The 123,120-nt window shown below is 43.5% G+C and overlaps 3 protein-coding genes and 1 long non-coding RNA gene across 9 annotated transcripts; 2 read left to right on the top strand and 2 right to left on the bottom strand.

Moving 5' to 3' along the window:
• Nucleotides 1-2,085: 2,085 nt before the first annotated feature.
• Nucleotides 2,086-59,640, bottom strand: TWF2 (twinfilin actin binding protein 2). 5 transcript variants are annotated; one of them, XM_033140674.1, is made up of 11 exons: nt 59,500-59,640; nt 42,827-42,904; nt 26,645-26,823; nt 23,045-23,140; nt 20,722-20,826; nt 16,919-16,933; nt 13,176-13,208; nt 6,737-6,862; nt 6,442-6,592; nt 5,786-5,907; nt 2,086-4,806 (listed from the first exon to the last, which is right to left on the bottom strand). In XM_033140674.1, exons 1-11 carry the CDS (start codon nt 59,522-59,524, stop codon nt 4,639-4,641), a joined length of 1,098 nt encoding a protein of 365 aa, XP_032996565.1. In that variant the 5' UTR covers nt 59,525-59,640; the 3' UTR covers nt 2,086-4,638. The 5 variants fall into 5 exon arrangements, with proteins under 5 accessions (XP_032996565.1, XP_032996567.1, XP_032996566.1 ...); XM_033140676.1 differs by lacking the exon at nt 13,176-13,208; XM_033140675.1 differs by lacking the exon at nt 16,919-16,933.
• On the top strand, nt 42,887-48,731 carry LOC117041674. The gene is made up of 3 exons (XR_004426000.1): nt 42,887-42,978; nt 46,631-46,698; nt 48,348-48,731. It is a non-coding gene; the product is annotated as an uncharacterized LOC117041674 (long non-coding RNA).
• A 14,420-nt stretch (nt 59,641-74,060) lies between the features above and the next one.
• On the top strand, nt 74,061-91,208 carry PPM1M (protein phosphatase, Mg2+/Mn2+ dependent 1M). The gene is made up of 10 exons (XM_033140673.1): nt 74,061-74,345; nt 82,830-82,953; nt 84,487-84,741; nt 85,209-85,321; nt 86,167-86,251; nt 87,335-87,453; nt 88,437-88,500; nt 88,961-89,068; nt 89,623-89,771; nt 90,967-91,208. The coding sequence occupies exons 1-10, from the start codon at nt 74,092-74,094 to the stop codon at nt 91,130-91,132; spliced, it is 1,437 nt and encodes a 478-aa protein (XP_032996564.1). The 5' UTR covers nt 74,061-74,091; the 3' UTR covers nt 91,133-91,208.
• A 4,257-nt stretch (nt 91,209-95,465) lies between these two features.
• On the bottom strand, nt 95,466-113,506 carry WDR82 (WD repeat domain 82). 2 transcript variants are annotated; one of them, XM_033140670.1, is made up of 9 exons: nt 113,057-113,506; nt 106,332-106,429; nt 100,389-100,455; nt 100,143-100,245; nt 98,092-98,208; nt 97,535-97,690; nt 96,428-96,497; nt 96,060-96,202; nt 95,466-95,658 (listed from the first exon to the last, which is right to left on the bottom strand). In XM_033140670.1, the coding sequence occupies exons 1-9, from the start codon at nt 113,215-113,217 to the stop codon at nt 95,629-95,631; spliced, it is 945 nt and encodes a 314-aa protein (XP_032996561.1). In that variant the 5' UTR covers nt 113,218-113,506; the 3' UTR covers nt 95,466-95,628. The 2 variants fall into 2 exon arrangements, with proteins under 2 accessions (XP_032996561.1, XP_032996562.1); XM_033140671.1 differs by having other exon boundaries at nt 100,146-100,245; nt 113,057-113,505.
• Nucleotides 113,507-123,120: the final 9,614 nt, after the last annotated feature.

The following is a 123,120-nucleotide window of genomic DNA, read 5'->3' as shown; positions in this document are numbered from 1 at the left end:
TGCCCTGCCTCCCCCATAATCTACAAATCCACATCCTCACCCAGTCCAATCAGGAATGTGCATTTCCTAAGTTTCTCCAAACCTCTGGTGCTCATGTTAAGATTCTGCGTGCTGTTAGTGTGAATAAGGTAGTGGTAGTTTCTGGCTTGCTCGTCACTGTGGCAAGTTACAGTCAAGTGACGGCTGTGAAGAACTCATCACTTTTACCACACTGTCCATTGGCCCTGCCTTTCAGCCACTACAGCTAAGCACCTGTTAGAGCAGAGTGTGCACTAAACCTATCACAGCCTCCACCGAGCATGTGCAGAAACACCCTACTGTTCTTCAGTATTAGCATAGTCTCAGTGCTCTATGGGCTCCTGCCACTTCAAAGCATTGCCCCTGGGCTTCCATATAACGCCAAAACGATTCAGGTCAAAACAATTTCCAAATGAGAGTACAGCTGACACTCCAGCAACTACCTTGGCCACCATTACTGATGCAATATTAGTGGGCCCACTGAAATAAATTGAAACATTTTAAAGGGGAAGAAACCATGTCTTCTGTTTCTCTGACTTGACTCCTACATGGCAAAATTATGACGTTATCTTGACTCATTGATTCTGATCCAGCCTAATAAATTTGGAGAATGTTTTAAGGGTGGGAAATGATTTCCACAGGCAGAGACACCTGAGGATACTCATGGGAGGAAGGGTCTCCCATGCTCTGAATAACATTCCTCTCCAGCTTAGAAGCGTTCCACTGCTGGGGTGTTTCCTCCAAAACAGGTAAGGTGGGGTGGGGTGAGCTTTCTACTGTACAGATTGGATGGATACTTGTGAAGGATGGGGTGCAGGAAGGCTGGATATTTATGGGATTGTCACATAACTGTGATCTTCATCCAGCATGGCTGATTTTGAAAGTCGTCTTGTCACCTCGGAAACAAGGGTTACCCCTACATAAAAGAGAGAAGCTCCAAATATTTAGATCGCATAGTGGAGTAACCACACCGGTCATGTTCATGGGTCAGTGGGTAGGCGGTGGGAGACACAACGATTCTGTAACTAGTCTCTCTTAAATCCTGAGATTTGGCCTTTAGTGTTAGTGGGGAGGAGAAAATGAGAGAAGAAAGGGAGTACTGAGATGTAGGCTACCAATTCTCTCTTTTTCCTTCATGGAAGTTCTTACAGGTCCTTAAATCATAACTGATCATGCACTTGAGGCTGCTGATTGGACCATCACCATTACACGGTAATGTTCTGAATTAATACAGCAAAATAATAGATTCAGACCAATCTAATGGAGTCCAAATATCACACAAGGCCAAGCTAGGTCTTGGTTGCTTTAGCCACCAAATTCCTTTTGGACTTGTTGTGGGATAATGAACATGGGGCTAATCTATTAAATAGAACATGACCTTGCTAGACAAACTTAAAATGGAATGAAATCCTTGTTTTATTAATCTTTGGCAGGGATGGGGATCCCAAAGACATGCTGTGACATGCTGGTCACCGTCTTCCAGCTACAGAATGGGAAATGCATCTGAGTCAGCAAATGCTCACATCTGGATGTCCCTTTGCTTGGGCCTTGGGTAGATGCTCTTAAAAATGATTGACTTCCTGCACATTCCTGAGGGAATGGGATGACAGAGGCACCAGTATGCATTATCTCAAGACAAGAAAGCTTTTCGCTGATTCACTATGTCTCACAGTGGCAGTAAAAATGCCCACAGAGGGTGGCAACACCCAGAAGCACATGAATGAAACACAGGTGGGCTAGATAACCCCACATGTGCATAGCACACTCCACTTACAATGCAGACATGCCCCACAGGATTGTTACTGGGAGGTGGGGGGGTTAGGGATAAGCCAAATAATGGCAGCCGGGGGGCAGGGAAAGAGAGCCTAGAGCAGGGACAGCCAGTGTGGTATCCTTCAAATGTTGTTTTAATGCAACTCCCATCGTGCCAGCAGGGGTTGATGGGAATTGGGAGTTTGACATGTGGAGTGCACCAGCTTGGCAACTCCTGGCCTAGAGTTCTCAACAGTTATGGTGCTCTAGGAACAAGAATTGGGGGTGGAGGAATGATACCACCTACTACTGCAGTCCCTGAATGTAGCTTGACAGTTTGGGTTTTGGTCACAGAAAATATAGGCAAAAGAGAGAGAAAACCCCCAGTAGAGGATTTCATTATCCCTATTTGAATCTGGATCCTCTTGGCTGAACGTGACATGCTGAGCTAGGCCTAACTTTGAACCTAATCAATGTCTTCTTATCGATCCTTCCAGCATACCTCTCAAGAAAATAAAAAGATTATGGGAGAGTTAAAATCTAGGTTTCTCCTCTGAATTTATGGCATGAGCTGTTCTGTATTTTTAAAATCATTTTTAAAAAGCCAGATACTTGAAACTGCTCTAGGGCAGTGTGCTTTGAACTTGGGAGAAACCTGCCCTTCCTTTCTTGAATCGTAGGCCCAAGTCCCAGCTGTTTCCACCATGGGAATGAGCGAGCTAGAGAAAACCCAGGCTCTTTCCTTCACAACTGTTGCAGCATTCTTTGCTGCTTAAATTATCTGCCTCTTCTGTAGACTTCAAAAGAATACACTGACTTCATTAAAAGGGGGGGAGGGGCAGGGAAGAAATCACGATTCAAAGCCATCAAGCTAACACCACACAATTGGCTATGTAAGAAAAGAAAAAAAGAGTAAAGGGAGAAAAAGGCTTAGTATTTGTGTGGAGTTTTTTTTTATGAGATACAAAACAGACCACTAAGAAGCTCCCTAGGGGTCAGAAGGAGAAGTTTAATCATGCATGTTAAATTCAGTGACCCCCATGGAATGAACACATCGTCATCTACTACAATGGGTTTCAGAAGTCCCCAATCTGGGTCACATTGCTGGCTTGAGCTGAGTCAGGGCCTACTTCTACTCTTGCATTCAGAGCGGATCGAGAAGACTTCTTCCACCACCACCACCACCCCTGGCAATGCAACTGCCCTTCCATCATGAGCTGCTCCAGCCTCCCCTGCACATGGGTAACACTGCCACACCAGCAGCTGCCCCTTCCTTCCACCTGGTTTACGTGAATCTGCAGCAATCACTCTCAGGCACAGAACATTCCCGCCATGGTGAACAACATCTGTCACGGGGAAAGTGCATCCCATGAAGAAGACAACCTGTTCAGCGTTCAGCATCCTGTGGAAGTGCCAATATTCCCTTAGCTTGGCAAAGCTTTACTGTATAGCTAAGGATCAGCGTGGTTTTGCATTGTAACCTGCAGGTGCCAGTGCAGGTGTCACGATCGGGGGAGGAGGATGATGACACCTGAGCAAATGCGTCACTGGGCCAAGGAGCCCAAAGGCTTCACAGCCAACGGCCAGTTGAACGCAACATTTGGAACCATCTAGCTTGAGAAAAGGCAGTTCCTGTAAGTCGGAGCAACAGCTAGGTAAGTTGACACGGCCATTTGGCTGGGAGCCAATTGAAAGGTGAGGTGCTGGTGTGGCAATGTGCGGTAAAGCATACCAGAGCTATACATGGAGGTGACAAAAGAAGAAGAAGAAGTGGCAGCCTTAAATTAAGAATGTCAAAGGGCCAACCAAGAGGAACTGGGCAGGGATTGCACCAACAATCTTCCATATTTCTAATTGCTCTTGTCTTCTCATGTGGCTGCAACAATGAGCCATCAAAGTGAGGCAGAGGAGGTTGGGAGAGAAACTGTGTAGTGGTCTCCAAGGAACAGCTTTACAAAACTCATAAAAGTGGACAGTGAAATCTAGGACCTGTATGTGGATTTGTGGCGCCACAAACAAGGCTACCTGGTAAGGCCTAGAACTGGATGCCAAGCCTCTTCACTGGTGAAATGAGAGCCACTATCAGGAACAGCTGCCTCTCCTTCAGCTGCCTGGAGACGAACAGCTTTTCTTCATCCAAACAACACACCTCTGCCGTTGGAGCAAATCCCACTAACCTTTAGCACCTCGCCCACCAACTCCACGGTTTTAAAGAAAAAAGGGGGAGGGGAGGGGAGATCCTGCTGCAGTGTTAATCCCTGGAACACACTCCTTAAACCTCAAATAGTGAGCACTGAGTCAACTCCTAGGCAAACTTGCCATCTTGGTAAAGCGTGACATTAATTGTATGGGAATTTCCAAAGACTATTGATGCACTGTTTTGTAACAGTGAGAAAAAAGGCATTTGGAAGGTTTTTTGTGGAGGTGGGTGGGTAGGTACAGTTCTGCTCTTTGCGTGTGAATACCCCACCCCAGATAAGTGGTGAAGAAAATCCTTTGAATGGTGCCGATTCCAAGTAAACCAGGTGACAATATGAAGCAGTAAACAGGAGCATCAGTTTCAAGAGTCATTTCAATCTAGAACAGTTATGGTTACCCTCCCTCCCAGGATTTACACGACGACAGAGCAAAAAGGAAGAGAAATGGCTTGGAAGTTCTCTCTCTTCCTCCCTGCCCTCAGATTCCTACCCTCCCTCCCCCTAATGAAACCAGGTGGAGACGACTTTGAAAGAAGAGATGGAGGAAACAGCTCTGGAGTTCGGTGGACAGGCTCAGATGCAGAGAAGTGGATTTGGTTGGAGCTGCGATTCCAGAGGCTGGTAGGCACCCGCAGCCCCTTTCCTGACCCGTCCTCCTGTCCACGAGGGTTTAACTGTCTTCGCCATTCTCGCCTGGTCCTTTGATAAGTCGCTTCTGTCCCCTCTTTCCCACAGGCCCCTTGGGTTTGGCAAAGGCCTGCTTGAAGGCATGCTGCTTGGGGTGGACCTCATCGTACAGGAACTCTGCTGTCAGCTCAGCTCCATCATCAATTTCAATCTGGCAAAGAGGAAAGAGGAAATGCAGCCCTCGGCCATGGCCTCCGAAAACACCTACATCTCAGGTGAGACAAGGACTGTCTTCCTCGTAAATGCCACTCTTACCGCCCTCGTCCACCTCTTTTCCCAAAATCATTTCTACCCATCCAGCACCAACTCTAAAATGTTGCTTCCAAGCAGATCTACTTTTCGTCTCCAGAATCTGAGTATCTCAGCTCCTCATCTGAGCAACGAGCTTTTCATCATTTTGTAGGCCAGCCATGCAATTTTGAAATTTCTCTTGGCCAAGATTTCCCTCATCAACCCCCCCCCCCCCACTGTGAGAACTATCCAGTTATTCCTATTCTCTGCTTCCTTTTCCTTAAGCAGTTACTCATCTAAGAGAGGACCTGTCCTCTCATCCCGTGGCTGCAAAGAACTCTTCTTCCAGATGCTTGGTAATTCCATCCTTAATAATGGTTTCCACCAGTTTTCCCAAAACAGAAGTTAAGCTAACTGGCTTGTAATCCCTTGGATCCTTTTTTTTTTTTTTTAATCAGCAATCTTCCAATCTGCAATCTGATTTTAGGGACAAGGCACAGTTTCCTTAGATGGCCAGGATCTGCCCTACATCTTCTGCTGGGAAGACAGATGCAGCTGATTCATTCAGCTTCCCTGCAGTCTGTTTTTTCCTTCTTTAACATGTATTTGCCACCTTTGTCATGCAAAAGCCCAACTGACTCTCTAGCTGATCTCCTACTACTAAAGTATTTAAATATTTTGTAAATGATTGGTCTTAAGGTTTTTAAGATCAAATGTTAACCATCAGGACACTTCCCCAGGTTATATACTGGGTCCTGAGGAATTCCTCTGGAAGAATCTTCACCTAATGTCCCACCAGTCCTTCACACCATCCACAGCTTCCAGTGTCCATATGAAAGGAGGAGGATTTCATCAAATATAAATTTAAGGGTCAAGGGGTGGCGGCAGCCTAGGCTTACCTTCTTTGCAATCTCTAGGCAGAAATCTTGTTCCACAGAGTCAAGCAGTCGGCTCTTGCAGCTGGAGTACAACATGCGTTCCTTGATGCTACATTTGTAACCAGGCATGGAGTAGATAAATACTGCAAGGAAGAGAAAACAGGACAATCAGTCATCCCTGGGTCCGGCCATGATTAATTCCACAAAACTATAGGGAGCGAAACCATGCATGCAACGACTATAATGGAAGGAAGTGCAGAACACAAAGAGTAGGAAAAAGTTTTGCAGGCAAGCATCTTCCTTTTCATGTACTGTATTGTTTCCAAAAGCTCTAGTATTGGTTATATCAGAATTCTTTGCACTAAGCCAATGGCTTATGAGGCTTCTGGCACTGGAGAAACTGCATGAGCAAATATGTATAATCAGAAAGGACTTAAAAGGCACATTCTCACGGTTCCCCAGATTCATGGACAGAAGAACCTGCACAGGCGGGGAGAGCCCTTTGATACATTCAGAAGATAAATTCCTATGCCTGTCTAGAAGGAAGGAAGGAAGGAAGGAAGGAAGGAAGGAAGGAAGGAAGAATGGACAGGCACGGATACAGTTTGCAAAGGGCAAGCAAAATTCTGCTCTGTAAAAAAAACAAAGACAAGGCTGTAGATTTGGCCAGAGCTTACCAACTGACTCCAGATAATCTCCCTCGTGAGAGTGCTTATACAGGAAGAAGTGGTAACGGGCTGAATCCTGAGGAATTCTTTTAGGCAGGTCTGCTATCTCAGTGGCGTTTGTGTGGACCAAGTCTATGGTCTCCTGTTCCAGGTCCAGCTTCTGTATAAACAAAGGCAAGAAGACACACTTCAGAACAACATTTGGTTCGGGGGAAACCAAGAGCTTTTGAACAAGCAGGGCTTGCACAGAAGTCCAAGAGGCATTCAAAAGGCCAAACCGAATAGTGAAAAACGGACTTCTCACCAGCTGGATGTAATTGATCTTCTTCTGTTTTAGTAACTGGATGGCCTGCTGAGCTTCTGGCTGCAAAGGAAAAGCCAGTCCCTGGAGGGTCTGGTGTTTGCTTTCGACGCTGATTTCAGTCTTGACCTGGTAACAGGGGTGGGGATGGGGGGGGGGAAAGGAACAGAGGTGAAATGAAGGAAGGAGGAAAGCAACAAAGGTGACAGCAAAACACAAGCTGGGACTCAGGGCGCTCAGAAGCTGATGCACCCTGGAAGGGAAAGAGCCTGTGGCAAGCGGCTGCTAGCAGCTGCCGTGGCACATGGGGATGGAGCCTGTCCACAGTGCTGGACCAAGGAGAGGACCAGTGGAGAAGCCTGGTGCCTTGCTCCCTAGACTGATGCAGTTGCAGAGTAAAAGGATGAGTCTGGAGGCCAGAAGAAGAATCCTGGGGCAGGATTTGCATTGAGGCACTGGCAAAGTTTGCTTTCAAAACACCACCACCAGGTTTGGTAGGCAGTTGCAAGCAGGGGCGCTTCTCAGTACCTTAAAAAACCCTTCTGGGAAATGGAATATGAAAGGGGTGTGTGTGTGTGCATGTGTGTGTGTGTGTGTGCGCGCACACACACACACACACACACACACACACACAAATTTAGGTCTCTGAACAAATTAAGACGGTGAGTGGCTGGGGTCTCGCCAGCACTGTGCTTTGCAATAAAAGCAAAGTTTAAGTTGAGGAAAGGGGCAGAAGATATGGGGCTCAGCACAAAAGACCCAGAAATCAGACTCCCTGAGCTAGCCCCTAACATTAGCCCAGCTATAAAGAAAAACCACATGCAATCCCTCCCCAATTTTTGGTCAAGTGTATTCCATATGTTCTGAATAAAAGCATTCACTGAAAACCAAATTGTACATCTGTTCTGATCTTTATCCAACCCCTCTCCACCACACACACCTGCCCATGTTTTGTCTTGTTTTTAAATCAGAGAAGTTTTTTTTGTGGAGCAGTGGGACAAGATTTACAGAGGAGAGAGAAAGGAAGTTTCTCATTAGATTTATGAAATTGGTTAATTGTTGCAGTTCAAATGTCACATTTTAAAAATAATAATAATTAAAATACAGTCTTAAGAAGGGGAAATGTTGTGCTACGGTAATTCTGGCTACTTTGGTGCACTAACACACACACACACATCCTGGCAGTCTCTCCTAGCTTAATAATAATAATAATAATAATAATAATTATTATTCATTCCACAGCCTTATAAGGCTTTGCACAGTGTCACCAGAGGAAAAATCATTAGCTTATTGCATCCTGCTTTATAGAAGAGCAAGAAATAGGTCACACGCTTCATTGAGTAACTATCAATATTTCACTTTCGTTCTTGATAATGGAGTGAAAACGAGGCTTTGCTTTTTATCGTGAGAGAGAAATGTCACTTTCCAGTAGATGAAAAATTATTAAAATTAAAAAGCTCTGTCCATATATAATTTGGAATATATTAAGTATCAGAATAAGGAACTGGTCTCTAGAAGAATCCATGAGTGACACAGTTAGAAAGCCGGAAATGTGGAATGCCTGAAAATTATTACTTGAAATAGATTATGCTATACTATTTCAGGAGTAGTCAGTTGGGTCATGCTGGCTGGGACTGAGGAGAGCTGGAGTCTAGCAACATCTGCAGGACACCATGTATTACTTGTTGTTGTTGTTCAGTCGTTCAGTCGTGTCCGACTCTTCGTGACCCCATGGACCAGAGTACGCCAGGCACGCCTATCCTTCACTGCCTCTCGCAGTTTGGCCAAACTCATGTTAGTAGCTTCAAGAACACTGTCCAACCATCTCATCCTCTGTCGTCCCCTTCTCCTTGTGCCCTCCATCTTTCCCAACATCAGGGTCTTTTCTAGGGATTCTTCTCTTCTCATGAGGTGGCCAAAGTACTGGAGCCTCAACTTCAGGATCTGTCCTTCTAGTGAGTACTCAGGGCTGATTTCTTTGAGAATGGATAGGTTTGATCTTCTTGCAGTCCACGGGACTCTCAAGAGTCTCCTCCAGCACCATAATTCAAAAGCATCAATTCTACGGCGATCAGCCTTCTTTATGGTCCAGCTCTCACTTCCGTACATTACTACTGGGAAAACCATAGCTTTAACTATACGGACTTTTGTCGGCAAGGTGATGTCTTTGCTTTTTAAGATGCTGTCTAGGTTTGTCATTGCTTTTCTCCCAAGAAGCAGGCGTCTTCTGATTTCGTGACTGCTGTCACCATCTGCAGTGATCATGGAACCCAAGAAAGTGAAATCTCTCACTGCCTCCATTTCTTCCCCTTCTATTTGCCAGGAGGTGATGGGACCAGTGGCCATGATCTTAGTTTTTTTGATGTTGAGCTTCAGACCATATTTTGCGCTCTCTTCTTTCACCCTCATTAAAAGGTTCTTCAATTCTTCCTCACTTTCTGCCATCAAGGTAGTATCATCAGCATATCTGAGGTATTACTTACTACCCCTGTATTACTTACTACAAAGGAGGCAGAGAACCCAAAACTACAAGACAAGCTTGTGAAAACGCTGTTTAGGACAGACATAAGAAAGTAGTTCTTCATTTAAGGAACTTGCAGTCACATGAGGTGGTGGTGAATGACAGTTTAGATGTCCTGAACAGTCCTATATAGTATACACAGAAATTACAGATTGTGCCACAATTGGGATTCCTCCCCGCTTCTGAAGTGGAAACCCCGTCCTGGGAGGGAGGCATCAACAGAAGCTTTCTTCCTGAGGGTAGCAGCAGATGTCTGGGGGGCATTTTCACTGGGACTGCAGCACAGGAGAAGGTGAAATCTCCTTCTTCACATGGTATAGTCTCAGTCCTGTTCACTGACTTCCATCTCCATGGCTGTTTATTCAGGAGGTGGTGGTGGTGGGGATAGCTATGTTAAACACAACCACACATTTAACCTCACTTCGGTTTGCTGCTAGCTTCTAACCAAGGCCTGGAGCTTCCCCCAACCTTTTGAAAATGCTCTGAAGGCCAACATTTTCTCTCAGCCAGCCCAGCGTTTGAATGAGGATCAGGATTTAAAATGGAAGCCAGGAGATCACATAGCAATCTGCTTGGACCTGAGACTACAGAGATGGTCTCATTCAACGCTATGCAGTAAATAAAGAAGTTAAACTCTTGCCCACGGTGTAGGGAACACTCTCCCAATCTCACCTACACAAATCTTTATCTATGCGTTCCCAAAGCAGACTACAGTACTAAGTTTATCATCATGAGACAGAAACTGGGAGAGGCTTCCACATTCTTTGGCTGAATTGTAAGGATTGTCCTGATGTCCTTCAAATTCAAAAATAAACACTCCCTTTAACATATTTATCTTGAATTCCTGTGATATATTTTTTAATCCAGGAGCACTCACTCTGTGCCACATTTATCATGATAGCATTTAAGCAATTACATGTGTTGCAAGGAATACTCCACAGAATAGGCCCTGAATTAGTGAAGATCTCTAATGACCATCCAGATTACACCATCAGCAAAACTCGCTCACCAGTATGCACCAAAACCACTCCAAAAAGGAAGGCGGGGGATCAGATTCTTTTTGTTAGAAATCCACATCTCCCATTAGGGAACTTATTTCTCTCAAGGCCATTTAGAAAAATGGGACCCATGCTCACTTGGTGAGCATCACAGGAATGGAACTCTGGTTTGTTGGGAATGTTTGTTTCTTTGAGAGAACACAGAGAAGGATGCAACCAAACTGGCAATCAAGAGAAAGAATCCCCACCCCCACCTCCAGCGAGAACAGAAAGCAAAATGCAGGCAACGCCGCCTACCTCCTCAAGCTGAGGGTATTCAACCACTGATGGGCAGCAGCAACAGCCCGCTACCATCTGTCATGCAGAACGTAGGGAAACGGAGTCACATTGTGACAGAGACAAGAGAAAAGAGTTACCTGAAAGTCTTCACATATTGTGGGCTGAGCTAATAGCCAAGAAGGGCCGCTAAGCACTCCAGGAGAACACAATCCTTAAAAAGGGGGTGGAAAACATCTGCCCCATGGGTTAAGAATTCGGCCCTCTAGGCCCTTGAAACATTTTCCCAGCTGTGCCCTCCCACCCACCTCACTGCTCTGCCTCACCGCAAGAATGCCTTTGCCTGCCTGGAATGTGTCCTTGTTTGCAGGATGGAGAGCAGTGTGGGATAGTATCGAAACCTCTGGCTTTTGTTAGGCTGGAATCCAGCCTGCTGTTACACCCATTACTCAGTCTACCTTTGCCTCTGGCCTCACCCACCACTGGCATGTGCCCACCATAGCTGTCAACCTTTTCCTTTTTTTGGGGTGGGAAATTCCCTTATTATAGCATTGGAAAACAGCAGGGTTGACAGCTATGTATATAGCAGTGAGGAACAGCAGGGAGGATTGACAGCTATGGTGCCCACCCTTCCAAGGTTGCCCATAAGGTAACATAGTCCTCAGGCTGAAAGAGATTCCCCACTCCTAGTCTAAAATGTTGCCAACAGGTATACCACCTCAGATGCAGAAGAGCTGCTTCACTGGGCACAGGTGCCCATTTATTTGGAGGTGACATTTCTGCAATGGGTTCTGCCTTGACTTTGGGGGCGGAGGGCGGGGAGGAACCAGCCAGCTTTTCAAAACCCAGCTGGATTTGAAGATGATGGCTTCAGCCCCACAGTCTTGAGCATGCACTCAGTTGGACCAAGCAAGCGTATGTGACTGATTGCACAATGGCTGGGAAAGCGGTTTCAAGTGTTGATGTAGGTTTTTGTTTCGTATTGTGTGCAAAGAGGATGCGGTCATTTTTCAATGGAAAGCACACAATGACTTTTTCTGTTGACCGGTATAATAAGAGTCAAACATGGGGGCGGGGGCGGGGCGGGGAATGCCATCCAAAAACGTGGCCAAATGCTTTCGGTTGGACAATGGCCCTGGGAAGCCAAAGAGGCTGAGGTTGTGTGTGCAAGGCTTTGCCTACACCTGCATGGTGCAGAAGTGCAACAGGAGGGCAGCACTGACATCTTCCCCCAATACACGCTCACACTAAACGTCACATTATGCACTTTCATAAGACTGCCATTCGCTATTCAGGTCAGCATTCCCTTTTCTAGAAAATTTCTCAATTCATATTATAAGAAGGCAGCACTAGCAACATAATCTGCCGATCAGCCAAGAAAATGTACAGGGGTTCAGCCACATATCCTCCTCTTCACTGTATAAACAAAGTTCCCAAGCAAATGAGAGCCAGTGTGGTATGGTGGATAGAGTGTTGAAATAGAACTGGGAGTCCAGGGTTCAAATTCCCATTCATGCACAAAGTTTACTGCATGATTTGGGGCCAGTCACAATCTCTCAGCCTCCGCTACCCTACAAGTTCTGATATAGTTCGGGTTGGGGTGAAGACTATGTATACTACTTTTGAGGTGCTTGAAGTTAACATGGACTATAAATACAATCAAATGAATAAACAAACTAGGTAACTTAGTATGACACTTGGTAGCTCAGAAGTGAGTTTGAACTTACTTTAAATGTAAGGCAACAAAAACAGAGGATAAAAGGACTCTTTAGCCCTCACCTTCTTGCAATGGCACAAAAGAGAGCCAGCAGGCTGAGAAATAAGGAAGCCCTAGAGTCCCACTGATTCCTGACCTCCCCACCCCCAAATTACTCTATAGTTAAATGATAAATTAATTCCCTGGCTGTGAATCTTATATATACCCAACATGGCAAGATCCATGCACAAGGGGGGAGTGTCAACAGGCTTGGGGAAAACTCAAGGTTTACAAAATATTTAAATGAGGCTAATTTTAAGGAGTCATATTTATATTTCAGTATTTACATTGCTCTGTGCTCCACAAAGATTGCATCAGTAATGTTTAGGGTACCCCAATAAGGCATTTGGGGAGAGAAACAGAGGAACAGAGAGAGAGAGGGTGGGCATGCCTGAAGAGACGTTGGCTGAGTTGTGACTGGAACTTCTCACCTCACACCGTAACCGACTGCAATGGATTAACTCAACACACTACTGAAGCAGGAAGGAAGCAATAATTGCTCACCATTTCTGAAAATGGTTGCATTACAGGCCGCTGGGTGAAGTGGCTCCTCCTACAGAACGACAGTAGCTCTTCCTCTTTAAAAGAGGCTTTGAGCTTGAGGTGAGAGCTGACACATGCAAGAGAAGGAGCCCCATAAGGAAAACATAACTGTGAGGGAGGAGGAACACACATCACCAAGCCTAACATCTTCTCAGTGTAAGACTCCTGGGAATCTGAGCACTGAGGGCAAGTGAAGAGAAGAAACAGGAAGAGCAAATAAATGCAGAAGCATTTGAGGAAAACGGTTAATTGTAGAGGACAATGGATAATGCTATATACGGTGTATTGGGGAATTGTCACAAAAAAGTGAAAGCAAATGAATAGACTTTGAGGAGGACAAGGGCCTACCATCTCACTGCTGGAGGCCAGGGAATGAAGATCCTTGGAGCACATGCAAAACAAAATGGCAACAAGGTTAGCTCTGTACTAAAGCCCTCCAGAAAGGAGGGTCATCAATACAGAAATGGATCACAGGCTTTGTGGTATCTAAACGTTTTAGCGGACCCTGACATTGTGCCACAAGGCAGTAAAATAGTTTCATGCATTTACCACAGGCCTTCTAATGGAGTTCATTCACACAGGGCTACTTTCATAAAAACTAGAAGGAATGCCACACAATTCCTTCATGCAGAAATATGCAGGGGAGATGAAGAAGAAAGCAAAATACAGAATGGCTGCATTCAGATTATCTTACTTGGCTTAATAACAATATTATTGAAAGGACTTTGATTACTGTATGAACATATTATAATTACTAATTCCATGAATATCTCTCTTAAATTAATGATAATGTTCGGTTTTGCTTATAATATGTGTATGGTATCTTCAGGCCTTCAGTAATTTATACTTTGTTTTGTTATATTGTTTCTTTTGGGGGAAAGGTATCATTGAAGAAAAAAGAACGAATTAAAAAATAATGAGCCTTTTGGCCATGCACTCAGCGCTTTGCTCCTCCTTGTGAATGGGCTACAATTAACCAGGAAGTCTCTACTTAACCACAGTTTCATATTTCCTCTGATCCAAAAAACTATGTTTACCAGTTACAGAACAAGTCAGGATCATAAGCCACAGGTTGTGGTTGGTTTAGAATCTTCCATAACAGATAAGATGTGGTTAACCTGCAGTGGAAACCACTGGGACCTACTTTTTGGATAATTTCCAAAGCAGACCAAGTTTGATATACTGACTTGTGGACTAGCACTGTACAATAAAGTACTGACTTAAATTGAATAAGCGAAGCCATCGTGCTCTAGGGTTCAGAACCACCCGTCAGTCACAGACTCTGCAGTGGAACGAAGAGGCCCACTTGGTTCAAGTGACAGGATTTATTGACAGAACAACGTTTTTTGAGGTAATATGACCCTGAGCATCAGCCAGTTTTCCTGAACGGAAACATGGACTATGGGTCAGTGCATCAACCTCCATCTCCTAAAAAGAAATCTCCCAGCAACTTTTGCTACCATAAATGCCACTTTCTCCAGACACATTTCACATCTAGGATGGCAAGCGGGTGAATGGGTGGTTAGTTTGGGCCCCTAGCTATTCACAGTGTGATCCTATATATGTCTACTCAGAAGAAAGCCTTTTTGACTTTGGTGGGACATACAACCAGGTAACTGTGTACAGAGGATTGCAGCTAAACTAGTTGTTCTCTTTCTGTCTCTGAAGATAAACATTGCAACAAAAAGTTCTAAGAGAAACTGCAATTCTGTCTTAAGCGATCACTCCTACGTTAATTTGAGCTAAAGAACTATGCAGGTTTCAGATGGGCTAAAGAATCTTCAAGTGCATTTGTATGTTCTGTTACAAGAAACCAGAATAAGATGGAAGGGTTTAATGCTGAAAGTCGGGAAATTCCCAAGCCTTAAGCCTGCCCTTGGAACTCAGCCAAATATGGTATCCATCATTTCTCTACTTCTCTTTGGTAAATATCCACAATCATAGTCATCTTAATGGTATGCACTAAAAGCACAAAATATTGCCTCCCCAAAAGAGTCAGTAGCACCTTTACACCTGAGATTTCAGAAGGAAATCTTTGCAGTGGTGTAACATTTGGATTATTTGACAGCCCATTTTTTCTAACTCCATAGAAAACTACTGAAGTCTTCACATTCATTCTTGGGTATTTCTGAACTAACACAAATTACTGCCATTTCAGAGACACCGTCCAGTACTGCCTGCCATACTCCAAATACCTTGCACACTTGCCTTGACACACACACTGAAGTCCCCATTTTTATTTCTATGCCGCTTCAAATTAACAAATGTTTTAAAGTGATATAATTGTCATAATTTCCAAATGATTTATTATGCAGAGCAGAAAATTTCAATGGTGGCCACATTCAAAAATTTTCCAACCTGGCATGCACATTCTAGCGCATGTGAACACACAGCAGTCATTCAAAATGATTTTTAAATACTGTATGGAGTTTTCATATTCATTGTAGAGAACGGTCCCATGAAAACATCAATTTTCTCTATGATGCGTTTTAACCACAGCTTTTTTTCAGAGTGAACTTGGCAGAACGCAGTTCCAGCACCTCTCAGGTGGGTGCCATTACCATTCTAAGAGAAAGAAGGAGGCATTCATGGTGAGTTCCAACACCTCTTTTTCGATAAAAAATAGCACTGATTTTAACCAAATCCATCCTATCCAAGGCAGGGGTGCCAACTTGAATAAAATATTTTTTTGGGGGGGAGAGCTAAGCCTCACACCACATAACTGATCACAAAACATGATACATGCCCACCTTCTGAATGGCAGTGCCCATCAACTTTTTGGGGGGTGGCCCCCTCAATTATTTCATTGGAGGAGTGTGCGAAGGTACCTTGGTCTCTAGGAGTTGGCTCCTATGATCCATGGACACTTCTAATTTGCGATTTACTGATGCTTTCAAAACCTATGAAATTTGTATTATATTTAAAAGTGATGTGGGGGGGAAAGGGCAAACCCTCTTAACGTCCTTTGGATTTGAACAACAGGAGTGCAAAAGGATTTGGCCTTCAAGCATTTCACATGGGCACAGCCAAAACGATCTTACGCAAGAGGACTGGCCAAGCCGAGCTGGCGTCTTTTTTGCTGCACAGAAATGAAAGGATATTAAGAATAAAACCTGGGAGCAAGTTCTTAGTGAACTCAAAGGGACTTACTTCTGAGTAAACATGCACGGGGCAGTGCTGTTAAATTGTCCCATGCCTTTTAGGCTACTTACACAGCTTACTTTTCCTACACTGGTGTGACACTGATGCAAGAACATGACAGAGTACTACGACAAACTAATTTTGAAAAGAACAAAACTCGTTTTGAGAGCATTCAACCTGAACACTAGAAGGTTGGGAAAGAAACGCCGAGGTGTGCCTAACGGGCCACCTGAATGCCGTCCTGGGAAGTCAGGCAAGTCACAGAAAAGCAACACTTCAAGAACTCAGCGACCTCTCTCTTGGGGTGAAAGAGCACAGAAGCACTGCACAAACAGGCACTCATGCGTTAGGCACAGAAAGGCAAGCATGGAAGAAATGCAACTCACGACACACTGATTTCCACCACCACCCTTTAAAGAAGCAGAGCCCCCCTTCTAGCACCAGCTAAAATCCACTGCTTGATTATGAAACCTGCAGTCAATAACGTGTGCCGTTTTCCCTACTGGTCCATAACTGTTATCACCAGCCGTTTGCCTCCAGTAAACAAACAGGTCAAGGCTAGCAGAGGCTTATCAATGGGGATCTGCTAGCGTTCCTTACCTAACTGTTGAGTCTAATAAATTCTGCCCCTCAGTCTAGTCAGACATGCCAAGGGCACTTGTAAACTAAGGCAGAGGGAGAAAGGGGCAATTGTAAGTTTTAAAGGGCTTAGCGAAGCCAGGGAAAGGGATGGGCCCTTACATGTTAAATGCCTAACATGATGCTAGCACCTTGAGATACAAAGATTGCCCAATTAAAGCTCTCTGTGTGTGTACGTCACTAGTACCTGAGCCTATAGAAAAGATATCAGTACTAATACGTATTTCAGGCTTTTGTCGTCAGAGCTCTGCACTTCACTCAAGGAAATTGGAAAGATAAATGATAGAAAGCAAGCAACAAAAAGCACTTACCTGGGCTGTTTTACCCTGCAAGACACAGGCAAAAAGCAGCTTAAATCAAACAAAACTAAAATAAGGCTTGTAGCAAGGCAATTCTGAACAAGAACATTGCTACTTCTGTAAAACGAGATGACAGAAGGAACAAGCCTGCCTGGATCTGGGCTTTCTATCCAGGCACCTCTTAGCCCACTTGTGATGGCGCAGTGGCAAGAGAGAGACATTCTGTATGCGCTCAGAGGTGCTGTCTTCTGCAATAACAAGTTACGGAATAACAGGAGACTTGGTTCCTGGACTGAGGTTACATAGCTGTTGTCTCATTAAGTAGCAAGGCAAGAATTGTCCTTAATGAGAGGCATATCCATCCACCAACATGTAATGATACCCGAGTGCATGCTGGAGGGGACAATCCCTGCACCTTGACAAGGGTGCAATGAGTCCTTGGCAGTGCTAGAAAAAAGGGGGCAAAATGGAGCAGGATAGGAGGGATTTAAGATAATAAGATAATTGTCCTTTGGCTTTGTAGCATCAGTTCCAAAATGGAAAACTGGGAGGATGGAATCAGAGATTCTGATCAACCACAGCCCAGAAATGTGGATTCTTTGCACAATATCTGTCCTTACAGTTGGGCCATCAGCATGAATGTCTTTCCAAACGGAGAGCATGCCGTGCAGCACAATGCATAAGATCCCAAGCCCAATTCCTCTCTCGAATGGAGGGTCAGAAAAGACCTTGGCTCAACAGCTGGGAGAGAAGCTGCAAGGACTTGCTAGGCGAAACGGACCAATGTCTCAACTCTGTACCAAGCAGCTCCTTGTGGGTTGCATCCAGTTGGTGTCCCCTCCACTTCCCCCTGCAACCCCCTCAAGCTGGGCAACAGTTTGGGAGATGGAAATTGCTGAGGATCGCATTGATCCCTCTGAAGCTGGCAGGAGGCTCTGGAGTGTCCCAGGACAAGGGGACGGAGAGAATGTATCTGCCTGCCATGGGACAATTCATTTACTTCTGTTTGCGCATTATGGCATCCAACCAGGAGCACGAACAGTTGCAATAGCAGACAAATTCTGTCTACGCATCCCAAAGTACTCTCTCCGTGTTGTCAGGAGAAGCAAGGGAGGCAGAGAGAGATGCCGCTGTTTAGGCTTTCACCGGTGATAACCAATTCTGACATCTCTCCTGCCACAGTGACAACGGAGGCCCTGCACATTGACCCAGGAAAAAGGAGCTCTGAACAGAGAAGGACTCTCTGTCCGAACCACTCAGCCATGCAGGGATGGCGATGGGCAGAGGCGGAGCTGGGCGCCTGTCAGCAGAAATATCGACATGCATATTCAGAGAAGGGTGCAGAACAAAAGGTGATAACTGGGCTGGGATTATTTCGACTGACTTGCTGAACAAGTAAATGAGGGGTGGGTGGGTGGGCAGAATGGGCTGTATCTTTTGTACATGGGTCTGATATGTTAGGGGGCTGGTTGTGATTGAATGGTGGTGAAAGAATGGACTTCTACACATACTTGAAGATATTGCCTTCTGCAATATGTGGAAGTATAACGGGCAGGGCAAGCTGATTACAAAGACAAGAATCAAGGAAGACAGGAGCTGCATTTTTTACAATGGCAAACCCTAAGTTGTGTGGAGTTGATCAGATTTACCCATTCTCTGAGTGTCAGTCCTTATGCAGCCAAATCAACCCCATCTATGCACAAAAAAGGACCTAACATCAGGTCTGGGTGAACCCAAAAAGTTTGCAAATGTACAAAAAAAGGTGAAAAACTTGAGCGGCGAAGCGAATCTCAAAAAACAGCCCAATGAAAATTAAACACGCTCAGTGGCCATGGAATGGGGGAGAGGAGGGAAAGGAACTAGGGAAGAAGAGGGAGGGGAATGGCACGGCCAGCATCATTCCACGCTGCAACACTTTGTTGCGGAACCTATTTGCATATACTATGAGTGATCTCGATTTCTCCAAGCGCCAGAACACTTGCTCAAGAGAGAGACATCAGTAGGCTTGGGGAAAGGTTTGCAGAATGACAAAATATTTGGTGGGGGGGAGTAAACCCTTGCTAGGGAAACCCCCAAACATAATTATGCATGCTTAGTCACCCACCTCCGGGGGGTGCGTAGACAGAAAACCAAAACTGGGGGCAGTGAGAGTGGAGTGGAGTGCCCTGAGAGAGCATGTGACTACTGCAACATTTGGTGCAAGCTCCAGTAGTCTATATAAAATGACACTTGGTTTCAATATTTATGGAACTTTCCCAGTATACATGTTGCAGGAACTGGATGCTATGAAGTCTCTAAGAGTCTTCACTCCCACACCTCTACCAGCTGACTTGCTGGCGTTCAGCCCAGAGAGCTCGTTATCCTCCTGACTTACTGTCGGCCTTATCTTCGTCAATACAGAACGTTGAAATCAGGTACACACAAAGCTCTAGGTAAACTCGGATTATTAGAGAAAAATGGGTGGGAGGGAGGGATATTTGTATGTTTGGTGCCTAAAATGCACACACACACACACACCACCTCTAACTTAGAGGCAAGATTGCTACCCAACTATTAGCACCCCGTACCTCTATGTGGTCAGTACAGATACTGCAGGGTGTGTGGCAAACAAGTAACACAGACAAGAAATAAGCCACTATTTGGAGCACTAAGTTTAGGGAGGAAGAATTTTTTCCCCCCAGTCCACACCAGCTGAACATCAATCCAAGTATCATCCCCCAGAACAGCAAATCCTTTTCAGCATTTCCAGCAAAGCACAATACAATTTGGTGCTTCTCTTGCACTCTTAACACCAAGCAAAAGAGGTATACTTTTTTAAATGATTTCAATTTAGACCATGACAGAAGCTTAAAAGACAGAAACAAATGCAGAGGAATTTGGGAGACCTGACTTAACGGAACTAAATCTAGAGAGAATCCGTTTTTGGGGTAGTTTTTCCACATCCTCCCTCCCTCGACTCTAAAGCAAGTGTTCCTTTGCAATCCTCCCTGTCTTCCTCTGTATTATACTATGGCACCCACTCTAATTCTCTGCTTTTTTAACAGACAGAAGCCTTCTTAAAAACATTTTTTACTTCTCCAAACCAACTCTCTTCCCCAGTCCATGTCCCTCAATCTCACTGATGGGGTGCAGCCGTAGTTGTTTTAAACACCTCTTGTCCATTCCTCTGGCTTATACCTGGGGCAACCACTGGCCCCACCTCAGTCCATGTCCCTCATCTGCAATGGGGACAGGGCGTACCTGACTCTTCCCTGCTTTTCCTTTTCCACCCACTCTCACCTTTATAAAAACACAATGTTAAGTCTCCCGGAAAGTGCTTGCCACACATTTAAGTGTTTATCTTACTGCACTTATAAGCTCATTTTAGAAACAGCTGAAATCAATTTATTTCTGCCTGTTTTTCAGGCTTCTGCATCAGCCCTTCTGGGAGAGAATGATAACATCCCAAAGGCTTAAGTCGGTGAAACAGACTCTGCAAGGGGGAAATGGCACAGGAATGGAAATTTGGAGGCAGGGAGGAGAAACTATACCATAACAGTTTGCGCCTTGAGCAGCTTTCCACCCAATGTTGCAAATTTTCAGTTTCCTTATAGCCAGTTTGCACAGCCCAAAGAGAGGTGGCGGAAGGGACACTGTTATGGCCACCCCTCTCTGCCACCAGCAACAAGGCTTTATCCCTCAATCTAACAGAATGCACACTGGAAGTCGCTCTGCTTGCTCTATGAGGCATAATAGTGCCAAAGGAAAATCATGATTAGCTGGGCAGGACCACCAAGCAATCGTTTGGATCAGTGCCACGGTGTGCTGCCTCTCACCTCGTTGATGCGGATCTGCTGGAGCTCTTGTTCAGCTGCAGTCAGAGGAGCCGGAGCGGAGTAGGACGACACATGCTTCTGGTAACCGCTGAGCGAGATGTCTTCCTGTAGTCAGACAGAGGTGGTGATGTAGCAGCCAGAGATATGGTTCAAAGTACATGAATGGGGGCACATTTTCTTATGGGCTACATAGGTCAATGGCTGTGAACCTTACAAACAAAGGCAACTCCAGTCAATGACATCGGCTGGCTTTGGTGTGCAGGGCCAGAACAGCAACTCACTGTTAGCATCAAGGCTCTTGACAAGCTCTCGTTTAAAACTGCAGCATAGCACACATTGCTGAAAGGGGGCATCACCTATTTCCGACATGGTAAAAGAGCACTTAACACATTAACTGATCAAAGAAAAAGGAGCAGTAGTGGCTGGCAGGTGGTGAAGGGAGGATAGTGTTGCTTATCTAGCTTCCCAAATCTGTGCATGACTTCTGGTTACCTAGAGATGAGGGGCAGGGAAGCGGGTAGCTCAGCACAGTGTGGCTGCAGCAGTGGAGTCGACCCAATGCTCCAGCCACTGCCCCTACACAGAGCTCTCCACCTCTCAGTAACTGGCAGCGCCATGTGCCAGTGAGAAGTCAGTAAACAATGTCGCCCTGCCCTGACAGCTGCTACTGGAAAGGAGTTCTTTGGTCAGTTTCACTACGATCCAGAAACAAGGGCAAGGGGAATTCTCATGGAATGCATTTGTATGTAATGCTAGACCATGGTGTGATGCACCAAGACTGAGCCCTTTCAAGTCACGGGCGCATGTGTTCTCCCCCCCAGAGCATCCATGAGAAAAAGTGCAGAAACTTCTGTTCTTGATTAACCAGGGTAAGCAGAGTCTGAATTCTAAATGGTGGTTCAACTTAACTATGGATTTCTAAAACAAGCCAGCTTAATAAACCAAGGTTTATCAAGGCTAGTTTTATTTGGAGTAAACTACAGTTAAAATCAAACTACTCTCTGTCCAGGTTCAGACCTAATGCTAGGCTGTGCTTAGAGAAAAATGGAAGCAAAAGCCTTCCAGTTCTTCCCTGCGGCCAACTGCAGAGACTCCTCCACCCAAAGAAGATTGCAGGTGTTGGCAACAAGCACATACAAGTTCGACTCTGCTTCTGGAGGCATGGGGACCAGTCAATGTTCAAACTGGTTAACAGCATAGGATCACAATCTTTTCAGTGTAAAAGGCATAACTTAAAAGAAGAAATATGCCACCACTGAGAGGAACTTGTCCAATGTTAGCTGGGGATGTACACTGGGCTTAGAATTAGATTTTTTGTCAAATGAGACATGTCTTGAGGATTTCAGAGTTATATATAACTACTGGAGGTTGCAGACAAACAGAAATGCAGGATTCCTCCCACACTATATAGTATGATCTCATTTCATGTGCAATGCTGCCACCTTATGGTGCTTTCCTAGAAAGCCACAGTGCCATGAAAACCATGGCTAGCAAACCAGGGTTTGCTATTGCATTGTGTGTAGAATCATGGACTAACAAAGTTTCATATCAGTACACCCACCCAAAAGGGGGTGCTCAAACTTGATGTTAAGCCTATGTACCTCCTTTTCTTTCTGTCTTTCATCCATCGATCCACCCAGTAAGAGTACTGTTCTAATTGTGGAGACAGGGCCTTAATGAAGACCACACAGCCCAAACTCTGACCCTCACCAATTGTGGATCCAAAAGGATTAAAAATAAATTACAAATTTAATCACAAATTAAATAAATCTGCGGTGGGGGAAAATAGGAAACACTGAAGATCTCAGTTAAGTTTAAGAACTTAAGAAACCTGTTGTATCAGGCCAAAGGTCCATCATCCTGTTCACACAGAAGCTACCTTGATGCCCATGGGAAGCCCAAAAGCAGGACATGAGAGCAACAGCACTCTCCCTCCCTCTGGTTCCCAGCAACTGGCATCCAAAGGCATACTGCCTCTAGCAGTGGAGGTCAAACATAGCCATCATGGCTAGTAGCCACTGATAGCTTTATCTTCCAGTTCCCCAGAAAGCTTTTATTACTACTATTAACACACTTGATTTTCTTCTGCCTTAAATAACTAAAAACTACTCAAAGGGGATGTGGGGAAGGGGTTAAATTGACCCGGAAAAATGCCTGCCTTCTATATGTTATAACAACAACAACAACTTATTTTTTATACCCCGCCCATCTGGCTGCGTTTCCCCAGCCACTCTGAGCAAGGTTCTGTAAGGTTCTGAGCAACATGGTACAAGACAACAATGGCTAAGGCTCTTCCTGACGGCCCTGTTGCTTATTGCCGTACCTTAACTGTTCCAAAGAGCTCGTCCTTTACATGCCCTCCTCCAAACTCTTTCTTCACTGTTGCTCTGGTTGCTGCATAGAGCATCTTCAGTCTAACCTGGTCAAACAGAGAGAAACATCAGTGACAAGGACAAGCCATTCCATGACTATGGGAAAAACAACAACAACAACAACAACAACAACAACAACAACAACAACAACAAGCTGCCTATCAGACTGGGTTGCCCCAACCACTCTGGGTGGCTCCTAACACAATATTAAAAACACAATAAAACATCAGCCATTAAAAACTTGCCTAAACAGGGTTGCCTTCAGATGTCTTCTAAAAGTCATATAGTGAATTATCTGTTTGACATCTGATGGGAGGGCGTTCGACAGGGCGGGTGCCACTACCGAAAAGACCCTCTGCCTGGTTCCCTTTAACTTCACTTCTCAAAGTGAGGGAACCACCAGAAGGACCCTGGAGATGGACGTTGGTGTCCAGGCTGAACGATGAGGGTGGAGATGCTCCTTTTGGTATACAGCAGGGGTCCCCAAACTAAGGCCCATGGGCCGGATGCGGCCCAATCGCCTTCTCAATTTGGCCCGCGGACGGTCCGGGAATCAGCATGTTTTTACATGAGTAGAATGTGTGCTTTTATTTAAAATGCATCTCTAGGTTATTTGTGGGGCATAGGAATTCGTTCATTCCCCCCCCCCAAATATAGTCTGGCCCCACATAAGGTCTGAGGGAGTGGACCGGCCCCCTGCTGAAAAAGTTTGCTGACCCCTGGTATACAGGATTGAGGCCATTTAGGGCTTTAAAGGTCAGCACCAACACTTTGAATTGTACTTGGAAATGTACTGGGAGCAAGTGAAGATCCTTTAGGATTGGTGTTAAATGGTCCTGGCTGCTGCTCCCAGTCACCAGTCTAGCTGTCGCATTCTGGATGGGTTGTAGTTTCCGAGTCACCGTCAAAGGTAGCCCCATGTAGAGCGCATTGCAGTAGTCTCCCAATTACAATGGTCATGGAATGCTTTAACTGCAGGGTTTTCACACATTTGTGGGTTCTGAGCACCTTCTTTATTAAGGAATATGTCCCCTTGCTAATATTTTCAGATAATCATCTTCAAACTACTGTTCCAAAATACATTCAGACAGACTAGCAAGTCAGCCATGTGAGGGCTTGCAAGTATAAAATCTATAGGGCTGCCAATATAAGCAATTACACAGAGTCAATTGAACTGGCAGCTGTTCCCCAGGAGGGATTATGGATGATCTTATCACAGAGTTCAACATCAGGACCTGGGGGATGGTTAGCAACTATTGTTCCTATTACTGTAACCTTTTTACCTTAACTGCCTTCACAGCTAGGAGGGTTTTATGTTTTAATAACTGGGTGAAATATTCAAGTTTATTGATACTTGGGTTAACCTCCACCACCGGCCGAGGGGGGAAAAAAACCCTTGAACTTCCCTCATACTGTTGGTGGCTATGTATGAATGCTGTTAGCACAGGTAAGACACAGAAATATACGTATTTCAATATAAAAATATTTACACTCTGCCATTTGAATTAAAAATAAAAATCTTCAAAGCAGCTCAAATTTAAAATTCAATTTTTTAAAAAAAAACTATAAATAAGGCAAAATGCCACAAGCAGAACAGAAGAAAATTAGTAACTAATTAGTTAAATGGTAAAAAGAAAATCAGCAGGACACACATATTGTATTCCCTCAAACTCAGTCCTGCAGACCTTCTGAAAAAAGCACCTCCTTTGCTGCCTGTCTAAATGTTAGCACAGTAAAACTTCCCAGGAAGGAGTTTCACAATTCTGGCAACATTTTTGGTGCCACTGTTAAAAAGACCTTGTACACTACGCTGAAGAGAAGGATCCAGATCAGAACCTCCATGGAAAATCTCAAAATACAAGCAAATTCATATGGGAGCAGGGAGGCCTTAAAATACCCTGAGCCCCAAGGATTCACAGCAACCTTTCCCAACCTGAGGCCCTCTTAGATGTTGCTGGACTCCAACTCCCATCATCCCTGACTATTGGCTATGCTGTCTGGGTCTGATGGGAATTGGAGTCCAGCAACATCTGGAGGCCACAGGTTGGGGAAGGCTGATTTAGGAGTTTTATTATTTTGTATTATTAAAATATTTATCAACTTCACTTTCATAGAAAATGTAACGAGGTGGTGATTTAAACATGGGTGTCATACGTTCCCCTTCAGCTAGCTATAGTCAGAATTCTGGCAGTGTCAATCACCACACAACCCCTCCATATTCTAGCCATCGAAGGTTTTAACTATGCAAAAACCATTTTAGAGTAATGTGTGGTCTGCATCTTATTTATTTATATCGCCGTTCCTTGTGTGTGGTGACCAGGGTCAGGGCTTTATTTGTGGTGCTGCTACTTCAGCAGCTGTGGAAGTCCTTCCCTCCTGAGATATGGCTGGTGCCACCATACGTACCTTGCTTTCTGCCATCGTCTAAAAACATACCTCCTCCCCCCCCCCCCCGGCTTTTGTATGGGAGTGAGCTTCTAGGTGGAGATTTGCGAATGGATGTTTTAAGAAGGCTGTCTTATTTTAGCTCTGGTGTTTCAACTGTTTTAATGGCTTAAGTGTACAAACTGCGTTTTTACCCAATTTTATTGTAACCTGCCATGTAATTACTTTTTGAAATGCATTCAATACATAAACGGGGGAGAATGTTTTAACCGATTTAGCTGACGATCCTTTAAAGAACCCTGGGCGATCTGGGAAAGAGCTAGGGGGAAAGAATGGGAGCACTTCTCACAGAAATGACAATCCATATGTTAAAACATTGCCTCTGTTGGCCTCCAGATGGCACGATAGTCTAATAAGAGCAGAGATTATAGGAGCAAGAGTTCTGCAAGATTCTTGCAGAGCAGTTCGCAACACAAATGCCTGGGAATGCAAGAATGTGTAAATGGCAGTAGATAAGTACAACCCTCCGTATTTACCCTTGTCCACAGAAGTATTATATGATGAAACAATAGGAGACATTAAGTCCCTAAGGTTATCATCTCTGTTTGTAGGGTGTTGTTTTTTTTTATCAAGTGATGGTCCATTTGACTGTTCTTTAAAATCTGTTTTGAATGAATGCCTAAACATGGTGAGAAAGAATCACCTCCAATTTCCACATGATATTAAGCCAGGGGTAGGGTGTTTCCGTGCACTGCTCTGGTTCGCCAGAAGTGGCTTAGTCATGCTGGCCACATGATCTGGAAGCTGTCTGCGGACAAATGCCGGCTCCCTTGGCCAATAGAGCAAGATGAGCGCGCAACCTCAGAGTCGTCTGCGACTGGACCTAATGGTCAGGGATACCTTTACTTTTGCCTTTAGGGAACCCCTGGCCCATGGGCTGATCTAGGCCATGTTCCCCAAACTGTGACCACCTGCCCATCACTGGTGATGTCAGCTGGTGGGTGGAAGGACTGTGTTCAGTCTTGCATTGGCTGCACGATTCTCTTCCCAGCAGGGAACAGGGTGTACTTTTCACCTACAACCCATTGCACAAACCAGCTACCCATGCCACTTCAGCTCTGAGTCCTAGGAGGCGAAGATCAAGCAGAAATAAAGCAGAGGCTTACGGGAGAGTTGTCAGGAGACCAGGAGATGAAGAGCCACTCGTAGCCCTGTGCATTCTGGGTGTCCAGGCGGTAGAGGATGTAGCATGGCTGCAGCTCATCCAGCAGCGGCAGCACAAATGAGTCGTAGTCCTTATCCCAACGTCGAGACAGTTCTTTGTAGGCTCCAAGCACCAACTGCTCTGCAAGTTGGAGGGGGCGGGGCAGAGAAAAACGAAAGAACTGTGAGCAAAAAGATGTGGCACTTAAACGCAGCATGGATCATTTACAACCAGGGCTCAAGGAACCTTCTGCAGCCCCAGAACCACATGTGGGCAACTTTCTGGAGGTTACAGCACAGTGGTGGGCAGAGCCTTTGTCTTTGTACAGTGGGGTGTATACATCCCAGCCATGCAAGCAAAAAGCTTCTACACCTGCCCACTCACCCTGCAAAAAAAAAAAGAGGAAAATTATTAAGGATGCATTGTAGCCAGGCAAAAGCACCTGAGGAGGGTGTGATGGAGACAGTCCCAAGAGCTGGAGAGAGGCTGGGAGGCTGCAGTTGGGTCACCCAGGCCTGTTCTAAATCAAGGGTGAAGAACTTGCCATCTTCTCCTGCCAACCCAGATTCTTTGTTAAGGCCCACACATGCTTGGTTCATCACCACCATCATTTTAATTTGTTGAAACTATGCTCAGGGCAGCTTACAACATGACAAGATTTACATAATTGCAAACATAACGGAAGTCATAAACAATAAATAAAACATATCAAAAAGTACACAACTTAATGGAAACAATTTCCACATAAATCATAAGATCTAAAACTAAAGATACAACAACAATATCAATAACAGCAACAGCTCTCTCAACTCCCCGTAAACTATACTCCAGCCCAAGAATCTGTTCAACAGCCTCAGCTTTTGTAGCTGGAGTCAGTCAGCACTCTGCTCTCCCAGGCCAGATGGGAAAGGACCAGTAAGGCAGGGTGCAGGTCATCCAGGGCTCACAGCCAAGATGGTCTCATTTTAAAAAACACAGATAAAAATTTAAAACAATTTAAAAGAGGAGTCCTCGGTGCTAAGCAGCATCCACAGTCCTTGCCCCAAGCCAGGTGGAAAGAGGCAAGGGCAGGGCCCTTCAGGCCCATAGCAGGCAGTCCTCCTTGGTTGAAATTACGAGAATCTTGGCTTTCCTTCCTTCTGAGAACCCCTGCTCACTCTTCTTGGTCAGATAGACAGATGTGAGCACTTTGTGGGCAAAAATTACTGCCACATTCCCTATGGCTGAAAAGAGGCATGTAGTTCTGTTTCATGGGTTATGGGAAAATTAAAAGGAGTTGGGTGCAAAGACAGAACGTCTGCATTATGTATTGGTCTTCTCCACTCCCAAGAGCACAACTCTAGGAACACAACAGGCATGGCGGACCTGCGATCCTAGAGCCGCTCTCCTTCACTGTTCGGAAAGACACCCTTGTTCTCCATCACGGAACTGAAGGGGGAAATCTGTTCATGAAAATGCCTCTTGAACGGACTGCATAAGGTTACAGAAGAGCTTGGAAGGGGCACAGAAGAGATGCAGAAAGCACAAGGACCGTGTGCCTCCCTCCTCCCCCAACCCCAACATGCTGCTGCAATTGTGGCCGGGCAAGAGTTTTCAAAAGAGAGATACATCCCTGCCTGTGTTTCTTCTCCAGCATATATGGAAACACCCATTTTATGTTGACACAGCTCTAAGGTTCTGGACAATCGCTTTTGAAATACAAAGGGCCATCTGGCAATAATAATAACCTGGCAGTCCTATAGGTTACATAATGAAACCAGCTCCTATGTATGTGTATAAAAAAAGAAGCCCGGCCTAGAGACTTTGCCACCGACAAAGGGAACACTAATACTCCGAGTCTTGACTTGCTTTGCTACATGCAGAAAGTCTCAGGTTCAAATCTAACACCGCTAGAGAGCCAGTGTGGTGTAGTGGTTAAGAGCGGTAGACTCCTAATCTGGGGAACCAGGTTCGCGGCTCCGCTCCTCCACATGCAGCTGCTGGGTGACCTTGGGCCAGTCACACTTCTTTGAAGTCTCTCAGCCTCACTCACCTCACAGAGTGTTTGTTGTGGGGGAGGAAGGGAAAGGAGAATGTTAGCCGCTTTGAGACTCCTTCAGGTAGTGATAAAGCGGGATATCAAATCCAAACTGCTCCTCTTCTACTTAACAGCATTGGGCAGGGAAAATGCCTCTGTTCCTGAGACCTTCCAATCAGAATAGACTGTCCAGTACATGGGACAACAGTTGGCTCCAATATAAGGCAGCTTTATGGGATTTTATGTTGCGGGGAAACAGAAAACCTTTCTGCTTGGGCTAGATTTCTACATCAGGGAGAAGGCAAAGCAAGATCCCAGAGGAGTAAACTATGTGATTACTCTGAATTTACCTATCAGCCTATAATCAGAGCTACAGAGAGCCAGTGTGGTGTAGTGGTTAAGAGTGGTAGACTCGTAATCTGGTGAACCGGGTTCGCGTCTCCGCTCCTCCACATGCAGCTGCTGGGTGACCTTGGGCTAGTCACACTTCTCAGAAGTCTCTCAGCCCCACTCACCTCACAGAGTGTTTGTTGTGGGGGAGGAAGGGAAAGGAGAATGTTAGCCGCTTTGAGACTCCTTCGGGTAGTGAAAAGCGGGATATCAAATCCAAACTCTTCTTCTTCTTCTTCTTCTTCTTCTTCTTCTTCTTCTTCTTCTTCTTCTTCTTCTTCTTCTTCTTCTTCTACTGAGTTAGGCAGAAAATATGAAAGCACTCCAGGCCCTGCTGACAGTGACCACTTGGCTGGGTAAGTGATAGCTGTCTGTTGCATCATTTGTTTTGTTTCTACTGCAAATCCATTTCCCAAGAAAACAGGAATGGTCTATGTTTTTCGTGAACCCTCGAGTGCCCATGATAAACAAAAACAAAAAGGGGGGCAAGAAGGTCACAATGACGTCTGCCAGAACTCAACCTCATAAAAACATAACAAAATGTTTCTGTTTCAACACAGAGGTGGCCAACTTGCGGCCCAGATGTTACTGGTCAACAGCTCCCAGCATCTCTGACCACCAGCCATGCTGGCTGGGGCTAATGGGAGTTGGAGTCCTGAAACATCTGCAAGGCCTGAAGTCCGATTTCCCTAGCCTAGAGCCACCCAGGCCTCCTGCCTGCTTGCCAAATCTCCTCGACCATTCTTGTCCTTATAAAGATATCCCCTGTAGTTTCAGGTCAGCAAAAAAAGGGGGTGGGGAAGAGAGAAATTAGGAATGTGGGTGTCACTGTGGGTGTCACTCAGGCTGCGGAGACAGCCCCGGAAACGTCCACTTCCCTCTAGGATGCAAAACATGCCCTCAACTAGCAGCTATTTCCTGCCCTTTCATTTACTGCTGCTTATGCCACCTTAGCAAGTTTTTGCTTTTATGGGAAGTCGATTTAACCATCTGAGAGCTTTCAGTCTGCTGCTTAAAAACTGACTGAAAAAGTGAGTAAATACTGAAGTTCAATCAAAGATAAATTCTAATTTGACCTCCTGAGGAATGATGCATCCAGATACACACACACAACTTTGTGGTTCAGTTATCTTTGCGAAACACTGTGTGATGCACTTCTACAGTTTCCTGTTCTGACAAGTTTGCCACAACCCTTGATCCCACAATGAAGCAGCAATGCAAACCATTACATGATATGGTGGACCCATGTTTCTGAAATGGAAAGGAGCAATTATTAATGAACTAAATGAAAATTCTAATTTGGAGTGCATCCAATCTAACCTGTTTTGTTGGTTGGTTGGTTGGTTGGTTGGTTGGTTTGTTAGAGGTGGCTGGAGAACCTCCAATGAATAGCCATATAACTCAGCATCCTTTGGACTAGTTTAATGCTCTGTTTCTAGATTTTCTTGCACACAAGTTTGAACCTTCTTAAAGACCTATAAAACTTTCCACCATTAGTTTGGATAGATAGAAGTATTACCAGTCATGAGCCATCATGGCTCTGCCTATCCTCCTGCCTTTCTCGTTTATTCTTTAAACACACACACACACACACACACGTATGCAAAGGTACACATGTCCATTTAACATTATGGGAATAAACATAGATGCACTGCAGATACGTTACAAATCAGGAACTGCCCACTCAAGCAAGAAATGGCATCACAATGAAGAAGCAAATTGCACACTGGGAAATATGATGCATTATGGATCAACTACAAATACACACCACTTTGGAATATTGGTGGCCTATCACATGACTAAAGGTTCCCAGGGAGCCAGAGTCAGTTGTCGTTTCCCAGTGTATGCCCACAATGCTTTTCTGTTTGTCTTGTAATGGCCTATGCCTGTTTGAAACATTTGTTTATTTGCTTACATTTCTACCCTGCCTTTTCTTCATCACAGAGCCCAAGACAGCATACATATGGTTCTCAAGCAGCCTCCCATCCAGGCACAGGCCAGACCCAGGCCTGCTTGACCACAGCAAGTGGTCACCTCAAGTGCCTTCAGACCACATGTGTACAAGCAATGAAACAAAAAACCAGGACTTCAAATACAGTCATACCTTGGGTTACATACGCTTTGGGTGGCGTACTTTTTGGGTTACGAACTCCGCTAACCCGGAAGCGCAACCTGATCTGCATGCGCAGCGTTTTTTGTTTTTTCGGGGTTTTTTCGGTCTGCGCATGCGCAGATCGAATTGTTTGGGTTACGTCCTTTTCTGGTTACGTACTGTAACCCGGAACGGATTAAGTATGTAACCCGGGGTACCACTGTATGTGCCTGATCTTGGCCTGTTGATTATCAGTCAATCTGAAGATGAGAGGTCAGGGGATACACTTTCAGGATTCTTCACACAAGCCCCGAATTGTCTCTCTAATTCTCTGTGAACAATAGGAAAACAACAATATGTCACAAACAATGCAACAGCTTGAAAGCAGCAGGTCAGGCAGCCAACACATGTGGCCTTTTTTTTTAACCTGTTCAGTCATGTTACAACAGGGACCATGCCAGAATGCTGCTGACCTCTTGCAATCTGCACATGCCCCTTCACACAAATTCCCTTTCCACTAAGTTCCACCCTTTCGACAACGTATTATTTCATCGAAAGCAGGCAGTCACCGCTTTCCAGAGGAATCAATGCTGCTCAGAGTGAAAACCTATGGGCTCTATCACATGACATTGGGAATGAACCTGCCATACACACTGCAAGCTGCCTCATACCAAGTCAGACCACCCATTAATCCAGCCTAGCACTCTGCCTACTCCAACAGGAGAAGCCCTTCGAAGTCTCAGGCAGCCAGTCTTCCCCATTAACTTCTGCATGCCAAGCATATCCCTCTCCAAAAGGAATCAAAGACTGGAGTCAGGGCTGCATACATTGTGCACATATGGGCAAGCACAGAAAGATTTCCTGCCTGAAGGTAATCCTGACTCACCACAGGCAATGAGGCAAGTGGCTATTTTCAAGCCCAAGCTAAGGCTTGCTCACCTGGAGTCACAGCTACATATTTCATTCCCTTCTAATACAGTATACAACCTTCTTTATTTTCTAATAAGTAACCCTGTTATTACAGAAAAGAAATCAGCAGGTGATCAGCAAAAGGAGACCTTGGGTTTTAATCTGTTCTTCACTGAGGCATCTTTTTTTTTTGCATTATTTATCGAATAAAGATAAAAGTTGCATCACTAGCAAGTTCTAAGGTCTGTCAAGAAACAGGCAAGCAACCTTGCAGAAACCACAAGCAGACAGAGGTATAGTTATGAAACATTTAGGCAACAGTATTACCCTTTTTTGTACTTTACGTCACAGGGTGTAAAGGTGCTGTGGCTGGTTGTTAACATTCAGCTCTGCTGTCTTTTTTATTACATGGCTCTTTGTTAAAATAAGAATTGTCTTAAAATGGATACATTAACATTTCACTTTGCTGATTTAGAGCACAATCCCCCTCCCCTCCTGATGCTAAAGAGTCAGGGTTGATACACTGGCTTCTTGTCAACTAAGAGAAAATCCTCTGGGGAAGCAAGGTTTTACCACAGTGGAAACCACTGTTGTACTCAGGAGTGCAGTGTGGGAATGTTTTAGGATGCAGGAGAGGATATATTGTTTAAGATATCCTATTCCAACTTGTGTTTACAAGTCCCAGAAATTAGCAGAGTTCTCATTCCCCTTTTTAAACACACACGCAGCGGAAAGCTTGCTCAGGTTCGTTAAAACCTCTGTAATAAATGTCCTGGTATTTTCCCCATTAATCCCTCTCAAAATAAGACATTACACAGTCTTCTCTAAAAGCATAAGAACATTTACTCACTAGAAATCATCTGTTCACAATTGGATCCCAGACGGCAGACTTAAACTTAGTAAAAGTTACATTTACTCAGGAGACTGTTCCATAAGGGAAAACAGCTCCTTTGTGTTCTCTTGGCTCCAAGAGAGCATCCTAGTGGTCTCGCTTCTTTGAGAGCGTGGTCCAAAAAGGGAAGATGGAGTCTCGCCCCTGTGATTTGTGTTAACCTGCCCAGGTGAGACCACACCCATCTCCAGTTACACAGAGGAATTCCATCCCAGCCCAGAATAGACAGGAAGTTCCGGCTGGTGGACTAAGATGCCTTTTGTGTCCCCTCTAGCAATGTTGTGTTCGACTGCCCCTGCGTTTTACATCCCACATGCAGAACGACACCATCAATGGTTATTCCACCAGTAGAAGCAGATGAACTGCAGTCCAACAATATATTGAAGGCACCATCTTGCTATCCCTTATTATCCATGTTAAAATCACTTTTCTTTTCATGATCTCACAATTTACACTACCACAAGTTTGCATGTTGTCTGAGGCAAACGAAGAAATTGCCTAAAATCAAGCATCTACAGGAGAGAAATAGGCTGGCTGGAGATATCTAGATTCAAAAGACCGAAAGATTCAAAAGACTGAAGGAAAGTGAGATTTTAAAATCAAGCAACTACAAGAGAGAAAGTGGCTGGCTGGAGATATCTAGAAATGTACAATTGGGCACCTCTCAGCTGGCCCAGCATCAATCAGAAACACTTATTGCCACTATTTTTCAACACCTCCCCCCACAAAAGGAGGTATTTTTAGATTTGCCAGTGTGCCTTTGTAGTTTGGGGTTAGCCACATGACAAAGGAGTCGACTAAAACCACACCTACATTTCTGGTCCCCTCATCTCAAGGAGGATATTGTAAATCTCGAAAAGTTTTTCTCCCTCTTGTACAATACTAGAACCCAGCGCCATCCAATGAAATTGAATGTTGGAATATTCAGGACTGACAAAAAGACGTACCCGTACTTCTTCACAGAGTGGAATTTGCTCCCACCAGATATAGCGATGGTCACTGACTTGGATGGCTTTAAAAGAGTGTGAGACAAGTTTATGGAGGATGGCTACTACCCATGATGCACTCAAGGCCTGTTGTTTGCAGACTTCCCATAGGTGAAGACTGGACTAGGTGGCCTGATTCAGCAGGGCTCTCTCTTCTTATGCTGTTATGTACCACCAGTCAACAGAAGGCTGCTCTGATTCTTAAACCTGAATTAAGCTGCTCATTGCTCTTCTGTTCTGCAAAAACGAAGAACGACAGACTGAGCCAAAAGGAACTCTTACTTCCTGTATAGACTTTGGGGTGTGGAGAGCTGGTGTTCTCAGTTAACCATATTAAAATGGAAAAACGAAACATGGCAGAAGGCGCTGCACTGTAAAGCCAGATTTGCTAAACACTTGATTGCTGACAGATTCAGTGTGCAAAAGTAGGAAGTGGCTGTGAATCAGGGTAAAGAGCTCATCAAGTTATCATGTGTTAGGCGTGTACAAAAGGCATGAACATAGCTTGTTCAAAAAGCATAAGAACAATAGCTCATTTCGGGGGGAAGGTTTTTTGCAGAGATCTGCAAAAGTGTCTCTAACACTTCTGGTCACACTTAGGTTTCGGATTTAACAGCCACTACCCACATTGGTGCTTTCCTTGCCATATGGCTTGCTGCTTTCACAATCCGGCTTTCACCTTATCTCCTGCCATTTAACTTGGCACCCTGGTAGTGGCATCACCACCCCCATCCCAACTGCCACTTCACACTTTTTAGGGTTTTTATAAAGATTCAAAAGACTGGAGGACAGAAAGTGAGATTTAAGTTCTAAGCTCCACTGGAACCAATACAAGCTTTTGTGACTCACTTCACCCTGCAGATACCCAGGAACTTATTTCTCAATTTGGAACCACAGCCCTTCCAATCTACAAGCCGCAGGCAGACTTTGTTACTGTGCTAGAAACTAAAGCTACACTGGGCACACCCTGACCTTGTGGTTCAAAGGGAAGTTAAAAGATTAATTGTTAAAAGCACCGAGATTAGAAATAACAAACATTATTTAGGGCCATGGAAATAGAAAAGACCTGATCATTCTAGACATAAAACTGCTATAAAGAAGAATACTTTTTTTAAAAAAAAACTACCAAGCTACATGGCTCTGGTGTGTCTGTTCTATGTGCCTCAGGAAGGATGCAAGAGCAAGTCTTAGGTTCACATGCTGCCTGCCTACCAACACCGTTCATATACAAGATGGCTTGAGGAGAGGCAGATATTTCTGTCATTCATGTCATCTCTGTACCCTAGTATGAAATAGAAGGGACCCCCCTGTTCCCTACTCAACACAAATAAAATCTCCCATCTCTCTCTACTCAGCCATCTAGCAAACAAAATACAAACTAAATAGCCGATTAGTTAATAAAGCCTGTCAATAACTGGTCACAGCCCAACCTATAAGATATCACACACACACTCCTTTTTATTATTATTAAATGCTTTATTGAAACTAAAAGGAAACAAAAAACAAAAGATTTGTCCAGAAAAAGAAAAGAAAATGGTAATATTTGTTACCTCATATCACAATACCGTAAGTTCTTCTTGCATTTCTAATGACTTCCCGTCACCCCATCATGAATCTACCACTTAATCTATCTAGCGCACTGTTTTCATTTTCTTTTGTTAATTTTCATCAGTAATATATTCTCTTATAATTATCCATCATGCCACAGAAGTCATTCGAGGCCTGCCACTGACGTCATATTATTACAATAGTCCTTAAGATACTTTTTTTGGTACATGTCCCATTTTCTAATAAATGTTTGATCAGTGTCAAACACACTCTCAGCAGGTGGAAGAGTCATCAGGAGGGCAAAACTTCATCAAAATCTATAATAAGCTTCTTGCTTATTCACCCCATAAGAGCCCGAGGTTGCGTTGAAAACCTTAGTAATAATCTACCAGGGTCACATGAGCAAAGAACATTAACCCTAAATGCTAGCATGGCAACAACCTGACAAGTGCAACAAAACACACGGATAAAGGGGAGCAGACAGCTTTCAAGTGGGTCCTTAAAATGTAAGCTTATATTCCCAACATGCCTAAGACGTCAATCAGGACCACTGCCAGGTGGCAGTAGTTTGGCTGATGTCCCTCCCTGAGAAACAATCTTTTTCTTTGCGGCAACAGCGCCACCAATTCTCCTCCCCGCCTGCTTTGTTACTTAGATTTATAATATATATATATATATATATATATATATATATATATATATATATATATATATATTCGCCACCACAATAGCAGCAATAGCAGCAGCAGCAGCAGCAGCAGCAGCAGCAGCAGCAGTGCTGGCCCCTTCTCTGCCACCAGGACTCTGGGAGAAGGCCAAGGGTCTCCCTCTCAGAGCCAGGCATTCTGGGTGAGGTAGCCAGCTGGTAAAAAGAGGGTGTTTATAAAGGCAGTGAGCAAGTGGGTTGCAGGTCAGGCCTTTGTGAGTCCTGGCAGGTCTTTGTCAGTGTCCAGTCTGGCTGACTGCTGGCACCAGGCCCGATATCAATTACTGTGATTCACAGGTTCATCCTCTTGTTAGAGATCCAGGATAGTAATCCAGTAACCCAGCAGTCTAAGGTGAAGAGCACAATGGAATAAGTGGGCTGTATTTTCAAGCACAGGCCTTCAGGGTGTTCTTGGCGAGACTGACTATGAGAACTTTCAAAGCACAACGTTACTCTTTTTATTTCAGGAGGGCAGTTCTTTAAACCAGTTGAAAGTGCAACGGAACGGCAAATGAGATTTTCTGTAAGTGATACGCATTAGGGGAAAAGCTCCTGTTGCTACATAGGCACTACTTAGGGATCTAAATTGGGTCAGCAAGGAATGAGGTAGATTGCTATGGTCTGTGGTGAAATTTCTCCTGCAGGTTACAAAGTGCTCAGAAGCCTCCTGCACAGTAATTCAGAGCAGGGCTTTTAGCGCAGCTGCCCCTCTTATGTGGAACAGCATTCCTGTCGAGATATAACAGGGGCCAGCTGTCTGCACTTTCTGAAATCAATTGAAGTAATTTATGTTCTGACTTTGGCTTTCCCAGCTGGATTATGAGGTTTTTACCACAAGCATCTACTTCTTACTGTTTTTGCCTTGTTTTAACAGTGTTTGCTGCTTTTGTGTTTTCAACTGTTTTTAATTATCTTACGTGAGATGGTGATTTAGAAGGTGTTTAGTAAATCAATAGTAGCAATAGCAACAACATCTGAAGGACCAAAGGTTCTTCACACTTGAAACACGTGAAATGCTCTCCTTTACCATCTTTGCTCTAAATCGCTTCCTTCTTTTTCATTTTCTTTTTTTCCTAGAAGAGATGTTTCTGAGGTAACTGGAGGGCTATTTCCCAGCTTAGCACTGTGGTTGGAAGAGAGGAGTCTTAAAGACGAACCCTTCATTTTGGAATCATTCAGTCTGCCAAGGGGAATGTTGACTTCTTTAGCAAGCCTAAACTTTTACACCCAGGGATAGTTTATGCATTTAGAGAATAAATATTTTGCCTCACGAATAGAGTGCAGGATAGACAATGGTAGGATAGTGAACAGGATAATTTTACACTAGCATGAGTGTGGGATATTAGCAAGGGCAGGAAGAGAAATACCCAAGGTAGAGCCTTTCCTTGTTTAGTCAAACAGCCTTCTAAGTACCTTACAGTGCAAAATTTTGCATGTCTTCCCTGAAATAAGGCTCACTGGGTTCAGTGGGTCTTACTTCCCTGTGTGTAAAGAGGTTGCAGCTTCTGTTTGTCTGCAGTGACTGCCAAACTATTCCACTGGAACAAGTCTACATAGGACACAGCTGGAATACAAGCTCTACCAAAATGATGTTCACTGTAAATGATATATAAACTGTATTCCTTAACTGTAATCTGGCAAAAAAACAAAAACCCAGCATTGTAAGTGCTGTTCACAGACACTTTTTGAGAGCTGCCTAAGTGTCCCTAAAAAGATTTCCCCCCCAATCTTCTAACTGTATATCGAGTACACGGTTCATGGCCACCCAGCCATCTGGGGTGGCTGTAGCTCTGTGGCAGAACACAAGACTTGCCTGCAATGTTCAATCCCTTGTGTCTCCAGGCAGGGCTGGGAAAAGCTTCTTCAGGAAACCCTGACAAGCCACTGTCAGTTGGTGTTGAGCTGGGTAGCCCAATTGGTTTAAAGGACCTTCTTACGTTCCTGTGACCTTTACTGTATCTCTGTGACAAAAAGCTATCGCTGGGTGGAATTCCTGAATGCAAGGAGCCCAGGAGCAAATCTGTTGGGGGACTGGCAATGCCAAACAACACGGACAGGGGGTGGGGGCAGTAGATTTCACACTGAACTTTGTGGGCATCACAGAAGCTCATTACATATTTTTTTTTTAAGTGCTGAAAATGAAAGCTTTAAAACCATTTATTTCACAAGGGTGTCTTCCATAAGAAACTGACATGCTATAAATACATCTGAAATGAACAAAGAGAATTGTGAAATCTGTGGTTGCTTTTGAGGAGATCATTGCACTGCCATTTAGAAAGATGCCCAAAAGATCAACCCTTCCTTCAAGCCCAGTCATAGAAAGGCCGTAAAGACTGGGGATTTCCATTCTAGAGCTGGGGAAAATGTGACCCCCCCCCCAGACCAGCAGCTATTAAAACCTCATTTCATGCAAACGATTCTTTCAGAGCCCCTTCTCTTGTTACTAGTACATCTGCGTTTCTGCTCTGCTAAAGTGCCTTCAAATGTTCACAAATACACTTTGAGAGGAAATGTAAATTATTACCAAAAATTTTTTTTCGCAATGCTGCATTTCAGGGGCCATCCATAATACTCTTAATGCACATCAGGCCATTTTCAAGTTGCTTCCCAGAACCCAGATATCCCATCATTAGAAGCAGTTGCATCAAAATGAAAAGGAAAAAAAAGTAGCATCAGCAGCGAGGAGGAGAAAAGCATCAAAAAGGCTTATGTGGCTTAGGCAATGAGTCAAGAAGCACTGCCATATTGAGCAACAGGAGGCCTGAGGAATGAGAATAGAGCAGGAGGCAGCAAAGGAGAAAGCTTCAAGTAAAATAAAAATAAAAATCTGGCATGGGTCGGTAAACAAGAAATTTCCTGTTCTTACAAGTACACTGTAGAAAATGTTCTTGTCAGTTGGGCCAGACTATTTTGCACGGAAAAGAATCCTGCCGTCATGGATAGTGTAGAACAAGGGGGTTTCAATTCATCCCCCACATAATGAAAGAATAGTGTGGCCGGAATGTGTCTGAACTGTGATGGTGCCTCTTCTTCACCCCTGGAAGGAAGGTAGAGAGGTGTGTGTAGGCAGAAACCCCTGGATTGTGTGGCTGGGATGTAGCGCAACTACACAAAAGGAAGTGCTGCCTACCACCGGTATGGGGTCCCCAGGAAGGTTCTCTGTAAAAGAATGCGACCCCCTCCCCTTCCCAGGCTGAAAAAAAATGTTTGCTTTTAAAAAACCTTCAACAAGAGGAGTATCTTCCTCTTTCCTCGCTACTACAGAGTACAGAATCTCTGAAACAAAGTTAATGATCTAAATTTTATTCTTCTCTCTACCGCGGAGACATCCTTGGTGCCCCTGGCACTTGCTCTTCACCAAATATAGAAGACAGAAAGACTCAAGAGGAAAATTCCTTTTATGCAGGCCTCCCTCAAGTTTTACAGCAACGCGTCACATATATAAATATACCTCAAGTCAGCCATTACTAAGTGTGCGGACTCCTATGCCGCATCAATCCATGTGTATTCACTAGTTCTAAATAGCCTAACACTGAATCATCTATGCTGGAAGGAAAGAGAATGCATGTTTCACATATACAGAATAATGTTTGTCAGATAAATAGACAGATACATATAGATATACACACATGCAAGGATTCATCCTAGTAAGCTTCTTAGGAGGCACAATCTTTCTAAAGATCATGAAATTGAAGCACCACACAGTTTTTCCGCACAAAGTAATCAACCACAAGTTCCATAGTCCTCTTCTGGAAAATTCTAGAAGCAGAAGCAGACTTCTGATTACCTTCCCAAGGCCAGTGACTCAAGTGGGAGCAGCAATGAAATGCTATTAACTTTAGACTAACCACAAGATCTCCATCTTTCCTGAACTGCTGGATTTGGAGACTCCAAGTAGATTTGGAGACTACCAAAGTCAATTAGTTGGCTACGTTAGGGATATTTTAAGACCACAGTGGTACAAATATTCATGGGAGCCATCTAACAATTTAGATATTTGGATCATGAGTATTTATTTAGCTGTAGACACAACTAGGGATGTGGGTGGCGCTGTGGTCTAAACCACTGAGCCTCTTGGGCTTGCCGATCAGAAGGTTGGTGGTTCGAATCCCCGTGACAAGAGTGAGCTCCTGTTGCTCTGTCCCAGCTACTGCCAACCTAGCAGTTTGAAAGTATGCCAGTGCGAGTAGGTAAATAGGTACTGCTGCGGTGGGAAGGTAAATAGCGTTTCCATGCGCTCTGGTTTCTGTCACGATGTTCCATTGCGCCAGAAGCGGTTTAGTCATGCTGGCCACATGACCCGGAAAGCTGTCTCTGGACAAAGACAGGCTCCCTCGGCCTGAAAGCAAGATGAGCGCTGCAACCCCATAGTCGCCTTTGACTGGACTTAACTGTCCAAGGGTCCTTTACCTTTTACCTTAGACACAACTAAGCTTCTTGCCTGGAAGACCCCTGACCAGTCCATGTTCATGCACTAATCTCACCATCCTGATTCTCATCAGCTGATGAGAGTCACCAGCACATGAGAGTCATGGACATAACAAAACTAAATTGGAAGAAACAGCTGGTGGGCAGTGGCAGGAAACAGAGAAGAAGAAAATAGAGCAGGGAAAGGAATGACTATTGGAATGTAACTAATATCCAGTAAACAAGAAGGTACGCACATCACTTGCTGGGAAAAACAAAAGCTACCTCTCAATGAGGAATAAAACTCATATGTGGAGCATCCCACTTGAAGCTGCAAGTTCACATAAATTAATGCTTCTTCAGCCAAAATATTACCTCCATACAGTACACTAGTAAGTCATGGAGAAAAACTGTAGTCTAGCCTTGTCCTTGACATGCTTACATTTTTTAGTAAGCCAATCCAAAAACTAGCTTCTACAAGGGAAATATTTGGAGACTGATTCTGAGCTATCTTTCCAGGAGAGACAACACAAAGGATGTGGAGTTTCATAAGACTGCAACAGCCGTGACCTTTAGGGCCTCCAACCGTTGTTGGACTCCAACTCCCATCAGCCTCCACTAGCATAGCCAATTATTGGTGCATGCAGATGTGGGTAATATTATATTAGTCTATCTGATTATAATGCTAGTCCTTCTGTCTCGTTTTCTAAGGTTCCTTTCACACTGTAGTACCTGTTGCATTACAGAACTGTAGCTTTTGACGTCGTGCTAAATTTCATTTGCACCAGTGAGCATAGTGTGACACTGTGAGAATGATTGGACAACATTACTATTCACCCATCCTTTCCACTCATGCATACTTCTATTCCCTCACGAAAAGAGCAGCAAGGAACCATATGCTGGTATATTGCCCCAAATTTCATCACTTCACTCCTGCAATGTTCTGAGTTAATGCAAACAGATTTTTTCCCTGAAAGTAATTGAAAAGAGTGCTAAACTTCCTCTACATTCCCTTAGATATCCAGAAGTGACTTCTATTTCATATCTGTGTCATATCTGTGTCAAATACAATGTGGGATTTAACAGTTAGGGAAACACTGAGGGAACAGAATAAACTGCCATGTGGATGCAGCCAATCAGGGATGACGGTTGATGTAGTCGAGCATCATCTGTAGGGTCAGAGGTTCCCCAACTATAACCCATAGTTATAGTTGAATTTTCACAGGAGAAGCCTACTGGTACACACTAGATAGGGATTAATCTGTAAGTGGTTCAGTTATCTACTGGCTGACAGTCATTCCATAGTAGCCATGCAAAACAGCAGCACTTGTAGTCTTTACTAGAGAATTAGGCTGGAATCTATTGGAGGAGTCACCTAATAGAAGAACAGAGGAAACAATTTTTGCCAATCTTCCTTTCCCTCTGCAGCCCACCACCTCCCAGACTTCTCCTACCCTGTTCTGGAGGGTCCCTCAACTTTCTCGAGTTGGCTTTCAGGAACAATAGGAGCAGGGGAAGGGGGATCAGTGCAAATTGCTTCCTGTCCTCTTCTATAAGTGGATCAAAATCCCTTTCACTACCACAAGGGCACCAATTAGATTCCACCCCGTGCTTCTTTCGTTAGACAAGTTTTCAACTGCTACCATATCAGACACTCCAACGGCTAACATTGACTACAACCTTTTATTTATACTGTACAGGAAACAAATTTTGAAAGCACCCAGAAAATGGCCCCGAGAACAGAACAGTCTATACGGCCACCTCACTTTGGCCAGACAGCAAGTATCTTATTCCATCTAATGGGACTCTGGTCTGTTGCTTCACAAAAATATCAGCAAGCACCCTCATGGGAAAAGTTGTTCAAAATATGAAGGGGTTCACAGTATCTCCCAAAGGAAGCTTCACTGGCAACCAAAAAACAAAACAAAACCAAATAAGGATAAAACCTACTGGTCTTTTAAAATTAAAGTTGTGTGGATTTTTGAGGTAATGCATTCCATCAGCTTCCACTACAATCTTCCTCTGGGTAGCTCTAGGCCAGCTACCCACCTTGCCCAAGTTGACTGGTGGCAGCCAGATTAATGAAGTGAAGAAATATTTATCTGTTAATTTTGTGTCCTGCTTTTCTACTACTGGTATACAACTGAAGAAGCTGACACCAAAAAAAAACACACCACAAAATCAATGTAAAACTTACCATCCTCGATGACGATTTTGATGAGGCGAACCGAACCGTTCCGGGCCTTGGCAAAAAAATCCTTTAATTCTGTTGTGGCTAAAAGAATCAGAAACATATTGATCAGGATCTGAAAAGGGAAACCCAAACTTTATTCCACTCTTCAAAACAAGGTAAAGGAAAAAGAAAAAGAACTAGTACAGTTTTTTTTTTCAAAAAGAAGGAAGATTTCAGTTGTTCTGATCGACTGTGTGGTGAAGTATTAACTCTCACAGAAGTTTCAGAGTTAAATACCGGCTGGGAGGGAGCGCATGTGATCGAAAGAACTTGATACTTGGCTTGGGCGAACATAATATCCCAAATTTAGCAGATAGTTTGGCTTGCAAAAGCAGGGTGCGCTCAGGTGACAGTTTATTAAATATACAGTGCATCCTGATGTATACACAGGGCAGAGGGAAAGGAGCCTGCTGGGATTAGGGGTGATGATGGGCAGAAGCAGCACTGTTTTTGCTCTTGCAATGACTATGTTTTGCTTTAGATGCCCCAACCAGAAGCATGTGACCTCCCCCCCACACACACACACAGCAGTGAGCTGCCAAGCAAACAGCCAGCCAGACATTTATAGGAATCGGAACTGGAGCTGCTCTGGCATTCGCCCTCTGCCTGTCCTATGTCGACCCTTGAAGGATAATATGCTATGAACCCAAGAGAAGAGAAGCCAGCAAAGTTCTCGGCGGGGCTGCAGATGCTTGCCAAATGAAAAACCTGTTGGGTTGTGTGTTGCCGACAACAACAGATAATTTTCACCTTTATGGACGGCAGGAAGGATTTGAGTTACTTTGGTTGAAGGTGATGTCATCTGCCAAACCCTTTCATCCTGCTCACCAAACATGGATACAACAGTTCTAGGTGAGCTGGCTGGCAGGGATTGCATTTTACAGGTCGTGCATTTCCCTGGGAGAACAAGCTATAGTTAAAAGATAAACTAGCTAAGTAAAGGCTCATTAGCTTCACTGTGTAATTAGAACAATTGAAACAATTACCGGTAAGTAAACAAGGCAGCCCTGGAAAATATCTGATTCTCTGACCTGACAGAGGCCAAATTTTCACATAACGCTAAGCCAAACCACAACTTAGCATGAAGGCTCCCAAGTATATGATCATGCTCAGTGCTCACTTCACTCCTTCCCAGAATTTTTAGCTCAGAGTGGCGCGGCTACTAAGCCAAGGTCTGACTTGTGTGTCCTCCAAGCCAAGGGTAGCACAGGTCTCTCCTCCTTAACCACAAGATTTGGTCATGACTAAGGAGAAGAGACCTTAAGCATGAACCCCAGTTTGACTTAGCTGCAGTTTTGCAGTTAAAAAAGGAAAAATCACAGTGGGCGTGAGAACCTCTTTAGGAACCAACGCTGTGCCAGTAAGTTATACTTTAGTTTACTGCTACTTGTGTACTGGACCGATAATGCTGGTTCTCTGCTAACCATGGTGTACAAATCAGCAGCTGGCTTCAAGAATGCACCCTCCCTCTACTCCTCTCCAGCATGCAGTACGTTTCCGAGCACAATTAAAAGTGTTGGTGCTGACCTTTAAAGCCCTAAACGGCCTCGGTCCTGTATACCTGAAGGAGCGTCTCCATCCCCACTGTTCAGCCCGGACACTGAGATCCAGCGCCGAGGGCCTTCTGTCGGTTCCCTCACTGTGAGATGCAAAGCTACAGGGAACCAGGCAGAGGGCCTTCTCGGTAGTGGTGCCCGCCCCGTGGAACATCCTCCCATCAGGGGTCAGAGAGATAAACAACTACCTGACATTTAGAAAATACCTGAAGGCAGCCCTGTTTAGGGAAGTTGTTAATCTGTGACTTTGTATTGTATTTTAATATTTGTTGGAAGCCGCCCAGAGTGGCCGGGGAGACCCAGCCAGATGGGCGGGGTACAAATAATAAATTATTATTATTATTATTGCCCCTCCCTTTCCTTCCCTAATCAAACTTAACTATGGTTTAGTGCTACATCTGCACCAAATTTGGCTGAAGCCCACCATATTTGCATCATAATCAGCATTTGAATCAGGTTGGCAAACCCTGGTTAAGAGGGAACCTCATTAGCATGTGCTTTCTTGAAGTTGTTGTGATTTGAAAACCAAGGTGTATTTCTGCACCAGCCTACTGCATTTGTTACCATGATTCACCATCCATGCTTCAAGATCAGCATGGTGGAACTGAAACCTGTTGATCCCATTAGATTAGAGCTGGGGAACCTCTGGCCCACAGGAGTCCAATCTGGCCTGCAAGGCCATTTTCTCCAAACCACGCCCACCTGTCCGTCAGCTGATGGACGGGAGGGCAGGGTTCAATTCTACATTGGCTGTGGCTATCTGACCCTTGAAGCCAAAAAGGTTCCCTACCTCTTAATTAGATTTTTCAGGAGTCAAATACAACATAGGCAACTTTTCGTGGGACCACTTTGGAGAAGTTGATGCTGATCTTGCAGCCTTCCATGATTATATGGTACCTGGATGTAATTGGCAACTGACGCAAAATCCAAACAAAACCAAAGTGATGGCAGTTTGCAGGCTCTGCCCAGGCAAGTCTTGGAAAATCTTGTCTCACTCATAGTGGTTGTTCACTCTGATCTTGCCAGTCATAGCCTGTCCTGGCTGAATCTTCCAGTCATGGCAGCAGATGGGAAAGGAGGCTGCAAACCCTTGCTACAGATTAACTTGTGTGATGTTTAGCCAATAAAAGATAGATGAACGTACTGCACTGATCTGCAGGGCTGATCTTGGAATCTACTTGGGGCTGCAAATGGTACAGATTGCAAAGGAGTGCCTTTTGATGAGGCACCTCCTGAGGATTCTATTGCACCAGTGCTCCAGGATCTAAAGGTGGCTCTCAATTGCCTCCTAAATACTAATGCAATGCGCTAGTATTCATTTTAACCTATGATACTAACTCAGGGGAAGACAACATCGCGCCCTCCAAATGCTGCTGAACTTCAAATCCCATCAGCTCCACCCAGCACGGCTATGGGGCAGGGAATATAGGGGTTGTCTCCTAACATTTGGAGGGCACCACATTGGCTACCCTTGCTAGCTCATGCTAAATCCCTACATGATGATCTCCTATGTAGCCTTGCTGATCTTACTGGCCATGCAATGCACCCCAAAACAAGTTTCTTCAAGCATTTCACCACACAAAGCAGCAAAGTAATCCGATATATACTTTTACCAATGCAGATTTTTCATTACTCATACAGCCTGTGTGTGACAATACCTTAAAAGGCATTGTCACTGCTTGCTCCTAACAGCTGGACTTCCCCCTTCTGGCTGTGTGCATAAGTGAACACACACTGGTTTACTATATCATACACAGCTTCTTCTTGCTCTCTCTCACAGTCACAGCCCACAATTAACTCACTCCAATGCTGTTTGAGAAGGGCCATAGCTCAGTGGAAGAACACATGCTTGGCATGTAAAAGGTCTCAGCATCTCCAAGGAGGACTGTGGAAAGACCCCTGCCTGCCTGAAAGCCTGGAGAGCTATTGTCTGTGTAGATCAGGGTTTCCCAAACTTGGGTCTCCAGCAGTTTTTGGACTACAATTCCCATCACCCATGACCACTGGTCCTGCTAGCTAGGGATGATGGGAGTTGTAGACCAAAAACTGCTGGAGACCCAAGTTTGGGAAACCCTGGTGTAGACCAAGTGTCTGACTGGTGCAAGGCAGGTTCCTATACACCTCTCCCCTTTGGGTGTGACTCAAGACACATTGGCTGAGAGTTGAAGCACCACTGGCTTCTACAGTTGACACGGCTTTCCTTATTCCTCAGGTACAATGCTCTTGGACTCAGTTTGCTGGAAATAGAGCTGGAGAAGTTGTGCTTCACAGAAGCCTGTAGTAAATCTCCACTTTCCCAATACATTAGTCTCTTACACCTGCACAGACGAAGAGTAAACCTGCTTCTTTCCACCCGCCCAAAAAACCCCAAGCTCAACAGAGCCTCCACAGTCACTTACAGACTCATTGTTAAAACCGTGTTTATGGAAGACAATCTTACTTGGCTACGAGTGATCGCCAAAGAAGAAAGACTGTTGTAATAATAGGCACTTTGCTGCTGGTGAGTCCTTGGTTTCCCTCATCCTTCCTCTGCTCCAACTTTTGTATTTCTCTCTGTGATGCTGCAGCAACAGTACATACGTAAGCCACAACTGGTAGTGTGCTTGAGTAGAATTAGCCATTCAATGGCCCTGGGGACATCATTGTGTGTGTGAATATATTGCTGGTGGGGGCGAGTTTTAAGAGGAGTGCTGCCTCACCCAAGTGAAACATTTTCCTGCAAAGGGTGGGAGCATCACCTTTCAAGAAATTCCTCATCCCTCTGCCTCCCACTGCTTTTAAGGATGCAGTTCCTCTGTTTGTTTTCAGGAGACAGACTTTATCTTTTCACAGGACCCTACAGCATGACAGTAACATAGAATTTTTTTCCTTCTAGGAGCAGTCGTCGTCATCTCCCCCCCCCCCAAAAAAATCCCTAAACCTACATGCAACAATTTAAAATATTTGCCCTACAGGCAAATGTCAAATGTAATGCCCAGAACTGTGTGACCGTAGGAGTTTACTTCTCTAGTATGTTCTGTAGATTTGTACACTCATATCAGATACCTATTTCTAAGGAAGATACTGCTCAGCCTGCAAGATATCTAGCACAGCATTAAACAGGGATTAATTATTTGGTCCTGACTAGATCCAGGCTTCCCAGTGTTGTGCTGCCAATGCTCATTACAAGCGTCCTTTGTAATCTGGAGAGTTTTAATCAGACTTGGTAACAGAGAACCTTAACACACAATGCCAGCTGTAAAGGTGGAGAGTGAATGTTCCAATGATACTCTTTTGAGTTGCTTTGCAAAAGGAAGCCATGACAATTTCTCTTATTAATACAGAGGAACTTTGAAAGACTGCAGAAGCCGTCACTCAGCACTGCTCAGGTTCATCAACTCCAGCCACCACCAGAGGCCATATCTATTCCATATCACAGGACATCAAAACCATGTTTTAGCATGGATGTGGCCCAAGGAAATTTATTTACTCTGCTTCCAAGACCCCAAGATATGCAAGCAGTTAAAAAGTCTGCCCCACCCCCATAGGAACTACCGTAGATCAGAATAGGTATCTGTAAGACTGGGAGTAGAAGATCAAAAACAGAACAGGAAGCAAGACAGCTATATTTTACTTACTTACTTAGAATACTTAAATCCTGCTCATGTCCTCCAGCTAGACTGCAACTCCCATCATCCCTGCCCATTGGCCATGCTGGCTGGGGCTGATGGAAGTTGGAGTTCAACATATCTGGGTGACGCTGGGGTAGCTACCACTGTATTTCTCAAAGAGGCTTGCAAAAGTTTATCACAATAAAAATCACATTCAAGTCTTCTGTCAGGAGCAAAAATAACCTGATGCCCTTACGGTGCCAGGGGGCGTTTCCCGCCTTTACCCTTGGTGTTGTTCTTTAGCTTGAAAGGAATTGTGCAGCCTTAGTTTCCTTGCAGGTGAGCAGAGAGCACTAAACAAACAAAAAGTAGACCATCGTCTGTAAGGAGATATAATTCAGCAGTTGCACATGGACTGAATGACCAAGAGTTTGGATCGTGCTCACCAGTGGATTCCCTGTAAAGGCTTTATTTAGTTGCTAACCGATATGTTTCCATCGTTATAGCAACCAGTTACTACATATGCCTGTTCAGGAAGGACATGATTGTTGTTTTGTTGTGTATTTTAATTATGTATGTATTTTATAATTGATTTCATAGTTGGAAACCACTTACAAGTCATTCTGGCATGTAAGTGATAGATAAATTAATGATAACGACATGAATTTCCTAATGAGAACCTTGATTTAAATCAAAGATTGGAAGAGTACCCAATTATTTTCATTTGGCATATTCTGTCATTTTTCCTCATTATGTATTTCAACACCTGCCTGTTGTAATCTGAACTGGGCATGAATATATCCTGACACTTATGACATATTTGCCTGAGTCTACTCCTGCTACACCAATTCACTGTTTACAACTGTAATCGCATCGTATTTTCACACATACCCCACACCAGGAGGAGAGTGGACCAAGTTTTAGTATGAGCATCTTTTCCTCCATCATCTCGTGTCCCATCACCAGCTGGATCAATAATACATGAACCTTGAAATGAATGCCCTCCTGAGTATGTCAAGTCACTCTGTCCTCCTGACAGGAAATCTGAGCCTGTGGCTATCAATCTTTCATTCTCTGGACGTAATCTTTATGTTAAGGAGACTTCAAGTAGCTGTTTTCGTTTCCCATTCACTGGGTTTGAGGAAATAGGCGCTACATTTGGCATTATGACTAAAACAAATCCCAAAAGGTCGTGGCCTTATAGGGTTCCCAAGTAAGGCCATCCTGACCTCCTGGCTAGCTGCTCCTCAGGCGTTCTTGTTCTGAGCATTATTTCATGGCACTCCCAACTCTCCAGATCTCCCTCAGTTGCTGCATTGACACCTGTCCTCTGTTGTACCACAGGCGCTGCCCAAAAGCAAGAGCAGAAGCAGCCAAATAGATACACAAAGAGAGAACTTTGTTGATATAAAACAACGCAAGCTCCTTAACATTTAAGCCTCTGTAACTGCTTCCTTCACACAAACACCAAAAACTCTTCTTATCTGAGGCCTGCGCTAGGCCTCTCATCCCATGGCGGCTGCTGAAAACAGCCTAGGTATGTTGGCTACTCCATGCCATGGTCATTATGGGCAAGATGAGGTTGGCATCTGGAACGTCTGTAAGCCGCTTTGAGGTTATTTACTACAATCAAGCGGTACATAAATGTTATGAAATAAACAAATAAATAGCACCATTCGGTGGAAAGCTTCCATGCCGACATACCACCAGCTTTTGTAAGGAGTACCCAGCAATGGTGTTAAAAGTTCAACACAACACCACAGTAGTGAGTTCTCTCTCTCTCTCTCTCTCTCTCTCTCACACACACACACACACACACACACACTTGATGGCTGCTAGGCACCAGCCACTGCATGGCAAGCATCATATACAAGCCAGAAAGTTACATGAGATAATATCAAAATAACTGTTTTGCCCAAGGGAGCAGGAGTGGATAGCAGCGCCCTCAATATCACTAGCTAAACATCGCGATATATCAACATATAACAATGTCTGAAATAAAGATGGAACTGTGTAGAGGCGAGCAGCCCCCAAGGGATGAAAAAAAAGAGTACTGTTGATATATAACTGGTGTAGAAAGCTGGGTTGAGCAATCGCTTGCTTCTAGAAGTAATTTCTCTCTAAAGATTTATAGGCCCCAAGTGCAGGTCAGGCAGGCAATGAATGAAGCACTCAACTGGCTAGCTTAACTCCAGAAGGAATAGCTGAGGAATATCTATGCCACCAACCCAGGCTAGAGTCCCAATTCTTCTTCTGCAGTTTTATGGTGTTTCAGTACGGCTTTTATGCACCTGCCTCAGCTTTTGGGGATGGAAGGTGGCCATGCTTCAGGCCCATCTAATTGAGACACAGTACTTCTTAAATACCTGCTCCAAAGGCTTCCAGGACTCAGTGCGCCATGGCAAAGGCCAGCATTTCTAGGCCATGTTGTCACTCCCTGCAGGGGTCTTAAGCTTTGATTTAACTGTCATGTTTGGCTTGGATGCAATTTACTGACCTCATAAACAAGTCCCTGTTATGGTCATTGAGGCAATCAAAATTCAGGACAGCTGTCCCTGCTTTCCGATGGACTCCCGATAAGAAACGGAGGGGTTACTTGCAAGACAACAAGTCCCTCCTGTCTGAAATCTAGCCCTTCACAAAGAGCCAGAAAGTCCTGCCGGTGTATATATTACTCCCTGAACTCCAAGCCTGTAAAACAATCTCGTAGCTGCTTGTCATTCACCCTCCCAAGAGTCAGGAAATGACTGGAGACGGCTGGATCAGGTGTCAGGTCCTCAGAGCCCAAAGGATGGATCCTGACAATCAGCTTATTACACTAAAAGGTTCTTAAACACTCTCTTTCCAAGGGGGTTTCCTCTGCTTGGATAACTTTAAACGCTCAGCTTCACAGGGCCTTAATTATTCAGACAAAATTACAGCTCTGTATCAAGTGCAGTCCCTTTGTTTGTGTAAAAAAAACCTCTCCATTTTCTGAACACACTAGCCTTTAGCACTCTCCACAAAGCGATGGAAAGGACAATGGGAGCTTCTGGTATGGAACGGAGCTGGTAAGAACATTCAAAATAAAAATTTGATCTGCCAACCAGATCTGCAGAATGTGTTTGTGTCTGCTCAGAACTTAACCATGTTTTGGTTTCATTGTTTTTATTCACCGGCCCCTAAGGTCCCAAGGCAGGCTACATTAGAACACAGTAGTAAAAACTTTAGTTCGTGAAAGAAGAGGTGGGGGACCAGTGGCTCTCCAGATGCTGCTGGACTCTCTCTCTCTCACACACACCCCATCACCCCTAGCCAGCATGGCCAATGATCAGGAATGATGGGAACCCAAGAAGATCTGGAAGGCCACCATCCCTGATGCAGAGATGAGAAGAAAGTCTCTCGGAATACAACCTGCTTCACCCATGACTCCGCATAGTGGTGAACACACATTTGCCACCAGGGTGTAGACAGGGCAAGAAGCTGAGGCCAAATCCTGCCTCTTTGGCAGGTGCACCTGCTGTGCTTTTGCAAAGACCTGCTTGTCATCGTGAAGCGATGCCCCTTGCCTAGATTGAGGCATCCGTGCGCTACTGTACTGTCTGCTTTTTTCTTTCAGCTGTATCTGTTGTCTTATTGCATTCTAATGTTGCTCCCAGCTCTGGGATTGTGTCAAAAATGAAGAGCAGGTTATGAATGATGTAAATAAATAAACTGCATTTTAATTGGAAACAGCAATGTACTGACACGTGAAAGGCAAAAAAGAAGTGTGCCCATGTAAAAATGTTAAAGGGCCCTAAAAATATATACAGTTGACCCACGAAGTCATCTAAGAACCAAGCAGTGTCTTTCTTAGCACTATACATAGCAAGGTTAGTGACTATTTTCCAGCCTGAGGGCCATGTTAGTGGGTGGGCAATCTTCTGGGGGCCGCATGCGAAGGATAGGCAGGGCCAGGGGCAAAAAGTGGGTAGGGACAACAGATGTGACACCTCTGCACAGCAGGGTGCATTACAGCAATACAAAAAAAAAGAGTTTCTCTCTCTCTTACTTACACATGCACACATTATATTATCCACTCATGCAAGAAAGAGGCATTATCACAGTTCAAGGAACCTAAGGTCGTGGCAGAACAGGGCCAGTGAGTGTTGTGGGCCAGAAAAAGGGGGTATGGCCTTGGAAAAGTCCCAAGGGCCACACAGTGAGGCCTGGAGGGCCACATTTGCCCTTGAAGCCTGAGGCTCCCCATTCCTGCACTGTAATGTTTACAACTTGCAAGAATACAGAACTTCCTATCTTAAATCAGAAAGGCAATACATGAACCAATTTCCTTTTTCTATTTTAAAATTCCCCTTTCCACTAGCCAGCAAACAAAAGATCTTGAGCAGCGCCACACATGCTTTCCATTCCAAGAGAAGGCTGTCACTAGAATGTGGTGTTTAAAAATACTTCTAAGAATTTGGAAGATGGGCTGCCAATTGTTCTGTTACACCACTTTACAGCAATGCAAATAAGGCGTTTTATCTACCAGACTGGAAAAGCCAGAGGCAGCCAGATGGAGCATTGGCTACATCACAGCCTTGTGAGAATAGGCTATAGAAATTGGCAAGCCTTTACTAAAGCAGCCAACTGACCCCTATGATTCAGGGCAGAGGGGCTTTGATTTAATACCTAGCAAATCCATACTGAAGTCACCTTGCAGAAAGGTCTCTTTTGTATTTTCTCACTGCAAAATCTGCTGACAGCAACTGAGCTCTTAAGACTGTGCATTGAAGTTCTTCTCCAAGTAAGCAATGGGTGAGTAAAGTACATTAACTACCTAGGCAGCTAAATCAGTCAAGTTTATTCACCACTTAGTGATGCCCAACAGAAGATGGAAGCAAGTGGACAATTTTCATTTTCTACCTCTTTTTAAAAACACTGCACAGTGAAACAAAGCCATCAGAATTTTCTGTCGAGAGAGAAGCAGTAAATAAACATTCTCACTGTGTCTTGTCCTCATGCTGTCTAAAGTGCTAAGTTAGGCTTCTTTTAGAAAGTGTTCGAAAACAGAATCCACACTTGGTACCAATTCAAATGTGCAGTCCTTCCTGGACTGTACTATTCCAGAATACAGTAGGATAGCTGCATGATGAAATGCTCCAACACGTTAAAAAAGGGGGACGGGGGATTCCCTGAACACGGGAAATTAAGTCATATCTTCCACCTTCCCAGAAAAGTGCTAAAGCAGCACACACTGTTGTGATGCTTACATTACTCAGGTACCACCTGAACTGCTCATACCCATCCATTTTTGATACTTTGGTTGATGAATGCTGCCAAATACATGATTCACAGGAACCCACAAAGAGCTTATCACACAGAATGGCCTTCGCACAGTTTAGCTTTCCAGTCGCCTTCCTCACCTAGCAGTTGGAACACATGGATCAGGTTTTTTGCTCCACATTATTAAGGCATTGCTCCAAAGTCTGCAGGCGGTGCCTCAATATCTCTAGGCAACATGGTTCGATGTCTTAATTGATTCATTCTATCAGGCTTTATCGTTGGCTTAAAAGTCAGTCTGGGAGTTGGCATTCCCACTGGATGATTCACAAGCGACAACCTACAGATTATCTCTATCCTGCAGCAAGAGCTCTCTCCTTATATGTGCCACACCATCTGGCCAGTAGGATTATCCACCGTGTTTCCTTTCACTACCTAGCGCACAATAAGGCCGCAATGTAAGCAAAAGAGTGTATTTCGCTTGAGGACAGCAGGCAATATAGCCATAAAAAGCTAGAGAGAAACACTAGGTGGGTCAAATAAAAACCCTTCACACAACAAAACCAACTTCCACATGGGGAAGTTGTGGGGAGAGACTGTATCTCGGTGGCGTGGCTTCTGCCCAGCATGCAGAAGGTCCCAGGTTCACTTCCCGGGAACAGGAAGTACAGCTGGGAATGTCCACCAACAGAAATCCTGGAGAGCTGGTGACTATCTTCTTCTGACTGCATTCAGTGGGGCTTACTGCAAAGAAAGTGGGGTTTGGATCACAGTTACACCACAGTTACCTTCCGTTAATTGTCTCAGCCTAACCTGCCCTCGAAAAAGGCTGCTGTGTGGGTAAAACTGAGATAACTATATAGGACTGAAAGTGGTTTGCCAAAAAGGGCAAGATGAAAGAAACCTATACAGTATTAGCTAAATAAAAGGGAAGGCTCCTCTGCTCTTCTCTAGTGGTTAAAAAGGGTGGAGTGCTAATCCACGTTAATGATTATGAGAACACACCAGGTGAATCGGACCTGGAACAAAAGTCATAGCTTAATGAACACTTTAAGAACATTCCCATAATCATGCAATGAAACTGTGGAAAAGCTGCACCATTCTTTATAATGTATAACACACACCCCACGCAAACTAGAAGGTACAGTAGGAATTAGAGAATCTGTGTTCAATTATTTTTAGAACTCGCCCTACAGCAAAGAATGATGACTCTAATTAATGTTATTAGCTGTGAGACTAGAACCAGATAGTTATGCTTGGTTAATTTTTCTAAAATTCAGCAGTGCCATGTTATAGATTTTTCCTCAGGTGAGATAACCCATAGCATTTGCGATTTTTTATAATGCCTCATAATAAGCAGCAATGCTTCTCTTGTATTCATCTTCCAGGTAAATGTTTGGATTACTAGAAGTGATAGAGGGGACAAATTTGAAGACATATCAGTGTTGAAAGTGAATCATGCTTAATGCTCCTTACTTCCTAAAAAAGTATATTGGACAAAAGTGGAATGTGATTAGGAAGACAACTAAGGCTGCAAGGCTAACCTTACTTATCTGGGAGTAAGCCCCACTGAATTCAACTTGTTTCTGTGCAGACATGGTTAGGATTGCTCTGTAAAGCAGTACTCTTATACACGTTTACCTGGAAATTGTTCATACTGAACTCAATGGGGTTTACTTCTGAAGAGGCATGCATAGGATGAAACTGCTGCTGTCCGATTTCAGCTAACCAACAGAGGAAAATTCAAGATATAAAGCAATTTAAACTTTATCTTAACGGCATGGAAAGTTGAGTCCCAGACTCCTAAGTCTGGTGATCTGATTTACAATCAGAAACAAAGGAAACAGAAATTATACATAGGATTGAGCGCTATTAAGCACTACACACAAGTGCTGACTCTGGTTCTTACCCCTGAGAGGCCAAAGCATGCTTTATTTGGACTTAATACATTTGTGGAGATCATCAGCATTGAATCCATGTATCCCAAAGTCCTATGGCACTTTAAATGAGAATATGAAACACGAGCAAAAATGTACCAGGATAGCATTTTCTAAGGATAGCGTCATAAGGAAATCATAGCCTGTGTTCCTCATTACAGCATTTCCAACTTCTCCCATGTACTTGTTGATCAGGAAACTGATTTCCCTTGTTTGCTTCTCACGAAAACTCTTTGTGGAGCAGAGGCCAGAATACAATTGGCTCCATTGCCAAGTAGTACTGGTTGAGCCACCAAGTAACAGGGACCATAAATGTAAAGTTCTTGCCTAAAGAATCTCACCAAGGTGTTTAACAACAGGAAGCATTCAGGTATTTCAAGATCTATTGCTTTGTACAACAGACTCCTGAAGACCGCTGGGGGGGGGGTGGAACGGACATCAGTGCATGATACACTGCAATTGAAGTGGACAAGTCCTGGAAGAATCTATAGTAGGTAACAATTCTGCATCGTCAAGAGTGGCGAAAAAGCTGACCCAGGAGGTCTTTAGCATCTCCAGCTCCTACATACTTATATTGATTATGTTACATAATTTATAGCACATTTAAAACCTCAATTGAGATTTCAAGGTAGTTAAACTATATAGGAGGAAGAGCGATCCACCATCTCTGCCTTCAGTTTGTTTACAATGAACAAAACCTCAAATGAACCCTTCCCATACTTAGCTGCATCACAGCATCTTCTTCTTAAGCAATTTAAAACAATATGTCAACTACCCTAGGAGACATTTCAGCACATAATAAATAGAGACAAGAAAAATTACTTATGTCAAAGCAAAGTCAACCTTCCCCAGGCAAAGCATCAAAGTATTTAGATAACTAAAGAAAACGCAAGCCTGTGATTTCATCAGGTCCCATTTACAAAAAACCCAAAGATGCTGTAGTTAACAGGACTATTAAATTGCAGTTCTTAATCCAAGTCAATAGGCTTGCCTCAGGTTTGGTTACACAAGCAATAAATTCCAGTAGCTTGTGGGCAAACCCCTGTTCTTCCACATTTTCACCTGCTGTGGGTTTGCTTTCGGTTATGGGAAACTGCAAAATCTACTGCACAAACAAAGTGATGAAGGTGTTGTCAAGGTGTCAGAACACCACTCACTCAAACTTTGATCATGTAAACAGACCTGTTGCAAGAGAACAAGAAAGGAGTGGATCGGAGGGTGCAAAATCACTCCACGATCATGCAGAAGTTGTTTTATTCCAGAAGCAACTATAGCTGTACTGAGAGACATGATGCATATGGCACAATATACCAGACGGTATTTTACAAGAGCAAAGGTTCTAATCAGTTATCTCCTGAAGTCGTGTCCTGTTCTTGGGATGCTGAAACTAATGGACCACCACCTACAGCAGCCACAGGCAAACTACGGCCCTCCAGATGTTTGGGACTACTATGAACAACTACAGCCACTCCCCAAAAGAGCCTCTCTCGGGTCTCAGAAGGTTGATTCAGCATACCTGATGTCTACACACTGCAGAAGGTCCGTGGTACTCCTGTTCTGATCCTTGCTAGTCAAAATGGCAGACCAGCAACCAGTAAGATCAGTCCAAGTGGCACACTCCAGAAAAAAATGCTCAAGGACACCATGGTAGCTGGTACCTCTTCTCAACCCACCCACCCCTCTTTTAGTATTACAGTGCTAAGCCAGCAGTAGTGGAAAACATCTTGGTGAGATGAGCAGTATCTCAGGATCTTCAGGACTAAGCTATGTATTACCAATTAATGTTATTGACAGACATATATCTACTTCCAAGCATGACATTGTACACAAGTGTGTAGCAGGTGTGTGGTGCCAGATGATGTGGTCTACTAGTCAAAGACCTGCAGTCGAACCAATGAGATCAAGCTCAAATCTCCACTCAGCCATGAAACCCAGAGGGTGACTTTGGGCCACTTTTTCAGCCTGAGCTACCTCACAGGGTTATTCTGAAGGTGATGTGAGAAAGGAGAGAAGTATACACACTGCCTTGAGCTTCTTGGAAAGAAATGCGGAATAAAAATGTAACATACCGGGTAGTTCATTCTGGAGTCAGCTATATGCTCCTTGCCACGTATAACTAATTCAAATCCAAGGATACGTATATTTTAATTCATAAATTTATGAAGGACCCTTAAATTACTAGTGTTAACTTGCAAACCAAATCTGCTTTAGCCGAAGAGGACTTGCTTGCTGTTGGCAGTTGTCTGTCTCAAGAGACATTGGAGTGCACCTCTGGCGGTGAGGTCAAGCTGCTGGAGAATCGCAGCATCTGCTGTGGCTGCAGAGGCCAGTAACTCATTACTGCTGCTAAATGAACTGAAATTGTAAGATCTCTGCAGCCACTAAAGAATTACACATGCAAAGACAACAGTTATTAAAAGAGTTTGAAAGCTACTAGTATCCATACAATTGTTCCCTACAGTAAAATCCAGATGTTTGATTCAGCCAGGTCTTCAGGTACTCCAACACCTACCTTAACAGTATTTCTACATTATAAATATGAATTAATTTTACAAATCCTGGCCATCACTTTATCACACTCCTAAGAAACATAATTTTGCGATAACCCCAAAAATCCTCTTGTCAGAGTTGCAAACCAACCAAAAGAATAGTTCAAGGTTAAATATGGGTGTGTAACCATGACCTAGGAGAGCATTTGCAGATTGCTTTCTTAAGAAATTATCCTGGTTCCAATCACATTTCTTACTGCTCTGTCATATCAAATTGTATCCTCATAGCAATCAATCCCTCTTGGATTATTGCAGCCTGCAAAGATTTTCGCAACATGAGACGTCTACATTTTCTTTGTAGGATTAAAACTGAAATAACACTAGGTTTGGATTAGGCCTGGGGTGACATTCTGCAGCCGGATTTTATCTCTGGAAATTCTTCGTAAGAAGCTAAAAATAGGAGGACATAGATTTTTTTTGCCATGGTTACCAGTAATTTGATCAGTACAATTCACATACATCATACCAAATTGTTTAATGAATTATAGTAATGTACATTCTGCATCACTTTGCCTTCTGAAGTACTGCCATCCTATACTGCAATCCTGTGCTGCATTTCAGCAACACCGTAGCATGCATAAAGAACCTGAGAAGATTAATGTTTGTGATTATCTTTTGTGCGATCACCGGGAGAAAGCTAAAGGCAGAGACAGAAAGAAACACTGAAGCGAAGGAGCTGCCTGCTACGCAGAAAGGGAAATGGTTCCTGCAATTATGATTCATGCTGCGGAGCCGAACATGTTAAGAGATAATGGAGAAGCAGAGGAAAGGCTGACACATTTCTGGTGAGAAGAGCTGCTGCCGACAGATCCTTTGCAGAGAAATACAAGAAGCTCCAGCAGGACGCCTCACGAAGCAGCCCTCTCAGGCCTGGCATCAAGACAAGTGCCATGGGGTGTCTTTGCGGCTTTTACAGGAAAGAAGCTGCTGCACACATATGTAAAAGAGATGGTGCTAAAGGAATTTCAGGGCTCCCAAAGAGCCACAGTCATTCAGAACATATGCAGCTGTGGGGTCTAAGGGCTCCTTGGGAAAGATGATCTCAGACTGGGGTTCGGTGGTGGGGTTTTTTTTTGGGAGGGGGAGGTAAAGCCAGCAGGAGCTATGAAGGATATACCAGTTTTTACCCAGAACCAACCGCTCCAGGTAAACTGTGCAAACTCTGTTAAGGAAAACTGGTGTTCTCTACAGCCAATGGACGAGCACCTAAGAAAATGGATACTCTCAGGTGACTGCAGATTGTCAGCATTTGGGAGAAATGGGGCTTCAGTGGGGCATTCATTGCTGGGGGGGGGGGCGTGCAAGGTCGAAACACCAGGTGCCTGCGAGATCTCCGGGCTCCAAGGCAGACAGTTAGCCTTCATTTCAAGGCATGTCCCCCAGCCAGCCACCCACCCACCCACCTTCGCACGGATGCCCCTGAGCTTCAGAAGCCTCCCCAGAACAGACGCCGCCGCTGGTGCAGCATCCCTTTCCAAACAGACAGCGGGATTATTATTATTATTATTATTATTATACATAATAATAACAGGATCCAGCTCGTTTAACTGCTGCCTTGCAAAGGGAGATGCAAGGTTATATCGAGCAAGGCAATGGGGCGAGGAGGGCAGAGGAAAGGCAGATCCGGAGCGGGGCGCGGCTGCACGGGTGGAGGGGCAACTGGCGTCCGGCGGGCCGCTCGGGGCAGCCTTCGGGGTCCGGCCGGGCGCCAAGGAGCTGCCCAGGCGCAGAGGCAAAGGGGTGAGCGGCCCCCGCTGTCCTTACCGTGGATGCCGGTCTGGTGAGTCATGGCTCCGGATCAGGTCCGCTGCAACAGATCCCACCCTGGCCGCTCGTCTCCCGGGCAGGAAACGGCTCCGACTCCAGCACCGCCCGCTTCCGGGTTGCTGCCGACTGGAGCAGGAGGGGCTTGAGCGGGGTCCGCCCGGAGGGAGGGCCGCTCTTCGGCGGAGGGAGCGCGCAGGGGGTAGCGGGCGGAGCGTCGAGGAAAGAGGGGTGGGGGCGTCCCTTGTAGGCTTGCTGGGAGCTGGAGGGGGTCGAGGCCTGCCTGAGTGTGAGCCCCTCCGGGAAAACGGAATATTGTATATAGAGGGAGAGTATGCACTTTGCTTGAAGGCATTGTTGTGGAAATTCCCTAGCACAAACTATGCATTGTCTCATCTATTGCATGCATTTATTAGAGACCACCTTCCCAGTGGCTCCCAGTATACACGCTTCTCCCCCTCCACATCCCCTGCCTCATTTAGTCCCAGTGAGGTGGGTTAGGCTGAGAGACTGTGACTGGCCCAAGGTCACCCAGCGAACTTCTGGCTGAGTGGGGATTTGAACCCAAGGTCTTCCAGGTCCTAGACCAACCCTAACCGCTACCCCACATTGGTATTATTAAAAGGAAAAGGGGCCACTGACCATTAGGTCCAGTCGTGTCCGACTCTGGGGTTGCGGCGCTCATCTCGCGTTACTGGCCGAGGAAGCCGGCGTACAGCTTCCAAGTCATGTGGCCAGCATGACTAAGCTACTTCTGGTGAACCAGAGCAGCGCACGGAAATGCCGTTTACCTTCCCGCCAGAGCGGTACCTATTTATCTACTTGCACTTTGACGTGCTTTCAAACAGTTAGGTGGGCAGGAGCTGGGACTGGGCAACAGGAGCTCACCCCGTCGTGGGGATTCGAACCGCCGATCTTCTGATCAGCACTCAATATTTAACTCTTCAAATGGCGAAATTTTTAACTTCCGTTCTGACATGTAAGCGACGTAATGGACTGCTGTTTGGAAAGTGAAATTTCCTTATAATTTCCATATTTAATCTTGTATCTTTATTAAGGCTTTCATTGTCATTAATTTTTAAATTTAACTGTGTGTGTGTATTTGTCTTAGTTTTGTTTTATATGAGCTTAAAGCTAAAATTAAGTGATTGACTGATCAGCAAGCCCTGCTGCCCACAGCGCCACCTACGTCCCCATTGGTATTATTACTAATGCTAATAATGATGATATGGCAAAGAGATAGAAACTGTGCCACTAAGAAAAAAACTTATGCCGGTCCTAAGGCTGAGGTTCAAAGAAGAACCAGAGAACTAAAGAACACCTAGTGGATAAAAAAAAAGCTCAAGAGATCCAGCACTTATCCGACACTCATGATGCACAGAGGTTCTTTTTAAGCTACAAAGACCATCTATGGGCCAATAAATCGTGGCATATGCCCCCTACACTTAATGGACAGTACCACACTTCAAAAAGATAAGCTATTGCATTGTGTTGGAAAGAAAATTACCAGCATCTCCTGTAGTTGCCAAGGTCCTCTCACAAATTCCTCAAAAATTAGAGATGAGCTTGCAGTATCTCCAAATCTAGGGAAGCTATCCCAAATATCTTCACTTACAAAAAGCTTGGCCTATCGCTCAACATCCAAAAAACCAAAGTACTGCACCAACAATCCCAAACAACCCCTCTGCAGCGCCATAAATCCAACAATAGTGTAACGTTGGAAAGTGCCAATCACTGTTATCTTTCCACAAGGGCTGACATTGATGCTGAAACCCAACATCGCCTGAGCTCTGCAAGTGTGGCTTTCTCCCGATTGAAGTGCAGAGTGTTTGAGGACCGGGACATTTGCAGGGAAACCAAAATGCTTGCTATTGTACTACCAACCTTACTGTACGCTTGTGAATCATGGACCACTTTTAAACTCCATCTCCAACTCCTTGAAAGATTCCATCAACAGTGCCTCTGAAAAATTTTAAGTATCACTTGGGAAGACAGGTGAACTAATGCCAGTGTACTGGAAGAAGCAAAGATCACCACTGTCGAAGCAATGATTCTTCAACATCAACTTTGTGGGACTGGTCATGTTGTGCGGATGCCCGATTATCATCTTTCAATGCAACTACTCTATTCCGAACTTAAGGATGGAAAGCGTAATGCTGGTGGTCAACCAAAGAAGTTTAAATATTCTCTCAATGCAAATCTTTCAAAATGTAGCACAAACACCAACAACTGGGAAACAATGGGAGCCTGCAAGTGCTCCCATTGGAGAACAGCCTTTACCAAAGGTGTCATGGACTCTGAAGAAGCACAAACTCTGAGCGAAAAGGAGAAACGAGCTAAGAGGAAGGCACGTTTGGCAAACCCCCACCGTGATCAACTCCCACCTGGAAACCTATGTCCCCCACTGTGGAAGGACATGTCGATCCAGAATTGGCCTCCACAGTCACTTATGGACTCACCGTTAAGACTGTGTTCATGGAAGACAATCTTACTCGGCAACAGGTGATCACCAAAGGATAAGAATTAGTATTAGTAATAATAACTTCATCATAATCATAAGAAAACATGAATATAATCCGCAACACATGCCAGGTGTTGGAGCAGCATCCTGGATTAAAGTCTTTTTCCTGTCCTTGCATTATCCTTCAGCAATGCTCCATGAGGAATGGGATGGGGTGACTAAGAGGCTTGTTTTGGTTATTTCCTAGTTTTTTACTCCTTGTGTAATCAATAAAATACAATTTTAAAAAATCATTATTACTACATTTGCTAGTTGCCCAATACAAGGCAGTTTCTAGTTTACTTACAGTTGTTAAACAACAGCTCAACCAATCAAATCAGTACATTAAACACCATATTACACAGAGGTGGGGGAAATGTACTATCACACTAATATAAAGTCTGAATCCTATTTTGTCAAGTGCCTGAGTGAGAGGAAAGCCTCAATCTGGCTACCAGTATAGATGAGGGCACCTGGTAGGCCTCATTCACCATACAGAGAGCAAACCCAACACACCTGGCCACACAAAACAGCATTACAGCATTTGTTTGAGCAATAGCAGGCAGGTGATGGGCAGATCAAATGAGCAAGTGGTGGCAAAGGCTCAAAATACAGGGCAGTTTGTATGTACCCTGCACCTTGTAACCAAGCCTGCTCTCTTCAGGTACAGTGGATGACACTCCCCATGCATAGCTGTCAACCTTCCCTTTTTTGGCGGGAAATTCCCCTATCAGTACTATAGCCTACTTATAGACGATAGTACTGATAGGGGAATTTCCCGCAAAAAAGGTAAGGTTGACAGCTATGTCCCCATGGCCTGTGCTGAAGTATGATCCATCTGCAAGGCTGCTTAGCTTCTGTATGGAAGGGGGCTTTTATTGTACTCTGGCAGGAAACTCTCTCTCCATCTTCTTTTCTTTTCTGTTTGTTTAAAAGGAGATAGTTCATGGAGCACTGGATTGGATATGACCCAGAATGGGTACAAACCAACTGAAGACCACTGCCCTACAGAAGAATATGCTGCAGTTTCATCTGCAATGCACAGGGATTGCATAGCAGACGCCTTGGGGTTCCTCCACAGGTACATGTGAAAAGTCTTCTCGGGGGTAGTTATCTGGGGAGTTAGACTGATGCTCACAATTGCCCCTTTAAAGCCACAGCTTTGCACCTCACAACAGGCTTTGCCTGTATCTATTGGCTGTGAGTCCTGGAAGACCTGCTCCCTGCCTTGTCAGCCTTTTCCCATCTGGCTTGGGACAGTGAGGCCTGATTGATGGATTCGAACTATGAAAGCTAAGACTGCCCATCGGACTCTTGGGTTGGGGTATTGTTTGGGGGGGTTGGTAATTTGTTGTTGTTGTTGTGGATACAGGCAGCGATAATTTTGCACGTGTCCAATTGATGTGCGACCGCTGATGTGCAGGTCCTTTTGAACCCGGAAAAAGGCAGGGTATAATGGGGCAAGGCAGGCTTATGTGCTCTCCACTGATGCACACAGGGCAAGGTACAGAACCCCACACAAAATATTCACTGCCTGTAATAATTTTTGTATCTGGTTTTTTTTTTTTTTTTTTAGCTCTTATTGTGCTTTATGTGGGAATTTTGTCTTGTGCTTTTTTATGTGTTTTGTTTGTTGTTTATGACTACTTTTGTAATTATGTAAATCTTTTCATGTTGTAAGCCACTTTGAACATGGTTTTATCTATTGAAAGGTGTCATTTTATTATTATTTTAGTTATTTCTTCCCCCACCTTTTAGGGCAAGGTCTCAGAGGGTGCTTTACCGCTTTAGCATGTGCAATTTCAGGTGTCGTGTTAGTATCTTTGTCAACTATATTTTCATAATCTTGCTTTTAAAGGCTGCCTTTATGTCAGGCTGTGAATTTACACCCTCACTTCCAGTAGGTGCATCTCTAGGATTCTCTTATTGCTGTTGTTGGAAACAACAATTCTTTTCTGATACTGATAACTACTCTCTCGAGCACCAGTGGAACATATTGCCCCTAGTAGCACATTCATTCTAGTTGAACAACATCACTGAAAGGGGTGGCAAAGCATACTAGGAAGCTGTGCTTATTGTAAGCAACACACCTATTATACTAATTAAACACAGACTATAAGAATAAATATATGATAATAAATAAATATTGATATATTTAATTAAAAAAAGAGTGCACTGATTATTCTGTGCTATTGCTAGGCAAACCAAACAAGGACACTAAATTCAATCATTAGTAATTCAAAGGTTTCCCTTGGATTTCATGATATCTTTTGCTGGACACTGAACAACTCAAGAGACCAGAGTCTGCTTTGGGGTCTTGCTGCCATCTGGTGGACTGAGAGCACTTTGCATCTTTGTTGAAATTAAACAACCAGGTGCCTATAGGAAGTGTGAGCCTTGAATGGAGTCTCAATTGAATGGAATGGATTGGGAAAAATAAAGCAGCCTTCTTTGAGACGCTGGGTAGCTGAACTGCTGTTTGCTCTTTTATAGAATAAAATCAGCGTCTGTATTTATTATTCTAACCATTATGGTCATTGTAACACAGGATCAATGTAGTGAAGCCCTGCAGTGCTGGAGAGGGGAGTATGTAAAATATTGTAAACACAGCGCATGGTTCACATTGCATGGCCCAGCCTAAACTTTCACGATGAGCATCTTGTCTAAAGTGGTGCCTGATTAAGTCAGGAAACTTTTGTCATTAGTTTACATGCTGTTGGAATAAGTAAACATTGCTTTGCAGCCCTAATTCATAGTGCTAAAAGACAGTTGCCTCTCCCCACCTCCACAAGGCCAGTTTCCTTATCAAGAGATAAGGATGCTTACAGATATGTGTTTACTTACAAATACAGAAGAGTGTGGACTTGTGCTTTAGGCAGTGCAACCTCTAATCCTGCATCAGATTCTTCCAAAGGAATAGACAGCTGCAGCCCCCAAAAGGCTGAACTCCAGCTCCATGAGTTAGCCTAGTCCCCTTTTAAGTCCTCTAAGCTAGTGGGCACCCCACAATTTGTACCAATACTTTGCATATGTTAACTGTGCAAAAGAACACTTTCTTGTGTCCATCCTGGATCTTCCATCCTTCAACTTCATCAGCTGACCCCTGGTTTTAGTGATAGCAAAGAGGGAGAGAAATGTCTCTTTCTGCACATCATGCATAATTTGGTATCATTCGTTCTTTGCCTTTTTGTTCTAAATATGCACCAGCCATGTGTGAATGCAAGCGCGCGCGCACACACACACACACACTGTCTGGCTGAAGACAGCGGCATCCCCAAGGCTGGATATATATTGTTGAGTGCAACCCCAATCTCCAAGCAACAAGTGATGCCAGGGCTTTCTGTTCTTACTCAGGGCTCAGTTATGTTGGAGTGAAGGTACTATATATGGTTTTATTTACACATATGTAAAACCTGAGCTCACAGCATTAACACTCCCCAAAGTCCAGCAGGGAGCAAGCATGTCTCTTTCCTGGACATCACAACTTTTGGGTGTGTCTTTAAAAAGCTTGACGATTTTTGTGGTTTCCTTAAACAAGCTAAACAATTTTGAGGTGTCCTGGTTTTTACTTTTTGAAATATGGCAACCCTATCCTAGGATGATGTGGCATCCAGCCAGGTGAGGTGAGGAAAGGCCCACCCATTTGTCTCTATGGCAACCTCATTGGACCTGTAAATTGCAGTGCTTAACTGGCCAGCTGAAGGCATTAACTTAAAGGAACTAGTTTGGCTGGTTTCTTGTTGTAGATTCTACCCCACATACAGTCGTACCTCATTTTGCGGCTGGAATCCGTTCCGGAGCTCTGGCCGCTAGCTGAAAAGGATGCAGGGCAAAGTGTCACGTTTGCACATGTGCACAGAGTGGTTTGCACTTCTGCGCATGTGCGAGCAGCAAACCCGGAAGTAACCTGTTCTGGTACTTCCGGGTTTGCTGCGGAGGTTTGCCAGAATCGACACTAGACAAGGCGGACGTTTGTGGAGGTATTACTGTACAGAGAATCAAATGGAAGGGACCCAGGGTATCATCCAGACTGACACCCAAACTCATAACAATGTATATAAATTGATTAACAACAGTTAAGTTCTTTATTCAGTTCACAATAACAAAGGCAAGCCAGCCTTGTATCAGTGCAACATGTTTTTATCTCTTTTTCCTACTTAAATACACTTGGTTTCATCTCTACTCACACTTGCAACTTGCTCCCAATATTCCCCTTAACTGCAAATTTATGGGCATTATTTCTTATAATGAACAGCCAGGAAGGAGTGAGACAGCTACACTGATCACGTTTAGCACATTTACTCACACTGTTATAACACAGACACCAACGGCAACACAAACATTGCCAGCCTCACTTCTTCAGCATCATTACCTGCCAGACTGATTAGCCCCTAAGTTGTGAATTAATTTGTGTATCTGTGAAGCTAAGGTTAAGATGAGTCTAGACCCTGCAACAAACCCAGATACCAGTTTCATTCCCATATCCACTCAGACAACTCTATTACAGCACTGAATAGCAATCACTGCCAGGGGCTCATGAATCTCTAATGTGACATATGCTGCAGGTCAATCACAAGATTAAAACATCGTCTTTATTTCAGATATAAATGGTCACACATCCAACATAAAAACCAGCAATGTTGAGGGCCAAATGACATTTGACGAGGACCATCCAAAACTGGATGCGTGCCTATTTCTTTCCAGAAACTCACCATGGAATAGTTTGGATTTGGGATATGGCACTATGGGAGGGGCCTTAAACCCTACCATTCCAAGCCAGTTGCCAGAAACATATCACAATCCCCTCCGAGTTGTTATTACTCATAGAGTGCAAATCATATGAGCAGAAGACAAGTGCCCTGTGGTTAATAGTGACTATGAGGGGACCATCTGTACAGGCATGGCTGTAGCCATGGGGGGGGACAGCTCCCCCCCCCCTAGATCCACAAATATCATTGAAAAGCATTGAAAGTACTCAATTATTTGAGGCTCTGCGACACCCCACACCCCGACAGCAGAAGCCAGCCCCCCTGTAATGTCCTCTTCACAGGCTATTTTGATTTCCCAACTTTGATTTCCTAAAAGAAGCTCAACAACTTTGGCTGCCCCACCCTGCAACAAAAATCCTGGCTATGCCCATGTGTACATGGGGAAATAATTAAAGCTGCTTCGCTGGTGACATGGCCCTGGTCCCAGCTGGCCTCCCCATGGCTGCTTTTAGAAAATGGAAAAGATGTTGGGGAGCCAGTCAAGATCTCTCACGTCATGTTATGCAGGACCACCAGTTTGGCCTTAGGAACCAATGAACCCTCTGAGGTCCACTTCAAAGTCACCACACTTCCCAACATTAAAAAATATATATATCAAGGGAGATTTTGGGTGTGAAATTGATTGATCAGCAGGTTTGATTCTATTAATGTAGGACCCAGTCAATCAAAACCACGGTGTTTAATTGGTATAGCAAAGCTAGGAAGATTGTATTATTGCAATTACTGTTGTAAACGGCCACTGTGCTTACCTTGCAAAAAAAAACCTTGAGGTGTGGATAGACAATTCAGCAAGCCTCATAGACTTACTCCCAGTGTTTAGATCTTTATTTTCTCTATTTTCTCTTGCCGAGATCTGCCACTTGAGGATAGCACTGTATTTACCCGATTGTCAAGGCTGGAGTCTGTGTGCCTCCACCAATCCCCAGGCTCTGAGTCTGGGATTTCCCTTGAGGATTCCTTGGCTGGCCCTTCCAGCCATTTCTCAGCTTCCAGCCAGTCCCTGACACTGATTGAGGTAAGCTCTGTTCTAGTCTATGGAAACCTTGGCCACAAGAAATCTTTTCATTTCTAATGTGTGACAAGACACTCCTGTTTTCATGGCAGTAGTCCAAAATGTCTTCTGTCTCATGATACAATTTGAGTGTTTATTTGTATTGCTTCAAAACCTATCAGCTTGAAGCATGTGAAAAACGATTCATTCACAATAAAACAAAGACAGTGTGTGCATAGCTGCTTAAGGAGCTGAAGTAATCATGTGATAATGAACTGCTGAGATTCTGCCGCTGTTGACTTGGAGCAGCTGGTTGGAGAGAGGCTCGTCTTGTTCCAGGAAGGTTATGGCAGCTTTTATTTTCATAAAGCGTGTAATCGGAAAGCAAAATTTACACAAACCAGAATGCTCATCTGTGTTGCTAATGACCCACCTCTGCTTTCAGTTCAACATGATCAAACCTTCATAGCATGAGGTGGGAGAATCTCAGGGGCAATCTGACCTTTGAAATACAAAAGAAAGCGAAGTAATTCCTATGTGCTGTTAGCAGAAAAATAGACTTTCCCACAGCATCTCAATCATCTGCAGAAATTCAGTGAGGTTTATTTACTCATGTTCATAGGGTTGCGGTCTTGGTTTATTTCCCCCCGTTTATTTTTACTCTCTTTTTTGCCACTTTTGAGGCATGGTGTACTGGTGGTCAGTTTCACTTCCCAATTCTCTCTCTTCATAGTTATTTGGGGTTTGGAACATCTAGTACTGCCTGCCCCTGTTGGTTCTACAGAAGCAGACATACAGACTCAGAAAGATTGCCTAATGGATTGGACCAGGCAGTAATTTAAGGATTATAGAAGGATTATGGGAGTGCCGGATCACCTCATTTGTCTCCTGAGAAATCTCTATGTGGGACAAGAAGCTACAGTTAGAACTGGATATGGAACAACTGATTGGTTCAAAATTGGGAAAGGAGTATGACAAGGCTGTATATTGTCTCCCTGCTTATTTAACTTATATGCAGAATTCATCATGCGAAAGGCTGGACTGGATGAATCCCAAACCGGAATTAAGATTGCCGGAAAAAATATCAACAACCTCAGATATGCTGATGATACTACCTTGATGGCAGAAAGTGAGGAGGAATTAAAGAACCTTTTAATGAGGGTGAAAGAGGAGAGCGCAAAATATGGTCTGAAGCTCAACATAAAAAAAACTAAGATCATGGCCACTGGTCCCATCACCTCATGGCAAATAGAAGGGGAAGAAATGGAGGCAGTGAGAGATTTCACTTTCTTGGGTTCCATGATCACTGCAGATGGTGACAGCAGTCACAAAATTAGAAGACGCCTGCTTCTTGGGAGAAAAGCAATGACAAACCTAGACAGCATCTTAAAAAGCAAAGACATCACCTTGCCGACAAAGGTCCGTATAGTTAAAGCTATGGTTTTCCCAGTAGTAATGTACGGAAGTGAGAGCTGGACCATCAAGAAGGCTGATCGCCGAAGAATTGATGCTTTTGAATTATGGTGCTGGAGGAGACTCTTGAGAGTCCCATGAACTGCAAGAAGATCAAACCTATCCATTCTTAAAGAAATCAGCCCTGAGTGCTCACTAGAAGGACAGATCCTGAAGTTGAGGCTCCAGTACTTTGGCCACCTCATGAGAAGAGAAGACTCCCTAGAAAAGACCCTGATGTTGGGAAAGATGGAGGGCACAAGGAGAAGGGGGCGACAGAGGATGAGATGGTTGGACAGTGTTCTCGAAGCTACTAACATGAGTTTGGCCAAACTGCGAGAGGCAGTGAAGGATAGGCGTGCCTGGCGTGCTCTAGTCCATGGGGTCACGAAGAGTCGGACACGACTGAACAACTGAACAACAACAAGAAGCTTTAGAATTGCACCGTTGTTGTTTTTTCATCTTGGCATTTGTGCACACACCAAGAAGGAGGGGGAGTTTGTGCAGGTTCCTTCACTCTACGCTGTGCTGTCTCATTTAGGGATTAGATGGTGCTGTAGAATATATTGAAAACAAAGTAAAAGTTTCTTATCCAATCCTCAAACTGTAGGATGGAAGAACTCAGATTCCTCCTCTCAGGATGGGTGATTATTTGGAAATAGGGGTGGTATGTGTGGGAGATTAGCAGCCAAGCCAAACCTAACACATGTGTATTATTGCTAGTTAGCATGTGAAAGGGCTAAGTCCACAGAACTGTATTGCTGATAGGCAGATACTCAGACTATAGAAATACAATTGATAGAGAGAGCTCTGTGTGATGTCATTTCCCCTCCTCTCCTGGAGAGAAATAACCATATACCAGTAGTACTTCTTGTTCCTCCTTCCCTCCCCCCCTCTCTTTCTCTTTCTTTGACCAACCATGAGGGGAGCATAGCTGTCAACTTTTCCCTTTTCTTGCGAGGAATCCTATTCGGAATAAGGGAATTTCCCTTTAAAAAGGGGGAAAGTTGACAGCTATGGAGGGGAGGTGTACCCTGTGCTTGCTCCAGCTTTAGGTACGTGCCTGAAACTGGTTATACTGTTAATGTAAGTATTTTGCCTGCATAGTTTTTACAGCTGCCATTGCTGTGAATCAATGAATGATTTTAAAGTACCGTAAGTAAATCTTATTTTAAACTTACTTCCCAAGTTGTTGCCTGATTCTTTGTGAAGCGGGGTGAGCAAGGGAGAGCCAGTTTACTTCATAGATGGGCTTGCTTAAAACAATATTTTACAGTCTCTAATTCCTTTTAGAGCTTTTAATTTTTGCTGCCCACAGTGGGATTTTAAAACTCTATTTAGCCCACATATGTGGGAGCCTGGAGGGATAAATTGCAATTACCTACCTATTAAAACCCATCCCACGGTATGTGTGCGAGCGAAAGGTGTGGTGGGGAAGGAGAGGAGGAATAGTTCTGTTGCACTAGCAGGGGTCCTTGTGCTGGCTTCTGTGGGTGCAAACACATGGTTGAATCCAACTCATGGTCTTTTGAAGATGCTCAGCTGTCATGATTAAAATAGAACTAGGAGGGTGATCTTTATTTACTGCTGTAGCAGGATTCCCCCCTCCCACTGCTATAATGAAGAAAGAAGAGTCCCATCTAACAAAGCAACATACTTTATATAGTACTTTAAATTTAAAATACATGAAACTACACTTCCATTGGTTACATCACAATACAGTGGGAAGATCTTCCAATTAAATCTACTCTCTGTGTTACCAGCATGTTTAGCTGCACACCTGCCCAAACAAAACCTTTTGCAAAATTTTGATGTTGCTCTTTCTCCCTCTCCCAAACAAGATCCTTTCAATGAGTGTAACACTGTTAAAGTGATACCTCGGGTTACAGACGCTTCAGGTTACAGACTCCGCTAACCCAGAAATAGTACCTCGGGTTAAGAACTTGGCTTCAGGATGAGAACAGAAATTGCGGTGCGGCGGCGCCAGGAGGCCCCATTAGCTAAAGTGGTATCTCAGGTTAAGAACAGTTTCAGGTTAAGAATGGACCTCCAGAACGAATTACCAGCAAGTTATTAATCCAAGTTACCACTGTATTTCATGCGCAAGTGCCTCTTCCAAAGATAAGAGGACCTTGAGCGATTAAGAACATTTCTCTCATGTTCCCTTAATGCCTTGAAAACCAAGGCTCCCTAACAACACAGCTTCAGGGTTTTAGAATGGGAAGGGAGGGGTTTTTCTCTTTACAAGGGCAACCCTAAGCAGAAGCAGTAGGGTCAACTTATTTATTTGGCAACCGTGCAAGTTAATGTTTGTCAGAGGCCTTTTTGTTTGATATATTCATATTTAATGCTTTTAAAACACGTCTCCAACTCTCAAATTCAATGCTATCCTTTCATTATTAGTAAAGCTGTTTTTGAAGTTTTTGGCTTTCTGCAGGAGATTTAGCCTGGGAAGAGTTTGAGCTAACCACATTCCAGAGGTGGGAGGTGTGTAAGAGTTTGTATGAGAGTGGTTTTAGCTTACAGGAAGGGTGAAGAAAGGTGATGCAGGCAATCTGAATTCTTCTCTACTTTAAGAAAAGTTCCTATGCATGTGGAGAGACCAGTTTGGCTGTTTCTTAGTAAAGACTCAGGTTATCGAGCCTGGGCTTCCACAGCCACCCGCCATGAACCACCATTAACACAAATGGAAACCAACATTGGCAGGATTGGCAATGACAGCAGTAGATGTGTTCTATGTTCATGAATATTCTCTTGCTAATTATGTTGTTTTAAATGTGCATTTTATATTTTACTCCCTTTAGTCATATTTTCTTTTGAAACGTGAAAGTATTTTTTCTGTTCACTTTGCTGCATTTAATGTGCATTCCGTACTTTACCTCTTTTCACAGAATCATAGATTTGCAGAGTTGGAAAAGACTCTTGAGGGCCATCTAGTCTGACCCCCTACAATGCAGGAATCTCAGCTAGATCATACATGACAGATGGCCACATCTATTCTTCAGACTGCTTCAATTTAATGTTTTGCTTTGAAATCTTTTAGATAATATTTTAGTATCCTGTTAATTATATTGCTTTGGATGTACTTTATAGTTGACTTTCTTTTGTAATGTTTTATTCTGGATTGCTTTATGCCATGTTTTAATGTGGGTAGTAAACCACTTTTGAGATTTTTTTTAAAATGAAGCAGTATAGAAATGAAATAAAAATAAGAATAAAAATATCAAGATGATCAAAACCTGGTATCTGAAGAAGTGTGCATGCACACGAAAGCTCATACCAAGAACAAACTCAGTTGGTCTCTAAGGTGCTACTGGAAAGAATTTTTGATTTTGTTTTGACTATGGCAGACCAACATGGCTACCCACCTGTAACTGGATCTTGTGTGTGTGTATATGCGTGTGTTAGGGTTAGTTTTGTTGTAGCCTAATTCCTTCATTCCAATTTCTGTTCCACTTTCCAGGTTTTCTCTTCCCAACAGAAATAACATCCTAAACTGTATAACATTTTATAAAATAATAAAGCTTTGAACTTGCATTTTTTTCCTAACCTGGTTGTTTATCCTGATATCCTTGCAATCTCCTTGCAGAGAAATATCATTCTGAGCATTTAACACCAATCCTGGCCCACACTTTGAATACTGTGTACAGTTCCAGTTGCCTCACATCCAGAAGAATGTTGTAGAGCTGCAAAACACTCAAGAAAGGTCAACCACAGTGATCAATAGCATGGAGTAATTCTCCAGTGTGGAAAGGTTACAACTTTCAGGGCTTCTCAGTCTACAGAAAAGGCAAATAAAAGGAGACATGATAAGTATTAAGTAGTGGGTGGACATAGCAGACGACACAGAGAGATTTCTCCAAGCAGCTCTTTATTCTAAGCTGGAACTGAACTCAAACAGCTCAGCCGGCTTGCTTTTATATGCAGTCGGCTGACAACATTGTAACAACAGCCCAGGGTTTCCAGCCTAAATTAACTGACGTGGACCTGAGTTAAAACTATATACACAACACCCCTGGTAGCCTAGGGTGAGAACTTCAATACATAACATTAAGAGATATACAAAATGATGCAGAAAGCAGATAAAGCTTTTCTCCCTTTCACATAAGCACTTGTGGACGTCCACAATGTTGGAATATTCGGTGCAGGCAAAAGAAAACACTGCACATTGTTGAACTATGGAATCCACTCCCACAGGAGGCGCCGGTGGCTTCAAGAGAGGGTGGGACAAGTTCAGGGAGCACAAGTCTTTCAGTGGCTACCAGCCCTGTCAGCTTTGTCCTGCCTCCCCTCTGGAAGCAAGCTGCTGGGTATCACTTTTGTTTCTGGGCTTCCCACAGGGCATGTGGTTTGGCCACTGTGAGAACAGGATGCTGGAGTGGATGGGCCATTGCCCTGAGCCAGCAGGTGTCTCTTTAAAAATAAATAAATTCTTATCTCTACTTAAATGGTTTAAAGCAGTGGTTCCCAACCTTTTTTTTGGCCATGCTCCATCCAAGCATCTCTAAAATCCTGATCTCGCTCTCCCCCCCCCCTCCACATAATTCTTATTCAAAAAGTGAACTATTTTTTTTCATTTTTATTCAGGTGGAGGAAGCCTAAACTTGGTCTAATTCATTCTCGAATTGCCACCTGGCTAACAGCATAGCTCTCGAAGAGAGAAAACAAAAAACAAGGAAGTAGAAACCAAGGGAGGAGCGCAGCGCCTGGTGACACGCGGCGGAGGAACGCGGCGCTGACTGGCTGCCGCGTGCTGGTGAGTCACGAGCGCGACGCCCATTGGCTGCGGGAACGGCTCCTCGGGGCTGGAGCAGCGCCGGGCTTCTCAGTTGGCTGCGGGAGAGGCGAGGGTGCGGAACCTTTGTTGACCCTTTCGCTTCATGTCTTCGGACTGGTTCAAGAGGCGCTTCTTGAGCGCGGCGAGCCGAGGGAAAGGCGCTCCTCAGCAGCAGCTGCAGCAGCAGCCAACGGAGGAAGGAGAGATACGGCCACAGCCGCAGCTCCCCCGGTTGCCGTACCGGCGGCCCAAACTCCTGCGCGGCGCTGCCTCGGCTGGGGAGAGACAGCCCGGCAAGCGCCCCATCGCCTGCCCGCCACGAGACAAGCCCCTCCAGTGGAACGCGGGCTATGCAGAGTAAGTGGGCGGCCGGGGCGCATGACTTGGAGATGTCTCTTGCAAAGCAGTGGCTTAAAAATAAACTTTTAAAAAAAACACCTCTTGAGGACTACCGTGCCAAATCGGCAGCAGCTGGAGGTTAAGCCTAGAGGTGTGCAAGTAGAGCTTAAAAATCCAGGACTTTAAAAAAATGGCACGATAATCCTGCTCGCCTAGTTTAGTGCATTTATTTTTCACGCACACGTGTGCGGACGCCCCTATTGGCTGAGAGTGAGACCTGGCCCGCACATTTCTGTTTGTCCTTGTAGTATCAAGGAGATCGAGAAATCTGATGCTGTTTTGAAATTTTTCAAAATGTTTTTCCCCCTAGTCTTACACCTGGGTTCCCTGGTTCAAGTCCCTCTCTCACTATTTTGCCACAACTCGCTCTTAGTGATGGGCTGGACCGCTTTGGTTAAATCATAATTTTGTAGCCTTTGTACTGGGCAATATTGTAACGTTATTACAAGTTACAATAATGCACAGTCTGTAAGGTAGGTACAGATAGCAACTACCTCAGCATAACCCTTCATGTTCCTGGCTGTAAGTGGGTACAGCAAGAGATTGTAAACCACAATGGCGCAATGTGGGACTGCTTTGAATTGCTTGATTCTCTACCAAAGAGAACATTTGTACTTTTAATAAGTTGCATGGCAAGGAAATGTGTGGTAAGAGAGGTTTCTCCTGACACAGTGGTGCTGTGACGACAGCAGCATCCATCCTGTCCCACAGAGTGGATAGAAAGGGGAGGCAAGTGGGAAATAAGCAATTTGCTTCTACTTCTTGTACCTATCTTGTAATTACCACGGACCATGAAAAGGGAGTAGCAACCTAAATGGTGTGATTTAGTGCCTACAAGCATCCTCCTTACTTTAATGCTTTGACTTTGTGGGCAGGATTCTGCTAAAGTGAAGCACCTGAAGCTCTGCTGAGTTCAGCTGAAGGGATTTAACTCCCCAGTAAAATCAGTGGCACATACATGCGCTTAACTTTGGCTGAATTGATCTCTGTGCTTTAGGATAAAATTTGTCCTGGGCCCTGGCTCAGTCTCTGAACTTATACAGTCCATTCTAGAACTTCTGGCAAACTTAGAGGTGTGACTGAGAAGTGCTTTTAATGCAGTGTTTGCATATTACAGGTGATAGAGGAACAGTGCTAGTAAGGAGCATTCATGTTAGTAGCTGCGACACTTACTCCCCTGGCACCGTTGGGCCCGCCCTCACTTAAATATAGTGCACCCACCTCACAGAACACCAATTCCACAAATTCCTACAAACTACCCCAGATTATCTTGTGGGAGGGAAAACTTAACAATTTGGAGTCTCAGGCAGGATTTGATCAAATAAACAATAAATATTTTATTAAACAAAGGACGTTTATGACACAAGTGGGTAAAACATAGGATACTTCAGAATATAATGCTATTTCACTTCAGTTCTTTCTCAGTTGTTGCACAGCTGTTGCCGCTTAATACTTTGGTTCTTAAACAAGGTGGTACTTCCTGTCAGTACCCCTTAGACAACCCTACTCCTGAGGTACTCGAGGTAACAGACCCAAGGGATCACCACACTCCTCTTAACTGGTTTGGGAGTCTTTTCTTCTTGTAGAATAACCTCTCCCCTCCTGACTGGAATGAGACCTAAGTAGACTGTATCTTTCCAGCTTCTACTTCTCCTGGCTCAGCCTCAGCCTCCCAGTTAATTCATGGCCTATTACTCTTACAGGACACCACACACTGTCTCTCAAAATCCTCTCCTTTTCAACTCCCCCTCCTGGAACCCTGGCCACTCAGAGGCTGCCATTCGTTAACAGTTTGCTTGCAGGGAAAAAGAAAAAGAAAACACTTGGGGACAACAACCTGCCCAGCAAAACAAACTTTTCCGTCACAGTACCCAGTTATCACCAGCAGTAAACAAACCCATCACAGCAACAGTTGTAAATGAACACTAAGTCATTTGATTTATGGAGGGGATGGGGGACACAGCATTGAGTTTGGAGAGTAATCTGTAAAGAAAGTGGTCTGCGGTACTTAATTATATATTTAACAGCCATGATAAGTAAGCCCTATTAGGAGTCTAACAACTTATTTATCATTAATACTTCCTTCCCAGTTGTGTTATGTAAACACTGTTGAGTTATGGAAATGGTTTTCCATGCAGCAGTACAGGACTGATCACTTCATTGACCCTTGTTGTGCTGCTTATATGTATTCCCAGCAGAAGTTGTTAGTGCCATTGATACACACACAAGTTATGACAGCTGTCCGAAACTGATGTTATTGTGCAAGTCCTGAAGATTAATCTTACATCCCCGATTAAATAAAAGCTATTGAAGAAAACTAAGTCTGGGACTTCCAGCGAGGACGCCATCGCGGGCGGTCGTGGGTCGCTTCGGCAGCGAGGTGACCCAGGCCGGCCCGGGGGTTGGAGCCCCGCTACCGCAAAGCGGGGCTCCGTTAAACCGCGGGTCGAGCGTCCCGTGGCTGGGGCTCTCCGGCGAGCCCGCTATAGCTCCGAACCCTTCCCCCGTTCCCCCTGTAAAGGGGGAGTGGGGGTGAAGGGACCACGGAGCTGGGCTGAGGAGATATGCCCCAACCGGACCGGCGAAGCGGTGGCCGCCGCTCGCGATGAGCGAGATCGTTCTACCTGGCAGAAGCAAGACAGAAGAAGCCCGTTGGCCGTGAGTACGCTAACATTGGATCTATATTGGCATTTGGCGCTCCGGGAGATATGACGGAAAGGAAGCCCGTTCTGATTCCCTTTGTGTGAAAGAGAAAGTAACTGCATTGATGGCGACTGCTGTTGCAGCGATGGATACAAATGTTTCGAATTTTATAAGTGAGATTGGTTAGACCCCTTCTGGGGAATCTAAGTTGGTGGAAATATTTCTTCTTAAAAGTGGATGGAATGTAATCTTTTCGCCCTGACTCCAGGGAAAATGGCTGCGGAGATCTGTGACTGAGATGGAAAAGTACTGTGACTAAGATGGCAAATACTGAAACTTGATACCCTGTGCCCACTTCTACCATGTTGGGCTTTGTTTTCAAGCTGGTTTTAGACTCTGGACTGACTCACGAACAAAGGATTATTTTTTTGAAATTAGAATTGCTGAACCAGAAATTAACTTTGTTGAATCAGGATGACAATTTATATCTCACAGGAAAGACTATTCAGAACATTGTTAAAATGGAAGAGACCCTTGGCAGGGAGCTTAAGGGAATTATCGAAGTACAAAGTACAATGTTTTGGCAACTCCGAGAAGATGGAAAGTCCTGTTGGAGTGAGAGTCCCAGGATCAGAAGACAATTTATATCCAGTTTCTGGGGTGAGAGCCCAGGAATGATGGGGAAAAGATTTATTTATCTACAATCAAAAGATGAACGGAATTTTGAAGTGGAGATGCTGGAAAGTGATGATTTGGGTACCCTGATGCTCCCTGCAAGGACTGCTGTAGACTACGTCTGGATCTGTGGACTTACAAGAAAAGAGGACATTCTGAAAAATGGTTTTGGTGCAAGATGGAGGAATATCTGGGGGGAGGCCCCGAGATGGCGTAAGAAAATGGTTAGAAAAGGGATAGGGTGAAATACATTAAGGATAAAATTAGGATGGCTTATTACGGTACCCTGAAGCCGGTGTGTTAAGATTTTAAGTTTTTGAACTAGAGAAGAGATATTTGAATTTTCTTTTTATTAGCAGCAGTCTAAGTGAAAGAAGATGTATGATGTGATTTGATATAAGAAGCAATATGTTGTGTTATGAAGTTGTATTACTAATTATTACGAAGTAATATTTGGAATAGATTTGATTTAAAATAAGATTTAAAATAAGAAGTGATAGATTATTTTGGAGTAAAAATAAGATTTTAAGAAGTATGTTTAGTTTAGATTTTTGAATGATTTAATTTTAGAGATGAGAAGTTATTAAAGTAAAATTAGAATTGGAACCAAAGGGGAGAAAACGGGGGAAGTCACCAAGTAGTGATTGGAACAAGAAAAGTTTTTATTTTATTCTTTTATAATTCTTCTTATTTTAAGAATAAGAATTATTGGTGGGTTTTGTTTTGTCGTGGTTTGATTGTGGGGTTTGTGTTGTGTATGTGTTATATTGTTCTTTGTTTTGTAAAAACCAATAAATTCTTTATAAAAAAGAAAAAAGAAAACTAAGTCTGAGCACATCCAAATACCAGAGCGAGTTCCTATTTCACTCAACAGATGAGATCAACAAGAGAATACAGAAGGGTTTTCTCAGTTTTTGTTCTATTAGTAAGAGTAAGAACCTCCAGCTTTTTAAAAGCACCTGGAGTTTCTTCCTCATTCTTTCCTACCACTGGCACTTTCTTGGTTTTCTTATCATAAAAAGCTTGAAATACCCAAATGGCATCTAATACACAGAGCCCAGTGAAGATAGGTTTATGAAACCAATCCCTACTCATTTTCAATTATAAAGCAAAATGTTGAAGCATGGATGTTAGTATGGACTGCTATTATATTTTCAAATATTGAATATCAATTTTTGCAGTAACATGTTCATTGCGTAAGAGATTATATTATTTTGTTCTTGAATATAAAATGCAAAGCAGTAATATTGTAATGCAACAAATTGTGACAAAACCAGAACCATAGAGAAACAGACCTTTATTGAAGATAATTTTAATAATATTGACTTGTAGATAACCACTTACTGAACAAAATATAAATGCATTTCTTTCTGCAACCCTTCCCTCAACTTTAAATGCAGCTACAGCATAAGCTCAGAGAGACTGCTGGGCTGGTCAGACTGCAAGGCTAACTAGGAGATGGAGGAATCTAGTGAGCAAAGCCAACTGGGATCAATACATTAATAGTCATAGTTCTCTGGGCTGACTCACTTCCTGGATCTCTCCATCTCATACCCAGCTGAAATGGTCTTCCTTTTGGGGGGCGGGCAGGTTGGAAGATTGGAAGTGCAGTACTGAAGGAAGGGTGGGGGGGGGAGGTTTCCGTTGATGAAATATTGGGCATTGAATGTGCCGAAAGAGTGTACTCCCTGGCTTTTATGAAAAAGGTCAGATTCTTTACAGCGTTGCCAGATTGCAAGAACGCTACTACCATGTTCTCCTGCTTGCTCATTGCAACACACCTGCCTTAAATTCAGGAATTTGCTATGTAATAGTAGTAGCATATGGCATGTTATTGTAAACTGCTCAGAGGTTCTTATTACTAATATTATATTTATTATGTTATGTTGTGTTATATTATTATTCCACCATTCCTCCAAATAAATAAATAAATAAATAAATAAATAAATAAATAAATAAATAAATGTTCCCAAGAGTAACGGAAATAATGCTAAAACAATAAAAAAATAATAAAAATCCTTCCAGCAGCACCTTAGAGACCAACTAAGTTTTTTCTTGGTATGAGCTTTCGTGTGCATGCTTATAATGCACTTCTTATAATGCTGTAGCTGCAAAAATAAACACATGACTAATTAACTGCACCACGCACAGTGAACTGCTCAGTTGTGTATATTGTGCACTGCACTGGTCATGAGAGAATGCCAAACTATTGTGCACTTATGATGACATGCACATCGTGTAATACGCTGCATATGATCTTCTCACCTTCTGAACATACTTCATGTTTTTATATTTTAAGATTGTTAATGTTTTACTTCTAATGTACTTAAAAAAAACTACTCATGCCCCTACCCCCTGGTTGAGAAACACTGCTCTACAGGTAGAAAAGCACATTGAATTTGAGGTTGAAACTGAAACTGAGGCCATTGTACCAAGTGCCTCTTCCCCCCCCTTAATAATTTGTTTGCATAAAGTTACAGGAAATCTGTGTTCTCTGCCTGTTGAAATTATAAACCTGTCCTCAAACTGAACTCTTCAGATGAACTGCATTCTGTGAGGTCAAAAAATCCTCAAATGGGGGGGGGGGGGCCAAGCACAGCAGGCTTTCTAACTCTATATGAACAGTTACAGGTAGGTAGCCGTGTTGGTCTGCCATGGTCAAAACAAAATAAAATAAAAAATTCCTTCCAGTAGCACCTTAGAGACCAACTAAGTTTGTTCTTGGTATTAGCTTTCGTGTGCATGCACATTTCTTCAGATACACTGAAACTGAAGTCACCAGACCCTTATATATAGTGAGAGGGTGGGGAGGGGTATTACTGAGAAGGGTAGTGGGAATGGGTGATTGGCTGATGGATGTGGAAAACCTGTAGCACAGTAGTATAGCATTAGGAATATAGGTTGTTAAACCCTTTTATTAGCAGGAAATAGCTGACCTCTTTCTACCCCTTTTGCAATGAGCAGACACACACTGTTAAGTAAGTTTAAAAGGATTTACTTATGAATTCAAGGTCTGCATTGTTTCATGCAGCAGCAAGGATAATATATGGTAAATACTATTGGGTGGAAAATGCAGTAAGATAGCTTCAGACACTTGCTCCAAGCTTAAAGCTAGCTTAAGCATGTCCATTCTGGTTGATTACATGATGCTGAGAGACACAGAGACAGAGAAAAAAGTAGAAAGGCTTCACTTCCTCTGCAAGGAGAAGGGGCATGACCTAACTGAGTCTGTCTAGCAATATAACTCTGTGGTTCTTACCCCTTCATGCACCACTAGCAGTCAGGCTTAGTTACGTTTGACTGTAATACAGTATCTTTTTGTGAAAAATAACACTAACTTACAGTTCAGAAACCATAACAAATTCTCTTTTACTAGTGGGCAAACTGCTAATAATGAGATACTGTAAGAATTTGGAGGGTGCTTCTTTGACATCTGGTACATTAAGTAAGCCAAAAAGCACTTGTGAAAAAAATTACCAATAAAATTGGCACATGGTTTGATGCATAAAGACTCCTTTGCAACTGATTAGTACAGCTTTTTCCATAAGTTTATTGTATTAGCCAAAGGCCATGATACAGCTTTATTATGTACATGGCCAAAAACGAAAACAGATTACTCCCATCACATTATAAAACTTTGTTAGCATAAAGCAGGCTTCCTCAAACTCGGCCCTCCCGATGTTTTGAGACTACAATTCCCATCATCCCTGGCCACTGGTCCTGCTAGCTAGGGATCATGGGAGTTGTAGGCCAGAAAAATCTGGAGGGCTGAGGTTGAGGAAAGATGGCATAAAGTTTCTATCACATTCCATACAAATGATAGGAATATTATATTATTTGGGTGTAATTTTGGATGTCGTGCTTAAACTAAACTTATTCTGGTCTAGGGTGAGATACTTTATTTTTTGTGTGTGTGTGTGTGTATGATGTTAAAACATGATGTTGTAGGAATCTAATAAAATAAATCAATAAACTTAATGTTGACCCACTGCTGCAATAGATTATGCTACATAACAAGAGCATGGCAAAATAGCAAGTCTTGCCTCTTGGTGTGGGTGAATGTTGAGTCAGTCAGTGGGGCAATAACTTTTGAAAGAGGACACTTTCTGCTCAGAAAGAGGAAAGAACACTTAGAACGTCAGCCATTTCCTGTGCTAAGTCATTATCTCCGCAATGCAGAGGTTTTCAACCTATTTAAGTCCATGGCTCCCTTGACCAACTACATTTGTTCTGTGGCTCCTCTCTGGAGAAACACACTCCAAGCCTTGTGGAGTGTTCCCTCAGGCTCCTCGCCCCTCTTCCTGGGAGTCCTCTGGGTAGCTTCCACCACTGCCCCTGGTCTCTGAGATGCCCCCCACCCCAAAGAGAGGTGTCTCCTCATGCTGCCCCCCAGGGGCTGGGAAGAGGATGCCCCCAGCCTTAGCAGCCTGATGGAGACAGAGATATGAGAGGGTAACCAAGGAGGGAGGAGAGTAAAGAGGGACAGAGACCAGTGTTGCTTGCGGCACCCCTGACCATCATTCAAGCCACTCTCGGCCATAATGAATCGGATTCATGGGAATTCTGTGGCTAAATTATATTCTTGCGGTGCCCCTGTGCTTGGAACAGCGGAAAGGCGACAGACCTGTGGACACCCAGTTCAGCACCCACAAAAATGTGGAGCTGCTAGAATAAACGTAGGGGACCCAGAGCGTAAAGGGAGACCTGCTCCCTGCATAGCTGGGCTGCTGCCCCTTGTCCATAACCACATGTAATACGCAGGTATTTCCTATCACACCACTTCTCACTGTTTTCTCAAAGGCCTTATGAATGACTGTGGCACTTGCTTGCTCTAGGATTATGTTTGCTAGCCCTGAACTAAAGGTCTGCATCTTGGATTTCTATAGATTCTCAGTCTTGGTGATTTGGGTGTACTCTCCTACTCAGCAGTATCTTATAAGGTCAGATAAAACAGATTGCATCCTGCTTTTAGGCTCCAAGACTACTCAGCCTCTTGGCACCTGCAGGGTGTCATTTGAAGTCAATTATGTCATCAACCATAAAATTGCTAGTTTTCAATTACACTGGACCTAATAAAATGGAATTGCTTCAGTTATTCTAGTGATTTTGTTTCTTTGCCATCAGAACCATCAACGCAGAAAAATCAGAATTCAATGAAGACCAAGCAACGTGCTGTCATATCTCTATTAGGAAGAGGGAACATGGCAAAGAAGAGGACCAGGAGTGGCTGATTCTGTGCACTACTGAGGTGAGTTCAGATGTAGCATTTCCGTCTACAGCAGAGATTAATTAGAGCCAAGACTTACCAAGGCTCAGCCTATGGCAGAACCTGTTTTGATTCAGTTCCGAAACTTCATGAAGTCTATAGATTAATGTCTCTGAACATATACAGAGTGCATTAGTTTGATTGCTTGGCAGTTATTTTTGTCCCCAACTTTGCAACGTCTTGAGATGACTTACAAAGATTCCATATTCAGTATAGTGGCTGTCATAGACTTGCTGGAAACAGAGGAAAGGTGGGTGGTACCAACTGGGGAACCCCCAAGGGAAGAAGGCTCAGAACCCAGGGATTGGTGGTGGGACGATGATGAGTGGTCAGAGGGAGAAGATTGGGAGGAGGAGGTGTCAGAAGCTGAAGAGGCAACAGGTTTTAGTGAGCAGGAAGAGGCTGTGGCAGAGAGCAGTTCCATAGTGGCCAACTTAATAATTTAACTACTGTCAGTCAGAAAATTGAAACAGGACATACATAATCATCATATCTAGCAAGATATTTTGAGTGATTACAGAATGCTATATTCACATCCAGTCAGATGTCATGGTAGGCATTCTTACATTGTGGAAAATGGAGGTTGTGTCATTCATTTGCATTGATCAGAGATAAAGGTCATGATGACAACGTATTTGTTGTTTTCCTCTTTGGACTGCAGATCTTCTCACAATTCACAGGCAGAGATGTGCCAGGTGCAGTACCCATTAGAAGTGGCAGCTATGTCTATCTAGCTCCTAGCTTTGTCCTTAAGTGGCTTTTGCTAACTGTTTTGCTCTCACAAGTATGACATTCTCTCCCATTTATCACTATCTGGCTTCCTTTCAGTGGGCTATAATTATTTCTGGACCTTAGTCATGTGGGTTCAGTATGAGTGAAGCACAAATATTTCTAAACAATTAGGGCTTCTTCCTACTCCTCTTGCAGCATACGCTGTGAATGGCTTGGTTTGTTCTTCAATTCCTCATTCAACATTTTGAGAAACCCATGAAAGGCATGAGTTTGTATCTGCCTGACAAATCCATTTAGATAAAAGAAACAACAACAAAGCTCAGAGTAAAACTTGGAGTATAGAGGAAGTTTATATGTCAGAGAGTGGGCAGCTGATGCCCTTGTGGAACCAGCAGATTCTATGGTACACTTTGGAGTATAATGGTGGCTTACAGCAAAAGAGGAAATGCTTGCTCTTGTGTGAATGAATTTCTACCCAAAGCTCCTAACAAGCAGATGTGAGGGTTGTTTTGGAATGTTATAATAATAGTATGAATTGATTCCTGAAGCACAAACCTGCCTGCTTCAGTTTTCAGACTATAGAGTGGTTTATAATTCTAATCCTCACAACAACACTATGAAGCAGGTCAGGTTGAGCGATTGGTGACTTGCTTAAGCGAGAATTTGAGTCTGGCTCCCGCATACAAAGCAAACATGCAGCCTGCTGCCGACCCGAATGTTCTGGCGACGACATGGTAATAGTGTACTAAATGATGGTAAAAGTCTCAACGCTTTGACTTTCAGTATCTGACTGGCCACTACTGGGCACTGTTTGATGGTCATGGTGGACCAGAAGCATCTATCTTGGCCTCCAACTACTTGCACTGTTGCATCAAGCAGAAATTGGAGGATGTGGTGGAAGGCATCACTCAAGACCGTCCCCCGATGCACCTCAATGGGCAGTGCGTTTGCCAAAGTGACCCACAGTTCGTGGAAGAAAAACAAATTCGGCAGGAGGATGTGGTAATTGGAGCCCTGGAGAAGGCCTTCCAGGAATGTGTGAGTGACCTTATTTCCCCCATTATTGTCTCAGAGAGCGTTAAGGCTCCATACGTCACGGATGGCCATTGGTGCAAATCTTGCTCAAGATCCTGTTGTTTTCACAACCAGGCAAACCAGCTGCCTCAGCCATTGGAAGTTTCTGCTGATGAGGCTGTTTATTCCATGACTCATTGTCAAATGTTGTGCCGATGCAGACTTGGCACCCTATGCATTTCTGCTTGGTACATAAAGTTTACTATGACATATCTGTTCCCATGTAAGCTGCCAATTCAAAATAAACATTTGCTGCGCAATCATGTATGTGAAAACATAATTGCATGACAGGAAAGTGGCATGTGTTTGTTTGAACTGACTGAGTGTCTGGATGATTAGTTATCTAACAGTGGTTTTAAAGTTAGATTTCAGACTTTGCTGAGAAATACGGTGCCTGCTTTGCATCATCAGATGATGTTTCCCCCCAACAGGATGATGTAATTGGTCAGGAGATGGAAGCTACTGGCCAATCAGGAGGTTGTACTGCACTAGCTGCACTTTACTTGCAGGGAAAGCTCTATGTGGCAAACGCAGGTGACAGCAGGTGAGTTCACATCCAAATGCAACCTAGGATGAGACCCAACACTGTCCTTTTGGTCTAGTTAAATAGCAAGATTCTTTGTGTCTCTTGAGTAAGAAAGATATTCAGTTAATGTTAGTTTTCTCTGTTTAACAAAATTAGATGTTAAGTGTTGAATATATTACATTAAGCATGCTTGTTAAAATCGAAAAAAAAACAGCTGCTGGAGGCCTTAATCAGGGTCAGGAATGGTGTTTAGCCCTTTCCTCCCTACATCAGGTTCCTAATGAAAATCCCTTCCCTGTTTCCTGTTTGAACCTTTGCGTGGAAACAGGTGTGTATGTGTGTTTTGTGTTGATTTTCAGTGGTAAATTGGTGCAGGGAGAAAAGGGTTAAACCTCTCCTCCCAGAATTTAGAAGTCCTTATCTGAATGGAGGTCCTGTATGGCTGTTTTTCCTTGGAAAAATAAAGACGCTGTGAGCATGCTTTTTTAAAGGAAGTGTGCTGAACCTAAATTGGAATTTCACTCTTTTTGCCTTAGGAGTAGTGTGTTGGGACAGCTAACAGCTGTCTTATGGATTAACTTCTTGCCACTCTTCAGGCATAGCTTGTGGAGAGATAGTCTCTTTGTTGTATTATTTTGAATATTGATGAAAGGTGTTTCAAATGTACACTTGTAGGTGGTAGCATACTGTTCTTGGGCTGGCCCAAAAAGGATCTTCTTCCCCACCTCCTGTCTTACTAAAGAAGTTGGTTGTATAGCAACAATCACACACATCTGTCACTTATTCCCATGTCTGACAAATGTAATGAGAGAAATCCACTTGAAAGAATTAACCTCAATTGTTATATATATATATATTTTTAGGGCACTCCTTGTTCGAAAACAAAGCATTGTCCCCCTGAGTACTGAATTCACTCCAGAAACAGAGAGGCAGAGAATCCAACATCTGGTAAGAAAAACACACACAACTTTCTGCATATTTTCTAATGGCAACATGTCTGCCTTGCACTACCCATATCTCATGAGTGGTAGGGTCATTCTGAACAGCAGAGTAGATTCATTCTGAGATATCACTACTACTGCTTTGTGTTGCACTTTAGTGCTAGTCTAAACAAAGCACTGAAGTGGTGTGAAGTACTAAGTGTCTGATATAGCCTTATATAGAATAGATCTATAATCTGCCATTTAATAATGTTAATTAGACTGCCCAAACATTGGTGATTTACCAGACCTTTATTCATATCCACTGAGGAGCAATCTTTGTAAGGAAACAGGTTTCCCTGCAAATATCATTCCTATTTGCTTTTATGGTTTTGGGACCCTTGTTTTAATTTTGAAATTAGAATATTCTACCAGTGATTTAAGGATATTTATTCCCATTCTCCATAGAAATAGAGTATTTAATGGAAAAAATAACTGGGTACTGAACAAAGGTGCAAAAGAAAAACTCACACCCCAGTTAACAGTGGCCCATAAAAGTACGCTTCCTGCAGTTAAAAGAAGAAAAAACACAACAGAAACTGACTTGGCTGAAGCAGGCCACCAGGAGTAAAAGGAAAAAGGCTTTTCTAAACTAAACTTTAGTTTTAAGCAAACGTAGTTAGAACTCCCTATTAGCTGCTAGCCTTCTCCCGGAGACTCTTTTAAAACTAATTCCAAATATGCTTTCTCAAAGAACTCACACTTCCACACTCCCAACCTCCCCACACCTCTCAGCTCCCAAAACCTCCCAACAAGAAACTGCTTTCCAACAGAGCCTTATATACACAGTGTAATGCCCACGCTTCGGGCAATTAAGAACAAAACACCGGCACCTGTTTCTTCTGTTTCTTAAACAGACAGTAGTGACATCAGACCAGCTCAGGTGCAATTTTGATCACTCAAATAAAACCCAACAGTATTATGCCACTGATAATTATGGACTTACCAGTGGCAGAGTATGCAACACAAGTTTTCCCACTTTCTCTACTGCATTCCCCTGAAAATGATGCTTCCATTTTAAATATTTTTGAATGCTCCTTTTTATTCTCAGGCTTTCGTGTACCCAGAGCTTCTGGCAGATGAATTCATACGGTTTGAGTTTCCAAGGAGATTGAGAGGAGATGATGTGGGCCAGAAGGTCCTTTATCGAGATTACTCAATGGAAGGCTGGTGAGTCACTCAAGCCTCTCTTGGCTTGGATAAGAGGATGCCCTGGATGAGCAGTGTTTGTGTGGTGGAATTGTGTTGGAAATGACATTGGAAGCCATCACTCTGCTCAATACAGGATGATCCTGTAACACCTGACAGCCACACAGCCCCTGTAGTTTTGGGACTACAATTCCCATCATTCCTGACCACTGGTCCTGTTAGCTAGGGATCATGGGAGTTGTAGTCCCAAAACATCGGGAGGGCCGAGTTTGCCTATACCTGGCTTACATTATAGGGGAGAAAGGTGTTTGGCTTTCAAGAGGAGATAACAGCAAATTTTGAGATACAGTGGTTGTCTCACTACTCTTGTCTCTCAATCCCTCAAAGTTATGCCATGAACAAAAGCCCCTATGTCAGCCTAAGCTTGCTCCCAAGAACCCACCAGTCGTGTGCAGCTGTTTTTTTTAACGTAAATGTGAGATGAAGAACCATCTTCTGACCTTCTTTGACTTGTATTAGGCCAAGCTGCTCAATAATGGTGTTAATTAATGGTAGTCTGGCATCTGGTTAGTGTGGTGCTGATAATGCCAGGGTCGCAGGTTTGATCTCTGTATGGGACAACTGCATATCCTTGCATTGCAAAGGGTTGGACTAGATGAGGCCCTTCCAATGCCACAGCTCTATGCTTTTTGGAGATCTGAGCTGCAATTCTGAATCCACCCACCTGTTAGGCCTGTGCTCTGAAATGGCTTTGGGATTGACGTCACTGATTATTTTCTTAACTGTGCTACAGGCTTCACGTACAACCGTGCAAACCTCCTTGTGTACTGCAGTTAGTAGAAAAGTTAATATGTCTGCATTAAAGGGACATTTATATACAAAGACTGCAGCCACCGAGTAGTATGTTTTACATTTAGTGTGTTTAAACATGTTTATCTTTATATTGGATTGTAGCCATGGTATGACAGGACTGCAAAAATGAAAGCTAACCTTTCTCGTTTCAGGGGATACAAGACGGTAGCAAAAGATGACCTCAAGTATCCTCTTATCCATGGACATGGAAAACAGGTGTGCCTGCAGAGCCCTTGCATACATACATAATTTTAGTTGTATGCTGTCTTTCCATTGTTGGAACCATGCTCTCAACGTGTAAAATATTGCATAGTTGCATACATACCAACAGTGTGGAGCTACCTTGTTAGTGGTGCCTCCACTATGAAACTTCCCCATGTCAGTTTACATGTTGTCAAGTATAATTATCTTTAGGGACCAGATAAAAACAAAATTGCATTCCCAAGCTCTTGATGCTTAATGGCTTTTCTGTGGCTCTTGGGAAGTGTGCAGCTGCTGGAAACATTTTTATTTTTAGATTTAATTTTACATTGTTCTTTGTGTTTAAACATGTATGGTGATCTGTAGTGAATATTACATTGAAAAGATGAATGTTTTAAATAACTTCTACTTGAAATTACCACTGGCTCTATGCTTGTGACACTCTTCCACTCTTTGATGCCTCATCCTTTTTTAGGCTCGCTTGCTAGGCACTCTGGCCGTTTCACGAGGCCTGGGAGATCATCGGTTGAGAGTTATTGAAACAGATGTTGAAGTCAAGCCTTTCCTGTCCTGCATTCCAAAGGTAGGAAATTGATAGGACACAGTCTTTTCAGCCATGGGTTTACCATTGTAGTTCAGCTTCCTTCCCCTTTCTGGGTCCTCTGAATATCTTCAGGGAAAGATAATTCAGCTTTGGCACTATTTGTAGTATATTGCCTGATTTTTTTTAATAAAAAAACTCCAAATGTAGGTCCATATAATTCTGCAGCCCTAAACAGAATAGGTAGCTAGTCATTAGGAACCCAATTAGACATGCATGTGTATACTGACTTTGAGGGTCTACTGATGTGTTTGTCAACAGGGGAGAGCTAAGTTTCTCAGGAGCATCAGGCTTCCCCCATTAGAAAAAGAATGCTGTGTTAGAAGATAGCCTTTGGTCCCATCCAGCAGGCCTTGTCTTGTATGCCGTTATTGTAGTGACATGTATTTAAAGCATGGATGGCAGACCTGTGGCCCTGCACAAGTTTTTGGACTCCAGGCTCCCCATTTAAACCATTCTCTAGGGAGACTGCAAACATCCAGCTGTTTGGGAATAGTAGTTAAGAAAGCTTGCATCTTTTTGTCAATTCTGACTAGGTTGAAGTATTAGACTTTGCCAAACTAAACGTCAAGGAAGGCGATGTCCTCATCATGGCAACTGATGGCCTTTGGGATGTTATGTCCAATGACGATGTGGCTCATATTGTCAGGAATTTTGTCCAGGAGAACACATCTGACCCATACAGGTATGTTAGCAGTTTTAGCCAATATGGAAGCCACCGAGTCTTGATTTCTTAATACACATTCTTTGCATTGACAATACCAATTTTGTAGGTGCCTCAACAAACATAAAATATTTGAAGAGCTTTTGTGCTAAAAGAATTGGGGAATGAAGCACACTGGAAAATATTTGAATATGCATACCTCTGCTTTTGCTTATGGCAACATGTGTTCTGGCATAGCAGTGGTAGGGAAATGGCAGTCCATGGGCTAGATCTGTCCCACAAATCGCTCTTCTCAAGCTCCTCCTATCGGGAACTGCAGTCAGCTGTTTGATGAAAAGATGTGGGGAGCAGAGAAAATCCTCCCCACAATCTTCCTCATCACTCAGCTGTTCAGGAAATAGCTGCATGAGAATGAAGCAGTGGCTAGCTCATCTTTGCACACTGAAAAATGAAGTCTCTGTGAGGTGTATGTTCTATGTGTATAAGAGACCATGTGGGTGCCTCTACTTCCCACAGGCATGTTTACCGTGAGGGAGTTTTTTTCTCAGGCTGAGGTATCTTGATCACCTATACAGTTGTACAGTACCTTGGTTCCTGTAAATTTTGGCTCCCAAACGTCGCAAACCCGGAAGTGACTGTTCCGGTTTGTGAACTATTTTTGAAAGCTGAATGTCCTGCTTCCTGCAGCCAATCAGAAGCAGAATTTTGGTTTTCAAACGTTTTGAAAATTTTCCATACTTAATGAAGTTCTCTGTAACTGATACTGATGTACAGAGAAGCATTTGAAGCAGAGGTAAAGGCAACAAGAAGCTAACCTGTGTGATCTTAAGTCTTCAAAATTGTTAGGAATTGCTGGTGGGCAGAGCAGTATTGTACTCCTATCCTGTTTGTAGCCTTCCCAGTCATTTGGTTGGACACTGAGAACAAGATGCTGGACTAGATGGGCCACTGGCCTGAACCAAAACGCTTATCTTCTTAAGAGTTACTCTGACAAAATTTTATTCCTTTCACGTTTAGCTGAGATTCCTTTGCTAGAGAATTAGTTTACCAGAGCTGTTGGCAGTGCTCAAGACCAAATCGGGGGCTGAAGCGGTTTGCTTCCACTGTAGTAAACCAAACTCTCAGTGCCTTAAGTACTGTAGTTCATCCTTCACCTGTCTTTAGGATTGGTAATCACTGCTTTGGGGGATAACAAAGTAATTGTTTGTTTTTATAGGTTTACAGAACTAGCCAAGTGCCTGGTGCAGAAAGCAAGGGGAAAGGAGGATGGATACTACTGGACTATGGGCAGTAACAGGCCTGCTTCTTATGATGACATTTCTGTGTTTGCAATTCCACTGTACAACAATGGAATTGCAAACACAGTCCTGAACACCCCATGACTACTGAGCAAGTGATGATTGTCATTTGGGTATTATTGCCATTAGTGACACCATATCCTAGCCAACAGCTGCTGTGTGGAAAAACGACGTTTCACTATCGTCACTGGAAAGCAAATGCAGAAAACGCAACTTGCACAGTTTTGGCGTCATTCCCTTGGGGCAGCTGTATAGTCCCACTTCCTTAAAGAAGCTTTTCTAACTCAGTAAGTGGAGCAAGATGGAAGCTTTCCTCTGGACTTTCTTTTGCAATAGCATTAGTATCAAAGAAATGGCATGCTGCCACTAATGTGAACTTAATCCATTTTATTCTTAAATGGGATTTTAGCACCAACTTTTGTATATATTACAAAATGTACCAAGCTAAACAGCTTCTATCATGGCTCACAGAAGTTACAGCAATACACTGAGAACATGACCACAAACCACTAAGTGAAAGTCCCAGTGCTTTTCATGCAAGAATTCTGGACAGGGGTTTGCCCAGTCATTTAATGGAATCTGTATTACAGTAAATATAGTGTTTACCAAATTTTGCCTCAAAACTTCAAGCTGAAGCTGAGGTACTGGTACTGGTACTTGTAAGTGGTGAGCACTTTTTTAAAAAAAAGATTTTTAGGTCAGACAAGCTTGTATTTTGTTTATAATTTTGTACATTGTTGTGATTTAAGCATGGTTATTTTTAAATGCAATAAAACATCTACTTTTTAATTTAAAATAAATGGTACAACTTTATTCAAGTTGACAGATATACCCTGCAGTAAAGCTCAGCATAAAAAACACCAAATTGAGAATCCATCTAATTGCATAATTATTTCTGTTTTAACTAAAGAGATAAACAGAATCAGTTGATCTTTCTCATACCATAGTCAATGTTTGCATCATGCTTTTTCCATTGGTGGTAAATGGGTTTTCCATCAGAAACTTTAATATGTTCTGAGTATGAAACAGCCCTAGCTAACATGGGATGGGGTTGCTATGGTAACATGTAACATGCCTCAGAACAACTCTTCATTGCACATCCATCTCAAAGCAAACCCAAGCCAGATAGCTTAACCAAGGGTTTGTCAATCTGGTCCCTACCGCCCACTAGTGGGCGTTTCAGGATTCTAGGTGGGCGGTAGGGGGTTCTACGGCACAAGCTGAATCCTCCTTCCATCGAGCACTGGTGGGCGGTAAGGAAATTTTACCATCAAGAAAGATGCATTAGTGGGTGTGGGTGGTAGGTATAAAAAGGTTGACTACCCCTGGGTTAACCAAAGCATATTGCTACCTCCCCTCTTACCAGCATACCTAGAAGACAGATTTTAATGGGATTTGTTTCTGCATGAGACTGCAGCCTTAGCTCACATACCCAGTGACGTTCAATCTTTGAGGATGCATTAGGAATTACATAGTTTTAATCATTTATCTCTTTTGAAATGGGCAATACTCTATAGAGCTATGAAGCCGAGAGTTAAAAGTGCAATAGTAAGTTGTAAGCACCAAGACAGTAGCTTACATATGGAACCACTTCTGCTTTAGACTTAACAGATATTTTTAATGAGTCCAAACAGAAGAGTAAGCAAACAGGCATGCATATTATTAAAGGTGAACGTATAGTCTACCGTACACCTACATCCTATAAAAGTCTAAAACCAAACTACATGTATTTTTATAGAATAGAAGCAGAAACAAATTACCCAAGTTTTTGCCCAGAATTGTTTGGCCAACAGTGCTCCCATTTCTCTAATAGACTATCTGCAAACAGGTGGGGAAAACTACTTCAGTCCACGGGCCACATTCACTCATGGGCAACTTTATGGGGGTTCTATGTAGGTCAGAGCAGCAGTTGTAACTCTTACCTTTATATATTCTGCGTTGCAGTCAGGTTTTCATTAGCTGCACAACAGTCTTCCATCTAGGCAAGTAAGACAGATCAAGGACACATTGCAGGCAGACAAAATCACTTGGGAAAATGGTGGAGGCTGGACTCTAGTGAAGTTGTGTGAACTAGAAGGCCACATTTGGCCACCCAGGGATAAGGTTCCCCTTCCTTGGTGTATAACATTTAGGGCCAATAAACCTATGTAAAAAAAAATGTTAAGAGATGTGAGGGTCACTTTCATAACTGAACAGGCCTTAGAATCTTACCTGCTGGCAGTGCAGTAGATCTTCATAAAATGTTTATCAATCTTAACATCTAGCAACTGCTTCAGAAGATGCATCCATTTTAGCTTCGGTAACTGTGGAAAAATTGATGACTTGCACACTTTGCTGGAAGGATATGTTCAATAGTGAAGAAATACTGTTAACCAGAAAGCAATCCATTACATACATGATGGGAACACTACATGGCAAAGTTAATAGAGGACAGCAGTGCTCCTTGTGTCTAATACTGCAATTTATTCTTGACTTTAACGTATCTGTACACAAGCTGCAAATACAGGTTTACAAAATGTAACATGTAATTTAGGATACATAATACAGTTAACAAATATGAGTTCATTTGCAAGCAATGCTTTTCTTTAAAAAAGGTTTGATCAAAACTAGCTCCTGGCAAAAGTAAATGCAGTACGCGGTACACATACATCCCACTGCCTACTGAGAACCAGCTTCAGTAGAGTAGCAGCTTACTCAAGGTAAAAAGTAAAGCACTCATTGATTTCTCTTTTTGTAGCAGAGTGGGCAAGATTTTACGATTAAAAAAATTAACTGAACTGCGCAGCTCAGTGCAGCACCATGCAAATGAATTCTGGCAAGACCATAATTGATGTAATAGTGCTGCCCCTGGATCTCAACACTGCATCTGACAGTCCTGCTAGTGCTGCCATACTGTGAATTAATACAGCAGAAGCCAGGAGGTTGTGTGCTGATGCAGTTGAGGCAAATCCCTGAGCTGAAGCTACCTGCATCCTTGAACTTTGGCAGGCTCAGGAGAGATCCAGCCATTATCTCTGCAGAGGGAGCAACCGCTGGACACAAAACACAACAAAAAACCATTTTAAATTTAAATACAATTTAGTTAATAAGAAGGCAATGGGAGTTTTCTCCCCCAGCACCTCAAACTTAAAACGTTACATTCCTCAGTACGGCTCCTGTGCAGCAGCTCTTTGGAGGATGTAGAGAACGCCTGGGATGCAGTACTGTAACATGTACCACCAGAGCATGTTCTAAATGCAGAGGAAAATTCTCCAAAGGTGTGAACAACACTTAGCAAAGCCAGGACATAGCCAAAGGAAACATGTCTCCTTATCAAAATGCTAGTGGCTTTAAGAGTGAGGGCTTCATGGGAGTTCAAAACCACTAGAGCATGAAGCACTGAAATTGTGCTTGCTTGTATGATAATTACTGAAACGTGCAGGCTAGTAGTTTTAAGCACTTGGTAGTGAAGACTACAAAGCAGTAGGCCCAGATGCACATCACTATAATAGAACAGCTGACCTTGATTTCATTTCCAGTTGCCACATGACATGCTTACTTACTTACACGCCCCTTCGTTCTTCAGCAAAAGGACTCTCAGGCGAAGAAAGCAAACAAGCTGGAAACAGTGGAAATTCTGCAGTCCCATCAAGTTAGTTTGACAGAGTTAGTTAACTAAATTTGCACTAACAGAATGGCCCCATTCACAATGGGTGGAAATATTTAGGGAAGGGGGCAGTACAAGCTGTACCTAGGCTTGGAGGAATGAAATGGAAATATGGAGAACAGGAAGACCAATGTGTGAGAGGCAGGTGAAGAACCAAGACTAATTCCACAATACTGTATTGGTCCAAATGTAACTTTTTAATATCCAAAAGTAAAAAAAATATGCTCCACCCACCCACCCCTCCCCATATTTACATAATCAGTTGCAATTACACTGAAAGAAGGGGTACAGAGAATGCATTTCCATCTAGTCTGTTTTTAAAAACATTTTACAGCTGAAAACATCTTTATTGCTTAGGATCATCCACTCCAAGTCCCTGCATGTCCTTGACATTGACATGTCAAGGAATCCAAAATGTCTATAAAGTCTCATGGGAGTATTGGTAGCATCAGAAGCTTTCTCCAAGAATGGGATAGTTGCTGTATATATGGCACAAAGATTTATGTGGCACAAGGAAGCACTTAAGGAGTGCAGAGTGTATTTACTGTTGATATTTCAGACCAGAGAAAACATTCTGGAAAGTTTGTTTTTAAACAAGCCCAGAATCCTAGGAGCTTACAATTGGTAACCCCCACTTAAAAACAAAAGTGACTGATGTATCAACATGTATTTGCTGTGCCAATATTCAACCCAAAGTTCTGCTACAATTCGGGACGATCTCAAGTTCCTGAACTGGTAGGTGCGCAGCCAAATGAAAAAATCCTTTTGAAGGGATGCAGCAAAGAGCCTGGCATACCAAAATATATATAGGATGAGCTGCATGGGAGCATTCAAGTCTCTGCAATGTAATCCCAATACTTCTATTACAGTCTTCACAAATACGTTGCTGTCAATACAGTATGAAAACTGTCCAATGGAAAAGATGAATCCGGAATTAGTCATCTATAGTGGGTAACCAAAAGGCCTGAAAGAAGAAACAAAATCAGTGGTTCTAATATGTCTGCCAATTTTCTAATTACAAAGAACTATTCAATATAAATTGAGAGTTTATAGTTCCTGCTTACATAGCACATGTGCATTTTGAAGTGCACTGTTCTGCAAGTATGTTAAGGGGACAGGAGTGCACACACAAGCCTCACCCCCATGTTCTCACAGCATCATATGCACACACAGGGTCCCTGATCTTCCCCTGCAGGGGGCTTAAATACAAGTAGATTCCTCTGCAATCAACTCTGCTTTAACATGGTCCCCATCCATACAAAACGCTGTATTCACTTTCAAACACCCATAAGGCGAGCCCATTTGTCCGAAGCATTCACATATTCAATTTGGCTGGGATTCTGTAGAAACATATTGCCTCCTTACCATATTGGAGCATGCACTGGCAAAGGTCATAAACCTTGGGTTGAACTGTAAACAGGTAATAGGGCCTGTGTGCTTCCCATCTAGCACTGCTACTTTCATTCCAGTCTCTCCATTCCAGACATGGATCTTCCCATCCTCTGATCCTGTAAATATTATGCAATATTAGTACGAAGCACCAACAGGAAACCAATTAATTAAGCAACCCAACTGATTTTCAACTGATGGCACACCCAATATATACAAAATAGCCAGATACACCCCAGAAGGGCAGAAATCTTTTCAGGCCATAGGCTGCATTGGAAGTGACACTGAAATTACTTTTCAAACTTGGTGTTCCACAGTTACATAAAGGAGTGTGGCTCTCTTACCAATCATTATAAACTGAGAGTCTGGGGTGAATGAAGCTTCCAGTGTAACAGCCTTTGTGTTGTTAAATCCCTGCAAAGGAAAAGGAAAAGAAAGTTTGGAAGAGAGAAAAGCAAGTCAATGCCTCGAGCTAAGAAGCAAGAATCCACTAGAGTCCAGAAGATGATACACATGAAATCCTTTAGTTACCTGGGTTAAAAAGGGTGATCCAAGATTTTGGGAAGTAAATGGCAATTAGGCAGAGACTGTAAATATTTGAAGTATACTTGAAATTAAAAGGGATATTAATAAAAGAAACTGGTGTGCTGACAATCTAGTCCTGCCAGACCTAGAGAACTACTGGGCCCTTGATGAACTACTGCAGTAAAAGAGTTTGGCTCAGCATAACCTTTGTCATACAGAAGCAACATGTGCAACACCTTGGCCTGATAAGGGAATGAGGAAGGCCTTGTATGGTGGCTTGGTGAATGATGAAGCCGCTAAATGAGAGAAGCTAAGGTGACATTACAGGAGAAAACTGGGTAAACAAAGGGGGTGGAAAAAATTGTTCCCACCTCTGATGAATATAAAAACCCATAAAGGACAGGAGAAGGGTAGGCTCACTTTGTCTCTCAAAGGATGGAGAAAGGACCATGAGATCCATTGATATTGATGGTCACTGTTAATTATGAACTACTATGAAACTTAGAATAATCACGTCTTAAGTAGATGAACAAGAGGACTGTATGACGATGCAATGCAATATCAAGTACTGTTATGTAAAGAATTCATGCTTAATCTGCTTTCTTTATCTATAACACTTGCATTGGGTATTCTGCTTAATAAATTACTGTTTCAGTTGCACTATTGACTCACTTGTCACTCTTATCTGCTGGGCTGCAATACTGAACCCTGATTTCCACCAATCAGTAATAGGTTTATGAAAGAAGCGCCTGATAGTGCCTGCTAAAAATGTCTGTAGCATCAATATTTAGACAGAATGATTGTTGAAAGATGAACAGCTGAGGAATCTCTAAAACAATACTAGTGGATCTGTGCAATACATCTCACCTATAACTAAGGAAGTTCAAGACAGAGAGCTCCCCAGAAAGTAAGGAAAGCAGCCTCACCGCAAATGTATGAAGAACAGCTCCTTTAAAGGCATCTATGAGTCGGATGAACCCTCCATTGGTTGATATAAGAACAAGTTTACCATCACTGCTGAACTTCAAACCAGTCCACTCACAGGTTCGGTCATACTGCATCTTAAAGGTAGCAAATGGACCCTTCAAGAAAGAAAACCAAATGAGGGCACATAGCAGAACCATCTCAATCATTCTAGTTATGAAAGTTAACATGAACCTGCACAAACACAGTCATATCAAATTATTTTTGTTGTGAGAAGACTGAAGGGAGCCAGTGAGCATCTCTTAGTCACTGGGATTCTGGCAAATAATGCTGGTCTAGATAGACCCTGATCAGCTAAGGCATTCTTCAAAATGAATGAAAACTCAGGACCACCTAACAAAAATTACATTTTACTATAAGAGATCTAGAGTATGACTTTTGTTTTCTAGAGTTAATTGCATATCTGAATCACAGGAATTCTGCCCCTGTTACAGGCATCATGTTTATAGAGATCTCTTGGGAATGTTTACAATCTCAAATGCACCTGAACATTACATACCTTATCAAATGAGCGAAGATCATAAAGCTTCACCATTTCGGAATTGACCCCAGCTGCAAAAATCAGCCCCTCTGGATCAAATGAACACACAGGCTTCCCTTGAGGATGCATCAAGCCCTAGAATTTGGGAAATTAAAAGTAAAACAAAAAGTGTTACATAAAACATAAAACAAAAAGTGTTACTTCTATTACTGTTAAATCACCTTTCATAATACAATGTCCTGAATCAGGCATGAGACATAGTTATTTTAGCATTTTTACTGCCATCTTTTAGTATGTGCAAAACTTTAGTGCAGGCAGCCAAAGACTTGTGTGAAACCTGTCAATACAAGTAAGCAAGCACGCACACACACGCACTTACACAGTCAATGATATACATTATTTTTATTATAATAATAATAATAATAATAATAGAATTCATGCCCACTATATACTTCTAAACCAGAATACTGAGTTGGAATGATTAAATGTGAATCATTAACAAAGGTGAATCACTAACAGGTATGCACGTAGTTTCCTAGCTACTGTGGCAAGCAATGCCAGCATATAAATATAAAACTATGTATTAACAATTCTATCACAATATCTAGTACTGCTCTATAACAACACTGTTATTTAAGATTATTTAAAACATGATTATTTAAAATTTCCTTGGTTCAACATATAATTGAAAAAACTTAGTTGTGAATTATGTCTTCTATATGATTACAGCCAAACCCACATTTTCATTGGTGCCACAGATACCTGTAAAACTCCATTCAATATATATGGATGGCATTAACTGAGTCTAAGCTCCATGAAGAACCAAGGAAAGTTAGTATTTATAGGTAATGTACCTTCGCATAATCTTTTGAGAAACATATTATAAATTACACCATTTTTCTGGACATCATAAACAATGTCCCCAGTTTCTCACACTATGGCAATGGCCTAAGGCCAGAAATCCTTCAATTGCTAAAATACAGTTTGCTAGGTTTTTTGACAACTCTGTACCTGACCCTTAGGTGTTCCAATGAATACAATTTAGTTAAGACATATTCATTTTGCTTATTCTGCACCAATTGTTCACCTAAAGCAAATCCAACTCCAGCTACAAATATAAGCTAAAGCTGGATCTAAGAGGAATTGATGGTGTTCATATAGGGAGTCCTAAGATCTTTGTTTAGAGCGCTTGATTACTTCCTACAGTGATCCAAATTTAGACAATGTTAGTTAAGCATATCTTATTTCATGATAGCAATGCTAGGTTATTGGCATAAAGCAGAGCTGAGATCTTTCATTCCACCAAAGCAGACATTTCTGCAACAATGTTGTTTATGCAAAAAATAAAAAGTGGGACCAAACTACAGCTCTCCTCTACCCGTTTTTATCGAAATTGTTTATATTAAAACATCATTAATGCACACTCTTAATTGCAGGGTAGTGTTCTAATGCAGAGTCTGTACAAGTCACAGTAACATTTTGTCAATATTAGTACTGGCCAACTTGTGTGCCACAGCTGGTCCTTATTTACTAAATCAAAGGCTAAGATATCAATGAAAGTTACAAATTAATGTTTATTTGTGTCCTTGATATATTTATAAATCAAATAATGTAACAGAGATATCCAATCAGATTCCAATGCTTCCTACAACTAGCTTGCTCTTCATAAATAGAATTCTCTTTATCCCAGAGTTGCAGCTTTTGACGAAGAAACTGGATACATACCCAAAGGCCGAACATTTGCTATAATTGTGTGGGTAACAACCATGCATAAGATTTAAAAATATTACCAAGAAGTGTGTGCATGGAGGAAGAATGTTCTTTGGGACCACAACACATGGGGAGGTGAACATTTCCCTCCCCAGTTGTGATTCCAATGCTGAACCACCACAAATTCTGGCAATTAGAATTAGAGAAAAGGCTCAAACTGATGCACAGAACAGATTTATAGGCTTGTAATTCCTTTGGTAACACACCATCTTTTAGTGGAATTGAGTACTATGCTCTACAGTCTATTATACATTCTGAAGCAGCCCTCCAGTGCACCTCATGCCGACTACCCAATATTTTACCTGGCAATTTGGAGATCGAAGATCCCAAAGTCTGATGCTCTTATCAAGCGACCCAGAAATAAAAGTGTCATCCACTGGAGACATGGATAGAGCAACAACCCTGAAGGAGAGATAAAAATAAATGACACAAAACCATTTTTTCATCTTTCATTTTTGCAATTTAAATGAGATAAAAATTCAACAAAATGCACTGTTATTCCCGATTCTTTACCAGCAAAATTACAAATGCATTACTCATCTTACCTCTTGTTATGTCCTGGGAAGTATCTGATGTATTTATTGTCATGCAGAGAAAGGTATCTGATTGTATCTACAAGAAATCAACAAGGCAAACAATATTATACAGCAACCCTGCATCACCTGGCAGTAATAACAGCTTGTTTATTTCAATAGAGATGGTTCTTTTTCTTGAAACACAGTTATTGTGTGGGTTAAAATTGAAGCCATGAAGTACAGTCTTCTGGCATAGCCTGAGCAAAATAGTACAGTATTTGCTGTCCTATACTTAAGTGACCCAACATGAAAATGTTTTAGGTTTGAGCCAGTAGGAATAATATACTGTACTTTCTGTCTAAAAAAAATAACCATTTCTCTACCTGCAGTTTGTTTAACTTTTAGCTGTGTTAAGAATTTAGCAGTCATGTAAACCTTATCCGAGTGCCAACCACCTCAGCTCAACAACTGCAGTTAAAATGAGAATTCTGGGATACTGAAGTCTGAAAACTACTTCTGGATAAAAAGAAATGAACGGAATTAAACAAGTAAAAGACAACTAAATAGCAATACCTAAACATGTATATAAACGCAAATAGAACATTGAGATTGATCACTAGCATTATATTTGCAGTATTTCTCAATCAGTATTTTCAACATACTTAACTGTAATTGGAGTACAAAACCAAAAAAGTAAGTTATACAGCAGATAAACCTATTCTTGTAAAATTATTTCTTAGTCTTTACTCAAAGTTATATTTATAAATGTTGATGTAAATAATCAGCTTTTTCAAAAGACAAACTATAGTGGGAGAGCAAATAAGATGAGAATTTCAACTCCCAAGTGGAAAGTAAGGATGCAGAACCCACACATTTTGCAGCCCTTTAATTGCATGAAAAAATAATGTGCTTAATTATTTTCCAGTGAAACTGATAAGAACATGCAGAGGAACATAGCCACATTTTGAAGAACAATTTTACAAGCCAAAAATGAATGCCCAGGACAGACAAGCTAGTCTGAAGAGCCTACTCTCTACCATGCACACTGCAATGCACAGGTTTTTTAAACTCCTGAATCTATTGTTTAAACACACACACATTTGAGAGACTGATGGTCTTTAAGTAGCAACAGTTACCTGGCACCAAACGAATGCAGGGAGGAATCGCCTTGTTTAAGCAGATAAAGCTCTGTCCCAGGCAAGGCAGTGGCCTGTACAGTTATCTCCTGTACCGGGTGGTATCATAGACCCTCAAACTGTACAAACTACTACCTCAGCCTGGAATCAGGCAGGTAGAATTAGGCTTGAAAACTGAGAAATTCTTCATAGAGGAGTACATCAGCAGAGCTGGTTCGAGAAGAAATTCAGAAGCACCTAAATATTAATTCAAACACACAAATTGTGGCAAGCCTCCTGCAGGAAAGGACTTTGATTTGCCTGCCTCTTTCAAGAACATGTCCATACTGATTGAGTTCTTGAAATGCTTCAGACATTCGAGATAGATACCTTTTGAAGCACATATCAGTGATGCAAGGTAGAAAAATTTTCTAATTTTTTTCTCCATTTGTAAAAATCCATTATTTCATAAAATTCATTAGTTACACATAAAACAGTCAAACTCTGCAGTTTCAAAGTTGTGATTAACTTTTTGTAGATGACTATCCCTCAGAAGTGTGCATGAATATTTAATAAATATACATTTTTGTGTGTTTTGTTTTCTTTTAAATTTTAAACCCTGAGTTGTAACCAAGCCTAGTCATACTCAAAGTAGACCAACTGAAATTATTAAACCTAGGGTCAGGGTCAACTATTCCATACTACTAGCAGAAGTCAGCACAATGACTCCCACTAGTGCAATGGGACCCCACCCACAGCTGCTCTGGAGGGGCGGGAGAATACTAAGAACAGCATATTGTGGGAGAAGAGAGATCACTCCATAAGGCAAGCAGAAAATGCTATTGCTGACAGAACAACAGCCTTCATATGAGAATGAATTCCTCCCCGTTAGTAATGTCCATTAAGTTCAACAGGTCTACTCTGAAAAAGACTAGCATTGGGCACAGCCCTATGTAAGGAAGTGTATGTTGCCAAGCTGTTATATCTCGAAAAGTATTTTCAAGTAAAGCTTTGGATTGAATACAGCATTACAACTTCAATGGCTAAGTTCACATGCAACCCTGGTAGAGCTATGCAGATGAGCCTCAACTAGCCCAAACATGATTCAACCAATCCCCGCTTCTTATTTTTACTAAATCAATTGTGTAAAATCAGACTCAATTGATTTAGGGTTTGGAAATTATTTATTTTTAATTTATTTGTTTATATGCCATCTTTCTTCCAAGGATCTCTAGGGACATACAGTTCTCCCCTGAACTCCCATTTTATCATCACATCAACTTTTGAGGTAAGTTAAAGTGAGAGGCAGTAACTAGTCTAAGGGCACCCACTGAGCTTTAAGACAGAGTGGGGTTTATACCTTGGTTTCTTGGGATCTAGTCCAACACTCTAACCAGTGCACTGTGCTGGTTCTGGAAAACCCATATCACTGCATACTTTAACACTGCCAACCATGGCTGAGGACTGTTTAATAATCAAGGAATGTACACACATTTTGTTTTTTAAAAAGAAAAATTAAGAAGCCATATCATAATTTTGTACACCCAGCAAGAGAAGGAAGGATGTGGTTAATTACTGCTGTGGTATCACCTCTATGCAGAGGCCAGAAAGATTGGCCAGTTCTGAGAATATTCTGAATTTTAAGCTTTAGATTAAAAAACTCAAGATATTATTCATAATACTTTTATGAATGCCTACAATGCTTCTCAGATAATTTTTAGAATATTAATGCCTTGATAATAAGCTTGACTAAAAGTTTTATTATTTTACTCAAGGTGTTACCACATTGAGCCAAAATAGATATGAGTACAAAATAAATTCCTTGTTGTTGTTGTTGTTCAGTCGTGTCCGACTCTTCGTGACCCCATGGACCAGAGCACACTAGGCACGCCTATCCTTCACTGCCTCCCGCAGTTTGGCCAAACTCATGTTAGTAGCTTAAATTCCTTGTACTTACAGCTTAAATTGACAGAACTTAAAAAGGATAAATTTAGAAACTTGGCCTACAAAGGGCGAAAAACTTCCACCCTGCGGGCACAGGACCCAATATGGCAAGCCAGGCTGCTTTTGCCAAACATGCCCAACCACCCCACACCTGATGGCATATATATGAAGACAGGTGTGGGGCAGGTAAGGATGTGGCTACAAAATAACAACTTGAAGCTTAAATCAGCACCACCAGCAAGCTTTACTAGAATTGGTTGCACTATGGCAGGCTTCAACCTCAGCCATCCAGATGTTTTTGGCCTACAACTCCCATGATTCCTAGCTAGCAGGACCAGTGGTGAGGGATGCTGGGAACTGTAGTCTCAAAACATCTGGAGGGCCAAGGTTGAGGAAGCCTGTACTAAGGGGTTCCCCACTGAACCCAGCTTTGTCCATTTGCAGGTGCAGTGTTAAATCAAATCGTACTCACAAATGGACTTTAAACGTGCTCACTGTAACTGCCAATAATCGGATTGTGGCCCACAGAGGTATGTGGGTGAGGGAATGAAGCTGGCCAACAGCGGGGTGAGAAAATCAATTTCTCACCACTTCCCAAGGATGAAAAGCAAGCTAGAAAACTTGTTCGGTGTTTTAGTCAAGCATGGTTTGTTCAGATGCTTAAATGTCAACTTAAGGAGACAACATTATCAAGTTAAAAGTCAGAAATTAATTATTATCCACTAGACAAAGGGTAGATGAGAAGCAGAAACTGCTCATCTGCATTAGAGTATGAAGAGATATTGAATGGATGGAACAAGCCAGGTTTGGGGATGAGAAACGTGTTGCGACAGTGGAGCAAACATGTCAATAGTTGAGGATAGGGTTGCACTGGTAGGATGGGATATACCGTATTTTACGCTCCATAAGACGCACTTTTTCCCTCCTAAAATGGAAGGGAAAATCGCTGTGCGCCTTATGGAACGAAGGCTTCGCTCCCACTGCCTCCCCACATCCCCTGCCGCGTTCGGCGGGAGGTGGGGGGAGGCAGCAGCGATGTTGCTGGATCATGCCAGCACCTCCGTTCACCGAAAGAAGCTTCTTTCGGCGAGCGGAGCTGCTAGCACGATCCAGCAACATCTCCGCTGCTTCCCCCGACCTCCCGCGGAACGCGACGGGGGATGGGGGGAGGCGGCGGGAAGCGAAGGGGATGTTGGTGGATCGTGCCAGCAGCTCCGTGAAGCCGAACGCGACGGGGGATGGGGGGAGGCGGCGGGAAGCGAAGGGGATGTTGGTGGATCGTGCCAGCAGCTCCGTGAAGCCGAACGCGACGGGGGATGGGGGGAGGCGGCGGGAAGCGAAGGGGATGTTGGTGGATCGTGCCAGCAGCTCCGTGAAGCCGACCGCGACGGGGGATGGGGGGAGGCGGCGGGAAGCGAAGGGGATGTTGGTGGATCGTGCCAGCAGCTCCGTGAACGGAGCTGCTAGCACGATCCACCAACACCTCCGCCGCCTCCCCCCACGTCCCGCTGAACGCGACGGGGGATGGGGGGAGGCGGCGGGGAGCGAAGGGGATGTTGGTGGATCGTGCCAGCAGCTCCGTGAGCCGAGCTGCTAGCACGAACCACCAACATCTCTGCTGCCTCCCCCCATCCCCCGCCGTATTCGGCGGGAGGTGGGGCGAGGCAGCTGCGATGCCTGCTTTTGGGATCGGTGGGCGGCAGGGAGGTTGGTAGAGGATTTCCTCCACCACCCCACGCGCTGCCCGCCAATCCCAAAAGCAGGCTTTTGGGATCGGTGCAAGGCATGGGATGGTGGAGGAAACAGCGGGGATGCTGCTGCTTTCTCCACCACCCTGCGCCCCGACGCCAAAAGCAGGCTTATCCCCTGTTGCTTTAAAGGGACATGGGGAGGAGGGGAGAAACCTTCTCCCCTCGTCCCCATGTCCCTTTAAGGAAGCGGGGATGAGCCGCTGTGAAGGGAGAAGGGGCTTTCCCTCCAGCGCTCCCCTCCGTGTTTTTTAGAGGAGGAAAACCAGGAAAATATTTTTTCCTGGTTTTTCCCCTTTAAAAAACAAGTGCGTCTTGTGGTCCGGAGCGCCTTATGGACCGAAAAATACGGTAAATTCAATAAAAAAAACAGAGGGTGGGAACTGCAGAATCTGCAGAGCAAGCACAACAACAGAAGTGAGGAGAGTAGTTTGGGGAAATGGATGTGACTGAAAAGAAGCAGGTAAAGTGTGTGAAGGATAGACTGAGTAGAAAAAAAATCAAAGCCCATATTCATAAATCTCTTTCAGGTTCACGTTTCTGCTCAAGACAAGCTCAAATACTAAAAAAAAAAGTACATCTGATGTGACCAACAGAACCCAGTTTGATAAAGATAATCAACATTGTTAACCACATAGAGTCATATAGGCAAAGAGTCAAAAATCCACTGTAACATTTTTAGGAAGAGAAATGAATTTACAGACCCCAATATATATTCCCAAGTAAACAATGTATTTACGGTTGGGGAAAACAGAGATGAGGGCAAGTACTAAGGCTGCAATTTTAACCTCACATACCTGGAAGTAAGTCACACTTAACTCAATAGGACTTACCTCTAAGTAGACATGGTTAGAATTGCACTATAAGCCAGTAGCAAAGTTAAGAGACACCTGCATACATGTTTAGCTTGCATCAAATCAATGGTTCAGGCTTTCATTTCACCCTGATTAAAAGTTCAGCCAAGAATTGACTAAGGAATCTCTTTAAAATAATGCTTTAGAGATTAAACCCTAAGAGCAGGAAAATATTCATTTACCTTCTAAAAGCTTTAATGAATAAACCACTCAATGTAGTCAAGCCCAATCTTTTCCTCAAGTCTTCAGTATTTATTATCTATCCCTGCCAAAAAGCAGGTAGATATTAGACACAATGAATAGATCACTTACCATCTATTTTATTGGAACTGTAAACCACAGTGTTGGCAGCATGCGTGTATCTGATGAGATCCACTCCATACTTTTTACTGTATAGTGTTCTCTTAGGTCTGCCAGGAAGAAATACAAGAATGATTATACTTGTTCCAACATATAAGAACTCCGCTTAGCCGTATCAAAAACCTTTAAAAAAGCAACTGAACACCTTCACTCAAAGAAGACAACTGCCATTTTAAGACTGCTATTTCTCTCTCCTTTGATTACCACAAAATGAACTGTGACTAAACGGCCTCGGTCCAGTATACCTGAAGGAGCGTCTCCACCCCCATTATTCTGCCCAGACACTGAGGTCCAGTGCCAAGGGCCTTTTGGCAGTTCCCTCACTACGAGAAGCCAAGTTATAGGGAACCAGGCAGAGGGCCTTCTCAGTAGTAGCACCCGCCCTGTGGAACACCCTCCCACCAGATGTCAAAGAGAAAAACAACTACCAGACTTTTAGAAGAGATCTGAAGGCAGCCCTGTTTAGGGAGGCTTTTAATGTTTAATAGATTATTGCATTTTTAATGTTCTGTTGGAAGCCGCCCAGAGTGGCTGCGGAAACCCAGACAGATGGGTGGGGTATAAATAAATTATTATTATTATGACTAACAAATGATTTTTTTTTTTACATGCTAGTGTATGCCATTAAATAAAGAGATTGTGGGGCTAGAAACAGTTCCAATGAATATCTGGTCAGATTCAAAACAAGCTCACTTCAAACCATGGTGTCTGAAGCTGGTTTGTTAAACCACTCAAGAGTTTATAATAAATCCTGGCCCAGATGATACAACGAGCTACACAGAGGTAGGGGAGAGGCGGCGGCAGTGCATAAGCCTTATTTCAGCTCCTGGGTGTTATGTTAAACCATGGGTTAGCATGATGTGCAGACACAACCCAAACCTGAGCCCTAGATCTTCCACTTAGAGATGTGAAGGAAAAAACCGTTTTTTTCCGAAAAATTGGAAAAATAAAAAATAGATTATGGAATGTTTTATTTTAACATGATGAATAAAATATTTTAAGGTAAGGGGTTCAAATATTTTATAAATAATTTCTAAAAAATATGTATGGTATCAGATTATTCTAATTTCTGTGAGGTCAAGCAAGTCCTAGGTTACAAACTGAACTCTCAAATGCAAGAACGAGATACATTTCTTCCTTTAGGAGGTGCTGTTGTCACCAGAAAAGAAAAAGGTTTCAGTTTTGTTTTTGCATGTGTGTGGTATGCATTGGTTCTGTTCCTCTTCACTATGCCTCAAAGCACTGGAAGAAAATATAGAGCAACAAAAAGGGCCTGAAAGTATATACTTAATTACAGCTCAGAAAATGATTCTGATTAAATTTCATGCCCATTCATTGAAACTTAGTCTACTTCCTTCTTCAGTTCTTTTTATGAAAATGTTTTTTTTAAATACTGTGGAGAGGAAATATGAATAATTGTTACTTCTGGATTTTTAAGAATTGTTTTGTGGGGGTTTTTTTGTTCCACATAAACTAGTAAACAGTTCAGGAGATTGTTGCTCCATTTGTTACAAATACAAATAAATATTATTTTAAAAGTAAATTCTGTTTGTAATAATTGTTTGGATACACTATATTTTTAATATGCTAGTTGTGATAATTTTATGCCCATTAAAATTGTCCATAGTTATATTTTATGTTTCTAAAGTAACAGAATGACTTTCAATCTGGAAAAGAAAAAAGAAGTGCTAAAATTCCCATATTTTTCCAGAAAAAACCTGGGGTTTTTTCTGAGCTTCAAAATTTCCAGAAATTTTACCTCTCTACTTCCACTAAAGTAAGAAATTCCCTCACATCTGTCAAATCTTGTAACATATGCAAAAGGACTTTGCTCTTTACTTTACACATAGCCAGGCAGAAGTAGCACAAGAAGTCAGCACTTATTTTGCCTGGCCCAGAGCTCAGCACAATATAGAAGACCTCTCCTTACCAAAGTTCTGTAACACAGGGAGAAAACTTGGGGGAGAGGGAGGTTCAGAGGAAGTCATAAACATGTTTGGCTACTGAGTCATGCCAGTATTTCTGAATCTTTACCCAGGAAATTTAAAAGCAAACATTGTAGCCTGCTGCAAGAAAAGATTTGTTATCTGTCTCATCATAAAAACTATATATTGGCCAGGAGCTTATGAACTTTATGGATGAGTCAATTTTGAACTTGGGCCTTCCGCATCAAAACCCAGTCAAGATACCGCATCTCACATGCTAAGTCACTTTGAATGTACCAGTAAACTATAGTTTAGTATTATAGGAATGAGCCATGGGATGGTGGTCAGAAGCATCTACAGTCGCACCTTGGTTTTCGAACAGAATCCATTCCAGAAGTCCATTTGACTTCCGAAAACGTTAGAAAACCAAGACGCAGCTTTTGATTGGCTGCAGGAACTTCCTGCACTCAATTGGAAGCCGCGGAAGACGTCTGGGTTCCAAATAACTCACTTCTGGGTTTGCACGGTTCAGGAGCCAAAATGTTCAAGTTGCAAGGCGTTCGGCAACCCAAGTATGACTGTATTTTTTATTTTAATTATGATTCCTCCTTGTCTGCACTCCAGGAACTCTGGTTTGATTCAACTGATTCATGTAAGAATCATAAACCATGGTTAGAGAGTTTAATCAGAGTCCCAACTTTGGACATTTAAAATTGAAAGCAGAAGCTTTCAAGCTCCTCCTTCTCACAGCAAAAGGAATGGTGGGAATGCATAAGCCCAGGTGTGGGGTTTGCTCCTGTAACACTAAACCATGGCTTATAGTGGTAGATATAGTATTTAAGCAATAAACAAGAATACATTTTATTTTCAAACCTGTTGATACTGTAACTTAGGTAGGGGAATGAAAATTATGTTCTTGCTAAGTGAAAGGGTGTACTGTGCCACTTCTATTACATCTAGCACTCTAAAATTCATTGCACTCTGGTATGTTATGTCCTCTTCAAACTGACAGAAGCATTAAGTGAATCTGGGACACTTACCGGTACGGTAATTACAATTTGTCTATCTGTGGTCAGAGTGAGAATCAACAGAGTAGAAGAACAAATATAAAAAGAGCATGTAAACTGTGATTCAACAACAGGTGACAAAACACCTTTTTGTTTATTATTTATTTAAACAATTTATATACTGCTTAACTATAACCACCTCTAAGCAGTGTACAAGAAATATAATACACAAAAGGGAATTTTTGATGGAACTATAAAATTGGTCGGAACTACAGTATAAAAATACTTCAATTAAAATGTCTTCAATAGTTCAACAGGGAAGGGGGCTGTCTGACCTCAGTTGGAAAGGAGTTCCATAAAATTGAGCCCACATTGAAGTGAGAGGGTAAGGAACTATTTTTGGCTTGATACACACTCCCCTTGGGGAAAGGGAGGGAACGAACTGTGTGTGTCACCATGCCAGCATGCAAGATCATAGGACTGCTTTCATGATAGTCAATTATTAAAAAGGCATTTATTTGGTCTAAGAATTGCCTTAAACAAGGAGAAAATAAAGCTTGGAGCTACGCAACAACACATAGTCTGATTACATGTGAGTGTGCTTTTCATTGATGTCTCATTTCATAAGCTCTGGACACTCTTGCTAGAGGCAACCAATCTAACAAGTAAATGACTTTTGCCTTTGAAATTTGAAAAACTGCTTTAAACCTACCTCAGACAGATACAAAAAAAAATGGGTTTCAGTAGAATAAACTTTTTTTAAAAAAATAGCAAAGATAGCTTCATTCTTGGCAAAGATTTCACCATCCTCAAGGGTGACTGCAAAAGATTATTTGATGCTCTCAAAATGAAAACAGAAACCATGATTCCCTTTCAGCAGTAGACTGAATTGGAACCCCCCCACCCCAATATTATAAACTTTGCCCGAATAGTGTCAGCTAATGGAGTTAAGTACTTTAAAATACATGGAAAAGAGCAGACTCTTCAGGAGGGGAGAGCCGTTAATATGGGAACTCTTGTCTACAAAACTGAACAGTATAAATCATGGAGTAGAACTGATGACAGATTTATTATATATCTACATATAGTAAGAAATACCATTAATACACTTATTTTGAAAAACCCTATCTCACTGAATTTTAATAGTTTATTATTATGTGTCTTTAAAAGTATTGGAAATTTTGTTTCTCTTCTTGAATCTTCAAAGTATCTAGCAGCTAATGTGAAAACAATCCTAACACGGCTGCACATTACTGATCAAAGATATACATAGAAAAACTAGAAGGTCACAGCCCAAAATGCCTAAAAATGCAACATTTTACATTTGTAATGGTATAAGCAGTACCAAAGAAGTGATAACACAGAAGAAGAAGAGAAGAGTCTGGATTTGATATTCTGCTTTATTCACTACCCAAAGGAGTCTCAAAGCAGCTAACATTCTCCTTTCCCTTCCTCCCCCACAACAAACACTCTGTGAGGTGAGTGGGGCTGAGAGACTTCAAAGAAGTGTGACTAGCCCAAGGTCACCCAGCAGCTGCATGTGGAGGAGTGGAGACGCGAACCTGGTTCACCAGATTACGAATCTACTACTCTTAACCACTACACCACACAGCTGCAAGGTGAAAATAAAAAATGACAACTGGCACCCTGCACCCTTCCCTCAAACTCTCACTCACACACAACCCAAATGTGATATGGCCTAAGGCCTTCCATACCCATGCCATCCCTTTCCCTGTGTGGAGACTATGCACAACTTCAATTCCCAACATCTGGTGTGTGCACGAGGAGCATACACATGTTGTGTGCTGGGACCACATGGATTAAATATGTAAAATGAATGTGTCTAACAGCCAACCCACCCCCAACAAAGTGAAGCAAGCTAGATACAGCAGGAAAGGGGGAAACCTCTTTGCCCTGACTCCACAATACCACTGGTGGTTGGTTGTCAACAGAAGACATAGGGCCCCCAACCTCTAGCAGAAAAAACCTCCCTTGTAATCTATCCACTAGCCCATTGTACTCTTGAGCTGTATCCCTCGCCCCACCCCCACCCCAAATCTGAGCAGCAGGTGAGGTTGCCTGGACAGGAGGAACATGTCTCCTTGGGGCTGAATGGGGCAGCTGCACTGTTTTCTGCCTGGTAGCTGTTCTGAGGACCTTTTCCATCCCCGCCTGCACCTGTAGCAGCAACAAATTTTCCTGCTGGAGATCCCATTAGCTGGCAAGGCAGGACCTGGAAAGGTGAGCCAGGGGCACTCCAGGTATCACAGGAGGATTCTGCCTGATGGGTGAATTTTGTGCCCCAAGCAAGGGCAGATTTCGCCAACTCCTAGGTACGCCTCTACCCCACAGAAGCACAGATTACTTTATTAGTGTACCAGTCTTTTAGTAGGCAAGCTGAAGAAAATTCTGTTATAGGTGTGATGCTGAAAATATCACATTCACTAGGATTTGGTAATCATTCACATTGTCTCAATGTTTTGGTCTCACATATAAAAACAAGCAAGTGCTTCAAAGAAAGGTGCTTTCTGTATCGACTTTAACAAGACACTGAGTGAGAAGGAAAGAAAACTGAACACAAGCCTTTATAAATGCATTTTATTTAATTCAAATCCACTAACAGGAGCAGCAAATTGCATTTGCAAGAATACTTATAATCACCAAATCATTTAGCAGGGCAACACAAACACAGAGTCGTGTATGACACAATTGCCGGTATAATTTCATCTTCATTTTCTCACAGTGATAAAAATGAAAGGTCAGCTACTTACTATATCTATTCTATAGCATTATATCTGGTGCTACTGATGGGACAGTTAGACTCACTTCATGCTCCTCTGCTGACACAACCATATTCCAACTGAGGTACTGTTTTTATACATCATGCCTTTCTCCACTCGGCCCCAGTTTACATCCTTAACACATCCATGTGCTAAAGATCCCACAATACTATCTTGTTGAAGTTGCCATCAACATCAATTTCCTCCTAAACCTAGGAACTAGTCAGTTCAGTCAGCAACCAAGTACACTGCTTATTTGCATAGGTAAATAAAAAAGGTTAGGGAGCACAATGTTAATATAGGCAGGGAAGGAACCCAATCATAGAACTGTAGTGTTGGAAGGGACCCAGGGATCATTTAGTCCAACCCCCTGCAATGCAGGAATAGGCAGCTGCCACATATCAAGATCAACCTTGGCGTTATCAGTACCATGCTCTAAGCCACTGAGCTATCTTGGCTGACAAACCAAAGGGGGGGACCCTTTAGCTGATTCCTTTAAGATGTACAACTTGCTTTTCTAAAGGCAAGAAGCACCACCAATGCTTATAGAGCACTTGCACTTTCCTAAGAATATTAGAAGATAAGGCAGGCCCTACTCACAGATCTCACAGGAGGCGGGACTATGCCCTCGGTTCCTCCGTCCTTGGAAGTCGGGGCATCCCACCAACCCCGAGGCGCTTCTTGTCCTTCAGCCGGTCCTGCCAACAACACACCCACACCGGTCCCCAAGCCACCCTCCTCCACAAGTATCCTCAGATGCCGAGAACCGGTTTATTTTAAATGTTCCAAATTTCTCTCTTCAAGCCCCCTCCCCCCGTCCGATCCACTGACTCCCCTTCACCCGCGAGAGGTCTGAAGGGCCTCCTCCGGGCTTCAGAGAGGGAGGGTCTGTCTCTCTCTCCCCTTCCCTCCCTCCCCCCTCCGCGGCCTGCCCGGGCCTGCCCGCCCTCTCGCAGTGCACTCACTTGCCCTCCTGGCAGTCGTAGAGCACGATGGAGTCGTCGTCACTGCTGGAGATAACGGTCTCGCCGTTGGGGCTAAAGTCGAAGCAGTTGATCTTGTCCGAGTTCTCGCGGAACACTTTGGCCACGCGGAAGCTCCGCAGCACGTTGTCCGTCAGCTTCATGCCGCCGCCGGGAGAGGAGGGAGGGAGGGAGCCGGCGGGGCCTGCACGCCGAAGAGGGCGTGGGGAAAGCGGGAAGCGCCTGCCTCGCGGCGGAGGGAGAGGAGGAAGCCGCGGGGAAGGGACGCTGGTCGGTTGGAGAAGCTGGTCGACGGCGCCCTCAGGCGGGCTCGAGTCAAGCTGCGGGCGGCAGGAGGAGGCGGCGGCGGCAGTTGCAGCAGCGGCGGAGGCTATTCATTGTGTCCGCCATTTTGCGGCTCCAGGGGGCCCTGTGAGGAGAGAGGGAGGGAGGAGAGATGGGGTAGCGCCGCGCGGAATTGTGGGGCAGCGGAGGAAACCAAGGCGGAAGGCGGCGACCCTTAAAGGCGCAGGTGCGCCGGCAGGAAAGGGGGAGAGCAATGGCTCATGGGATACAAGCGAGTCTCTCAGAGGCGGCGTGAGAGGCAGCGGTGCATTATGGGAGCCGGCATTCCAGCCGCGTTATATATGATGAGGCGGGCTCGCTCGCGCGCGGCCTCTTTCCAATCGCTCAGTTCCGCTTTCTTCCCCCTCCTTTTGCAAGGGGGCGTGATAGAACGGTCGAGCGGGAACGTTCTCCTCTGTGGGCAGCCAGCCAATCCCTGTTGAGTGTAGAACCCCGCCCCCGCTCACCTTGTGGTGGGGAGGTTCAGGATGCCTTCAGGTATAGCCAAGTCTCGCGAGTCCCACCTTCTTGCGGGGAGCGGCGGGAGACGAGGACGAGCTCGCGCTGTTAATTTTTGCAGGTTTTCGTCATGCATCCTTGCTGCATCCTCATTGTACACCGCTGGGAGGCTATATAAATTAGAAAAATAAAAATAAGCGAGGAAGGGGGGCTGTCCCACGAGTTGCAGTGTCGGTAGAAGAATCAGGTTTTGGAAGTGCCGCCCCCCCCCCCACCGTGCACACTTTAATCTGGGCCTTGCCAGTAGTTGCCTTGCAAGTAATCAAGAACTGGGATAGGGCGGTAGACACAGCCGCCAGGCAGGGAGGGAGACGCTTTGCAAAAGACAATAACTCCAGGCGTGCTACTCTGCGTGTGGCACACTTGGCAGTATGAAGGGAGACGTGTCTAGGATCAGACTAGATCGTGTGAAAACCCGGGAAATGGGAGAGGCACCGGCCTTCACAATTCTAGATCAGACAAGTGTCTCCAAAATCATTCATCGTTTTCTGTGTGCGTTTGGAGGCTCACATCCAGTTATGAAGTCATATCCTGATGCCAGTGCGTCTCCAGCAGAATCGCACAGAAGGCCTGTTTTGGGAGGCTGCTCAGATTATAATTAGAAAGGGTTCTCACTCAGTGGCAAAGCTTATGCTGTTTCCCAGTTTAAAGTCCCTGTAGAATGGTGAAGGTCTTCTATAGGAAAGCCTAAAGAGCCAGTGCCATTTAGTTTAAGCCATGGGTCACCAACCCGTTTTGGACCAAGCGGCACATTTTGCTAGAGTGTTGCGAGTGCCAGTCACTGAGCTACAGCCCTTCCTCAATGATCAAAGGTAATGGATATCTTAGAATTCTCGGCTATTTCTCTATAAAATGAGGGGTGTGGCTTGAGAGTGTGTGTTGCCTGGAGAAAGTCTCAAGGGCTAGATCAGAAAGGCTGGCATTTGGCCCCTGGGCCTGAGTGTTCCCTGTTTCTGGCAATTGCTGAGCTAGATGTAGCCCTGGTCTCACTTCCTGTAAGGCAGCTTCCTTTGTTTCTGCTAACATTCCTCCTGCTGTATATCCCACACTTGAGAGGTTGGACACGTTTAATGCATGATGTTCCCTGCCCAGTATGTCCCTCTGAAAGAAAGGCATCTGCAATCCAGGTGATTGAATACAAAAGGAGTAGTGCTGTGTGGGAGGGATGGCGAGCTCAAGTGGAGTCATAATGGAGACTGAGTCTTGGGGCTACCGATGGTGCGATTGTTCTTGTTGGTTTTTTAGGGTGTGCTTTCTTTCATAGGATGACACTGGCTGATCAGTTGCGACTTTTAACATGAGAGATTTTGCCTTTGTGCAGAGCACTGGACTAGATTGATTTCCAAGTCTTTGTACATTTCTGCAATTTTCAAGGCTACTTCATAGTATGCATTTCCAAGTATGTGCCCTCTGCTCATGTGAATGGTCGCATTAGTGTCTTCGTGCGTGCCCTTCCACAAGATGTTTGGAAGGTGGCAAGATGAGAATGAGCCTTTTCTGCAGTTGCTCCCCACTTGTGGTGCCTTCATTGCATATTTTAAGGTGCCAGGCAAAAACATTTCTCTTCTCCCAGGCCTTTGGCTAATTAAACATTCTACGGCCTTTTAAACTAGGTGAAAGGGATTGCTTTTGTTTGTTTGTTATTATGGTATGTGTTTTTGTGTTTTTATATTGCAAACTGCCCTGTGATCCTTGGATGAAGGGTGGTAGAGAAATTTATATAATAATAAAAAATGATAGTGTATTTTTGCCTTGAGCATATGCATCATTGCTCCCTCTAATAAAGAACTCAGTGTGTTGAGTGCCAGAAAAATGTGGGACACTAAGAAACAAGAAGGTACCGGCATGCTTGGAGGAACCCTGGATTTGCCAAAGTAAAAAAATAAAAGATAAGATAAAACCTGGGATTCTGGATTGTCTTGCTTGGAGAGATTGGGTGGGGTTCAGCTAAGTTGTTGCATGCAAGGAGTTAGGTCTGCTCACGTATTGGAACTTCCCCCCTCTCCCTGCACCCCATAAAGCTGCTCTGGAGAGTTGGGGGAACCCCCAGAAAAGGTTTAGGGGATGTGCAGGGGAGGCGAAAGGGGAAAGTTCCATTGCGTGAGTGGACCTCATTCTGCGCACACATGCCCAACTTAGTACTGCATTGCATTCCAGCCACTGACTGGCTGAACAGGACCACTTCTGTTAATACATGCAAATAAATTACAACACTTTACTGCACACTTCTCTGTGAGCTGTGACCATTTGGTCCTATTTACATCATGGCTGATTACTTAGGCTGATTGACTGCTGTCAGGTGGGATTGTTAGTTGCTAGCATGCGTGGAGATATTTTGGGTAACGTATTCTTCTTCTTTGGACAGAAGTGATTCAGTCTTTGTTAGTCACACCAAGGCTTGTGTAGGGATGATTGGCAAGAAAAGAAAAAGTTCCCTTGTATAATTAAATGAATAGACGGTACTATGTCAATGAGAGAATGATTTTCTTAATCAAAATGCTTTCCAATGACCCTAATGGTCACATTTAAGAAAGTGAATGAGAAAATTCTTTCTTTTTTGGCAAGTAAAATAAAGTGCTTCACCTCAAACTGAATTAAAAATAGTGACAGTTCCATCCGATAGGTTCTTCTCTTCCCTGTCCTTGTTGTGTGACTCTGTGTGTTCCATCTCTGCAGGCACTTTTACCCCAGCCTCGCTCAGAATTCAGAAAGCTTCTCCATGCTTGAAACAAGAGTATGGTGAGATGGGGGTGGCTGGCAGGGTTGAGCTCTCCTCACCCATACAGTATATGAAAAATTGACCCCTATGTACTGCCTGAGCAATTGAAACTCACTTTTTTCTTACCCCTTAGATAAGACTGACACAAAAGTGTAAATTTGGGGCTGCTCCCATATTATCTTGCTTTGCTCTCAGTTCCTTGCTGAGGGATATTTTCTGTTTACAGTATGTCAGGTGCTTTGTTTTTAATCTTCCTCCTGGTTAACTGAAGTAAAAATGGTGACGAATTCCTGAAGATGATTTCCATTAATCTGTCAAAACAAAACCAAGAATTAAGCCTACAGGCACTTTAGCAAATGTATATTTCTGTTAATCTTTAAGGTGCCTCGGGATGACTCGGTTGATTTTGTAGAAGCAGGCTTCATAGCATGTTGAGGCGCATGTGAAAAGCAGAGTTTGCCTTGTGCAAGTTTAATCTTTTCATAATGAAATGTTGGCAGAGTCTTTCTCTCAGATTGTACTTTGACAGAGCAATCCTCTATACATCTACTCAAAAGTAAGTTCCATTGAGTTAACCAAGACTTATTCCCAGCTGCATGGATAGATGCAGGTTGCAACCTAAATAATCTTAATGGGAAATCTTATATTTTGTTCTGCTGCACAAATGGTAACTCAGGGTAAATCCTCTGAAAGCACAATAAGGTGGTGTTACGGCCACTGATTTGATCAGCTCTTTTCTCTAGGAGGAGAGAGTTCAGCAAGATGTATATATATAAGGGAAGTAAAAGTGTCCATGCCAGAATGATGGCTTTAGTTTAGTTCATCAGTGAGTGAGGTTTTAGTTCAGGTGGGACATATATCAATTAGACAGCCGTTTCATCCCTTTCACTTAGGAGTTTTCTCTTTAGTAACTCTGCTTCCATATTCTGGTTCTGTAGGAACCAGGTGGCTCTAACCAGTGTTCAAAGCTCCCATTGTTCTAGGCGCATTTTGCGACGGAATTTCATTAGCACGAGCAGTTTCTGAGCTCAGGGCGAGGTACTGCATTTAAGATTTCAGATTAAGACTGCAGAGTGGAAGGAAATGAGGAACTTTTTCTGCCTCCCCACTTCCAGCTACTCTCTGAAGACTGGAGGAGAGACCCTCTTAAGAATATTAGGGGAGTGGGCAGGAGAAGGACTAGACAATGTGAAAAATGAGCATGGTATTTTAGCTGCTGTTCATTCATTTTCAGCTTTGTATTCTTGTTATAAAAAGTACACCTAGACATTCCGTTGTTGCGCCCATAACCTAGGTTTATATCTCAGTTCATATCTCAGTTTCTGACACTGGTTCTAACTTCATACAGCAGCGTTTCCCATCTGGTTACGTGGGAAATGATGACCCAGAACATTGTCTTTGTCACCCCAAATTCTAACTTGCCACTTTTCATTCCCCATAACCTCAGGAACATTGTCACAGTACGCAGTGCTGGCATGGCGTTTCCTGTGTTTCCCTCATAATAGCAGAAACGGCATCCATGAAAATCTTTCAATAAAACAAAACAAAAAAACCTAGAAATAAGGTATTTCAGGGTGTGAGAAGTTTACTAAACATTTTTTTTCAGTTTCCTCAAGCTCTGTGTTTATATGCTTGGGGGAGGTAACTTTCTGGAAAAGGGACATGAGCTCAGATATTTGAGTCAGATGAGATGAAGGATCTCGGGTGAAGGAGCAGGCCAAGATCTGAATTCTGTGGAGGCAGGCAAGTTGGGTAGGAGTGTAAAGGGGTAAAAAATGGGCTTTGGGTTGTCGAGAATGGGATAGCTGAGAAGTGGCTTGCAGAAAAGAGCGGATCGCTCACCTTGGGCCTTGGAGCAACGTCAGCAGCTCCTGGAATCTTAGGTTGCAGCTTTGGTAAGGAAGGTTTCATATCGGTTACATCTGCTGCCGGTCCCGATGCCCTGCGAGTGAACCTGTAATTAAGTCCTCCCAGCTACGCTGATTACATTACCTCACATTAATTCTGCAGACTTCCTTGCTTTTCATCACCAGGTGGCATCTTTCAGGGGCCTGTAATTTTTGTGAGGTATATATTTAGGGTCCATTGTAACATCTTACATTGTGGTATGTACATGGTTGTAAACCTACACCTAAAAAAAGGTAATGTGATATATATGTGTACTCTTGACATTACCACAGCTTCAAGTGGCAACTAATACGTAAAAAGCAGCCATCATAGATGGGGCATTCACCTCACCTAAACTCCTCAGGGAAGCCAGATCGTGTGCTGAGGCAAGAGTCTCTGAGAGAGATGTTATCTGATCAGATACCCTGTCAATGCACCCTCAGCTTTGCCTTGAAAAGGTACACATAGCCAGTTGTATGAAGATCACCATTTAGGAGTCTAAAGCAGTCTCTGAATGGGCCGCCAGTGTGGTGTAGCGGTTAAGACCGATGGACTTGTAATCTGGTGAACCGAGTTCGCGTCTCCGCTCCTCCACATGCAGCTGCTGGGTGACCTTGGGCTAGTCACACTTCTCTGAAGTCTCTCAGCCCTACTCACCTCACAGAGTGTTTGTTGTGGGGGAAGAAGGGAAAGGAGAATGTTAGCTGCTTAGAGACTCCTTCGGGTAGTGATAAAGCGGGATATCAAATCCAAACTCTTCTTCTTCTTCTAACATGTAGTGCAGGGTGGGGAACCTCTGATTCTCCAGATGTTGGTGAACTACATTAGCATGGCCTAATGGTTGGCCATGCTGTCTGGGGATGATCGTAGTTGGGAGGGCCAACAACCATCTGGAGGGCTACCAGTTTGCCTACCCCGGGGGTCAGCAACCTGCGGCTCCGGAGCCGCATGCGGCTCTTTGACAGCCTTGCCGCGGCTCCGGGGCGGCAGGGCCGGCGCTGCTATTTAGGCAAACTAGGCGGCCGCGCTCCTGGCCCGCCTGAGCTGCGCCCACCGCGCTGCGCTCCTGGCCCACCTGAGCTGTGCCCACCGCGCCGCGCTCCTGGCCCGCCTGCGCCCGCCCACTTCTCCAGCTAGCCGGCGGCCCGCCCTCGGGAGACTGAGGCAGGCGCTGCTGCTGCTGCTCTGCTCGGGCGTGAGCGGCCAGGGCGGTGAGGTGGTGGGTGGGGCCAGCAGGTGAGGGGCGGTCCTCTGCCCTCCTCCCCCAGGTAAGCGGCGCCGGGGGTTCCGGCGGGACTCAGGCGGCGTCAGGCAGCGGTCCAGCCCTGGATGCCTGGACTGGGAGAGATGAGGACACGGCAAAGGTACGTTTGCGTTGCGGCGTCTGCTGAGTTGGGAAGCCCAAGCTGGTCCTCTCTTCTTCCTATCTGTTGGGAGCAGAAACCTCCCCGCTTCCTTCCTCTCTCGAGTTTCTCAGTGACTCCTTTGTTTGCAAAGACTTTGGGCAATACAGTACAAATACCAGCGTCCTCTTGGGAGCTGAGTTCAAATCCAGGGGATTGCTTTTCTACCAGCTGAATTGGGTCTCGGTGGGCTTCGGCCGTTGCTTCGTGGTGGGTCAACTTTTTTGAGACCTCTTCCTCTTCCTCCGCCTGCATTTCCACTTCCACTTCGTGCCTTCTCCGGGGCTGCTTCTTCCAAGGAGCCCCTTCTCCCCGCTGCCCGGGTCTTTCCCTTCCTGGTGTGTAGATCCAGGTGTGTAGATCCGCTAGCGCCACGCCCTTTGACATTTGCATCTCTTGACCCGAGCTCAGCAGCAACTCCCTTATCGCCTCTCTAAATCGCAGCGAGTGAGATTACCTTGCTGAAAGGGGCCGGGGTGAGGGGCGGTAGATAGAGACGGAGACGCGAATGAAGCCCACCCCCACCCCCACCCCGTTTGCTTCTGGAAACAACTGGCAAAATCAACGTGCACGGGGGGGGGGGTGCATCGCAGCAACCTGTTGAGTCGCTGCCCTGCCCAGCAACTCCACCCTAGGTGTTTATTTCATTATCTGTGCTTGATAGTTTGGAGAGCTTGCCATTCTATAGAGAACATTTCACCCCATGTCTTCTGAATATTGATGGTTCCCCTGACCAAAGCACCCGAACCTTGGGATGTGTGTGTGGGGTGGGGGGTGGGGGGTGAGCCTTGCTTTAGTGAAGACACCCTAAAGCTGTTGGGTAGGCTTTGTATGCTAGATGTATTTAAAACATGTACTGTTGCCTGTAGTGCCTATGCAACATGTTGTGCCTATTACTGAAATGACCAAGCATTTTTGCCTTGTGTGTATAATACCAACCTTGCTATTATTTTCTATGTACTACATTAAGGTAAGAAACAATATATGCAGTGTTATATTTGTTTTAAATGTCGCAATTTTTGCGGCTCCCAAGTTTTTTATTCCCCCCTTCGGAAACGGGTCTAAGTGGCTCTTTTTGTCTTAAAGGTTGCAGACCCCTGGCCTACCCTGATTTAAGGCTATTGCCCTTGAGTCATAGGACAGGTTCCTTATTTGTATGTGACTTGTCAGTTGGTGCTCAGAACTTAGCTTGCCTAAATGCATTTTGCACCAAAATGGCAATAGCTGAGGGCCAAACGTAATTCTGGGGCAGCCTTTCCCAGCCTGTTGCCTTCCACCATCATCCTTGGCCACTGGGCATGCTTGGTGGGGATGATGGGAATTCTTGTCCAAAACATCTGGAGAGTACCAGGTTGAGAGAAGTTATTCTAGGACATCTCATGATAAGACATTCTCCAACCAGCACTGGTGGTCCAGAAACTGATTTTGGAGATACTGTTGACTAATCCGTGTTCATTATTGAGTGTTGTGTTTCTTTCTGGTGATTTAATGGATATTATATAGATATAATTCCAGGTACAGTGAATCATTTTGGTTAATATATGCTTGTACGTCGATTTGTAATTATCTTGAACACCTCTTTACACCTCCTCCAGTGGATTTAATAAGGAACTAGAAACTATCTCATCTTGTATAGTGGAGCTCAAGCCATAGTCAGAAGCAACATTCAGAAGAACATATCAAAATGATTTATTCAAATTAATATGCAGATTAGGACCATTATTCATTAATGGCAGCTTATGAAGTTTTCATTTAAAGGAGATTAATCTAAGCCCTTCACAATCCCCAAGCAATCCTGTCACGGAAGAAGCAATTCTCAGCAGATCTCCGCCAAGATTAATGAGGGCTTCTGGACTACGTTCCAAATAGAGGCTTCAAAGTTGGAAACGAAGGAACAGGGAAACAAGGAAACTTTGTTTGCAGCCTGGCCTGGCTGGAGCTGTTGCCAAATAGTCAAACCTTTCTCCAAGGCAACTTAAATTCAGTTTTGCCGTGGCTCGTTTTCTTGCTCATGAGGGAATAGTGGGAAAATGTCAGTGGGGCTGTGAGCTGTGCTCGTTTTCGGTCTGCTAGCAATTGAGGGTTTTTCCGTATTTATAGCCTGGTTTTCCTTTTGCAGACCAAAGTAGCTGACTAAATACCACAAACGTACACTCAGATAACAATAGATTTAAACAGCTAATACAGCATACACATCCAGAGCTTGGATCAAAATTATCAGAAGGCTAAACTGATGCACTGGGACTTCCATGACTTCCCTTGTTAATTTTGTCTCACCTGTTTGCCCCTTTTCGTTCGTTCTTCTGTGGTCTTCTCTACTGTTGCAAGTTGGTTTGCAAAAACTCCTTAGGGTAGAGTCCAGTTTCCCCCCCCCCCCCAGCTAACTTTTACTTGGAGTAGACCCATTGCAATTAATGGCCATGGCTCATTTAGGTCTCTTGATTTCAATGAGCTGCTCTGAGTAAAAAATGGTTGAATACAGGCACGTGCCTCCTACTAACATTACTTAGTAAAAGGCCTTGTGGGTTGCTTTTTGGAAATGAAACAGGCTGATTCCTTCAGCACCTTGAGAGGTTTGCATCTTGTCTTCTGCTTGGTTCTGGAAGAGATGCTCCCACCTCTTTCCTCCCCCAGCAGATTGATAAAGCTCCCTGGTCTTCTGTGTCACTTGTTCTGTGTCACCCAAAGCAGTGCCTTCAGGATGCTGCTGGAATACACATCATCCCTCTGTGCTGGTGGAAATAGACTGATTCCAGCTATGTATATCTGGAGGCTATCACATTTGCTAGCCTTGAGTCTAAAAGATATAAAAGGTCTAAACAGAGGTGGGATCGGCAGGATCCTCATTCCCCCATCCACTGTGGAAACACATCCACCTCTCAGTCGCGTGACAACAGGTGACAGCTTGAAAAGGGGCTTGCCTTTGAGGTCCCTTTGGAAATGGACTCAGAGTGAGGTCTCGTTGCCTATCAGGTGGTGGATGCTAAGACACATTGCCTTTGAAGTCCCTTTGCAAAACAGTTTGTGTTCAAATTGATTTCAGGCGGACTTTAAAGGCCATGCATTTCACTTCCAAGGGGCTGGTGGGAGCCGAGAAACTGAACCATACAGGGCTTTATAGCTCTAAACCTATAAAGCCTTGTATGACCTTGTGTGGCAGTTTCCCATACCTTGGCAATACACAGCTAGTTGTT

The sequence above is a fragment of the Lacerta agilis genome, chromosome 2 (genome assembly GCF_009819535.1).
Source record: "Lacerta agilis isolate rLacAgi1 chromosome 2, rLacAgi1.pri, whole genome shotgun sequence".
NCBI classification, from domain to species: Eukaryota; Metazoa; Chordata; class Lepidosauria; order Squamata; family Lacertidae; genus Lacerta; species Lacerta agilis.
The sequence above is the reverse complement of the archived record's forward strand: the minus strand, read 5'-3'. Positions and strand labels throughout refer to the sequence as shown.

Excerpts from the sequence above, each read along its gene's own strand:
- TWF2 (XM_033140674.1), bottom strand. The coding sequence starts at position 59,524 with ATGACTCACCAGACCGGCATCCACG. Across the intron at positions 26,824-42,826 it reads CAAAATCGTCATCGAGGATG|AGCAGTTGGTGCTTGGAGCC; the intron begins GTAAGTTTTACA and ends TCCAACTTGCAG. Across the intron at positions 4,807-5,785 it reads GCCTAGAGATTGCAAAGAAG|ATTGAAATTGATGATGGAGC; the intron begins GTAAGCCTAGGC and ends CCTCTTTGCCAG.
- PPM1M (XM_033140673.1), top strand. The coding sequence starts at position 74,092 with ATGTCTTCGGACTGGTTCAAGAGGCGCTTCTTGAGCGCGGCGAGCCGA. Across the intron at positions 87,454-88,436 it reads GATTACTCAATGGAAGGCTG|GGGATACAAGACGGTAGCAA; the intron begins GTGAGTCACTCA and ends TTCTCGTTTCAG. Across the intron at positions 88,501-88,960 it reads TCCATGGACATGGAAAACAG|GCTCGCTTGCTAGGCACTCT; the intron begins GTGTGCCTGCAG and ends ATCCTTTTTTAG.
- WDR82 (XM_033140670.1), bottom strand. The coding sequence starts at position 113,217 with ATGAAGCTGACGGACAACGTGCTGCGGAGCTTCCGCGTGGCCAAAGTG. Across the intron at positions 100,246-100,388 it reads TTCCCAGGACATAACAAGAG|GGTTGTTGCTCTATCCATGT; the intron begins GTAAGATGAGTA and ends TCTCTCCTTCAG. Across the intron at positions 96,203-96,427 it reads CTCTCAGTTTATAATGATTG|GATCAGAGGATGGGAAGATC; the intron begins GTAAGAGAGCCA and ends TAATATTTACAG.